At 36.4% G+C, this 114779-nt stretch overlaps 3 protein-coding genes across 16 annotated transcripts; 2 read left to right on the forward strand and 1 right to left on the reverse strand.

Annotated features, from left to right (window-relative positions):
* The first annotated feature begins 14514 nt into the window (after positions 1-14514).
* On the forward strand, positions 14515-16341 carry Rack1 (Receptor of activated protein kinase C 1). Of its 2 annotated transcripts, none has more exons than XM_073971341.1 (3): positions 14515-14737; positions 14866-15077; positions 15502-16341. In XM_073971341.1, the coding sequence occupies exons 1-3, from the start codon at positions 14629-14631 to the stop codon at positions 16135-16137; spliced, it is 957 nt and encodes a 318-aa protein (XP_073827442.1). In that variant the 5' UTR covers positions 14515-14628; the 3' UTR covers positions 16138-16341. The 2 variants fall into 2 exon arrangements, 1 of the variants encoding a protein (XP_073827442.1); XR_012410645.1 differs by having other exon boundaries at positions 14517-14737; positions 14866-15369.
* Positions 16342-23429: 7088 nt separating this feature from the next.
* Positions 23430-100265, reverse strand: LOC141395466 (protein phosphatase 1L). 13 transcript variants are annotated; one of them, XM_073971346.1, is made up of 8 exons: positions 72511-72701; positions 71521-71759; positions 67652-68399; positions 46026-46358; positions 29362-29656; positions 29148-29291; positions 24723-24895; positions 23430-24641 (listed from the first exon to the last, which is right to left on the reverse strand). In XM_073971346.1, exons 3-8 carry the CDS (start codon positions 68032-68034, stop codon positions 24251-24253), a joined length of 1719 nt encoding a protein of 572 aa, XP_073827447.1. In that variant the 5' UTR covers positions 68035-68399; positions 71521-71759; positions 72511-72701; the 3' UTR covers positions 23430-24250. The 13 variants fall into 13 exon arrangements, with proteins under 13 accessions (XP_073827447.1, XP_073827446.1, XP_073827453.1 ...); XM_073971345.1 differs by having other exon boundaries at positions 71320-71759; XM_073971352.1 differs by lacking the exon at positions 71521-71759 and adding an exon at positions 71797-71841.
* Positions 100266-110823: 10558 nt separating this feature from the next.
* Tmlh (Trimethyllysine hydroxylase) lies at positions 110824-112142 on the forward strand. The gene is made up of 2 exons (XM_073966392.1): positions 110824-111134; positions 111196-112142. The coding sequence occupies exons 1-2, from the start codon at positions 110933-110935 to the stop codon at positions 112101-112103; spliced, it is 1110 nt and encodes a 369-aa protein (XP_073822493.1). The 5' UTR covers positions 110824-110932; the 3' UTR covers positions 112104-112142.
* The last annotated feature ends 2637 nt before the right edge of the window (positions 112143-114779 follow it).

The raw sequence follows: 114779 nt of genomic DNA on the forward strand, positions 1-114779 counted from the left end.
GCTCAAAATTTGCGGCGAAACTTTCCCATTATTTTGGCGTTCACAGATCGAGTTCCATACAAGTAATTTTATGAAAATGCTGTATTGGGGAACTCGATTTATGAACGCCATAATAATGGGAAAGTTTCGTCGCAAATTTTGCGCGTGTGACTACTGAGTTACTAAAGTGATTTTATGAAATTACTGTATTGGAAAACTAAGAACGCCAAAATAATGGGAAAGTTTCGTATGAAAGTTTCAGCGTGTGGCTTTAGAGTTTAGTATCTCAGTAGTCACACGCGCAAAATTTGCGGCGAAACTTTCCCATTATTTTGGCGTTCACAGATCGAGTTCCATACTAAAGTAATTTTACGAAAATCCTGTATTGGGGAACTCGATCTATGAACGCCAAAAAAATAGGAAAGTTTGTATGAAAGTTTCAGCGTGTAGCTTTAGAGAAACTCTTATGTCCCGGGCCACACTAGAGTAATTTCAATGAAATTTTGACATGAAACTTTGTATTTTTTGGGAAAAATTCATTATTTCTTGAAACTAGTGTACTCGGTTTCATGTGTTCTGCAATCTTGCTTTGTTGCAATATTCGTATGAAACAAATAGACCGTTTTATTTTAAATTTTCTTTTACTTTCATGGCAAAATTTCAGTGAAATTACTCTTAGTGTGGCCCGGGACTATGTCACACGCTGAAACTTTCATACCAAACTCTCCCATTATTTTGACGTTCATAGATCGAGTTCCATACAAAAGTAATTTTATGAAATTATTGTAATGGGGAACTCGACCTAAGAACGCCAAAATAATGGAAAAGTTTCAGCGTGTAACATAAGAGAAAGGAAATATTTGTGAAATTCTGCATTCATGAGTAATCTAATAGCACATTTACATTCAACGAAATTAGCATTTCCTTGTTTCCTGAATCAATGAATAAAAGGCTGTTTATATTATAGGTTTTTTTATTTCAATTCACATACGTCCAGTCTTTCGACCTTAACCCTGCGTTTACAAAAGACAGGACAGTTGACTTCATGTATTGATTGTCAAAACCCCAAAACTTGCCTCTGTGACGTATGCTAAATTTACATTTACGAAATCCACTCGATTTCAACTGTCAATTCCATAGCTCAAACGTCAAATAAAATCTCATCTGGATTTCATTTGACGTTTAACCTATGGATTTGACAGTTGAAATCGAGTGGATTTCGTAAATGTAAACCAAGCAGTAGGCGTCCAGACAACTGCAAAAACAGTTTGTACCTATTATTTTGTTTTCAACACATTTAAATTATCATCTCTCTTCTTTTTTCACAAAATGTCAAAAATTTGTTAACCATACTGTCTATGAAAAAAATTATGGACAGCTGGGAGACAAACGACAAATGTATGTATGTGTTAGTAAATCAGAGTTGTATTTGAAGACAAACTGTCTGGTGTAAACGCCTAGTAACCCTGCGTTTACAAATGACAGGACAGTTGACTTCATGTATGGATTGTCAAAATCCCACAAATTGCCTGTGTGACGTAGGCGTCCAGAAAACTGCGAAAACAGTTGTAAAATTATGAATGAAAATCTCCGATTTCTTTTTGTTTTCCGTTTACATATTTTGTTTTGTACATATTCTTTTGTTTTCAGCACATTTGAATTATCATCTCACTTCTTTTTCACAAAAATGTCAAAAATTTGTCAACCCGGCTGTCTGTGAAAAACTGATGGACAGCTGAGAGACAAACGACAAATGTATGCATGTGTTAGTAAATCAGAGTTGTATTTGAAGACAAACTGTCTGGTGTAAACGCCTAGTAAAACTTCGAGCCCGTATAGAACTTGTGACATTTAAACTGCATTAGCTAGGGTATATTTAACTTTTTGAGATAAGTACGCATTAGAAGCATAAATCCTACGCAAAGTACCCCAAATGGTCGTACCTCCACATCCTTTAACATATTTCTTGGTCGTGACAAACTTGACTTTGTGCAACAACATAGATGCCTTGGTATATTAATTGATAGTGACCTATCCTTTAAAAGTCATATCGATCACTTAGTCCCAATTTACATTAGGCGAGTTTACTTGCGGCAATTGTCAGTTTGTAGGTGAGAGAGGGGGCTGAGAGGCAAAGGGTTACCATATGCCTCACCTCTCTCTCCATCAAACTGACAATTGCCGCAAGTAAACTCGCCTAATGTAAATTGGGACTAAGTGATCGATATGACTTTTAAAGGATAGGTCACTATCAATTAATATACCAAGGCATCTATGTTGTTGCACAAAGTCAAGTTTGTCACGACCAAGAAATATGTTAAAGGATGTGGAGGTACGACCATTAGCACAAAATTCTAACGCCTTGGTTTTAGCTGAATTAACTTTTAAAGAATTTAGAGAAGCCCAGTGTAAAAATCGATTTAGATGAACATTAATGTTCAATTCAAGCTGCATAGGTTTTAGGACTGATCCTTGTGGCACACCAAAATATAAAGGGAAGATAATTAGACTCGATTCCATTTAGAGCAACAAACTGACTTCTACCATTCAAGTAAGAAGAAATTAAATCACATGCTGATTTAGAAAAACCAAAATCGTCTTTTAGTTTACGTATAAGGTGGGCATGATCAATAGAAGCTGTGTTCCAGAACTAAAAAGTTTTTACAATTTTTACGACTTTTACACATTTTACTCGAAAAAGCGTTCCCGTACACAAAAAAGTTGTAAAATGCTCATTTCTCTTTAAACAAAAATGGCGCTGAATGACGCTCTCTTTAAAAACTTTTTACACGACAAATTTGGGCGAGTAAAAAAATAGTAACATGGTTGCCGGCGTCTGATTGGCTTATACACCGACTTTGACATTTGTTCCAGTTTTTTTGACGTATTTTCCATTTTTCCGTTCCCGAACTATTTCAAAAAACTTATGGGAGAGAACAAATTTTTTGCAGTTCTCTCTTTTACGAGTTTTACCATTAAAAAGTACGGGAACGAAGCTAGAATTAAAGGCCTTTGACAAGTCTAGAGAGACCATGGTACAATAATACAGGTAGCATTATCATGCCAGCTGATGGTAACATAATGTGTCAATTGCATTGAATTGATGTCAAATTTTGACATCTTATGTTGCCAACAATTGCCGATGCGGCTACCTGTGTATTTGTACCATGAGAGAGACTAAAACACTGGTCATATCGTTGCGTTCCCATCACTAGTTCAGCTTTCGACGTGGACTCCAACTCCACTCCATTAAAAATGTCCGTCTCGTGAATTACCGCAAAAATGTTCGCAACTTAAGTTGTTATTTCTTTATAACAAATTTTTCGAAATGTATACACTCTTGTTTATCTTTTGAAGAAATGTGTAGGGATCAACCAACTGTTTTTTCTATAGGGATCTCTACAGCAACTGCTTATAAAATGTATCGAACTGAGTGCATTTTTCATAACTCTGTTGGACTACATCGAAAGATGTTGTGAAATCATGCACAACTTCCAAAACTTTTTGCTGGGTTCTTAATCATTCAGATTGTATTTAAAGCTGTGTTCCTTTACTTACCTGAGGTTACCATTTTTACCATTTGTTACCATTTTTAACCTGCAAAGCGTTCCTTAACCCCGAAAAGTGGCAAAACTGGAAGCAGTTTTTAAGAGAGTGAGAGTGGAGAGAGAGCGAAAATGGCTTTCTCTTCTACCACAGGTTATCAGCAAAATTTCTGCAGGTAAAAAAATGGCAGAACTGATTTTTCGACTTTTGTTTGGCGATTATTTCACAATAAAAAAGAAAATGGACGAAAAAAGGAACGCTGACAAAACTAAATTAAAACTGTGAAATAAAAGACGAAATTTGATTTTTTTCTTGTAAAAATGTTCATGAGAGAGCAATTTTGACACTTTTCTCTTTTAACACCCTTTCCATTAAAAAGTAAAGGAACAAAGCTTAAGTGTACTACCGAAATTGAAGAATGCTTGGTTTACATTACAAAATCCACGCGATTTCAACTGTCAATTCCTTTGCGTATACGTCAAATGAAAACTCGTCTGAAATCAACTGGATTTCATTTGACGTTTAAGCAAAGGAATTGACAGTTGAAAACGAGTGGATTTCGTAAATGTAAACTTACTAGAAGACTCATTTTTTCACAGATGTTCTGTTCCAGAACCTGCATGATGAAATAAAAAGAGCTCTGTTCCTTTACGTGCCTGAGGTTACCATTTCTTACCATTTTTAATGGGTACTTTACACGATATGTTTTTTACATATGAGTTGTCACTTTGCATATACATTATGTATGGGAGAAGTGACAACTCATATGTAAAAAACATACCGTGTAAAGTACCCATAACCTGCAAAGTGTTCCTTAACCCTGCGTTTACAAATGCCAGTATTGGCAAGACAATAGCAAAAATGCAAACCTTTTTCACAAATACATTTACAAATTTTTAAATATGAATAGAGAAAAGTGTGAATGTATTGGTGAAAATGGTTTGTAACTTTGCTGTTGTCTTGCCAATACTGTCTGTGTGTAAACGCCTAGTTACTTTAAAAAGCATACAATTTATATGAGACCAGTTCACCACTTTTACCATTTTTTGCCACTGTTACCATTTTTAAAAGTAAAGGAACAGACCAAAGGTTGCGTAAAACGACCAGCTGATTGGTTTCAATCTGTCGAATTTTTTGTTATTGTGAATAAATTGTATGAAAAGGTAAACATACATTTTGACATATGAGTTGTTGTTGTGCTACTTACGTACAAAAATGAGTTGTTGTTGTGCTACTTACGTGACCTGTTAAATAGATCTTGAGAACCTGCAAGAAGCTATTATTTTTTACTACATAACATTTATTCCTTTATGTTATCGAAAAAAAAGTAAAAATTAGTAGATTCTTGCAGTTCTGGAACTTGACATTTTTGTATAAATAACCCTGCGTCATATGTAATGACAAGAAAGTTGAGTACATGGTACAATAAAGTAGAGGTAGGCCAGGTATGAAAATCACTGAGAAATGCCACCCTGCAGCCATGGCTTAAAACGTCAAATGACTATCCCAAAAAACATATGGAACTTAGAGCTTCACTTTTATATGTTAAAACATGGTAGAATGATAAAAGGTAGTCCCATCTCAAAAATTTAGGGAAATACAACTCTGTATGTCTGTACAGGAGCGTGTCAAATACAGAACAACAATAATATTGCATGCCATTTCATAATTTCATAGTTTGTTTATATTTTGAAATACATATAATACATCTGTACGTACTTTTTAATAAAAAAAGAAAACAACCTAAACAAATAATTTTGCATATTTTTGCAGGTTTGAACATCACCGGATATGGAGAAAAGTGCTGAAAGATGGGTTACGAACCCTTAGACCCTTTATAGAAACTATTAACAATGATAATTCAATGTAGAATATATGTATCATGAACATTAATTCAGAGGGTAGTAAGATTGGAATACATCATCAATTAAAGGCACAAAATGATTTTCTCCTTCAAAACCCTGTTTTGGAACAAGCAATGCAATGGATTTATATAACGACAACAGCTGAATAACTCACTTTCCTTGAAATAATGAAAAACATGTTTATGGTTATAGTTCCCATCAAAATCTCTTTAAGAAGTTCATGTTTATTACCCTGTTTATTATTAACACACTTCCGGTACCTTCCTCAGAAGATAAACAAAATTTCACTAAAATAAATCTCTAAGTAAGCAACCGATTTGGTCTATATTTTTCACATTGTAATATTTATACCAGACGTAGGTAAGGATTCAATATGGCCTATATCGGTCCATTCCTTGGCGTACCTTTCACACAATATTTCAAAATTATTCTCGACGTGCAGTTTAAGGACATGCGTCAAACTGTTTTGAGATGTTTACAGCAGGTAGTTCTCGCGGCTTATTCTACGACGGTGCAATGGAATGGAATAACCGATTTGGTCGGTCCACCCACGGTACCTCCCTCACAAAAGTATAACTTTTACAGACAATAATATGTACCCTCAGCGTTTAGGCTTAAAGGTTGACTGGAATGCACGATAAGTATACAACGCAGTACCTGATTTGATCCAAATTTTGTACAGCCCAATATTACATATTTTTTTTTCAAACTTATACCCCGGTTACACTATTGAAGGTTAACCCACTGGGTTTAATAGATCCAGTGCACCGACGTAGTCAGGGGGGGCCCGGGGGGCCCGGCCCCCCCCGAAATGACTTGCGTTCCCATAGGATATTAGCTTATCTTACACATTTTTTTAATTTTTGAGTAAAATTTAAAATGTTTTAGATTTTTAAAGAAATATGTAAATATGAAAGTATGAATTAATGAAGAAGTTAGGTTTTTTGAGCAATTTTCTGCATAGTTGTTGGTAAGTTTTAAGGTCTTGTTTATGCGTTTAATAGTAATTTTAGGCTGACTCTAAGTGTTGTTGAGTTCAGAAGAAGATGTTTACTGGCTTGTAAACAACTTACTTACTTACTTAGCTGGCCTTTTACAGAACATTTGTTCTATAAGCCGAACTAAGAAAAAATCTCCAATCCTCTCTGTTTGCTGCTGTATTTTCCCAATCTGGGATATGTAGCTTTATGATATCTCGTTTCACTTGTTCGCTCCAACGAAGCTTTGGCCTTCCAGATCTGCGAGAACCTCCATGCGGCCCGTATTTATACGCCTTTTTAGCGGGTTCATCATCACTCATTCTTATAACATGGCCTAGCCATCGCAATCGTTGTATCTCGATTCGTTCAACTATATTGATGTCATTGTATAGTTCATACAGCTCGATGTTCATACGAGGCCGATATTCGCCGTCAACACAGATTGGCCCGTAGATGTTTCGAAGAATTTTTCTCTCAAACACACAAAGCACTGCCTTATCTGCTTGAGCAAGTACCCATGCTTCGGAACCATACATTAGCACGGGTAGTATCAGTGTTTTGTACAGTGTTATTTTTGTTTGACGAGAGGTGGCTTTATTCCTAAACTGCTTACTCAGCCCAAAGTAGCATCTGTTAGCCAACACTATTCTTCTTCGTATTCTAACTTGTAGTTTAACTTGTAAGCAATATCTAGATAAAAACATTCTTGTGGTCCTTATTCTTTATTATGTTTCAAATTTGCAAAAAAAAAAGAACTATACCAACCATTTTTTATGATAAAACTTCTGTTCCACCGGAGTCTCGTTCGTTGAGATTATTAGAAACTTGTCTCTTGTTACAAATTAGTAAATGTCTATTGTACAAAAAAGAATTTTTCTGTCGTACTTTTATGTTTTGTTCTACCTATCGAATAAAACCAAGATAAAGATTAATGAGCTTGAGGTCAATATTTATATTTTATTTATTGCATATTATTTTCAATATTTCGAAATTACATTGAATTTCAAGTTCGGGGATTTTTTTCTGTCGATTACACTGTGCAACATTTTTAATGTGATCTTGTGCAAAAACTGATGATTTTTTGAAAGTACAGACCCAAACGACAAGAAACCTTAGTTGGGGTTTGTTGTGCGAGATCCAGCTCGGATTTTATGGCCCCATCTAAACATGGTTAAATATTGAGTTTTTAAAGAAATTCGGCGCTATATCTCTGAAACCAATGCGAATCTTCTTCTGACCTGTGAAGCAAATTTGTAGATAAGGACAAGAATAAAATATTTGGAGAAATAATGAACTCGAAAAACTGCATTTATTGCCTCAAATTTCAAAATATATGCAAAAATTCCACAATTTTTATACATTGCGCACCGTATCTCCACAACCCTTATTTTTTTCTGAAAATATTCCCTGGAATGTAATACACAACTCTTCAGAACATGTCATTGTTGTAAAATGCCTCTATGCTGTTGTTTTCAGTACATTTTTCAACGACGATTTAATAAAAATATCAATAATGTAGTGAAATCCGAAGAATAAACTGTTGGTGTGAACTGTGTTTGAAATACGTGTTGTAAAAGATATGATGCAAAATACTGCTGAAACAACATGAAGTAAGCATTTTAGAGTTTCAGAATGTTCTAAAGAGTTCTTGAGAACTTTATTTGGAAGATTTTTGCAAAAGGTTACTTGGCTCGACTCCCAATAGTTTAGCTACAATATTGTTAAAGACAGCAAGGCCAAATTCTTATTTGTTTCTGAGATAAAGGCTTGATAAATGCAAAAAACGTGTAGATTTAGCCCGGTTTAGATGAGGCCTTAAAATCCGAACTGGATCTGACAGGACAAAACCCTACTAGGGTTTTTGTAGTCTAAATATGTATTTTCAAAAAATTCATAGTAGAAGTTGTTTGCATTTTCAGTGTTGCATAGTGTTACTCTTTGAATTGTATTTTGGGAATTATGGATGCACATTTGTAGAAATGTTCCTTTTTCCTGCTTTGACAAAGGACTTTGTGACGACAAACGAAATAAAAAAAAAAAAACTGATCGGAAACAGATTCTCTTCTTCGTCAAAATCTCAACAAGAATCAGTCGGCTTTTTGGACAGGAATATACCCTGAGTCTGTGTGAACTGAAATTTTCATCTATGGACAGATCAAATAGGGGCCACACAACCAAAATCATTTAACCCAAAGCTATGTATTAGGAGATTTTCAGAATTGTGTAGCCATTTTAGGACGTATGAACTTGGCGACAAAATGTGGATTATAACATTGATCACAAGTGTTGCGGAGAAGGTACCTAAAGAAATGGACCGGACCGACATAGTTCATTTTGGAAGTCATTCCTTTTAAAAGATTTTGCTCCCACCAGTCATTTTAGTTCGTCACAGAATATTTTTCAGGAAATATGGACTTGCCCACGAAAAACACAAGGAATACCTTCAGTAAACATTTCTAAGGATCCTCGAACAGACCTTAAACTGCATTTAACAACTATTTTGATGGTTTTTGAAGGATGTACCGCAGTATAAGGTTCGAAAGTTGTCGTGCGCACCAGTCACTACACATGACGGCCGTAGGTGTTCTTTACAGCTTTCGGGCCATTTTCTCTGAAAGTATGGACTTGCCCCTGAAAAACTTGTACTGTAGTAAGAGTGGCATCGAGAACACTTGTTGCAAAAAAGGAAAGCGTTTCCAGAGAGGTCTTTTTATTTATATCATATTTTTACTTATAACTAAATTATTAGCAAAAAGGAAGTGAAGCCATGACTACTTAGGTCTTCAGCTTACACTTATTCACTTATTTATTGTCGAGAGAGGTCTTAAACTGTACATCTCTCAACATTTTTGAAATACTCTGTGGAAGGTTACCGAAAGAAAGGATTGATATGGTCCATCTTCGAAGTTGATCAAAATTTGGACAAAATAAAACAAAGGCCAAATTTTGGACCGATCTGTTCGAGAATCATCGTGTCCTCCACCAAGACGGACGAACATAGCTAAGTCGAAATCAAGTTTTCTGAAACAGATTTCTTCCAAACACACTTTGGCGCTAAAACCATTATTTTGATGAGGTTTATTGTGACTAAAGGCTGAGAGTATAAAAAATGTAGATTGGGAAACATTTTGTTCATGGATTTTTGCTAAAAGAATGTATACATGTATTGATCTTGGATTGGACGTCAGAATTTCATTTTAAAAGAATTCAAGACTGGTTGCCAGAGTTTTCCTAGTTCCTGATCAATTTATGAGAAGATCCACGATCGGAAACCAGAATTTCTATAAGAGAAGTCCGACGATTGGGCAATAGAATTCGTCATTTACATACCCGCGATTAGTTGCGAGAATTTCTTGATTGATAGACTCACTATTGCTCAGAATATTTTTTTTATCAAGAAAACCACTATCGGCCTTCAGAAATTCTTTGTGATAAGATCTACGATTGGACACCAAAATATCTTTAGGGAAATAACGATAGTTGGTTTCTTTATGACAATAAGAACAAATGGACACCTAAACTTCCGAAATTGAAAAATTGACCATACTCTGGAGTGGAAAATTGAAGCCTGAAACAAGGGGAAATTGGCCAAGAAATCTTACGCCATTTTAATTAAAAAATAGTAATGAAAATTATTTCATCAGTAAAATAAGCCTAAAATAAAGTTTAAATCATTGCTAAATAATAAATTTTCGCTAACATTAACTTCAAAAATTTTGGTCAGGTGGGCCCCCCCCGAAATGAAATCCTGGCTACGTCCCTGATCCAGTGGGTTAATCTTTTCTGGTTACACTTAGCTTTTCGAGGATATAAACTGTCAGCTGATGTTTGTTTACGTATACATACAAAATAACTAATAATGTCGTGTGTTACACTTTTACGATTTCACGTATGAGATATCGTCTCCTCTTTGCTCATATTGGTATATTTTACATAGGGATACATTTTTGTATCATGGTATCAAGCGTACTTTTTGTTAAAAAAGTGTCTAATGAAAAAAAAATAATTTTATGATTTCCAAATAACTTTAGATTTACTAACTCCATAAAATCTCATACGACCAATCGTAAACGTGTAAAACACGACAAACTCTGTTGCAAAAACAGTTGCAACTTTTGGTACTTTTTGAGTAGAGTTGGATTTTTTTCCACAAATACCGAATACAACACTGTATTTTTGGTGGATTTGTGCCGGATTTAAAATAAACCCAGTCGTGAGAGGATTTAATTTTTGTATGGCAAATCTGGTCAGATTTGACCAGATTAAGTAATAAATCCTCATAATGTGGGTTAACCCGGCAAAAACTGTAGTGTAACCGCACTATTAGCCACATCCGAATTAGTTGTAAATTGAGTTGGGAAAATAGTCCATATTAGGTTTGCTTCTTTTCTTTATGTCACAGTCGGAAAAGCAGACTATCACGTCCACAAAATCATTCTTGGACCTATCATTCTTGGGATTATGCATCAATATCATCCCGAAATTCTGTAAAATCTACAATGTATTGTTTCAAATGGAATATATGTACATATTTATTTTTATTATAAAATCAGATTCCTCATCATTCAGCATATTAATTTCACCACTGCAAATATTTGATGTTGATATTGGTGATCCATGTCTTCTTGAGATGACAATTGGAGTACCGCTCGACAATAAGCACTTCCGCTTGGAAAATTGAATGAATTCCAACCCTATTGATTTCAAAAGATTTCGACCATGTTCTCACATTTAGGAACATTGATAACTTAACTATTTTGTCACAATTCGTTATGTTGGATAAAAGACAAAACTATTCTATATTTCTTTATTTGATTTATTTTATAATGACAAATGTCGGAAAGTATGTGTTGGCATATTCATACAATGTTTACCATGTCAAACAACATCAGTTTGACAATGAATGTACTTCAAATTCAAAATTTGAAAAAAATTTTAATCAGATGTTAGCAGGTAATTTCTTTCTTGTTATACCATGATGTTAACCCTTCGTTGGACACCAATATTGTTTGTCATATTCGTAACACATGAGTCTGGCCAGACCCATACAATTATTTATATTTTTTTAGTAAACTTAATTAACATTTTCATATTAAAAGTTGTAAAATATGTTTAAAGGACCCTAATCTTTAATGAGTAATCCTTATTTGTCAAAAAACATGCCGAAAAACTATAAATTTAAATGATATTATCAAGTTGGTAAAACAGGACGTAAGCCTACGAAGTAAAAAATTCGTAGTTTTCTTGTCTCTATGCTCAAAAATCCTATGTATATTTCATTTTGAAGCACTATATTTTAGTTTTGGCCAATTATTCAGAATGAAGAGTGTCTATTTTATAACTTTACAGCTTATTGCAGTGAAATAACGATGATATCAAGAGGTAAATAAAGGCATATATCCTACGGATTTTCTTATAATTCATGTGGAGAATCCTATATTTGGACCAATCCACCCTACAAAAAGAGCAGACAAGCTAAGTAATGGGTTTTATTAGTCCAGTTATGTGTTTAATTGTTAGAATACAAGTGTAACCCTATTTGCCAGGGATTTTTTTAGGTTGTGGTACATTCACTGATTTCAAACCCATATCCTGCCTTTGGGACCTTTTTATGTGCAATTTTGAAGACATGGTAGGGTGAAATGTGACAAGTTTCATAAAATGGCATTCATTTTGTCAAGTAATGTAGGAAAAATCAAATTTTAAGAAAAATTTCGGAAAATTTTTAATAAAAAATGGTTAGGGTCTGGCCAGACTCATGTGTTACGAATGTGATATGTATGTCAAAAAATCCTTGTAGCTCCTTTTCTGGTGATCCTTTTGACTTCACGTTTCCTTCATTTGAAAGGTAAGAAAATTTCATGAAGCTACCTGGAATCTCAGGTTTATAGCTTTATCGTAACCCAGTTTAAAATGCAAAATAAAATGAAAAAGGCCTGGCCAGACTCTGGTGTCCAACGGAGGGTTAAAAGTGCCATATAGTGTAAAAACATTTCTTTAGCTAGGCTCCAGAATATTCTTGTTGGAAAAGTGTTCCAAAAATAGCAAAAGTTCTTCCCAAACTTATGACAGTGAAAAAATGTCATTCACTTATTTTATACTTGACAAGTTTGGCTAATCTGACATCGTGATTGCTGGTATCCGATTTGCAGATAAATGTCAGCAGAATTTTTACAAAAATTGTAATTTTTACATTCCCGTACTTTAGGAACAAATTTAAATTAATATCAATATTTGATAAATTGTTCATTCGTAAGTTTTGCTAAAAAAAATCAACAATTTTATTTTGCCACGCGAATACACATTTTTTGTCCTTGTTTTCAATTTTAAGATATAGTGTTACAGCAGAAGTTTTTTGTTGGAACAATTCAGCGATACATCTACCTTAATGATTGTTTAATGTCAAAAACAGTACAAAATGTCAACCCTGCTTATAAAAAGAAAAAAATTGTAATCAGCTGTTAGCTGTGGCCTTCCTTTACTTTATTCGACCATGGTTGAGTACATGTATTGATTATCAAAAACCCAAAACTTGCCCGTGTGGCGTAAACTTCCCGACAACTACAAAAACAGTTGAAAATTAGTCCCGGTCCACACTAGAGTAATACTTGGTTTACATTTACGAAATCCACTCGATTTCAACTGTCAATTCCTTTGCGTATACGTCAAATGAAAACTCATCTGAAATCCATTTGATTTCTTTTGACGTTTAATCAATGGAATTGACAGTTGAAATCTAGTGGATTTCGTAAATGTAAACTTACTATAAATTTCATTAAACAAATTAATGAAATTAGGTGTTTTTAGGCTGAATTCCCCATTACAGCAATTTCATGATTTTACTCTACTATGGAACTCACTCTATAGACTCATAATTTCATGTTAAAATTTCAGTGAAATTATTCTAGTGTGGCCCGGGACTTATGATTGAAAATCATCGATTTCTTTTTAATTTTCGTTCACATATTTTGTTTTCGTTTGTTTTCAATACATTTCAATTACTAGGCCTGTTCGATAACTTTGCAAGTAAAAAGGCAAGTTCTTGTAACTACTTCTCATTTCTCTTTTATTGAACAAGTTCGTTATCGAACAGCATTTTGTAGAAGTTGGTACAAATTTGTACAAACTTTTGGGTTATCGATCAGACCTATTATCTCACACATTTTTACAAAAATTTCAAAAATGTGTTAAACCAAGGTAAATGTATAGAAGGTATATGCATGAATTACAACAACTAACAAATTTACAAAAACAACATGGTTGTTATTGAAAATTAATTGTCAAAGAAAATATTGAATAATAGGGTCGTTACAAAAATGTTCTCAGGAAAAACTTAAATACATTTTGAAAATCCTCCAAAATAGAACAATTTTGAATTGCATTGTAAATATAAAGCATTCAGAACTGTCGTAGGTCATTTTTATTACACGTTTAGGAAGGGAAACAGTATTTTACGGTAACAAATTTCGATGTTTAAAATTTCTTGAGTAGACCCTATTACATTTTGAAAATTAAATTTATAAAAAAAGTAAGAATACAGCTGATTGTCACTTCTACCTTCTATAAATATGTTGTTCTATTCTAGAGGATTTTCAAAATGTATTTATGTTTTTCCTGAGAAAATTTTTGGAACGACCCTATTATTCAATATTTTCTTTGACAATTAATTTTCAATAGCAACAATGTTGTTTTTGTAAATTTGTAAGTTGTTGTAATTCATGCACATAGTCCCAATTTACATTAGGCGAGTTTATTTGCGGCAATTGTCAGTTTGTAGGTGAGAGAGGGTGCTGAGAGCCAAAGGGTTACTATATGCCTCACCTCTCCTACAAAATGACAATTGCAATTGTCAGTTTGTAGGTGGGAGAGGGTGCTGAGAGCCAAAGGGTTACTATATGCCTCACCTCTCTCTCCTACAAAATGACAATTGCCGCAAGTAAACTCGCCCAATGTAACTTGAGACATACCTTCTATAAATTAACCTTGAATGTGTGTATGTGTTAGGAAATCAGAGTTGTATTTGGAGACAAATTGTCTGGTGTAAACGCCTAGTAATATTTTTTAATTTCTTCATTTTGACGTTATACGTTGGTAGAGCGCATCGATGCGCCTTACGCTGTCATTTAAGCGCAATTTTCTGTGAAAAGAAAGCTGTCAATGCTGTAGATTACAACTCTGTGTCTCGACTTCCTTCTTTTTCACGAAACCTTTTACCGAGGTTGGACGTCTGCTTGCGCTCCGCAAATTTTTAATAGAAAATGTCTGAGACTTTGCAATTACGTGGTACCCTTTTGGGTCACAATGGATGGGTAACCCAAATTGCCACCAACCCCAAGGATCCCGATACCATCATCTCGGCTTCTCGTGGTAAGTATACAAGTGGTCGTCATTAACTAATATACCGAAAAAGTTGGGTTATACTGTTTTGATTATCCATAATTATCTGTGCAATCCTTCAACGAAATTGAATTAATTATGTTTATTTTCATTTATAGACAAGACCTTGATTGTCTGGAAGTTGACCCGTGATGAAGACACCAACTACGGTTTCCCCCAAAAGCGTTTGTATGGTCACTCTCACTTCATCAGTGACGTCGTTTTGTCTTCCGATGGTAACTACGCTTTGTCCGGTTCCTGGGATAAGACTTTGCGCTTGTGGGATTTGGCCGCTGGCAAGACCACTCGTCGTTTCGAAGATCACACCAAGGTGGGGAAACTTTGTTTCATATGCATTTGAATTTTGATAAAAAGCTAGGGAATATAGGGCCTAGTTTGAGTTTGAATGATAAAAAAATGGAATTGGTGCCTGGTAGCCTAGTGGTTAGGTTAGCTAGTGTGTTTTATTTAAAAAAATAATGGCACCATTCCAAAAATGTGTCGCCCATGCGGGGCAGAATTTCTGGTTGAGAATAAAAAGAGAAGAATGGTCGTCTCTACACGTCTCTGCATAACCATCACTCTCTGCACGTAAAGCCATGTACTGAGAGCGATAATTTAACGTAAGTGCAAAGAAAAAGTCTTTAAAAATTGTTTTGGTTTATTATGAAATGGTTTTTATTTTTTATCAAAATTGTTTTGTGGATTAATTATTGCTGGCGGAAAACTAATTGCTTGTTTTTATAATTTTACAGGATGTTTTGTCTGTTGCTTTCTCTGCTGACAACCGTCAAATCGTTTCTGGCTCCCGTGACAAGACCATCAAGTTGTGGAACACCTTGGCTGAATGCAAATTCACCATCCAAGAAGATGGTCACACCGATTGGGTATCTTGCGTCCGTTTCTCCCCCAACCACTCCAACCCCATCATTGTTTCCTGCGGTTGGGATCGTACCGTCAAGGTCTGGAACTTGGCTAACTGCAAGTTGAAGAACAACCACCACGGTCACAACGGTTACTTGAACACCGTCACTGTTTCTCCTGATGGTTCCCTCTGCACCTCTGGTGGTAAGGACTCCAAGGCTCTCTTGTGGGATTTGAATGACGGCAAGAACTTGTACACCTTGGAACACAACGACATCATCAATGCCTTGTGCTTCTCCCCCAACCGTTACTGGTTGTGCGTTGCCTATGGTCCTTCCATCAAGATCTGGGATTTGGCCTGCAAGAAGACCGTCGAAGAACTCCGCCCTGAAGTTGTTTCCAGCGGTTCCAAGGCCGATCCACCCCAATGTTTGTCTTTGGCCTGGTCCACTGATGGTCAAACCTTGTTCGCTGGTTACTCCGACAACACCATCCGTGTATGGCAAGTCTCTGTCTCTGCTCATTAAGAAGCTATTTGCACTAAATGCATTTCTCTCGTATACACATTTTTATATTCTCAACAAGAAAAGGAAGAAGAAAAGGAGAATGAAGAGCAGCAGCATAGAAATGAAGATGAGTTTTTACATTACAACAAAAGTGTATATTATTATTTTCTTGAGCGCTGATTTGTTTATTATATAAACAAATAAATAACAAGCAAAAAATGTAAATTATCGTTTATTATTTACCAACTTGTGATGATAGAGTAGTTTGCTATTTAGAAAAATGAATATCAAACAAGTATTTACTGTAATTTGTAGTTTATAAGTTATTTAATAAAATATTTAGGTATTTTTTATAAGGAAAATATGTGTGTGGTATTGTGTGCCTTTTCACAATTCAAGTTAAAGGATAATTGAATAGTTTTTAGCCAAGATCAAGTTGTATTTGGGAATTTTCAACGGGGCGATCGCAGCTTTGTTTCCTTGCACGGATTTTGGTTTTCAGTTTTCAAAACTGCGAAATTTTGAATCCCACGGCAGCGGGTTCTTTCGTACCGGATTGACCCGGAACCATACAGCCCTATTCTGAACATTCCCATGGGAACTGTTTTCCATGGGAGCGAAATTTCCCATTCCCACGTTTTCCATATTCTCAACGACGTGGGAACAGCAAATGATGGGAGCTGTAATTTCGAAATTCGAAATCAGTTACACCAAATTATTATAGCATACTTTTGGGGGCTGTAATTTTGTTTTGTAATACAAAATGCCTATTTACATTGAATTCGCGGTTTTTGAATTAGATTAGCAAAAGCACAACTCACTTAATTCAACAACCGTGCATTAATTTATGGATTTTTTAAGTGAATGGAGTCAACGATGTGTGATGTTGTTCTAATAAGCACATTTTCTTCAGAATTTGCGAATTGGTGTAAGCATTTTTTTAATTAGTAGGCAAACATAAGTTTTGTGTATAAAGTAATGGAACTTTTTAAGTTTGCAACGAATTTAAAAATTGTATGTTGATTCGGAATAATTTTAGTTAGGGGTTTAACGCGTATATCGCTAGTTTTACTTATTCCTAATGATCGCTGGAACTCGTATTTTGCATATTTTTAAAAAAATTCAAAAAGAAAAATTCGGATATTTTTCTCGATTATTACATATTTCAGAAAACGTATTTAAAAATAAATAAATAAAATACGTTTTTGATTGAATCTAAAACTAAAACACATGCCCTTGCAAAATTTCATGCTTCTTCGTTCAAAAATAACGATCCTATTCACGAAAAGGCATTTCGGAAAATGGAATAGCATTGCAATAATTTGGCATATATGTATGTACGTCTGTGTGATCGTTGTCGTGTCGTTGAGGAGATTAACACGTTTTCAATAGAACGTTAGTCGTCTGATTTAAAAAACCCGAAGATTATTTTACGAAAATGAATAAAAGTTGTAAAGATTGTATATATTATGGTTATTTTCCAATATATTTTAATAATTATTGCCAAAAATTCTTTTGAAATTGATTTGTTTTTACTTGCTGTGCTGCGTTAACAGAATCAACCATGACTCTTTTTCTCGTATTTCAATACATATGGTCTGTTCCAGAACTGTAAAAATCTACTAATTTTTAATACTTTTTTTTTGTTTTGTTCGATAACATAAAGGAAAATTTTTTATCGGTGTAAAACATGTTAGATTCTTGCAGGTTTTCGTATATGCAAAATCCGAAGTCTACTAATGACATGCATACTAATGTATGCTTTTATTAAGCAAACACATGGCGATTATAAATATTTGCAATAATTTTGTCGTGTAGGTGTCTTAAAATATGAAATTTCATAAAAATATGAAATTTCTTGAAAATTTTTTTCAAACTCCCACACTGTTTGCTGGGGAGATTTTTCCCACAAAAAGACACAAAATTCTCCCACAATTCAAGATAGAGAATGTCAGCCCTATTCTGAACGCATGGGAGTTGGGAATTTTTTCCCATTCCCACATTTTTGTATTCTGAATAAAATTTTGTGGGAGTTTTTTTCCCATCTCCCCTCATTCTGAATGAAGTTCGAATTGGGAATTTGTTCCCATGGGAAAAAAGTATACATTCTCTATCTTGAATTGTGGGAGAATTTTGTGTCTTTTTGTGGGAAAAATCTCCCCAGCAAACAGTGTGGGAGTTTGAAAAAAATTTTCAAGAAATTTCATATTTTTATGAAATTTCATATTTTAAGACATCTACACGACAAAATTATTGCAAATATTTATAATCGTCATGTGTTTGCTTAATAAAAGCATACAAAATGTACTGTAAAATATGTCATTAGTAGACTTCGGATTTTGCATATTCTTATATGATACAAAAACCTGCAAGAATCTAACATGTTTTACACCGATAAAAAAATGTTCCTTTATGTTATCGAACAAAACAAAAAAAGTAGTAAAAATTAGTAGATTTTTGCAGTTCTGGAACAGACCATATGTATTAAAACACGAGAAAAAGTCATGGTTGATCATCAAATCAATTTCAAAAGAATTTTTGGCAATAATTATTAAAATATATTGGAAAATAACCATAATATATACAATCTTTACAACTTTTATTCATTTTCGTAATATAACCTTCGGGTTTTTTTAAATCAGACGACTAACGTTCTATTGAAAACGTGTTAGTCTCCTCAACGATCACACAAACGTACATACATATATGCCAAATTATTGCAATGCTATTCCATTTTCCGAAATGCCTTTTCTTGAATAGGATCGTTATTTTTGAACGTAGAAGCTTGAAATTTTGCAAGGGCATGTGTTTTAGTTTTAGATTCAACCAAAAACGTATTTTATTTATTTATTTATTTTTTTGAGATACGTTTTCTGAAATATGTTAAAATCGAGAAAAATATCCGAATTTTTCTCTTTGAATTTTTTTTTTAAATATGCAAAATACGAGTTCTAGCGATCATTAGGAATAAGTAAAACCAGCGATATACGCGTTAAACCCCTAACTAAAATTATTCCGAATCAACATACAATTTTTAAATTCGTTGCAAACTTAAAAAGTTCCTATTACTTTATACACAAAACTTATGTTTGCCTACTAATTAAAAAATGCTTACACCAATTCGCAAATTCTGAAGAAAATGTGCTTATTAGAACAACACCACACATCGTTGACTCCATTCACTTAAAAAATCCATAAATCAATGCACAGGGTTGTTGAATTAAGTGAGTTGTGCTTTGCTAATCTAATTCAAAAACCGCGAATTCAATGCAAATAGGCATTTTGTATTACAAAACAAAATTACATCCCCCAAAGTATGCTATAATAATTTGGTTTAATTGATTTCGAATTTCGAAATTCCAGCTCCCATCATTTGCTGTTCCCACGTCGTTGAGAATATGGAAAACGTGGGAATGGGAAATTTCGCTCCCATGGGAAACAGTTCCCATGGGAATGTTCAGAATAGGGCTGTGTATACTTTTTTCCCATGGGAACAAATTCCCAATTCGAACTTCATTCAGAATGAGGGGAGATGGGAAATGGGAAAAAAAACTCCCACAAAATTTTATTCAGAATACGAAAATGTGGGAATGGGAAAAAAATTCCCAACTCCCATGCGTTCAGAATAGGGCTGATAGTGTTTCGGCCAGCGGCTGCCAAACCAGCATTAAACCTATTAAATGTTGCTACAACAACAATGAAATTTTCAAAATTTTTAATCAAAGAATTGTTATTTAAAATGTGGCCCTTGAATTAATTTTTGAACATATTCTTTTTCGGCATAAGTTGAATATACGGACTGGATTCGCATCGATGATAAAAAATTTCGATTTAAAGGAAGATTTTGTTCGCGTTAGCCGAGATTCCTGTCCATAGGAGAAAGTCTTAAATCCCCGGCCGAAGGCCGGCTATATATGAAACAATTTCGAATTAAACTAAACTTATCGTCAAAACCAAGGGAATTTTTGAACTTTCAGAGCCTATATCTCGGGAAGTATGGACTTCCTACCTGTGATAAAAATTTCAGATCGATCCGAATCCAGTCCAAACATTCATCCTGGTCCTCTTTTTCTTTGGCGGAAACAATTACAATTACCCTTAAACTAAAGCTTCTTTTAGACTTTGGCGAAAAATATGGAATTTTAAGCTATTAGTAGAAGGAAGATGAGACTGTAAGAATTTCCGACGTTTAATCAATACTTGCTCCCCAATTCTCGGAGGAGCAAGATGAGTATAGTGACTGCATTTTTTCACAGAGATTTTTCAATATTAAATTGACATCGACGGGTTCTATTAGCAGCTGTGTTTCTTTAAATAATGCAATTTTGACAAATTTTGTAACAAAGGCCGACTTCCGTATTGTCAGTACTTTGTATTCGTGCATGAAACTAGGGGTTCTTAAATCGCGTTCCATACTAGAATAATTTTATAAAATTACAGTAGTGGGGAAATCGATGTAAGAACCCCTAGTTTCATGCACGAATACAAAGCAACTGACAATACGGAAGTCGGCCAAATCTAGTTTCAGGCCCCTAGCGTATACTTTTGATAGGTTAACCCTAAGTTTTTTGAAACCAATACTTCCCCAGTTAAGGGTCTCCAAAGTTGCGGAAGCTCCCTTTCATTATTTCGAAAGCAAACCTATCTCAGCCATAATGGACTTACTTCCGATAAAAAATACACTGTCGTAATATGAAGCGCGAGGAGCTCCTGCAGTAGAAATTTCAAATAGATCATAGACATGACCCTAAACTGCATAACAATTTTGATTGGTAGGTTCCCGAAGGAGTGGACCGATATAGTCCATATTCAAGTGTGAAAAAATATGATATGCAACGGTTGGGCAAAAGCTAATCACTTCTTCGTGCCCATCAGGCACTTTAGTTGGCCGTTGTGGGGTTTAGAGCTCTTGGACCATTGTGTCAGGATGAATGGACTTGCCCATTGAGAACATCGGGGTGATTTTGAGTGTAAACTCCCCGTCAGTTTTATATTTCTGTCCTTTCAACTTAAGGAAAAAGTGATAAAACTTACGTGGAGTTGATATTCATATATCGCTGTAAACAAGGCCACAAGATGTAGTTTCGGTAACAATTTGCACACGATCAACGAACAGCGAAAATTTTGAACTTTTGTGATTGAGTTACCGATGATGTTTCCAATAAAGACCTTCGTGTAACTTGATGTACGTTTGGAATAAATTTTATGATTTGCAATGTTTCGGCCAAATCGGATAGGCTGACTTCCGTATTGTCAATTGCTTTACAAATGACAAATAATATACAATGTATTATGTTTCTTATCGTCCATGTACTTAACAACTACGAAGCTACATGTTTCTCATCATCAAAAACAGGTATTCTTAACGCAGATAAAAAGGAAACAAGTATCACTTTGTTTTCTGATGCATTCGCATGTGCATTCTTGTGTACAATGCATGAGTGAAATATTTTAACTAAGTTTACAAAACACAAAGCAACTAACGATGCGGAAGTCAGCCATACTCAATTCGTAAGTTCATCAGTCATTTGAGTTGGCGCCGGCAAGGTTCTTTAGAGCTTATGGGACATTGTCTCAGGAAGTATGAACTTCCCCTTGAAAAAAATTGAACCGTCGTAAAAGGGGCCGCGAGTACAACTTGCTGCAAACATGTTCATGACTATCCGTAAAGTGTTTCTAAACTGCTGTGCAAAGTTTGGACTAAATCGAGTTCTTCTTTGAACTTTTGTGGGGGAGGTACCTAAAGTAGTGGGACGATATGACCCATCCATGACCATAACTAAGATTGTACTAAATATTAGAGGACCAAATTTTGCACCCAAACGGTTTATTATCCATTCGAGAGTTATCTTGCGCTCCAGCCTGCCGAACAGACAGATGGACATGCTAAATCGACTCCAAATTGTCTGAAACGGATTTCGTCCAAACATACTTGGGTTTTAAAACCATTATTTTGATAAGTACATTTTCATGAAGGTATAAAAAGTATCGGAAAGGTTAAGACCTCTTTCGGAAGGGGAGTCCTATGAAAAGCGAGATATAATATTATGGACACCATACAGCCAGTGTCTTTTGTTCATCAGACTAGGACAACCAACGGCAGAGAAGATGCTCGGTCGTTTCAGTCTCATCCTCGTCTTCGCAGATCTAATACGACAAAAACCGGTAAAATTTGCATAATTTCGGTAATTAGCGAAATTTGTATGTAAGTCAGCAAACAAAATAAAGCTGTCGTAAAGTCCTACCGACAATTTGATAAATTCACAGATTTTTGTCGGCAACAAAAAATGAGTTACAGAATTCCACTACTGATCTCTGACACTCCTTTATTTTGTAAAAATATGGAATTAAGTTTTTTTTGGGTTAGCAGCAGTTCTTGGAGTGCAGTTTTGGGGCTTAACTTTTATTTTAAAGTGAAGAAGCCCGTTGTGTTTTGTGTGTAGAGGCGCAACTTAAAACGCATTTTTCTCGAAATGGCATTTTTGAAATAGGTGCCAACGATAGCTCGAAAACGAATGGACTGATCTTCATATATTTTTGTGGGCGTTTTAAGAACCTAATAATCTTGTCTTCAAGCGAAACAGAATTTTAAAGAATCTTAAAAAAATGTTTACTGCCAAAATCAAAATTTCGATTTTATCGAAAATAATTGTCCATGAGTCCAACAATTGGGCAAACAATTTTTAAAAAATCTGTCTCTCTCCAAGCAAAAAGGTTGCCTCCAAAGATTCAGTTAAATCATATGTGCAAGTGATTTGGAATGACATCAAATTAAGCCTCTTCACTCATGATTTATTCAAGAGCGTGACTACCGAAAAAATTTTTTATCTTCGGAAAAATTCGGTAGTTGTTTGTAGGTATCTACAAATTGTTGGGATATCTAATGGGTATTTTACACGATATGTTATTTACATATGGGCTGCCACTTTTTATATACAAAATGTATTTGCAAAGTGGCAACACATATGTAAAATAACATATCGTGTAAAGTACCCATAAGCAACTGCTTGTAAAATGTATCGAACAAAGTGCCTTTTCACGACTCCCTTGAACTGCATCCGGATGCAATTTAAATATGAGAAATGGATGTCATTCGTTGGATCGCATCCGAATGCGATTAAAATGTAGGGAATGGAGTGCCTTTTTTATGACTCGGTTTGAACTGCATCAAAACATGCCGCGAAAGAACTAGTTTACATTGCACTACCAATTTATGTTGCTGGGCTGGTAATCACTTATCCATAAAAGTGACCTTTATTTCATTACCTTTGAATTATTTCACCAATAAATTGTAAAAAAACAAGACATTAACATTTTATATTATTAATAATAAATAATCAATATTTTAATAGTATATTTTCGTTTGTTGGTTGGTTTGTTTGATTTACTTGATTGAATTTGTTGTTTTGTGTATTTTTAAATAAAAACACAACACAAAAAAAAAAATTAAATAAAAATTTCACTTAAAAATGAAGAAGCAAACATAATTGTACATTTTAATTATAGTTGAATAAATTATAAACAAACTAAAATTTAAAATTCTTTAAAGAAAAGTGCGGACGCAACTTAATTAAAAAGGAAAGGAATAAATCAATATAAATAATAGATCAATTACGAATCACTCTCGCCATTAATCAAAAAAGAAAAATAAAACAAAAAAAGAAGAAACAAAATTATAATAAATTAGAAAAAAACTTAACATGAGAAGATTTGGGACAAACCGAAGATTGTTCCAATAATAATAAGGCGGGTGTTTCTTTTTTCTTTGTGTTTCGAGACGTATACATAAACGGTACACCTTAGAGTTAAATGTGTGAGAGAAAGAAAGAGCGGTGGCGTGTAGTATTCCAGAAAAGAATTGTTCTTTTTTAATCAAAAAAACAGAACAAAATAAAATGCTCAGCGTTTACAAAACTTATTTCGGTAATTATATCTGTTTTTTTTTCTTCTTTTGTTCTTTGGGCACTTTTATCAATCAATTCTTGATTTATTTGTCGTTTGTTGGTTTTTTTATATACATAATAAGAAAAGAAAACGTATAAAGCTAACTAGCTGTCTGTGTCCATGGACTCCTCTTTTTTTCTTCTTTCTTTTTTCTAAAGTATGTCGTCAACAACAAAAACAACAACTATGACTATTTTGCACGACCACTATTTGAACGATTTAAATTGGTGTTGCCAATAAGTGATGCTGCTGTTTTTGAGGGATCACTTAGATGTTTATTTACTGGTTGGCTCACTGGGACCGTTGTCGCAGCATTATTTGATGAAGATGCTGCAGCATTGTTTTGTGTTGCAAACGCTGATGATGACGACGAGGACGATGAACCAATGCGATACATGCCATTCTTAAAGATTATCACTAGCACAGTAATATTGTCAACCGAGCCACGATTATAGGATTGCATAGCCAAGGATTTTGCTCCAAAATCTGGTTCGTGTAGGTGCTCCTTAATATAGGAGCATGCCTCCTCATTGGTAAATGTGTCCCATAAGCCATCGGATGCCAGAATAAGAAATGAGGGTCTATGAAAAGAAAATAGGGATATTATTAATAAGTTCCATGTTGAGATACTGGCTTGTGATTTTTGGGAGGCTGGTACTTACTTATGATCATTAAGGTCGAAAGTTAAAATATCTGGATTAGCTATGACTAGATTTTTGTCTTTTAAGGGATAATCACCCAAGGCCCGAGATGTTGCCAAAATGCCAGCTACACGCCACACTCCTCTGAAGGCTATAAATCCACCAGCATCGTGAATGCGTTTTCGTTCTCTTACCTAGAAATGAAATTAAGCACAAATTAGTTGGGGTATTATAGGACAGTATCAAAAAAGTTGGAGGACCAATATTTTGAAATTATATATGGGAGTACTCTGTCTACAAAGCTTGGTAGACAATTGTGGTCTCAGACAGAGCTGACTTAATACATCACAAGGAAAGAATGGTTATATCTCTACCTACTAGGCAATGAAATTTAGGTCATCAATTACATTGCTCCAATGTGGGTGTCTATGCGAACTGATACGAATCTTTAAAGGATGTGTGTTAAACGCTACCAATCTCCAGAGGCAGACGATTATTCCGTCAGTCAAACAACTAAAGGTTTTGCTGATGTAGCAGTTCTGCTGGCATTCGATATGCCTTTCTGATGGTAGATCCTGGACATAGGGAAATTTGTAAAGATTAGAGATGTCACGATACAGACATTTATTATGTCGTATTACAGGACAATCTGACAACTTAAGTTCCGACTATCGTACCCAAAAACAACTAAAAAAGTATCATCAGTCGCCTTTGCCGACAGAGGTATACCCTCACGCTGCGACATTACGAAAAGAACCAAACCCAGTATGGGTTGTTTTTCCAAAAAATTACTGTTGTAATGAGTACTGCAAGAACTATCCGAAATAAAGTTTAAAATTTATCCGCGGCCTCAACCTGTTCAATATAGTGGTAGGGTAATTATCTTCGTCAGTATGGACTTACACCAGATAAAAATTATACTGTCGAAATATGAGCCGCGAGGACTACTTGCTGTAAAAATTTCAAAAAGATCCTAGACATGTCCAGTTGACATGGCACAGTTGTGAACAATTTTGAAATTTTGTGTGTGAGGTACACGAAGGAGTGGATCACTATATACCATATTTGAACAAGATATAAGTGTGAAAGGAATATTTCGATGTGCAAATGTTGGACCATTGTTAATTGCTTCTGTCAATAGCTATCGTGTTCATTAGACACTTTAGTTGGTGAGCGACTTTTTTTCGAGCTGTTGGACCATTATGTCAGGTAGCATTTTTATCGGAGAGGTATCAGTTTTTATCGGAGAAGTACTCGAAGGAGTGAACCGACCAGTCCCGGACTGGTGGCCTCCTCCATTTATGCCAGCGGAACAAACATACAAGACATGACCACAAACAATTAACATGCTGTCCTCACGGACTGCACAATGGGCCCACAGGGACCGCGGCAACGGACAAAACAGTAGACGAAGCCATCCTCACGACATCCACACAAGGACCCGACGCCGTACCACACCAACTCCACCAACTCTCCTCCTCCAACACCACACGCCCAAATTGTAGAGATGACTATGTGGAGGAATTACCTTCACTAAGTCTAGTCCTTCTCCTAACAAACACTTCACGTGCAAACCTACTTAAACAACTAAAAGTCCGCCTGTCTTCAAGTGCCCTACTGAAATCCCACCCCGCCCCTCCATACGTGACACATATTGACTAATGGGCCGATTCCGTACAGCGAGGCGAGTCGTGTCGCGTTGTCAAATGCAATTTTTCGATTCCGTATGGCAATATCGCCTGACGTCGTCAAATTTTGTCGCCGAAATGTTCATTTTCCGGCGACAACAAATTAGCTGTCGCCGTACATTTTTACTAACGAATAAAAATAAAATAAAAATAACTTGTTATCGACGATTATTTTCTATCGCTGTACGTAGTGCATTTTTTAAATTTTGTCACAGAGACGATAGACGACGCGACATGACTCGCCTCGCTGTACGGAATCGGCCCATAAATCTCTAATGTCATCATAGTACCGGCATTCCGTCAGTATATGCCATGCCGCCAGTAATCAGTCATCCCACATGCTCCGTCAGTAAGAATCCCAGACTCACGCTAAAGCCGAAGTCTGGGCGGTCGAGTACGAACGTAGCGTCACGAATAAATTCGTACGTCACCCTCCCTTTGTGACTGTCCGTCCACCTAGTCCGCCACCTAACAGCAACACGCTCCCGAAGTATTGCACTGCGCCGTCTAACATCCCCATCCACCAGATCAGAACGCCCGATCCAATCATCCTCAGACAGTTGCAAGCCACGCTTCAGCTTGTACAGAACAGTCCTACATCTCGCTTCCAGGACAAACGGCAGGGCGCCAAGTAGCACCTGCATTGCGTCCGTAGACACAGTGCGATACACTGACAGACATGCTAACATGACCACTCGTTGACACGACAAGAGCTTCCTACGCCCAACAGCAGATTCTGCTGCGGCACACCATACAGGTGCACCATATGTTGTACAGGCAACAAAGAGTCCACAAAATATGGTGCGCACGGAACGTCGTCTGCCCAAACACCAGTCGGTCCGCAAGACCCTTCTAAATGATCAAAGTGCGGCAGGAAATTCATTCTCTCGGCCATCGTTATCCCAAGGTACTTGACATACCGTTTGCCGTGGTCACCAAATCGAACGTGGGGAGGTCGACTGTGCGCTAATCTACCTTTCAACAGCATTATCTCAGTCTTCTTCTTAGACACCTCAACACCCACTCGGTCACTCCAGACCCCCACGATGCCCATGGCGTTCCTTCGACACGAGTCTCACCTTCGATCATGATGAGATCATCAGCATACGCACAGATCTTGAAAGTGGTCGATAACTCCCGCAGCAGAGAATCCATCATGAGGTTCCAAATAAATGGACCACAGATAGACCCCTGAGGGCAGCCTCGCTCCACATCTGTCCATACCGTCTCCCACGACACAAACCCTTCGTCCATTGAAATAACTTGACCAGAGAGCAAACTCCCGACACCTGATCTCAGACAGCTTAGCGAGCACGCTATCCCACGAAAGGAAGTCAAATGCACCCTTAAAGTCAACAAATATGCCCAAGACATATTTGGCAATTGACCCGCTCAGACTGTTCTGCACATGCATCCACGCGTCCACCGTACCTCTACCCTCGACAAAGCCGAACTGATGCGGTGAAGGAATCACGCCGCGGCACTCCCCAAGCCTTGCCACCATAATCCTCTCCAGCAACTTTTCCAAGCACTGGGAGAAGGCTTATGCCCCGATACGAGCGAGGATTGCTCCTTACACGATCAGGCGACTTAAGGGCCCTGGTTAATGCAACCACCAAGAACGGACTCAATATACTCAGGCATGACCTTCCAGATGGCTTTATACATCCTTCCGGTCATACCGTCGATACCTGGCGATTTTCTACTTCTAATCTGGCAGATACTGTTCGCAACTTCATTACGCTCCAAGTCCGGTGAATGAGTCTCCGACCTTGGGAAGAAAGACCCCAGCAAAATCCCTACGTTTCCCGCCCACCCCGAGGCTGTCGACGTGGAGGCATGACGCAACGCCTGTAGGTCAACCTGACGCTTAGACCCACCGTGTCGGCACACACGGTATACCTTTCCCCAGGGATCATCCTTGTTGTCCTGTATAAATGTCCTCCAATCGTCTTCTTTACTCCTAGATAGCTCGTCCTTGTACGTCCAAAGAGCAGCAAGGAACTCAGCTTTACGCTGAGCCAGATCTTCCGCTTTGGTTCGTCTTGCCCTTTGGAAACGCTTCCTCAGGCGCGTAACTCCCCTCCGCATCAGACCCAGCTCACGGGTCCACCATTTGACCTTACTTGGCTTCACCTGACGGCGTCTGCCAAGGAGTACGTCATTGCCGCTTCTCATCCACTCATTCAACTTGCTGACCCGGTCGTCTAACGTCAGTGCCCTGAAGTCCGCTAATGGCATAGCTGACTTTCTGACACAGTTCGCATAATGGTCCCAGTTCACGCCTCGTTCCATCCAACCCCGGAAACGCTCAGTCGCCAGCGTCCGTCCCCGTGGCGTGACCATAATTTCACTAATACCCAATCTTCACTAATCTGCCAACTAAACTGGTAAGCCGCCATTGCTGCCCATTTGCAACCGTCACGTCAATGTCGCTTACACCGGATGGACCATCGAAGGTATACAGATCCGAGGGCTCATTTAAAACCACCATGCCCCTCGCTATCACCCATTCACTTAGCAACTCTCCTCTTGTGCGATTCTGATGGCCAGATGTATGACTGGTCATCTTCGAGAACAACAAAGACCCGCAAGGACCCGCATACCCCCGGTAATCCTCTCACACAGCCATCTCTACTATAAGGTTCCTGTAACAGAGCTACCGAAGCACCAAGTGTTAACATCGCCTGTCCCAGCTACTGCGTCACACTCGCCGACCGCTGACAGTTGTATTGGAATATTTTGTAAAATTAATTACCTGTTGGGGTTTATGATCAAATGACAATGGTATGGCTACACCTCTGGCATTACACATAACACCACGAGAATCACCAACATTGGCCACAATTAAACGGCTGCCATGAATGATGGCTATTAAAGCTGTGGTACCGGCAATATTTGTCTGAAAATTCAAAACATACACCATTTTAACGCATTCTTTTTAAACATATTCAAACTATTCCTTTACTTACCGTCTTCTTAGCAGCCTCCACCAATTTATGATCGGCTGCCAAAACTTCATCTGTTATTAATTTACCAAAATTGATTTTGCCATTTTCCACATAACAGCTGGCATCAAATTGTTGTGGTGGACCAGCAGCATCTTCACCTAAATTCGAGTCTTTGTTATTGTTGTTGAAAAAGCTATTCTTAGGATTGTTGCCAACACCACGCAACAGAGAATTCAATTGCATTGTGAAGACATCGGATGAGTCTTTCTTATCGCCACCGCTCGTTGTTTTGCGAGAAGTGCAGTCATCATTTACACTGGAATGAAAAAAGGGAGGAAAGGGAAGAATTATTTATAAATTCAATTTTTGTAGAAATTATTTGAATATTTTCACATGATAATCAGTGTTTAATTGTCGTGGAAATGAAACAAGGAGGCTACGTCATAATGTTTGAATTGTGTCGCCCAAGCATTTTCCTTTGTTAATAGCACTCATTATTCGTGTGAACTTTAATAGAACGTAATTCGATTTAAAATTCTCAGATTACAAATTGTGTTGTAATAAGCCAATTTACTGATTAGAATATTGGCGTATTAAATGATATTGTTGGAATGTAAATTTCGCCTAAGATTGATAATATACACGCATCTCGAACCCATGCTAAATTCCAACAAATAGGGAAACTTTGATAAAACGAAACTTTTTTATATGAAAAATATTTTTTTCATAGATTTAAAAAAAAAAAAAAAAATTTTTTTGAGGACTTTTAGACCAACAAGCTTGGTTTTTTAAGAATATTTACTCCGAGGACCTTTAGACTAAATGCGTGGATTTTAAGAAATATTTATTCCCATAACCTTCCTTAAAATATTTTCTTAGAGGACCTTCAGACGAAGAAGCGTGGATTTAAAAAAACAATCGATGACCTTTAGACCAAGAAGCGTGGATTTTTAAAAATATTTTTTTCGAGGACATTTAGACCAAGAAGCTTGGATTTTTAAAAATATTTTTTTCGAGGACATTTAGACCAAGAAGCGTGGATTTTTAAAAATATTTTTTTCGAGGACCTTTACAGCAAGAAGCGTGGATTTTTAAAAATATTTTTTTTCGAGAACCTTTACAGCAAAAAGCGTGGATTTTTAAAAATATTTTTGTCGAGAACCTTTACAGCAAAAAGCGTGGATTTTTAAAAATATTTTTTTCGATGACATTTAGATCAAAAAGCGTGGATTTTTAAAAATATCTTTTTCGAGGACATTTAGACCAAGAAGCGTGGATTTTTAAAAATATTTTTTTCGAGGACATTTAGACCAAGAAGCGTGGATTTTTAAAAATATTTTTTTCGAGGACATTTAGACCAAAAAGCGTGGATTTTTAAAAATATCTTTTTCGAGGACATTTAGACCAAGAAGCGTGGATTTTTAAAAATATTTTTTTCGAGGACATTTAGACAAAATAGCGTGGATTTTTAAAAATATTTTTTTCGAGGACATTTAGACCAAGAAGCGTGGATTTTTAAAAATATTTTTTTCGAGGACATTTAGACCAAGAAGCGTGGATTTTTAAAAATATTTTTTTCGAGGACATTTAGACCAAGAAGCGTGGATTTTTAAAAATATTTTTTTCGAGGACATTTAGACCAAGAAGCGTGGATTTTTAAAAATATTTTTTTCGAGGACATTTAGACCAAGAAGCGTGGATTTTTAAAAATATTTTTTTCGAGGACATTTAGACCAAGAAGCGTGGATTTTTAAAAATATTTTTTTCGAGGACATTTAGACCAAGAAGCGTGGATTTTTAAAAATATTTTTTTCGAGGACATTTAGACCAAGAAGCGTGGATTTTTAAAAATATTTTTTTCGAGGACATTTAGACCAAGAAGCGTGGATTTTTAAAAATATTTTTTTCGAGGACATTTAGACCAAGAAGCGTGGATTTTTAAAAATATTTTTTTCGAGGACATTTAGACCAAGAAGCGTGGATTTTTAAAAATATTTTTTTAGGGGACCTTTAGACAAAATAGCGTGGATTTTTAAAAATATTTTTTTAGGGGACCTTTAGACAAAATAGCGTGGATTTTTAAAAATATTTTTTTCGGGTACCTTTAGACAAAATAGCGTGGATTTTTAAAAATATTTTTTTCGGGGACCTTTAGACAAAATAGCGTGGATTTTTAAAAATATTTTTTTCGGGGACCTTTAGACAAAATAGCGTGGATTTTTAAAAATATTTTTTTCGAGGACCTTTAGACCAAAAAGCGGCGATTTTTAAAAATATTTTTTGAGGACCTTTAGACCAAAAAGCGTGGATTTTTAAAAATATTTTTTTCGGGGACCTTTGGACAAAATAGCGTGGATTTTTAAAAATATTTTTTTCGGGGACCTTTAGACAAAATAGCATGGATTTTTAAAAATATTTTTTTCGGGGATCTTTACACAAAATAGCGTGGATTTTTAAAAATATTTTTTTCGGGGACCTTTAGACAAAATAGCGTGGATTTTTAAAAATATTTTTTTCGAGGACATTTAGACCAAGAAGCGTGGATTTTTAAAAATATTTTTTTCGAGGACATTTAGACCAAGAAGCGTGGATTTTTAAAAATATTTTTTTCGAGGACATTTAGACCAAGAAGCGTGGATTTTTAAAAATATTTTTTTCGAGGACATTTAGACCAAGAAGCGTGGATTTTTAAAAATATTTTTTTAGGGGACCTTTAGACAAAATAGCGTGGATTTTTAAAAATATTTTTTTAGGGGACCTTTAGACAAAATAGCGTGGATTTTTAAAAATATTTTTTTCGGGTACCTTTAGACAAAATAGCGTGGATTTTTAAAAATATTTTTTTCGGGGACCTTTAGACAAAATAGCGTGGATTTTTAAAAATATTTTTTTCGGGGACCTTTAGACAAAATAGCGTGGATTTTTAAAAATATTTTTTTCGAGGACCTTTAGACCAAAAAGCGGCGATTTTTAAAAATATTTTTTGAGGACCTTTAGACCAAAAAGCGTGGATTTTTAAAAATATTTTTTTCGGGGACCTTTGGACAAAATAGCGTGGATTTTTAAAAATATTTTTTTCGGGGACCTTTAGACAAAATAGCATGGATTTTTAAAAATATTTTTTTCGGGGATCTTTACACAAAATAGCGTGGATTTTTAAAAATATTTTTTTCGGGGACCTTTAGACAAAATAGCGTGGATTTTTAAAAATATTTTTTTCGAGGACATTTAGACCAAGAAGCGTGGATTTTTAAAAATATTTTTTTCGAGGACATTTAGACCAAGAAGCGTGGATTTTTAAAAATATTTTTTTCGAGGACATTTAGACCAAGAAGCGTGGATTTTTAAAAATATTTTTTTCGAGGACATTTAGACCAAGAAGCGTGGATTTTTAAAAATATTTTTTTAGGGGACCTTTAGACAAAATAGCGTGGATTTTTAAAAATATTTTTTTAGGGGACCTTTAGACAAAATAGCGTGGATTTTTAAAAATATTTTTTTCGGGTACCTTTAGACAAAATAGCGTGGATTTTTAAAAATATTTTTTTCGGGGACCTTTAGACAAAATAGCGTGGATTTTTAAAAATATTTTTTTCGGGGACCTTTAGACAAAATAGCGTGGATTTTTAAAAATATTTTTTTCGAGGACCTTTAGACCAAAAAGCGGCGATTTTTAAAAATATTTTTTGAGGACCTTTAGACCAAAAAGCGTGGATTTTTAAAAATATTTTTTTCGGGGACCTTTGGACAAAATAGCGTGGATTTTTAAAAATATTTTTTTCGGGGACCTTTAGACAAAATAGCATGGATTTTTAAAAATATTTTTTTCGGGGATCTTTACACAAAATAGCGTGGATTTTTAAAAATATTTTTTTCGGGGACCTTTAGACAAAATAGCGTGGATTTTTAAAAATATTTTTTTCGGGGACCTTTAGACAAAATAGCGTGGATTTTTAAAAATATTTTTTTCGAGGACCTTTAGACCAAAAAGCGGCGATTTTTAAAAATATTTTTTGAGGACCTTTAGACCAAAAAGCGTGGATTTTTAAAAATATTTTTTTCGGGGACCTTTGGACAAAATAGCGTGGATTTTTAAAAATATTTTTTTCGAGGACATTTAGACCAAGAAGCGTGGATTTTTAAAAATATTTTTTTCGAGGACATTTAGACCAAGAAGCGTGGATTTTTAAAAATATTTTTTTCGAGGACATTTAGACCAAGAAGCGTGGATTTTTAAAAATATTTTTTTAGGGGACCTTTAGACAAAATAGCGTGGATTTTTAAAAATATTTTTTTCGAGGACATTTAGACCAAAAAGCGTGGATTTTTAAAAATATCTTTTTCGAGGACATTTAGACCAAGAAGCGTGGATTTTTAAAAATATTTTTTTCGAGGACATTTAGACAAAATAGCGTGGATTTTTAAAAATATTTTTTTCGAGGACATTTAGACCAAGAAGCGTGGATTTTTAAAAATATTTTTTTCGAGGACATTTAGACCAAGAAGCGTGGATTTTTAAAAATATTTTTTTCGAGGACATTTAGACCAAGAAGCGTGGATTTTTAAAAATATTTTTTTCGAGGACATTTAGACCAAGAAGCGTGGATTTTTAAAAATATTTTTTTCGAGGACATTTAGACCAAGAAGCGTGGATTTTTAAAAATATTTTTTTAGGGGACCTTTAGACAAAATAGCGTGGATTTTTAAAAATATTTTTTTCGGGGACCTTTAGACAAAATAGCGTGGATTTTTAAAAATATTTTTTTCGGGGACCTTTAGACAAAATAGCGTGGATTTTTAAAAATATTTTTTTCGGGGACCTTTAGACAAAATAGCGTGGATTTTTAAAAATATTTTTTTCGAGGACCTTTAGACAAAAAAGCGGCGATTTTTAAAAATATTTTTTGAGGACCTTTAGACCAAAAAGCGTGGATTTTTAAAAATATTTTTTTCGGGGACCTTTGGACAAAATAGCGTGGATTTTTAAAAATATTTTTTTCGAGGACATTTAGACCAAGAAGCGTGGATTTTTAAAAATATTTTTTTCGAGGACATTTAGACCAAGAGGCGTGGATTTTTAAAAATATTTTTTTCGAGGACATTTAGACCAAGAAGCGTGGATTTTTAAAAATATTTTTTTAGGGGACCTTTAGACAAAATAGCGTGGATTTTTAAAAATATTTTTTTCGGGGACCTTTAGACAAAATAGCGTGGATTTTTAAAAATATTTTTTTCGGGGACCTTTAGACAAAATAGCGTGGATTTTTAAAAATATTTTTTTCGGGGACCTTTAGACAAAATAGCGTGGATTTTTAAAAATATTTTTTTCGAGGACCTTTAGACCAAAAAGCGGCGATTTTTAAAAATATTTTTTGAGGACCTTTAGACCAAAAAGCGTGGATTTTTAAAAATATTTTTTTCGGGGACCTTTGGACAAAATAGCGTGGATTTTTAAAAATATTTTTTTCGGGGACCTTTAGACAAAATAGCATGGATTTTTAAAAATATTTTTTTCGGGGATCTTTACACAAAATAGCGTGGATTTTTAAAAATATTTTTTTCGGGGACCTTTAGACAAAATAGCGTGGATTTTTAAAAATATTTTTTTCGGGGACCTTTAGACAAAATAGCGTGAATTTTTAAAAATATTTTTTTCGAGGACCTTTAGACCAAAAAGCGGCGATTTTTAAAAATATTTTTTGAGGACCTTTAGACCAAAAAGCGTGGATTTTTAAAAATATTTTTTTCGGGGACCTTTGGACAAAATAGCGTGGATTTTTAAAAATATTTTTTTCGGGGACCTTTAGACAAAATAGCATGGATTTTTAAAAATATTTTTTTCGGGGATCTTTACACAAAATAGCGTGGATTTTTAAAAATATTTTTTTCGGGGACCTTTGGACAAAATAGCGTGGATTTTTAAAAATATTTTTTTCGGTGACCTTTAGACAAAATAGCGTGGATTTTTAATTTTTTTTTTCGGGGACCTTTAGACAAAATAGCGAGGATTTTTAATTTTTTTTTTTCGGGGACCTTTAGACAAAATAGCGAGGGTTTTTAAAAATATTTTTTTCGGGGACATTTAGACCAAGAAGCGTGGATTTTTAAAAATAATTTTTTCGGGGATCTTTACACAAAATAGCGTGGATTTTTAAAAATATTTTTTTCGGGGACCTTTGGACAAAATAGCGTGGATTTTTAAAAATATTTTTTCGGGGACCTTTAGACAAAATAGCGTGGATTTTTAAAAATATTTTTTTCGGGGACCTTTAGACAAAATAGCGTGGATTTTTAAAAATATTTTTTTCGGGGACCTTTAGACAAAATAGCGTGGATTTTTAAAAATATTTTTTTCGAGGACCTTTAGACCAAAAAGCGGCGATTTTTAAAAATATTTTTTGAGGACCTTTAGACCAAAAAGCGTGGATTTTTAAAAATATTTTTTTCGGGGACCTTTGGACAAAATAGCGTGGATTTTTAAAAATATTTTTTTCGAGGACATTTAGACCAAGAAGCGTGGATTTTTAAAAATATTTTTTTCGAGGACATTTAGACCAAGAAGCGTGGATTTTTAAAAATATTTTTTTCGAGGACATTTAGACCAAGAAGCGTGGATTTTTAAAAATATTTTTTTCGAGGACATTTAGACCAAGAAGCGTGGATTTTTAAAAATATTTTTTTAGGGGACCTTTAGACAAAATAGCGTGGATTTTTAAAAATATTTTTTTCGGGGACCTTTAGACAAAATAGCGTGGATTTTTAAAAATATTTTTTTCGGGGACCTTTAGACAAAATAGCGTGGATTTTTAAAAATATTTTTTTCGGGGACCTTTAGACAAAATAGCGTGGATTTTTAAAAATATTTTTTTCGAGGACCTTTAGACCAAAAAGCGGCGATTTTTAAAAATATTTTTTGAGGACCTTTAGACCAAAAAGCGGCGATTTTTAAAAATATTTTTTGAGGACCTTTAGACCAAAAAGCGTGGATTTTTAAAAATATTTTTTTCGGGGACCTTTGGACAAAATAGCGTGGATTTTTAAAAATATTTTTTTCGGGGACCTTCAGACAAAATAGCGTGGATTTTTAAAAATATTTTTTTCGGGGACCTTTAGACAAAATAGCGTGGATTTTTAAAAATATTTTTTTCGGGGACCTTTAGACAAAATAGCGTGGATTTTTAAAAATATTTTTTTCGGGGACCTTTAGACAAAATAGCGTGGATTTTTAAAAATATTTTTTTCGAGGACCTTTAGACCAAAAAGCGGCGATTTTTAAAAATATTTTTTTCGGGGACCTTTGGACAAAATAGCGTGGATTTTTAAAAATATTTTTTTCGGGGACCTTTAGACAAAATAGCATGGATTTTTAAAAATATTTTTTTCGGGGATCTTTACACAAAATAGCGTGGATTTTTAAAAATATTTTTTTCGGGGACCTTTGGACAAAATAGCGTGGATTTTTAAAAAAATTTTTTTCGGGGACCCTTAGACAAAATAGCGTGGATTTTTAATTTTTTTTTTTCGGGGACCTTTAGACAAAATAGCGAGGATTTTTAATTTTTTTTTTCGGGGACCTTTAGACAAAATAGCGAGGGTTTTTAAAAATATTTTTTTCGGGGACATTTAGACCAAGAAGCGTGGATTTTTAAAAATAATTTTTTCGGGGATCTTTACACAAAATAGCGTGGATTTTTAAAAATATTTTTTTCGGGGACCTTTGGACAAAATAGCGTGGATTTTTAAAAATATTTTTTCGGGGACCTTTAGACAAAATAGCGTGGATTTTTAAAAATATTTTTTTCGGGGACCTTTAGACAAAATAGCGTGGATTTTTAAAAATATTTTTTTCGGGGACCTTTAGACAAAATAGCGTGGATTTTTAAAAATATTTTTTTCTGGGACCTTTAGACAAAATAGCGTGGATTTTTAAAAATATTTTTTTCGGGGACCTTTAGACAAAATAGCGTGGATTTTTAAAAATATTTTTTTCGGGAACCTTTAGACAAAATAGCGTGGATTTTTAAAAATATTTTTTTCGGGTACCTTTAGACAAAATAGCGTGGATTTTTAAAAATATTTTTTCGGGGACCTTTAGACAAAATAGCGTGGATTTTTAAAAATATTTTTTTCGGGGACCTTTAGACAAAATAGCGTGGATTTTTAAAAATATTTTTTTCGAGGACCTTTAGACCAAAAAGCGGCGATTTTTAAAAATATTTTTTGAGGACCTTTAGACCAAAAAGCGTGGATTTTTAAAAATATTTTTTTCGGGGACCTTTGGACAAAATAGCGTGGATTTTTAAAAATATTTTTTTCGGGGACCTTTAGACAAAATAGCGTGGATTTTTAAAAATATTTTTTTCGGGGACCTTTGGACAAAATAGCGTGGATTTTTAAAAATATTTTTTTCGGGGACCTTTAGACAAAATAGCGTGGATTTTTATTTTTTTTTTTTTTCGGGGACCTTTAGACAAAATAGCGAGGGTTTTTAAAAATATTTTTTTCGGGGACATTTAGACCAAGAAGCGTGGATTTTTAAAAATAATTTTTTTCGAGGACATTTAGACCAAGTAGCGTGGATTTTTAAAAATATTTTTTCGAGGACAGTTAGACCACAAAGCGTGGATTTTTAAAAATATTTTTTTCGAGGACATTTAGACCAAGAAGCGTGGATTTTTAAAAATATTTTTTTCGAGGACCTTTAGACCAAAAAGTGTGGATTTTTAAAACTATTTTTTTCGAGGACCTTTAGACCAAAAAAGCGTGGATTTTTAAAAATATTTTTTTCGAGGACCTTTAGACCAAGAAGTGTGTATTTCAAAGAATAGTTTTTTCGTGGACCTTTAGACCAAGAAGCTTGGATTTTTTTTAAAATATTTTTTTCGAGGACCTTTAGACCAAAAAGTGTGGATTTTTAAAACTATTTTTTTCGAGGACCTTTAGACCAAAAAGTGTGGATTTTTGAAACTATTTTTTTCGAGGACCTTTAGACCGGGAAGCGTGAATTTTTAAAAATATTTGGCTTAAGTCTCGTTTAGGGGCACCTCTCGGATCGGGCTGAAATTTTCACCATAGGTAGTCCTTGGGACCCTGATAACAACTATATATATATTTCCCGGGGGAAGTCCATACTTCCCGAGAGATGGGTCTTGACATTTCGGAAAAGTCCTACTTTAACACCATTACTCTATTTATGGGCACCTCTCGGATCGGGCTGAAATTTTCAACATAGGTAGTCCTTGGGACCCTGATCACAACGATATATATCTTTTCCGGGGGAAGTACACACTTCCCGAGATATGGGTCTTGACATTTTACTATTTTTACTTGGGCAATATGGGCATAATTTGAAAGCTCGTGGTGAGTACTTTTCTTTGCTATTACAACTTTTGCTTCAGATTACAACAATATATAGCTTTTTCGGGAGGAGTCCATACTTCTCGAGATAGGGGTCTTGAGATTTTACTATTTTTACTTGGGCAATATCGGTATCATGTTAAAGCTCGTGGTGAGTACTTTTGATTGCGACATTGGTTCTCGTCCATAGAAGAAAGTCTTAAATCCCGGCCGAAGGCCGGCTACATAAAGAAAACTTATAATTTTGGAGAAACTTCTGTTCGCGTAGCCCACTTTTGCTCCTGTCCATAGGAGAAAGTCTTAAATCCCGGCCAAAGTCCGGCTACTTACAGAAAACTTATAATTTTGGAAAAACTTTTGTTCGCGTAGCCCACTTTTGCTCCTGTCCATAGGAGAAAGTCTTCAATCTCGGCCGAAGGCCGACTACTTAAAGAAAACTTATAATTTTGGAGAAACTATATATTGTTGTAATATGAAGCAAAAGTCGTAATAGCAAAGAAAAGTACTCACCACGAGCTTCAAAATGATACCCATATTGCCCAAGTAAAAATAGTAAAATGTCAAGACCCATATCTCGGGAAGTATGTACTTCCCCCGGAAAAGATATATATCGTTGTGATCAAGGTCCCAAGGACTACCTATGGTGAAAATTTCAGCCCGATCCGAGAGGTGCCCATAAATAAAGTAATGGTGTTAAAGTAGGACTTTTCCGAAATGTCAAGACCCATATCTCGGGAAGTATGGATTTCCCCCTTGAAACATATATATGGTTGCGATCAGGGTCCCAAGGACTACCTATGGTAAAAATTTCAGCCCGATCGGAGAAGTGCCCCTAAACGAGACTTGTTCCCAACAGGGTTTCGGAGTCGAGGTATTTTTGGCTCGACTCCGACTCCGACTCCAGGCGAGTTTTTTTCACGACTCCGACTCCGACTCAGACTCCGGGTCGACTCCGAGAGTGAATTCCTATATCACTAAAAATGAATAAAATGTGCACAAATTTTTAATATTTTCCTATATTTTGGCCTATATAGGCTAATGTCCTAATTTCCTTACATATTCATTACTGTTTCTGAAGAATCTTACATTGAAATATAGCAAAGTTCGAAAGTTTTTGCCAGTTTTCCATTTGTTGCACTAGTATATTCTGGGCGGAATTCTTTCGCGTGAGAAAATCTTTAAGCTTTCAAAATATGTGAAAATGATGGGGCAATACAAATCGTAAGGACTACATGCAATAAAAACTATAAGCAATTCACGACTAAGTTTCAAACTGGATGTAAGCCAACATTTTAGTGTGCTTAGCCTTATAAGGAGACCCCAAGTTGTAAAGCTTAATAAAAGCCATTTTTCTTAATTTTTTTTTCGAGAAAAACTACGTATCTTTTTGGCAGATTTTTTTCTTCATCTGAAAGAGAAAAATATTACGAAACCCTGTTTTTATTAAAGCATTTTGCGGTGCCCACTCTATCTCGAAAACTAATAAACCAATTGTCATATATTTTTGTGGCCGATTTCGAGAAAAACACAGTTTATATGCTGCATACAAAATTAAATAAATTGTTCCCACCCAACGATTATTCTGAGGCATTATTGTTCCGATCGACTTTAAAAATTTGACCACATATTATATGCTTTTTTTTGAAATTTACAAATAGGGATTAAGGGGTGATCCCTATTTGTAAATTTCAGAAAAAAACTAAAATTCAGCGCTCACATTTTGAATTTTGGTGTGGGTGGAGTGGATAATTTTATTGAAATATTTGAGACTAGCAAAATGCCCGCTACTTCGTAAGCGGAAAAGGAATAATAATAATACAAATAAACAATATTTAATATGGAGAAAACAGAAAATGTTGATGTTCTAATACCTATTTGAATTGATATTTAATTTCTTTCAAGTACTGCTCGTATACGTTTTGTTCGAATTTCAAAAAAAGACCTCTACACTTCAGCAGCGGCCTACATTTTAAATTCCAGTCCATGTTTTGTTAGAACGGAATGGGTATTTTGAAAATTTTATCCACATTTTCCAACCAAATTTTAGAATTTATCAAAATGTAGAAAACCATTATTTAGAAGATGTTACCCTATATAACAGTTAATTTTTGAGACATTTTATTTTAGGTTTTTTTTTTCTCCGGACGTAAAAACATTCTTGTAAAACATTAGCTGCATAGATCTACTTTTTCAGATGAACTTACTACATCGTTTAGAATAGACAACAAAGATAAAAACAACTTTGTTGAAAAGGTACGTTTGATTTTTTGATTTCAGTATATTAATTAGAAACCGAATTCGTGTTACAGTTTTAGCTCTACATGTTCACCCAATGTCAACGGTATTACATGTAGAAACCTTTCATACATTTAAAGGCGGATTTAAATGAACATTCGGATCCAATCTCAACAGTTATCCTCATAACAAATTTCATTATTGATTCACCCAATACCAGTGCTTCAATATTTAGTATTATATAATACTTCTAGTACACTTATTGTACGACGAACTCTAACAATGAACCTGACAAATCAATAATATATCAGAATTTCACTTCTATTCCTTAGCCCAATACCAAATTTATTGCAATTTTGTACTTTTCACGCACTAATGATGATATAATTCCATCTTCATTGCTACACCCAATATCAAATTTAATAGCATTCAGTACATTTCGCATTTCTCAATAAATCATCCAGCCCTAAGCCTAATTTTATAATTTGTATGCATTTCAAAGAATCCGTATCTACACACAGAGAAGAGATATTGTTGGAACAATCATATTCTAAGAACAAAATAGTGTATTTTAAAAATCTGAAAATATATATTGTTGTGTCAACCATATATTGGATATGATTGTTCCAACAATATTTTTTCTCTGCGTGTAAACACCAACACAATCCCTCATTCAACAATTCGAAATTCCACCTATATCCCATCATGCAACACCAAACTGGTACCAAATTTAGTACTTATAGTATATAGAAGTTTAAAAAATTACTTCCTTTTATCCAAAACTATATCTTAATCGCGATTTAGTATTTTTCGTATACATTAGTACGAATTTCCAAAACTTCCCCTTTATCTCCACTCTAAACGTCAACTGCTATACTAATACCGAATTTCACAATTTCAGCTCTACCCCTTTACACAATAACAATTTGGACCAAACTCTGTGCCATTTAGTAATTTTCGTACACTTATTGTACGTATATCCACAACCACATCCATATCTCAACTCTACACCCCAACAGCGGCTATAATACCAAATTTCCGAATTCCACCTCTATTCATAATACCATTAAAACTTTTCGTATGAAAGTACGAATTTCAATAACTATCTCCAACAGTAATTGCGAATTTCAGGATTCCACCTCTATCGGTCCACCCAAATCTAAATTGTACCAAATTTAGTACCATTTAGTACTTTCCGTACCCATAAGTACGAATTTCCGAAACTACCTCAATCTTCAATCTTAATTTCAAATTTCGGGATTACAGCTCTATCCGTCCACCTAAATTTAAATTTGACCAAATTTAGTACTTTCCGTACCCATAAGTATTCCGAATTTCCGAAACTACCTTAATCCTACACTCCATAAGTAGTCTTAATTATAAATTTCAGGATTCCAGCTCTATCTGTTCGCCCAAATCCAAAATGTACCAAACTTAGTACCATTTAGTACTTTCCGTACCCATAAGTACGAATTTCCAAAACTACCTCAATGCTACACTCCATAAGTAGTCTTAATTATAAATTTCAGGATTCCAGCTCTATCTGTTCGCCCAAATCCAAAATGTACCAAACTAAGTACCATTTAGTACTTTCCCTACCCATAAGTACGAATTTCCGAAACTACTCAATCCTACACTCCATAAGTAATCTTAATTCCATATTTTAGAATTCCAACTCTATCCGTTCACCCAAATATAAATTGTACCAAATTTAGTACATAAAGTACTCTCCGTACCCATAAGTATAAATTTCCAAAACTACCTCAATCCTACACTCCAAAAGTAATTAAATTCCAAATTTCTGGATTCCAGCTCTATCCGTTCACCCAAATCCAATTTGTACCAAATTTAGTACCGTTTACTACTTTTCGTACCCATAAGTAAGAATTTCCAAAACTACCTCAATCATTCACTCCATCAGTAATCTTAATTCCAAATTTCAGGTTTCCATGTCTATCTAAATCCAAATTGTACCAAATTTGGTACCATTTAGTACTTTTCGTACACATAAGTCTGCATTTCCAAAACTACGCCCATATCTCAATCGTACACTTCAACGGTAATCTAAATTCCAAATTTCAGGTTTTCAGCTCTATCCGTTCACCCAAATCCAAATTGTACCAAATTTAGTACCATTTAGTACTACTTGTACACATAAGTACGAACTTCCAAAATCATTTGTTTATATGAGCACCACTTCCCAACCTTGATTCCCATACCAAATATGAAGATTGTAGCTTTATCCGCTCAAAATATACAATTGGTACCAAATTTAGTAACTTTTCGTACCCTTATAGTTCGAATTTCCAAAAACCCTGTAGTACATCTTTCTAACTATCCATCAGTGACCCTCATTCCAAATTTCAGAATTCTAGCTCTTCCCGTTTGCCTAATACAAAGAGTACCATATTTAGTACCTTTTAGTACTTTTCGTACCCTTCCAGTTCGAATTTCCAAAAACCCAGCCTTATCTCACCCCTACACACCAACAGCAACCCACACTCAAAATTTCAAGCTTCTACCTTCAGCCGTTTCGTCTGGGCGATGATCTGTCAGTCACTCACTCACTCACTCATCACTAAGCTCTTTTATATATATAGATATATTGTGTACACCACTCAGCACGTAGGCAGATGGATGTTTTTTTGGAACTGAAAAATTAGCAAACGATGAGATTTCGTACATGAAAATATTCTACAAAAATGTTGCTAGAAAAATTTTATGTAGGGTCGGTCCACTAGGATAAGAAATCGACATTGTAATGTCATGTCATTTCATTGTCCTATATCACTTTTACCCGATCCTTTCTCATGAAAACTTTATGATTATGTATTTCATTGAATTTCGTATATGCAATTAATTGTGTAGAAAACTCGGATACACATCAATTATATCTGTTCCTGGCGGACAGATCCCGTTATTTGAATGTCTCCATCTAAAGCCCTCATTGAGTATATAATGAATCCTATGAGATCATTTGGGGTTCTCAATTGGGGATATCATTCACAAAAGGAATTGTCCTCCCCCAGATCTTAACTTTCATTTTGTGTCACAGGGTATTCACTAAGATTTCCCATAGAGACCACAATGTCTTTAATAGAAGACAAGGATGATTTCTCATTAAAAACAAGATGAGAATACCAGTAGACCTTTGTGAGAAGACCAGTAAGAAATCTGACGAAAGAAGTTAAGGGTCCAATCTTAATTCGATCTCAGAGGATAGTAAATATCCTGTGAAATTTCATTTTACTTAGTATAATATATAATTTGCATATATATTTTCTTATACCTTTCTTTTAAAATAAATAATGATTTAAAAAAATGTTCTTGTTCCAAATTTAATGTTATATTTCTATAACGTGGAAAAAAATTTGCCCGGAGTCGGAGTCGAGTTATTTTTTTCGACTCAGACTCCGACTCCGACTCCAGCAAAATTGCTCGACTCCGACTCGTAGACTCCGACTCCGACTCCGAAACCCTGGTTCCCAAGAATATTTTTCGAAGGAACTTTAGACCAAAAAGCATGGGTTTTTAACCCAGATATGCCCCTTGCTTGATCGTGATCATTTTAAAAGTATTTTTATATTATTTTAGAAGCAAATGTGAAATAATAACAGTATGTTTATATGTTTTTTAAAAATTTTTTTGAAAAAAGTGGTTTTTGAGGCCACTTTTGGACACAGGGTTTTATCTTATAACTGGGAGTTATGGGACACAAAACATTTGACATATAGTCCAAAGACACCTTTTCGGCATCTAGTTAACGTTTTTTCGTAGTAGGCTCCACATCGTGTATGTTTTCGTTATAAAACTACCCAATAATTAATCGGTCATAACGCAAATCATTGTAAAAACTAAGCGATAGGTGGCAACTTCGATGAACTAGACCTCAAAACTCAAAAATAGTAGCTCAATATAATGGAATCACATAATATCCCAAGAGCTACAGATGTGTACTGAGTATATCACCAAAATAAACGGTACTTTGATAAACATAACATATCAAATTAGCAAGAATTTTGTGTGTCCTATATATAGGACGCTGGGCATATCTGGGTTAAGAAAAATTTTCCGAGGAACTTTAGTCCAAAAGCATGGATTTTTAAGAATGTTTTTTCCGAGGACCCTCACACCAAAAGTCATGGATTTTTAAGAATATTTTTTCCGAGGACCTGTAGAGCAAAGCGTGGATTTTTAGAAATATACTAGCAGACCCGGCGAACTTCGTCTCGCTATTAAGGAATAAAATTTCATACAAAAACTCAATTTTCGATTTTTCCAATTTTCCGACTTTTCCAGAGGGATTTTCCAAAATCTTCTTCCGCAAAGACCTTCTCCTCGAAAATGGGAAAAACTGACAAAAAATTTTACTGAAATCGGCCTAGCCGTTCTCATTTTATGAATTACTATACATTTTTTACACCATTTTTATATATATAGATTTCTCAAGGACCTTCAGAACAAAATGCGGAGACTTTTAGGATTATATTTTGGAGGACCTTTAGGCTTGAATTTTTAAGAGTATTTTTTATTGAAAAGCTTTAGTCAAAAAAGGTTGCATTTTTAAGAATATTTTTTTCGAGAAGCTTTAGACAAAAACAGAGTGGATTTTTAAGAATATTTTTTTCGAGGACCTTAAAACAAAAAGCGTGAATTTTTAAGAATATTATTTCGAGGACCTATAGACCAAAAAGAGTGGATATTTAAGAATAATTTTTTCGAGGACTTTTAGACCAAAAAAGCGTGGATTTTAAAGAAAATTTTATCCGAGGACCGTTGGACCAAAAGTCTTATCTGGATATAAATGCTTGTTACTTAATCCAACGAATTCACGTTCATTGTCGTTTTTCGGCCCACAAAAAAAGGAAACCATTAAAAATACAAATTTTTGGTACATCTGAAAATATTCCAAATTCCATTTGTAGTTTTTGATTCACTAAAATTCATTAGAAATAATTTTTATTGTCCTCTTTTGTCCCCCTAAACTATTTTATTGCAGCGCAAAGTCCACCAAAAAAACATAAAAAATATAGTCTTTTATAAATAGAAATCACATTAATTGTTATTGTCTTATGCCGACATGACCTACTTACCTCGTTGTTTTTCGTAAACTATCACGACGCCGAACCAAAGGTTCATTCTCCTTATTATCACCACCATCTTTACGGCTGGCCCTTCTCTTCATATACGGACTGGCATCATAGTCCACATAATCCTTGTCAACATCGGCGGCATTGGCGGCTGACAAGTGTTTCTGTTCCAATTTCTGGGCATTCAACAACTTTGTTGTTTCAATAACTTTATTGTAAATATTCTTAACCAAGATATCTTTGGCAAAATCGGCGGCAAATTCTCCGCCATGTCCATCGAATACGGCAAAAAATGAAATGCCTGTATTATTGTTAATGTTCTCCTCCAAAATAAAGCTGCAAGTAAAAATACAAAACAAAAAAAAAAAACAGAAACAAAAATTATTAATAAATTAAAATAGATAATATCGGTGTATTAAGAAAAATGAAATAAATTTTCTTGGCTATGGTTTTGTTTTGTTTTTGAGGGCGATTATTATTCATATGTTTTTTCTCAAAAATAAGACTATTCGCTATATACTATCTATATCTATATGTGCGTAGTGTTTGGCGCTTATTAACCCCCACAAAGCAATTGTGGATCATAACTGTCAGCCAAAAAGGAAAGTGGAAACAAATTTGCAAAAGTTATTTTCCGACAAATTGAAATTATTAATTTAAATTTAGGGAAAGGCGCATTAAAATTGTTTACTTGAAAAGAACAGCAAAAATTGGAACAAAATATGAGAAAAAACAATAAGATCAACAAACATCATCACCAATTGCCATAGAACAAAGCCATAAATCACTGCAGCCTGGCTAGCCGCAGCTACATTTTAATCAACAACAAGAACAACGCAAAAACAATGACGACAGATTCTGGATTCAGGTCCATTTAAAATCAGCACCCATAACAAGAAAAAACACAAAAGCAGATACATCAAAGCGCAGCATTTTGTGGTGACTGTGATGAGATGGCGTTGGTTTCGTCGTGGCCGCTGCTGCCTCACTAATAATAATAAACAAAATAGAATCGATTCAAATATCTATCAATTTCTAGTCAATTTGATAACAACAAAGGCAACTGGACTTCTTGAAATTGCAATTATTTATTGCGATGTATTGGCGACCTTAAAAAACCAACAACAACATTGAAGATTGCAATTTTTACGTATTAACAAAATCTGTGTTCTTTGGGGTTTATACATGTAGAAGTTGAAGGAGATTGAAATAGAAATGGAAGACAATGATAGGACGGTAGCAAATGTCACCACGAAATGCAAATGTCACCACCACTTCGGTGCGATATTAAGACCACAACCTTCAAAATACCGAAAATCGGGAGGTACCGTTCACGTTTCTTGGATTCTTTGGTGGTTGCAAAAATAGTTTAAAAAAAATCAAAGTTTCTTGGTTTGTTTGGTGGTTCCAAAATTTTTTTGAAAAATCCACGTTTCTTGGATTGTTTTGGTTTTAAAACGGGCTTCGGTAGTAGCATTTTAAAACAACAGCAATACACACCAGTTCCGTACATATTCGGAACTCAAATTACTCCAATGTTCTGGCGGTCATATTCAATACCTTTTATAAGTCGCCTGCGCATGTAACATCTTTCCCTAGCCAGCAGCACTTGGGGAGCAAATAAAGAATGCACATTGAAGAATTTACAAACCTGCCTGAATGCAACACTCAGAACTGTAAGATATTGTCTCCTTATGTCTTCGGTGGACCACCTTGATGAAGATGCTAAGATCTCGCATGATACGCTGCACTTTTTAATCTGCCCAGACAAATCAACTCTTCAGAATGTTCAGTATACAAAGGGCAGGGCAGACATAACCATCGTGTCACCTTGTCTGACAAATGACGTTACCTGGCAACCCGTCATTTCCCTTGGATCAGACCATCTCCCCATAATTGTCTCCATTAGCAGACCGCCCGATTTCATTACCTCTGAACGCCGCAAATTCGTCAATCATAAGAAAGCTGATTGGCCGGGTTTCAGAGAGTTCACCAATCACCGCTTCAGATAACTGCCCAATCCTTCTGATGTTCGGCTAGCGGAAACGACGTTCCGAGACATCATCACTGCTGTAGACGCTCGCCATATCCCTGCTGGTCGAATACCCGAAGTAAGACAAAACTTCCCAGCAGAGTCGACGGGATTAGCAAATGAGCGTGATGAGCTTCTCCGAACCAACCCCAATGACCCCAGAGTCAGGGAGCTGACACTGGAAGGTAACAGGCTGGTCGGCGAGCATAAGCGGAACAAATGGTTAAATCATCTGAAAAGCTGCAACATTGGAGCCGGTATAGGGCAACGGTTAAGTCACTCTCGAACCCTGGAAGAAGGGAAGATAGGACCTCTGTCACGTTTGGCGACGTTACGTTGACTGACCCGAAGAGGTGCGCAAGTTATTTCAATCGACAGTTTGTCGAGTTCCCCCAAAATTGACAGGGCGAATAGAAGAGTATTACGTCGCATCAGATCTCTTCCTGCCGAGGAGGAACCACCACAGTTTACAATGGATGATGTTGCCAATGCCATCAGGAACGCTAAATCATCCAAAGCATTGGCCCCTGATGGAATCTCCATGGTAATGCTGAAGCAACTGGATGAGCCGGGAGTGGATTATCTCACTAAAGTTCTGAACTTGTCGCTATCCACCCTCATTGTCCCCGAAGTCTGGAAAATGGGCAGGGTGGTCCCACTACGGAAGCCCGGCAAGGATGCCAGCAAAAGTGAACCGTACAGGCCGATTTCGCTTTTGCCGCCCGTAGCAAAGACCCTTGAGTCATAGTCCTCCCCAGTATAAGAAATAGCTATCAAGTTGCCGATCATCACCATGGATTCCGTAAGAAGCACAGCACGACAACTGCTCTGCACGCCATTGCCACACATATTTGTCAAGGACTCAACCAGATACGGCCGTGCGATAGAACAGTGATGGTGGCGCTTGACTTATCAAGAGCCTTTGATACAGTCAGACACTCAACGCTGTTGGAGGACATTGAGCAGACAACCCTCCGGCCAAGCTTGAAACGTTGGATAGTCAATTATAAGTGTGGACGCCAGTCGTACGTGGAATTCCGGAACAAGAAGTCCAAACCCCATAGAGTAAAACAGGGAGTTCCCCAAGGTGGGGTGATATCTCCGGAACTATTTAACCTCTACCTCTCCTGTATCCCGCCCCTCTCCAGAAGGCATCGAGATCGTAACGTATGCGGATGATTGCACGATCCTGGCGTCAGGCACCTATCCTAATGACATCTGTGAGAGACTAAACAACTATTTAACCGATCTTACCACCTTTTTCCATTCGAGGAATATGCAGATTTCCGCTACAAAATCAACAGGCACTCTGTTCACCACATGGACAGCGCAGTTTGGAAGAGAATTGAATGTCGTGGTCGTCGGTAGCAGAATTCCGACCACAAACTTCTCCAAATTTTAGGGGTCACATTCGACACTACTTTCACGTCGTGCGCGCACTCCACAGCTATCTGCGACAAACTGAAAAGTAGCAACAACGTCCTCAAGTCTCTAGCCGGCAGCACTTGGGGTGCAGATAAAAAAACCTTGTTGACCACATATAAAGCGATAGGTCGGTCTGTGGTAAGCTATGCGGCGCCAGTCTGGTCCCCGAGATTATGTGATACGAATTGGAAAAAGATTCAAACTTGCCAGAATGCCGTCCTGAGAACAGCAACAGGGTGCCTCCTCAAATCTTCAGTGGACTATCTACATGAGGAGGCAAAGATTCTTCCAGTAAAGCAACACAATGAGATGCTTTCGTTGCAGTACCTGCTTGGATGTTACCGTGTGAGCCATCCCAATCACCATCTTGCGGGTAGGCCAGACACATTCAGGCAGATCAGGAAGGATATCCATGCTCTAGAGGGAGAGGTCCAACGATACAGGAGAGAACCCCTAGATCAACAAGCATATCAAGCAGGTTTCAATAGCATTCACTCGGACGCAGTTGCCAAGGCCTTAAGCAATTATAATGTGAATAAAGTACTCGGAGTACATCCCCCATCTATCGCAGCTGAGGAGCGTCAGCTGCCACGACAAACCAGAGTAGTTTTGGCTCAACTACGCTCGGGTTATTGCAGTCGCCTAAATTCGTATTGGGCGGAAATCGATCGCGCCGTGCAAGACATCTGCCCAGTATGTGGCATGGGCCCGCACGACACAAAACACCTTTTCAACTGCCCAGCCAAACCTACTCATCTAACTCTAGTGGATCTGTGGTTACATCCCAACGAAGCAGCCACTTTCCTGGAACTGGAGATAGATAGACCCAGAGCCAGATTGAATAGAAGAACGAACATACAAACATAATAACAAACACTGGTACAACAACAACCAGTATATAGAACAGGTTGAGGCCGCGGATAAATTTTAAACTTTATTTCGGATAGTTCTTGCAGTACTCATTACAACAGTAATTTTTTGGAAAAACAACCCATACTGGGTTTGCTTCTTTTCGTAATGTCGCAGGTTGAGGGTATATCTCTGTCGGCAAAGGAGACTGATAATACTTTTTTTGTTGTTTTTGGGTACGATTGTCGGAACATAAGTTTTCAGGAGATTGGTAGCGTTGTCGTTTAAACACATCTTTTAAAGATTCGTATCACTTAGCATAGACACCCAGCAATGGAGCAATGTAATTGATGACCTAAATTTCATTGTGGCATGGGCCCGCACGACGCAAAACACCTTTTCAACTGCCCAGCCAAACCTACTCATCTATCTCCAGTGGATCTGTGGTTACATCCCATCGAAGCAGCCACTTTCCTGGAACTGGAGATAGACCCAGAGCCGGATTGAACAGAAGAACGAACATACAGCCATAATAACAAACACTGTTACAACAACAACAACAACAACAAAGGGCAGGGCACTGAAGATGTTCATCAGAATGAAAGTTAGATGCAGTTGGTCTGCATAATCAAGAAAAGATCATTCCAGAATCATCTCAGTCAAAGGGTAAGATGTTTGGCTGAGGCGATTCTGCGTAAAAGCTTGGAATTAATATCATAAAACCAATATTATTCAAACTATTATTTCTCTTGTTTGAATATCCCACATTAGTCTTAGCGTAAAAACCACATAGTATTGGTATTTTAGTTATTGGTTGTTTTGGAAACCTCTGCAAATTACCACTTAGTCACTTAAATTTTGTCTCTACCCTCATTTTTATCAGAGTAATTATTCAAAATCTTAACACGATTTATTGTGTTCTGTGGATTATAGCAAAGGTCGGTTGTTATAATTTCGTTATCAATTAATGTCATCATCAAATTGCAATTATATGTTCGTTCTGGAATAATGTCTATTCGGTAGCAAAATCATCATCAAAATAATTGATGTGATATTGGAATATTTTAATGGAATGATATTGATGAGGAATTACATCAATGGTGATTTCCATTAGAGTCTACATTTAAGTATAGGTCTCACTATATTGTGACGAATGACATTCCCTTCATTAATTTTTGGGCGAATGAAGGGAAATATGGAAATTCTACTGTCCCCTAAATCTAGCATTCAAGGTTTATAAGTTTAAAAAGAAGGAGAATCTATATAAGAACATCATTAAGTATACTAAAATCCTATGAAAGAAACTATTAAATTACCCACACCAAACTGGCTAATGAATGCCACAGAACTTTTTTTTCTAAAGGGCTATTTTTAATAATGGGTAATACTTTTACCGCATATGGCAATGGTTTGGTTTTTAAATTAATAAAAGTAAAATAAAAATAAAATTTTTATTTCTTCGTAATCTGTCACCAAGTGTCTAGACAGTAAAAACCCGAACTAATTTGATTAGGAGGAAATGGCTTTCAATGCTAAATCAAAATAAAAAAAATATTTGATAATGGCAATTCAAATAAAAGTTCATCATAGCTTTCTTATCAGTCACATTGAAATAAAATAACACAAAAAACATAAAATAGACAAACTATTTGCATATTCATTGGAATGTTAATAACCTAATCATAGTATATTGAAAAAAAGTACTAAAACACTTCATTATTTTTAATTCTTTTAATTTTGCAGACTTGACTTATCTTAGGAAAACGTTTAAAAATGTCATTGTTAAGGTAATACTATATGACTCCGTATTTTTTGCCTCCTAAGATTAGATTACATTGGCGTAATCAATGAGTTGTATATTATCACATAACTACTTATAGCATTAATTTAATAAAGTAGAAAAGGGTGAACATAAAAAGAAATAAATTGAAATAAAATAAGTAAGAAAGAATCAGTCGACTTTGCCGTACAAAAACCAGTAAGGAAAGGATCAAAGTCGGGCGGGGCCGACTATATGATACCCTACACCACTGTGAATATATAAAATATAAATCGGAGCTATATCCAGATCATAACAGATTTCGATATAATTTGGAACATTTATTTCCAGACCGAATTCAGTCATTCTTCCCAAATTTCATCGAAATCGAAACTATATAGCGTGTTTGGTACAGAAAATATGTGAAATCGGCCGAAAATATATATGGAAGCTATATCCAAATCTGAACCGATTTCGATATTATTTGGGACACTTATTTCTAGACCGAATTCAGTCAAACATTCCAAAGTACATCAAAATCGGACGTATATAGCGTGTTTGGTGCAGCAAATACGTGAAATCAGGCGAAAATATATATGGGAGTTATATCCAAATCAGAACCGATTTCGATATAAGTTAGCACATTTATTTCTAGACCGAATTCAGTCACACATTCCAAATTTCATCGAAATCGGACATATATAGCGTATGTGGTACAAAAGATACGTAAAATCGGCCGAAAACATATATGGGAGCTATATCCAAATCTGAACCGATTTCGATACAATTTGGCACACTTATTTGTAGGCCGAATTCAGACACACAAGCAATATTTTATCAAAATTGGACGTATATAGCGTGTTTGGTGCATCAAATACGCCAAATCGCGCGAAAATATATATGAGAGCTATATCCAAATCTGAACTGATTTTCACCAAAAGCAATAGCTTTCTTCGTATTGCTAAAAAAATTGTAGTCCCCAATTTTCAGCTGAATCGGACAAAAAATGCGACCTCTAGGCTGCGAACAAAAATACATGGACAGACAGACGGACGGACATGCATAAATCGACTCAGAAAGTGATTCTATGTATATCCCCCAAAGGAACTATATGTCTATCTCGCTTCCTTTTGCACGTTACATACAAATGTACAAAGACATAATACCCCTTACCACATAGTGGTGTAGGGTATAAAAAGCAGGATTAGTGGTCGTAAATTTACTATGTATGGAAAGATCTCTAGTTTTAAGAAAAAATATAATTTTCGTAGGTGACAAAATATTTTATAAATGTTTCCAGAGTAAATTTTTAGTTGTTTGTGGGATAATAATCACAAACAGTAGACCTATTTATACCGTTGGCAGATCCAATCTAAGCAGTCTATACAAAAATAAAAACCCTTCATAAATTTTAAGAATATGTACTAATTGGTTTGGTTTTTGGAGCATATGGACCATTAGCAAGGGTAGTATAAATAATAAAATTATAGCAGAGTAACAAAGACCACAAAGACTATTAACAACTTTAGGCGGGAGGGGTATTGATGAGTGGCCCCAAACATTGGGACATTTCGGGGATATTTCTCAGAAAAGCAAAAAAAGTTGTAGTCATGAGTATAACGACAGATCGATATTAAAATTTCAACACAATCCAAGAAGTCCCTTAGATTGGATAATAGCGCAAAAGTGTTGAACGTTTGCGGAGAAGATTCCTGAAGGAATGGATCGGCATGATTCATCATTGGACTGGATCTAATTATAGTTGGTCCTCGAATAGCACTTAAATTGGACTTAAGCGAAAATGTTGAACTATTGTAAGGGAAATGCTTCAAGGAGTTGTCCGCTATAGAGAATCTTCGAACTTGACTTAAGTTCGAGATAAATGTTATGGGCCAATGTCGGCCTTTCGATAGTTACTGTGCCAAGCATCCATTTTATTTGTTTCGCAGCCATTTTATTTTTTAGAGATGTTGAGTCATAAGACGGAAAGCGTGAACTTTCTCACAAAAAAATTACTTTGTTGTAATCAGAATCACAAAGAATACCTTCGATTAGCATTTCAAAACAATTTTCGAAGAGGCCTTAAACTGAATTTAAGCGAAAATTTTGGAACTTTTGTGAGTTAGGTGACGGAGCGAATTTTCCAAAGTAATCAGTCTTCGAACTAGATTTAATTTTAAGAGAAATATTACGGCGCAAGGGTTGGATCAATGTCAGTCACTCCTTTCAACTTAGAATATTTTAGAGCTTTTGGACCATTATGTTGGGAGACATTGACATGCCCATAAATAACATTATATAGCTATAAGGAGACATTCGGTAAAAATACATTGGATTTATGCAAAAATTTTGAACTTTTATGAGGGAGATATCCGAAGCTGTTCTTTAATTTACGTAAGTTATCGTGTTCATCAGTCATTTTAATTGTTGGCAAGCTGGAAGGAACTTTTTGGCCTTTAATTCAGGATGTATGGACTTGTGCCATGTAATAAATTGTTCCGCCGTAATAGAATATATATAATTGATCCACAAACATCCCATACGGGACAAGGGAGACTTCTCTCATATCAATGAGTGCACCTCAATGATATGGGACCTACTGTTTATCGCCGAGTTCGAACGGCGTGTCTTAAGACACAACTTTGTAGAGAAGTTTTACATGGCTGAAATACTCAGGAAATGTCGCCAACATTACTGAGGGGTATTTTGCCACCGTTGAAAATTTTTGATGTTGACTGGCCGGGGAATCGAACCCACGACCTTCAGCGTGTAAGGCGGGTGTGCATACCATTGCACCACGGTGGCGCCACTCTGTCCACATGGACTGCACAGTGATCACTGAGTTGAATGTCATGGTCGACCACAAACTACACCAAAATTCTAGGAGGCATATTTGACAGCATGTTCATGTCAGGGGTGTCAAGTTGGTGGTTTTCCCGCTACTTGTGGTGATTTTTGACGTACAAAAACCACTGTTTAAGCAGAAATGTGAACTGTTTTATGTTGTCCGCGCATGCCACACCTATCTGCGATATGCTGAGATGTAGAAACAAGGTCCATAGTCGGCAGCTCTTGGGGTCCAGATAGAGAAACCTTGTTGACCACTTATAATACGATAAGCCTGTCTGTGGTAAACTATGCGGCGCCAGTATGGTTCGCGAATTTAAGTAAAAACGCGATGGAAAAATGTACAAACCTGTCAGAATGTCTCAGGGCGACTGCAACAGATTTTTCCAGTAGATCAATAAGCCAACCATACAGGTTTAAATAGGATTCACATGGATGAAGTCGCAGATGCCATAAACTACTATCGTGTGAATGTGGTCCTTGGAGAGCATCCCCCATTTTTCACAGCTGAGGAGTGTCAGCTGCCTGGGCTCAATTCGCTATAAATGGTGTAGCTGTCTAAATTCCTATAGAAGATTGAAGACATGGTGCAGGCCCGCACGACGCACTGCACCTGCCAAACCTACTCAACTAACTCCAGTAGACCTGTGGTTACATCCCATCGAAGCAGCCACATTTCTAGAACTGGAGACAGACCAAGATCCAGTTTAAGGGGTAGTTTACACTATATGTAAATGTCATATGACACGAAATTTTCCATCATTATATATTCGCTAATATGTGTAATATTGGAGATTTTCCTTACCCCATTTACTCTGTGCGCCCACACCAGCAAAAATTTAAAAAAACTACGTCTCCACATTGCCTCCGTGGGTAAATATGCAATGTTTTTATTTCGTGTCATATGACATTGATAGATAGTGTAAACTACCTCTAAGCAGTAAACGAACAAACATATCAAATGCTGTTACAACAACAACAGCCAACCCCACTGCAGCGGGTTCTTTAGTACCGCATTGATCCGCAATCATACGTTTTTCGGCTAGCGGCCACCAACCCCGCTTCAAATCTATCTATGGATAGGGCACATCTTCGAACTTAATCTAAATTTGGGCAAAATCGGATGACCCGTTCGAGGGACCGAATTGATGCCACGATGTGTTGGGTACATGACCTGCATGTGGATTGGCACTCCACGACACGCTTCATTTGTTTAGCCCGGCTAACCCCATTCACCTGTCTGTTGATTCTTTATGGACGCAACCAGTCAAAGTTGCAGAATTTTTAAGCCTGGATAGAAAGGAACCAGAACCTGATAACTGCCTAGCAAAATTTGAAGGCGATGACGTGATTTCATGGCATCTTTTGTATTGGTTCAAAATAAGTCATATATTTTTCTAAATATATAATATTAATTATTTACAATAGGCTTGATGTTGTCGGAGACTCGAAATCACAACCAACGTTGTTAAAACTCTAGTCGTAATGATGATGTCATTGCAAAGGGTTGTTGGAAATGACATTCCAAAGCATTGGTGAAAATGACATGTCAAAGCATTGGTGTAAATGACATGCTTTGGATCCAAAAATTAATAGCATCTTTTGGGGTCCACGCTCATATAAAATTCATCGATGAAGATGCCATGCTAGATCACTTTCTCCCATGATTGAATGGCATCTTTGGCATCGAACATTTTGCTGGGTGATATAATACACGATTTATATTTGTGTTGGTACAACAACAACCGACTGACAGTCGACGAAAACGGTTCTAAAACGTATTTTGGCCTTCACATAAAACCACTTTAGCTGCATTTTAACAAAGTTTTGAACTTTTGGGAGGGAGGTTCGAGCCAGAAAGACTCTTCTAAATTGTCTGCAAAGGTATTTAGTTAGAGAGGAAGGAAGGAGAAAATAAATACATACCCAGCAAACCAAAAGCGGAAGAAACATCAGAATTCGGACCGAATTCGGTCCGAAAGTCGGATGAAACGTCCGAGTTCGGATCCGAATTCGGTCCGAACTCTGACCGAAAGTCATATGGCGTGGTTGACGTGTTCTCTTACCGAAATTCGGATGAAAATCGGATGTTTTAGCAGACTTTCGGACCGAATTCGGTACGAACTCTGATGAACTATCGTATAAATTTCTGATTTTTTGACCGACTTTCGGACAGATATCGGTCCGAATTCGGAAGCAAAATCTTATGAAATTCGAATGTGTTTGCCGACTTTCGGACCGAATTTGGTCCGAAGTCAGATGAACTATTGTATGAACTTCTGATTTATTTACCAGCATTAGACCAGAATTTGTTTTTATTATTAAAAGATGTTGAAAATACAGAGTTAATTCATGAAATATCCAAATCCTATAAAAGTTTTTCTACCACAAACATATTGTTACGGAATTAGATTTAACTAATCTCCGTGTAGACGTTGTTTTATTCCCCAGTACGATTTGTACCAAATAAAACAGGGTTCGTTTTAGATTACGTTTCTACAATGCTTTATTTACTTTATTACACTTATTCGGAACCGACTTTAATTACTAAGCACACAGCTTGTATCTAGTTAGCACGCAGCTATTCTTTAACCGATCTGTTCAGTTCAACGCTTAAAACACAACTCACTCGTAATTGCCAGTTCCCCTGTATTTATATCCCAAAGTCTCCCTGTTCGAGAGTCCTCTAGAAAATGTCTGGCAACTCCTCGAATATGTACAACGAACACACAGACGCACATTCGCACTAAGCGAACAACCAGACTCACATACATGGGGATGATCAATGACGTAATTACAACAACAAATAAATGCAAGAAAAGAAGTAACAAACTAAACGATAATTACATGATTTTGGCAAAACAAACAAAAGAACATTAACAAAAGGTAATGTAACGACTAGAATGGTGAAGAGAGTTCTACATGGTAGTTGTTGTTGCTTAAATAAAATAACTGCGTAATAAAACGTTACGTTACAATTCAAATTTTTAAATTAAAGGAAATTAAACTACATTAACTTAAACCTATCAGTTACATTCGTAACAATATTAAAGGTTTTTATATCATCTTATAATGTGGTGGAAAAACAAACTGTGAAGAACAACAAATTCGTCAACACGATCTGTGAAATATGTAAAACAATTGTTATTAATATATGAAAAAATACATGCCTTCACATGCAAAAAATGTTGATACACATAAAAGTGTTAAGATACTTAACTTTGGCCATATACAAATATAAAACATATGACTTTCCACGGAATAGTGTTGAAGTTTGACGAAGAGAATCTTTACTTTCATTAACTTCATAAAAATAAAGAAATATGTATGCAACCGATCACTATGAATAACATTTAAACACTATCATACATCAACACGCATAACATAAATAAAACAAATTTTTTCTCCGATACGGAAACACAGCTTCCCGAGAATTAATTTTTCGTTCGTACTGCATCAACGTCGGCACATCAACAATTACACATATACAATGTGCGAGCGAAGCATGTACAAGTATTTTCCCTCTGCTTATTTACACTTAATTTTGCCAAAGCAGCACAAGAAAAAATAGAAAAATTACCTTCAGAGAGGGAGAGAGAGGACGGGAAAAAGTTCGTCAGACTAGTCGGACAGAGTTCGGACCGAAGTCGGTCAGACGCGTCGGAAAAAACTTCCGACTTTGAGCAGACGCGTCGGACGTCCGACATTGTGTTTGCTGGGTAAATACATAAATACATACATATTAGAGATTGAGAGAGACACTGAAAGGGTATATAAAAGATATTAGGTGTAAAGAAGTGTGTAAGAGAGAGTTTTCTATGTTATGGCGCATAATTTCATTCTCGCTGAAGCCACATCAGACTCTTGGCAAGAAGGAGCAGATTTGTTAGCTCGTTTTGACAGAAGGTGTTCAGAGATTGGATAGTGTGTTCACCGTTATCATTCCCACCGTTAATTTTAGGGCTGATTTCTTCAAAGAGAGCAGAGATGTAGGCCTTCGCTTGGAGATTGTGGGCCAGATTACCTTGGATGCTCTAGAGGGCAAAGTAACACTGTGGAAAACGAATTAGCTACTTAAATAGTCCGAGGTGGTTCTCAGACGATCGATATACCAATCGAAACTTCGCAAGGAAATAAATGGGAAACGAAAGTACGAACAAATTTAAAGAAATTAGAATGAAGTCTGAATTGAAAAATCGAAAGGGGATATTCTCAGCTATGTACGTGTGAAATATTTCAATGAACAAGTGGTGGTTTCGATAGGCAAAGCGTTCGGAGTCGGCGATAAAAATAAGGTTCCACATTTTAGAGCTTAAATTGAAAATAGCTTGCATTAATTGATTCTTCTTTTGTCCTTAAAAGTGATATTCGTGAAAAATATTTTAGGAAGAGAAAAATGATACCCGGGCGCAGGGCTGCCAGATTTGACGATTTATCGTCATTTTGACGATTTTTTGGTCAAAAATTGACAAATGACGATTTGACGATTTTTACCCAAAAAATGACGATTTTTGGATATTTTGCTAATGCAGTCATAAAATTTTTTTTTAAATATGAATTTGTAAAAAAATTAGTTTATTTTAAAAATTAATTGTTAAACAATAATCACAATAGTCGTTAATTTTGAACGTAGAAGCTTGAATTTTTGCCAGAACATGTATTTTAGCTTTATGTATCAGATTTCATCAATGGTGACAATATGTTTGGGTGCATATGCAAAGGAATTTTCAATTAGAACCAAACTGAATTCAATGGAAACAAGCAAAATATATAATTGCACTGCTCCAGAACCTGCAACAATCTCCTATTTTTTGCTAAATTTTTAAAGGAACAAAAAGTCGAAATTTCAACAATAGTAGATTCTGTTCTGGGCAATTAACTGCGTTATATTGAGCTTTGTGCAGAAATTTTAAAAGTTTAATAAATTTGATTTTGAAAATAGTTTTATTGATTTTTCGACATCCTTAACGAACTTTTACATTTTGTCAACAAAAAGGAAAAGCAAAATATGGATTAAGAATTTCGCGAACTAAAGCTTTTGGATTTTGAGGAAATGTTTGAAAATAATGAAACGGATTTATTTACCATTTTAATATATGTTTTGAATCGTGTTGATGGTTCATATGTTTTTCCTATAATAACAAAATTTTAAAAGAAAATAATGATAGGTATTACCACATTCGCCAGCAAATGTTAAACGTGTTTTCAGCCAAGTAAATCTTCACAAAACGAAATATGTATCGAAATACTTTTCATAAGGATTCAATGTACAGTATACTTAACAAAATAAATTGTTTAATACATTGATTAAACACGACTTGTTAAGAATGTTAACTCAAATATTTATTTACAAAATCGTTTAATTAATCATTTAATTTAGTACTGATTTGAAGTAAAAATATGTTTTTTTTTAACTCGAATAGCCATTTAATGTTTATTTTGATTAAAAATATATTTAAATATAACTAAATATTACCATTTTAATTTTTGACGATTTCGTAAAATAGATTTGACGATTTTAATTTTAAAATCGTCATTTTGACGATTTTCCATAAAAATAATCTGCAGCCCTGCCCGGGCGTACAAACAAATTTAAAGAGTTTAGAATGAAGGCTTAAATTGAAATCACTTGCATTCATTGAACAAGTCTCTTCATGTCCTTAAAAGTGATATTCGTGAAAAATGTTTGATGAAGAGATAAATGATACCCGGGCATATGAAAAAATTTAAAGAGATTAGAATGAAGTCTGAATTGAAATATCTAAAGAAGACATTATCATCTATCTCCTTGGGAAGTATTTCCATAAACATCCCTGTAAAAGTACTCTATAAGTGGTTTCGAAAGGCAATGTGTTCGTATTCGGCGGCATTTATTGATATGAAAAAATAATATTTTTTAGTTTAAATATATCTATCAAATACTATCAATATTTTAAAAATCAATGATTACAAGAAATTTTGGGTTTGTTCATTTTGATTCGACTTAAATTTCCTTTCGGGAAATTTTGTATGGAATGTGATGATAATAATCACTGTTTTCCTTTTTCCTAACTTAAGTCAAAATACAGACACAGGACCTTCTGCAGAAATCCAGGAATGTCTGTGATGTTCTTTAAGAAAAATGCAAAAAATTCCTCTGTTTTTTATTTTATATTCAAAGCATTTTGGGCTAATGAAATTCTTATTGTGCTAGACAATTATACGTTTCCCTAAATAGAAAACGTTGTGTCACCAAGAAGTAAGAAAAAAGTAATAGCAAATTACTTATTCATTACAAATGATAATGAATTTCCCTTTGTACTTGCAGACATGCATACATATGCATGTATTTCTCAAAATCAAATTCTAAAATTGTACAAAACATTTTTTACAGCTACTTCTATTAACGTGCCAGCCAATTCACATGATTTATTTATTAAAGCGTTTTGTTTTTGAACAGAGAGAGGAAGGAAGAAGGAAAAAAAGGCAAAGATAATAGATAATCATTTTCGTGTTTAAAATTTATTAGAAGATGTAAAATTAAAAGTGATTTGAACAGAACAATGCAATCTTATTGTCATCATCAAACAAATCGTCGTCATCACATGTCGTCGTGAATCAAATCACCTTCTTAACCGCAATTGAAAATAAAGACAAATTGCGAAAATCCAAGCCATAACCACAATTACAAATTTACTAAAAAAAATCAAACAAAGTATATTCATGTAATTTGATGGCATCATTGCTTTCTTAATATCTTCTTGCATCATGAGATAGATGATAATCCCACCCCAACAGCCAGCCAGCCAGGCAACCATCAGCCGCCAACTTATCGTTAATCTGTAGTGAATATTTTGAACACAAAAAGAGAAAAACCTACCATTACAGAATGCTATTTTGTACTCTTGTTGTTCTGCTGCTAATACTTGCTTGTATAGATAGTATAATGCCCCACACTGGTAGTTTTTCATTTCGCGATGCAGTTTACCACCACCATTTATTCGCCTGGCAGCAGCAACGCATAGCGCCGCGCCGTACACCCAAAATCCTAAAAATAGTTTAATTTGTTGCTACTGCAACAATTCGCTCGCTCGCTATTTAGTATAGCGTAAATGTGGCAGCAATAAACGCAAACAAGTACACATTAGCAGATAGCGACAACAACAACAAAAATCAATATTATACTAAATATTAAAAATATTTGCATTTCATTTTTTGTTTTAAAAAAGTATTATAATATGACAGACATGCAAAAATGGAAAGTGTATTTTTTATTTGAAACGAAACTGGGGTAGGCATTTAAAAAGTAATTGTAGAAGGGCTTAATAAAGGAAACTATGGAGTGGGGTTGTAAACTATTGTCAATATAAACCTCCCCAAGAGCAAAGCACTCAGTTGTGACAATAGCGTTTTTTTGGATCGATATTTTTACCGTAGAGGATTTAATATATTTCTTTACTCTTTAGATAGCGAAATAAAGTTAAGATCAAAGACTTGACAGCATGGTGGAGATGATTTCGAGAAACTATTTTGCCAACTGCCTTTGTGCCTTGTAATATTTGATACTGACAGCTAGTTTTTTTATGAGACACAATATCTTGGCTTAATTTTTTCTAGGTGATGTAAAAGTAAAAAATGAAGGTAGTCACCAATCATAATTTAATCAACAATGGCCAGATATTGAAGTCCTCTTTATCAATCATCATTCCTTTTTGTACCATTCCACTATTATAAAGAAGAAGAAAACAACTATTTCTCAGGAACATTTCTGAAGAAGAAGGTGAAACTTCCAATTATATATTGAGCCCAATGATATGGAACTTCCTTTTCATCGCCGAATACAAAGGACACCATCACTTAAAAAGTTTTACACGGCTGCAATATATTCAGAAAATGTTAGTCAACATTACTCTGACTGAGGATCCTTGCCAGTAAACATGCTGCTAGAATCTACTCGGCCAAATTTGTCTTCAAGAGCAGAAAGCGTTGTCATTCAGTACCATTTTTGTCTAAAGATAAGTGAAAGATTTTTTAGTTTTCGGAGTACGGAAACGCTTTTCCAGCACAATATTGTAAAAGACAGTATGTACTAGATAGGATCTTTGTATTTTACTACAGTATTTTCAAAAGTCCGCCTAAAAGTATACTCATCCAGGCAACTTGTCTTGAAACAAAACTCAAGTAAAGATGGCGTTATAACATATTTACAATATCAAGGACAAATTCGGATGATAGGAATGTGGACCGGGCATTCACTGAAGAGTAAAAAATAATTTGTTGTTGTAACAGTGTTTTTGTTATGTTTATTTGTTCGTTCCTCTGTTCAATCTGGCTCTGGGTCTATCTCCAGTTCCAGAAAAATGGCTGCTTCGATGGGCTGTAGCCACAGATCCACTGGAGTTAGATGGGTAGGCTTGGCGGGGCAGTTAAAAAGGTGTTGGGTGTCGTGCGGGCCCATGCCGCATACAGGGCAGATGTTTTGCACGGCGCGATCGATTTCCGCCCAATAAGAATTTAGGCGACTGCAATATCCCGAGCGTAGTTGAGCCAAAACTACTCTAGTTTGTCGTGGCAGCTGACGCTCTTCAGCTGCGATAGATGGAGGATGTACTCCAAGTACTTTATTCACACTATAATTGCTTAAGGCCTTGGCAACTGCGTCCGTGTGAATGCTATTCAATCCTGCTTGATATGCTTGTTGATCTAGGGGTTCTCTCCTGTATCGTTGGACCTCACTAGAGCATGGATATCCTTCCTGATCTCCCTGAATGGGCCGGGCCTACCCACAAGATGGTGATTGGGATGGCTCACACGATAACATCCAAGCAGGTGCTGCAACGAAAGCATCTCATTGTGTTGCTTTACAGGAAGAATTTTTGCCTCCTCATGTAGATGGTCCACTGAAGATTTGAGGAGGCGTTTGAGGAGTTTGAATCTTTTTCCAGTTCGAATCACACAATCTCGGGGACCAGACTGGAGCGGCATAGCTTACCACAGACCGACCTATCGCGTTATATGTGGTCAACAGGTTTTCTTTATCTGCACCCCAAGTGCTGCCGGCTAGGGACTTGAGAACGTTGTTCCTTCTTTTCAGTTTATCGCAGATAGCTGTGGCATGCGCGGACGGCGTGAAAGTGGTGTCGAATGTGACCCCTAAAATTTTGGGGCAGTTTGTGGTCGGAATTCTGCTACCGTCGACCACGACATTCAATTCTCTTCCAAACTGCGCTGTCCATGTGGAACAGAGTGGCTGTAGATTTTGTGGCGAAAATCTGCATATTCCTCGAATGGAAAATGGTGGTAAGATCGGTTAAATAGTTGTTCACTCTCTCACAGATGTCATCAGGATAGGTACCCGACGCCAGGATCGTGCAATCATCCGCATACGTTACGATCTCTATGCCGTCTGGAGGGGGAGAATACATGAGAGGTAGAGATTAAACAGTTCCGGAGATATCACCCCACCTTGGGGAACTCCCTGTTTCACTCTACGGGGTTTGGATTTCTTGTTCCTGAATTCCACGTACGACTGGCGTCCACACATATAATTGACTATCTAACATTTCAAGCTTGGTCGGAGGGTTGTCTGCTCAATGTCCTCAAACAGCGTGGAGTGCCTTACTGTATCAAAGGCATTTGATAAGTAAAGCGCCACCATCACTGTTCTATCGCACGGCCGTCTCTGGTTAAGTCCTTAACAAATATGTGTGGTAATGGCGTGCAGCGCAGTTGTCGTGCTGTGCTGCTTACGGAATCCATGCTGATGATTGGCAACTTGATAGCTATTTCTGATACTGGGGAGGAGCAAGGCCTCAAGTGTCTTTGCTACGGGCGACAAAAGCGAAAACGGTCTGTACGATTCACTTTTGCTGGCATCTTTGCCTGGCTTCCGTAGTAGGACCACCCTGCCCATTTTCCAGACTTCGGGAACAACGAGGGTGGCTAGCGACAAGTTGAAGACTTTGGTGAGATACTCGACTACCAGCTCATCCAGCTGCTTCAACATTACCATGGAGATTCCATCAGGGCCCAACGCTTTGGATGATTTAGCGTTCCTGATGGCATTGGCAACATCATCCATTGTAAATTGTGGTGGTTCATCCTCGGCAGGAAGAGATCTGATGCGACGTAATACTCTTCTCTTCACCCTGTCACTCTCGGGATGCTCGACAAACTGTCGATTGAAATAACTTGCACACCTCTTCGGGTCAGTCAACGTAACGTCGCCAAACGTGACTGAGGTCCTATCTTCCCTTCTTCCAGGGTTCGTGAGTGACTTAACCGTTGCCCACAATTCACCTATACCGGCTCCAATGTTGCAGCTCTTCAGATGATTTGTTCCGCTTATGCTCGCCGACCAGCCTGTTAACTTCCAGTGTCAGCTCCCTGAATCTGGGGTCATTGGGGTTGATACGATGAAGCTCATCACGCTCATTTGCTAATCCCGTCGCCTCTGCTGGGAAATTTGGTCTTACTTCGGGTATTCGAGCAGCAGGGATATGGCGAGCGGGTGCAGCAGTAATGATGTCCCGGAACGTCCTTTCCGCTACCCGAACATCAGAAGGATTGGGCAATTCTCTGAAGCGGTGATTGGTGAACTCTCTGAAACTCTGCCAATCAGCTTTTTATGATTGACGAACGTGCGGCGTTCAGAGGTGATGAAGTCGGGTGGCCTGCTAATGGAGACAATTATGGGGAGATGGTCTGATCCAAGGGAAATGACGGGTTGCCAGGTAACGTCATTTGTCAGGCCAGGTGACACGATGGTTATTTATGTCAGGCGAACTGTGACACTCTCCTCTAATTCTGGTAGGGGCGTCCTCATTGACCGTGCAAAACGTAGAGCTATCAATCTGCTCAGCCAGCGCTGTACCTCTCTGGTCGTTTCCGAGGGCCGGATGCCACATCTCATGATGCGCATTAAAATCCCCCAGGACCAGACGATTATGACCTTGCAAGAGCGGGCTAATGTCAGGCCTACAATCAGGGATACAGCTTTTTCTCGGCGGGATGTATACATTCAGCAACTCTGTCTCGGCAGCTCCACACCTGACTGCTACCCCCATACATTCCATGTACGGGTCATTAGAGACAGGCTCAAGCGAGATAGGTCTGTATTGGACAGACTGGTGCAATAGGAAAGCCAATCCCCCACCTCCACTTCTGGTGCGATCTTTCCTCAGAACATTGTAACCATCACAATGCTCTAAGCTGTGGTTGTTGTTCAGCTTGGTTTCCTGCACCGCCGCGACCTTGATGTTCTTTCGACTCATAAAATCTACTATCTCCTCGATCTTACCTCGGAGTCCATTGCAATTCAATTGGAAAAAGGCTGCATTTTCGGGAACAACGACTGGTGTTAAAGGCTGCGTGTGCGGTTGTTGTCGAGGGGACTGCGGGGGAGTTTCGTAATCAGACGACGATGGAGTCTCGTAATCCGACGACGAATCACTGGGGACTGTGTTCACGCAGCATGCAGCAACATAGTCCCTCACGTGGACGAGTCCAGAGCAACCCCTTAGATGCACCCACTCCTGACATCTATTGCATCTCACCGAAGGTTGGATGTGGGTGAAGATGCGGATGTGACAAACTGAGCACAGGTATATTGGTACTGGGTTTTCCTCCGTCCCGGCTCGGACCAATAGAATTCGGAGCAGGCTCCCAATATAGAAAAACGAAACAAATACAAACATGTACACACTGAGGTGGCAGCCGCTGGCCCGAACATTGGTTTTGTGCTGTTCCGGGTCAATCCGGTACGAAAGAACCCGCTGTCGTGGGATTGAAGTGCAGACCACTACCGTATAGCCTTGCCACTGATTGGTTTTAAGAGGTGAGGAAATGAATATCGTATAAACTATTGATAACTGCAGCGTTTTTTAAGCAGCAATTTTAGCAGTAATAACAACTTTGGATATGTTAAGAGGAACAACAGATATTGCGGTAAATGGGGCACACGGTCTTTGTAGACAGTTAGGCCATTCTTCAGACAAACTCCAAAGTCGTTAAATTCCCAAACTTTTCAAAATTGTAGATCTGTCTTGAAAACTAGTGTTAAGGACATTACGTTTGGTTGGATACCAGGGAATTGAAAAATGTGATATTGGTGATGAACTAGCTAGACAGATATCTCAATCTTCTAAACTAATTGTGAAGGACTGGGTTAAGCCACCGCAATAAGATCTAGTGCGAAAAAACAGTAAGGAGTTGGCAAGACGAATCGAGATCCAATCTCAGAACGCAGAACTCTATCTCCATTCCCGCTAAGGAAATAAGAAACTCGTATTGAAAGTGGGGAGTAAAATATTGAGTATAGTATCATTTCTGTCAGTGCCCTCGTCTTATGATTTGTTTTTAAATTAAATTTTCCGTAAGCTTCAAATATTTATGTTGTTATTCTGCTAGGGCTTTTCCCCATCCCTAACGTAAATAAAATGTTCAACATCATCTAGACACTTTGATTAATTTTTCTACTTTTTTTTCTACTCACGTTTTCTTCCATTTTCCTTCTATTTCCTAAATTCCTATCTTTCGCCGCATCTTTCTTTTTCTTTTTATGTCTTTTCAGAATGAACACAATGGACCGCTGATCTTTGAGTAAAGTCGCTGTCTACGACAAACGGGGGTAACTCAATATAATATTGTTTCAAACGTATAATCCATATTGTTACAAAATTCCTTAAATATTCTAATAAATAGTTTAAAAAAATGTTTATAAATTTTGCATTTACTTACCGATCTTCCATACGTGGTCTACGTCCCAATATCGCAAATGCTGAACTTTGACTGCGTATCGCTTCCCATGATTGATGATCCCCTTGACCGGATGCTTCCAATAGTTTGAGGCGATTGGATTTCTGTCGTCCACTTAGTGTGGCCTGTATACGACCCAATATGCCACGTGACCATGTATCAACAGCTTGTAAATAGATAAGTAAAAAGAATAAGAGTACACCGCAACAGATCACTTCGGGTCGCAAAACATAGAGACGACACAATTTCCAAAAGTATGCCAACGGTGAATTTAGGGACGAAAAGCCCACTGCAAATTTGGATAATATCTTCATGTGTGATACGTAGGTTTGATAGAAAACTTTATCCTCCAACTCGTCATCCATTAAGTGGGCTTACAAGTGTGCCGAAACACTATGTGTCTGTCGGTCAAAATGAGGGGAAATGGAGGTGTGGAAAAAGGAATTCTTTGTGATGGAATTTGTCAAAGGCAAGGTAGTAGTGGCCTTTTGGGGTTTGATTTGTTTGGTTTCCTCTTAAAGTATTCCCTGTATGCGTTTTAAATAAGTTGGCCAGTTGTTAAGTCACTTTATCTTGTCATTGATTTTGATGTTTTGCCTTGGTTACTGTTGATGCTGCTTGACGTTTCTCATATGTTTTTCTTCATTTACTTAATTATTTATAGTTTATTAATACAAATTGTTGTATTTTTTGTTTGTTTTGTTTTTGAAAAAAGAAAAACAAGATTTTTCTGTAAAAGAAACAAAAATACTTTTCAGATATTGTACACCGACCGCCGCACCGACGAATGATGAGAAAAATAATTTTGTCACTTTTGCTTTTCACTTGGTCATTGGTGACCCAAAAAGAAAAACCACCAAAAAAGAGGAAAAAAAAAAACAAATGAACAACGCAAGTCGATAGTAAGCGAATGTGGAATACACTATACTACTCTGCCATTTGGAAATATGGTTAAAATAATTAACATACATACGTTGATAACCAATGTTTTGTTTATAAAGATCGGGTTAGGAGAATTGATATTTATAGGGTGAAGTATCCCAGTCTTTGGTACCCAACTTCATTAACTTGAGGGCCCAAATGTCAGATGTGGAGGAATCGGGCCCTCCGCCAATGTTTAAAGGTTTAAAGGTATATTTAACTGTGGCCTTTACAATGATACCCTGGTCGAGCATCCTGCAAAAATGTGCACACGTGCCCTTGATGATAATAACAAAAGAACAACCACCACTCGTATACGTGAGACCGCAAACAATGCGTTTGTATTAGTGCAGATACCTGCCCTGGTCGACGGTAAAAATATGAGAAATAAATGAGTACTCACACAACTTCAAAAGGTTCAAGTCTCATGAAGTATGGACTTCTACAAAAACAATAAAAAAGTATCAGTCAGCTTTGCACACAGATATATTTCAAAAAATCTAATGTATTTAGTGGGGAACATTTGTGGGGGTGTTACCCTAAGAAATGCACCGATAGGGTCCACTTTTAAACATAAAGCAAGTTTGGATAAAATATTTAGAGAATAATTTCGACCTTTTTTGGGGGAGGTATCGGATCATTTTCTGAGGAAGTATGGACTTGCTTCTCAAAAAGCTTGTAGTACTGTAATAGAGTCTCGAGTGTAATCTGTTGCAAGATAAATCAAAACGATTTGAGAGATGTTGAACTGCACTTTTCCGAAATGTTGTGTGGGAGGTAACCGAGGAGTTGACATATTCCATTAACTAGCCTGGTCGATGTCTCATAGAAATATGTGATGTGCAAAGTATGGACTAAATCGGTTACTACCTTCGAGAGTTATCGTGCGCACCATTTTAGCGAAAAGTTTTGAACATTTGTGGGGGAGGTACCCAAAGGTGTGGACGATATTGTCCATCTTAGAATTTGATTTAAGCTTGGGCAAAATATTACGACTGCTAAAATATGGACCGAATCGGGATATCCGTTTTTAGGATTTTCGGGCTATTTTCGCAGGAAGTATGGACCTGCCCCTGATAAAACTTGCACCGTGGTAATTGGGGCTGCGAGTACAAGTTGTTACAACAAAAATCAAAACTATTTAAGAGGAGGTCTTAAACTGAACTTTTCCGAAATTGTGTGGGAAGTAACCTAAGGAGTGGACCGATATAGTCCACATTGGAACTTGGGACCAGGATGAATGTTTGGACTGGATTCGGATCGATGTGAAATTTTTATCACAGGCAGGGCTTGCAGTGCTGATCACGCCAATATATACATATATCATGGGCAGGAAGTCCATACTTCCCGAGATATAGGCTCCGAAAGTTCAAAAATTACCTTGGTTTTGACGATAAGTTTAGTTTAAATCGAAATTTTTTCATATATAGCCGGCCTTCGGCCGGGGATTTAAGACTTTCTCCTATGGACAGGAACAAATCTCGGCTAACGCGAACAAAATTTTCTTTTAAATCGAAATTTTTTTATCATCGATCCGAATCCAGTCCGTATATTCAACTTATGCCGGAACTTGATCTATGTCTGGTAGAAATATTAAGATGTGTAAAGTATGGTTTGGGAGGTAGTGGACCGACAAAGCCCATCTTCGATCTTAAATTAAGTTTGGACAAATTATAACGATAACCAGAAATTGAGATAAATTCTTGAATCCAAGGAGCACCTGTTATAAAAACATAAAAAATATCTGTAACTGTTCCAAAAAGGGAACAAATGATTTTACGAACAGCTGGCGAAAAAATCTTTTTTTTTTTTTTTTTAAATTGTAATTTTTTTCTACGTAAAGAATGCAATTTTAGGAACTTCAAAGGCCCATATCTCGGGAAGTATGGGCTTCCCCCCGAAAAGCTTTATATTTTTGTAATCAGGACGAGAAGATATACCCGTGGTAAAAATTTCAGATTTTTCTGTCAGGTGTTCGTAAAATCAATTTATGCCCCAAAAAGAGTTCTGATGCGAACTAATTAATATTTGATCTCCGAGGCATCTTGTTGATGAAAATAGGTAAACATTTAAACATGACATGAATACTACTCGATAAACACTTTCCGAAAATCTCTTCACCTTACGAACCTCTCATCTACTGAACATATTCTCCCTCGACTGATATGGAGCAGAGAAATAAATGTTCTTGCACGGTACATGCGGACATCTTGTTGATAAGAATAACTCAATGATCTAAGGAGGAGGATTTTAGGCTTTGGACTCTGCTTGAATTTTGCTGTACAGCCTGAGAGAGGACGAAAGAGGTTAACGACATTTGCTTTAACACCGATCACAAATTTCTAAGATAGGTTTTTGGCTTGAATTTCGTTTATATACGTCTGCCATTATTTGAGGGAGGATGCCAATTTAGCATAATTTTTCACACATCAATGTAAAGCGGTCTTAAATACTCAAACGAAGGCGGGTACATTTGTAAAGAAAGCTGGTTGGTGCTTCTAATCTTAGACCATACAGCTATGAAATCGAACAAAATTTGATCTGGTTTATGGCCACATCTTAAATTTCTTAAATCCAACATAAGTCCCGTATCCTCCCTCCATTTGCAATCAGGTTGCATCTCTAGTAACAATTTATTATGTACATATAACATCTTAGCCAAGTAAAATCTAAACGATAAATGTTAAAAATATTAAATTCTACAAAAAATATTAACAAATTAGCATCACCTCTCACTGCATGAATCCAAACTGCAACTATATAGTCTATTCCTTTCCAATGGAAATGCATTGTTACAAACCAGACCACAATAACAAAATACCCTTCGAATGATGTAGGGTGGTTATAAGCGTGATGAAAAATATTATGTAGTAGCCGAGGAAAAAATCAAAATTTATTGTGTTATTGCAAATGTTGTTGTTGGGACATACATTTGTTTTTTGGATTATATTTTTTCTGGTGCTTTTCTTTTTCGGCGACTTTTGACAGTGACAAAAGCAGCAACGCGTGTTGTTATTTTTAATATTTTTGGTTTATTGGCAGTCAACTTTCAACTGTGGTTGTTGGTATTTTTATTGTTTGGTTTTTGATTCTTTGTGATATTTTTTGTTATTTAATGCGTTCGATTGCCAAGAAAAAAATTCAATGCAGAAAGATAGCCATCCTAAATCTTTACATTTTTTTAGCAAACACTTTCACAAACAAACCACAATTTGTTGGTCTTCTTCTTCGAGTGCATCTTTATTGACTTCCTTTGCTCTCAAGAAAAGTAAGGGAAACGAAGAAGTTAATAAAGATTCTTCTTTTAGTTATCACTTTGTAAATTCTTTTTGTGTACTTTGTATTGTTGCATTTCTTGCTCTGTTTAGCAATATTTGTCACGCCAAAAATAAGTGCTGTTTTACATTTAAGCGACTTGTCTTACGATTTTTTGTCTCCTCTTTGTGGTGGTTATTCTTGTTAGGCAGAGTTGCAAAACGTAGTAAGAGAAATTGAAACAAAATTTAGTTTTGCAATGAATTTTGTGCATAAAAAATCATTTAAAGCATAAAATGATTATTTGTTATAAGCATTTTAAAATTTGTATAACATATTTTTATAAAATACCTTCTTTTTACATTAAGTATTTTTAACAAAATGTACACTTGGTACCATGTTACAAAAAAATGCAACCCTGTGTGTGAAATTTACGAAGATGAGCAAAGAGGAGACAAAAAATCGTAAGACAAGTCGCTTAAATGTAAAACAGCACTAACTCTCGTCGTCGATGTAGGCGACGAAATAAATATAAAAATTCTCTACTAAATTTAACTTTCTTTAATAGAGCATTAATTTTATTTTCTTTTTGGTGTCGCAATGTTTTGCCGCATCGCGCATCGCAACCAACACACACATTCAAAATATAATTTTCATTTTTTTACCGTTTGGTTGTTTTTCTTTTTAGCTCATATTATTTTTTTTACACAATTTTCTTTAGTTTTTCTCTGCCCGATAATTTCGCTGACGCCGTCGTCGCTGTTTTAATATTTGCCGCCGTTGTTCTCGTTAATTTTTTACTTCTTCCGTCCAATGCTTTTCAACTTGTTGACTCGTACAGCGAATGAGAAAGACTAACGGTACGTTTTTTTGCCTGTATGCAATATGGAATATGGCAAAACAAAAAGAAAACGAGAGGGTTGCCAGTAATAAACAATAAAGAATGGGGGAGTTTTTAAAGAACATTAATTGGTAGTTTCAAGCCGTAATTAGGGTGTCGTAAAGCATAGTACACACGGTCCAACAAAACTGACAGTCAACGTACTTTTACGGCAATTTTCTGGCAAATAAACACTTTTTGTTAGCTAAAAATGATTGAAATACAACATTTAAGATATAATTTAGTGATTAGAAAAGTAATTATTCAGCTAGACTTTGATATTAACGAAATAGACCTCGATGACTGTCAGTTTTGTTGGACCGTGTGTACCATGTTTAAGAACATTTTTTCGAAAGACAACAGGAACAAATCATAATATAATGGTCATCAAAAAAGCTATTTGGTTGTTGACTTGAAATATTTTCATTATTTATTGTTAAAAGTGAGAAATATATATTATTATGTGTTGGCAACCCTGAATCTGCAAAAAAATGCTGCAAGAGCGAAAGAGTAGTGTTCTCACGTTTTTGTTTATGTTTTTATATTTTCTTTGCAGACAAACAATGTTCGGTTAATTGCGAAGATAAACGTCGTGGAATGAGTAAGAACGTTTTCAGACGGTAAGGTTTGACTGCTCAAAAACGTGGTTTCCGTTTTGACTCTCATTCGTAATTTTCACATCTAGTGTTGCGTTTTTGAAGTCATTTTATACAAGCGTACTTTTTGAACAAAAAGAAGTACGGTTTTACATAAATGTACCAAAAAGGTTTATGTGTGTATTGTATTTGAAAATTAAAATATTAATTCTTGTGAATCCCATAAAATTGGGTAAAATATATGCGTTGTTAAAATTGTTGCCTCATGCGCGCATGCCATGTAAAAAATAATGTTATAATTCTTACCACCTGAAGGTAAGATGATACCTGCGTTACCAGCGTAAATTTTTCAAGAAAGATTTTTATGAAATAGGGAAATACCTTTGTTATTAACAGGTACATAGAAGTCATGTTTTGAAGAACACCTTTATTTGTAAAAAATATGATGAAACAGGTAGATAATATCTTACATGCTAGTGTTGTATGTATGGTACTTTATGTACGTTTTCGTTCACTTACTTCCACATTATGTTTCAACACTGACACAATTTACGAATGAGAACCAAAATGGACAACGCATTTTTGAGCAGGCAAACCTTATCGTGTGAAAACGTTCTAAATGTCAAAATATAACAGTAGTCCACTTATAAAATACTGTTATAATTAGGGATGAGTTCCACATTTAAATCAATTTCGTTTAACGGATTTTTAAAATAGTTTGTTTTATTTAAAATTATAGACAAATTATTACAATTAAAATGTTTCGAATTACATCTCAAAAAGGCATAGTACAAAAAAGAGAAGTCTCCCCTTATCTGTTCGGGGATGTTTATAGAAATTGTTTTGTTTGCATTGTTCCAAAGACTGTAAAAATATACTATTTTTTATAAAGGCTCTGGAACAGAGCATTAATTTAATTATTCGGGAAGCTTTTGTTCCTCCATTTTTATACCCTCAGCCTTTAGGCTAAGGAGGGTATATACACTTTGATACGATGAAAATGTGCCTCATCGAAATAATGGTTTTAGACCCCAAGTATGTTTGGACGAAATGTGTTTCAGACAATTTGGAGTCGATCTAGCCATGTCCGTCCGTCTGTCTGTCCTGCTGGCTGGAGCGCACGATAATTCTCGAACAGATGAACCGATTCGGTTCAAATTTTGGCTTTCGTAATATTTTGCCCAAACTTAGTTTAAGTTCGAAGATGAGCTACAGCGGTCCACTCCTTCCGGTACCTCCCCCACAAAAGTTCGAAAATGTTCGGAAAGTTTGTGCGCACGATAACTCTTGAAGGGAGTGACCGATTTGGTCCATACTTTGTATAGCGTAAACGTTCTGTCAGAGTTATATGAGGTTTCAATATGGTCTCAATAGGTCCACTCTTTGGGGTACCTCCCACACAAAATTTCGGAAAAGTTCAGTTTAGGGCCATCTCTCGAATCGCTTTAATTTTTGTTTTAGCAACTAGTATTCACTGCCCTCCATACGACGGTACAAGTTTTATCAGGGGCAAGTCCATACTTCCTGAGAAAATAGCATGAAAGTTGCAAAAAACCCCTATGACACCGTGTGAGGTGGTTGGAGCGCAAGATAACTCTCGAACGGACCTACCGATTCCGTCCAAAATACGGCCTTAGTAATATTTTGTCCAAACATAGTTTAAGTTTGAAGATAAGCCATATCGGTCCACTCCTTCAGGTACCTCCCCCACAAAAGTTCAAAAATGTTCGGAAAAATAGTTCGTACGGTAACTCTTGAAGGGAGTGGCCCAATTGGTCTTTACTTTACAGATCCTAATATATCTACCAGATATAGATCAGGTTCAAATATGGACTATATTTGTCCACTTCATCCGGTACCCCCCACATAAAATTTCGGATAAGTTCACTTTAAGACCTAATATCGAATAACTTTGATTTTTGTTGAAGCAACTTGCATTCGCTGCCTCAATTACGATGGTAAAAGTTTTTTTAGGGGCAAGTCCATACTTCTTGAGCAAACAGTCCGAAGAGTGTAAAAACCCCCTATGGCACCATATGTTGTGGCTGGAGATCCACTTCCATAACGGTCAATGTCGATCCATTCCTTTTAGTATCTCTTCCGCAAAACTTTTGATCTATAATCCTAATCAAAATTTTTGTCGGTTCAAACGCCCAACATTTTTAAAATACCCTAAACACATACGTATTTTGGAAAAAAATTGTTTCAATATACATAGGCTGAGGGTATATCTCTGTCGGCAAAGCCGACCGATACTTTTTTACTTGTTAATTCATCTGTGAGATGAGAACTTGTTGATTTGGTGTTCGGAACTAGGCGCTTCGAAGATGATCGTGGATTGGATTATTCGCATTCAGATGATTTGTAAATAATCGGGAACACGATGATTCAGTGTTCGGATATATGTGGATGATTTGTTGTCGATGGAAAACACGATTGGGAACACATTTTGTTCAGTGTAAATGAAGGAGAATTCGGTGTTCGGCCATAGACGATAATAAATCGAAACACGATTTGTTCAGCTTTCGGGTATTGGTGATCGACAGTATATGGTCTGTTCCTTTACTTATAAAAATGGTAACAGTGGCAAAAAATGTTAAAAGTGGTGAACTGGTCTCATATAAATTGTATGCTTTTTAAAGTAAAGGAACACTTTGCAGGTTAAAAATGGTAAGAAATGGTAACCTCAGGCACGTAAAGGAACAGAGCTATAATGTTTTCGTTGTTTGGGCTAAAGACGATTTATAGATTATCAGAAATTTAGTGTTCGGCTGTAGATGATCAGCAACATATGTATTTGGCGTTCGGGCTGCTGATCGAGAACTCAGAAAAAACTTCGAGATGTAGGTGATTCGTAGCTGATCAGGAATTCCAAAATTCGTCGTTTACATGCAGATGATTGGTAAATCATCGGGGATACGACGATTCAGTGTTCGGATATAGATAGAGAATAGAATAGATACGTAAATGGTAAGGAACACGATTTGCTCAACGTTCGGATGTACCGGACTCGTAAATGACGGAGAATTCGGTGTTCGGGTATAGATAATTCGTAAATGATCGGAACATGATTTGTTCAGCTTTCGGATGCAGGTGATCGACAGCATGGCATATTCGACGTTGGGTCTGTAGGCGATTTATATGTGATCCGGTATAGATTTGAGTATAGACGATTCGTTAATGATCGGGAAAACGATTTGCTTAGCGTTCGGATGTAGACGACTCGTAGATGACATAAAATTTGGTATTCGGATGTAGGTGATCGACAGCATGACGTATTCGGGGGCTATGTGCGATCAATAGGTGATTCGAAACTCAGTTTTCGCCTGTAGTTGATCAGCAACCGATCAATTCCCCGTTCGGGCTGCCGGTGATTATGGGGCACTCGGCTTTTGGTTATAAATGATCGAGAACTCAGAAATCGACTTGGGACTGTATGCGATTCATAGCTGATCGGGAATTCCATGATTCGATATTCACGTGCAGATGATTGGTAAATTATCGGAGCAAGACTATTCAGTGTTCGGATATAGATTTCAGTGTAGATGATTCGTAAATGATATAGACGACTCATAGATGACGGGAAATTCTGTGTTCGGGTATAGACAATTCGTAAATGATCGGAACACGGGTTGTTTAGCTATCGGATACAGGTTATCGATAGTATGACGTATTCGGAGGCTATAGGCGACTAATAGGTGATTCGGACCTCAGTGTTCGCCTGCAGGTGATCAGCAACAGACTCATTCGGCGTTCGGGCTGACGGTGATATATAGGTAATCCCGAACTCGGCATTCGGCTGTAAATGATAGGCAACTCAGTATTCGGGCTGTTGGCAGCTTATCAGTGATCGGGATTCGGTACTCGTCTTTCGGTACTTCGGTACTTTGTGTTGTTGTCAGCTTATCGGTGAGTGGGTTTCGAGTGGGAAGTAATCGGTTTTCTTCGATGTTAGTGCCAGTAAGTGGAACAACACCCGGAGGTGGAGTGTGAATTTATTAGCCACCACAACATAATGGTTAGTTTTCAAAAATAATTTCCAACACCCGTGTAATTTGGCGGACACTCACGAAAACTCCTGAGAAGGGGCATGATATGTGTTGCGGTAAGGAAAGAATCTTATTCACATCCGTTGCACTACCGTGTAATTTGGCGGATTCTCAGTAAATACTGAAACGAGAGCATGCCATTGTTTTGCCACAAGGAAAGAATTTTAGTCTTACCATTAAGACGGCCGACTGATGAGATGGGTAGGCATCCTGTTGCAGTTTCCTGATATCCGTTTTTACAGATTTCAATATTATTCTTGAGGATTTGATGACCTCCTTCCTATGTCACGGCTTATCGCAGATAGAAGTTGGATGCCAGTGTACAGTATCGAATGTGGCCCTTAGAATCTTGGGGTTGTTAGTGTTTGGAATTGTGTTTATCATAGACTAGGGTATTTAGTTCTGTGGTCATCTCCGCAGTCCAGTTGGTGAACAGATTGGCAGTAGATGTGGTGACGGATATTTGCATATTCCTTGCACAGAAAAAGACGGCAAGATCGGTTAAATAGGAGTTCCGATTTTCATAAATGACATTAAGGAAGATACGCGACGCCAAGATCGTATAACCATCCGCATACGTAAAGATCTCAATATCGTTTGGAGGGGTGGAATACAGTTCCGGAGATGTCACTCCACCTTCGTATAGGTTTGGTGATGTGTAGCCAAGTCTGTGTACGACACTAGGAGAGCTTTCGGTCCCAGGAACTAAATTAGGGGTGGAGTAGAGTACGTTTACATAAGTTTAGTGTAGTAATGGTTAGAAATTTGTCGGAGGAGCAGTTTACGTTTTCAGGTCGTGCCGCTCAACCCACTTCAACTTAGGATGGCAACTGCGTTGTGGATTCAAGGTTAACTCAGATAAGATGCTGAAGAATTTAATGGATTTAAAAGCCGCTTGACTATCCACAAAGATAGTGATCTTCTTATGAATTCTGCTGCCTTCTTGATCGGGAAGATCTCAGCTTGAAATACAATACACTCGTTGTCCAACTTACATATATGAGTGTTCAAGTCATTGACTTTCACAGTAGGCGCCAGCATCCATATAGAAAGCCAAACCGTCCAGAGAAGGGCTACTTCGTTCGGTTCCAATCATCTCTACTAGGGATAACGACCTCAATATCTGCAAATCTCATGACTTTAAAATTTTAAAATTTTTAGGTGCTGCCGAGCGAGCACAATGCGTTGTCTGTAATTTAATGTTGAGTCCAGTAGGCCGGAAGTTCAGCATGTCATTCCGAATAGCTTGTAGAAGTACTTCTAAAATCTCCGGTTATTAGAGTCTACGCTGTTCGTTGCACCTTGAGCAATTGCTTGATATCGATTTTTGGCGTACTGAGATAATACGGCCCTAGGATAGGATGGACCTTACCACAGTGTTATACATCCAGTGTATAATCGATGAGTTAGTTCAGTCCCCAGTTTTTCCCAATCGAGTTCTTACATGAATAGAGTGCAAGAAACTCTCGCTTCTTCCGCTCCTAAATGTTTCATTTCCATCGCATATGTCTGGAGGGGTGGAATACAGTTCCGGAGATACCACCCCACCTCTTAGGTTAGTTTTGACAATGTGTAGCCAATTGTGACTAGGAGAGCTTTCACTACGGTTAAATTTTTCGAAAAAGCGACACATAGGTGGTCTGATGGAGTTAGTGATTGTTAGACTTGTTCATTGTGGTCCATGTCTAGCGAGTTCATCTGCTCGATTCCTATAATGTCGCAATACCCTGGTACCCAGCATACTCGGAATGCATTTGTTAGGTTTCCAACGGTGTTCTGCATTCAAGGATTGCCTCAGATTGGATGCTGAAGGATTAGATGGCTTTAAAAGTCTACCACAGTGTTATACATCCAGTGTATACAGTCCCCAGTTTTTCCCAATCGAAATCTTACATGAATAGAGTGCAAGAAACTCTCTCTTCATCTGCTCCTAAACGTTTCTTTTCCATCGCAGTTGACAGTCCAGAATTGTGCCTAGGTACTTAGCTTCGGAGGAGAGATGTAGTTCCACTCCATGCAATACATTTTGGTAGCACAAAATCGCCGAATTTGCGCTTTCTAGTGAACGGTACCAGTAGTTCTGTTTTCGCAGGCCGTTTACTGTGGCCCATCCATTTCTTGTTTGTGAATTCCACGTACGACTGACGTCCACACATATAAGCTTTGTTCCTTTACTTTTTTAATGGTAAAAGTGGTAAAAGAGAAAAGTGTCAAAATTGCTCTCTCATGAACATTTTTACCAGAAAAGTAAGGAACGGAAAAATGATAGATCTGGTAGCAATGTCAAAAAGAAACATACAAAATCAATTTTCTTCTTTTATTTCACAGTTTTTAATTTTGTTTTGTAAGTGTTCGACTTTTTCTTCTGTTTTTCGTTCATTTTTTGTCTTCATTGTGAAATAATCGTCAAACTAATATCGAAAAATCAGTTCTACCATTTTTTACCTTCAGAAATTTGTCTGGTAGCCTGTGGTAGAAGAGAAAGGCATATGTGCAGTCTCTCCTCTCCCACTCTCTTAAAAATTGCTGTCAGTTTTACCACTTTTTGGGGTTAAGGAACGCTTTACAGGTTAAAAATGGTACCTCAGGTAAGTAAAGGAACAGAGCTATAATTGAATAACTTGCACGGAGGGTTGTTTGTTCGATGTCCTCAAACAGTGTGAAGTGTTTGGCAGTATAAACAATTTTTAATAAGTTGGGCGCCAACATTCGTGAAGATTGAGTTCAGCGCTGTCCAGCCCATGGCAATGATCGGCAACTGGACAGCTATTTTTGTTATGCTGGGGAGAAGTATAAGACCAAGTCTTTCGGGTGATAAAAGCGAAATCGCTCTGTACGATTCACCTTTGCTGGTATCCTTGCCTGGCTTCAGTACTGGAACCACCAATTTTCCATACTTTGGCTAGTGGCAGGTTCAGAACTTTGGCTCATCCAGCGTTTTCAGCATTACTATGGAGATTCCATCAGGGCCCAACGCTTTGGATGATTGAGCGTTCCTGATGACATTCGCAACATCAACCATTGTAAATTGTGGTGGTTTCTCTACGGCAAGAAGAGATCTAATGCGAAGTAGGACTCTTCTCTTCGCCCTATCACTCCCGGGGTGCTCGACAAACTGTCGATTGTAATAACTTGTGCGCCTCTTTTGGCCAGTCAGCGGAACGTCGCCAAACGTGACTGAGGTCTTACCTTCCTCCTTTCCTCCACCAGGCCAGTAGAATATTGATTCTGTACTAGTTGCTGGGGTTACTTCTATGGCGTTCTATTCAATATGTTAACGATCGATTCAAATTGTGTTGCAAGATAATCCGAAAGCTGTCATCTCTAAACATGCTGTTAATTATTTCTTCACTACTCCTGAAAATATCGTGGATTGTGTTCTTTTAAATTTAAAATTGTGTAGCTTCGTTAGCTGGTCAAACGTGTTATAATTTTCAAACCTTCTGAGGATTGGCGTTATTTAAGACTTGTATGCCCAAAACCTTTTGAAACTCTCCACGTACATCACCGTAACGATTTAAAACACGTGAATCAAATAATTGAATTCGACACTCACAATACGACTGAATGGGAAAACATTTCATTTCAATTATTTACTATTATTTCGAGAAGGAAGTGACACCACAAACGAACGTAGCCACCACCAAAGCAATGTCATCAAATTCCGGACGAAGGCGAAATTAAAGAAATCGACATACTACTCAGTAAAATAAACAAACAATCAATTATCCAGAAGAGGTATAAACAAATTACAGCTTGTTGTGGTAGACGGAACGAAGAAGAAGAAATGTGGGTGACTAGTCAACGAGCAATTACTAAGTGAAGAGGTGTTTACTAATCCCACAACAATACTTAAATCCAATAGTAACAACACTTTTGCTGGAAATCGTTGTTTCACCTTTATTTTCCTTATTGACATGTTCATGAGAATAAGTTTGTGTGTGTGCATCAAGTACTGGCATGACCTAAATTATTTTTCTGGAAGTGGTGTAAATTTGAATTACATGGTAGATGTGAGGAATAATTTTCGAGATAAATACAGTAGAATTCTATATTTAAAATAAAAAATTTTTGATCTCTATATGATCCTTTTTAGTCCTTTGTCCTTTGTTTATTCTCATATTTGTGTGAATCAATAAATTTTTAAAGATTTCTACTATGTTGTCCTTTAGGCTTATCTTACGAAAAATTCACGTGTTGTATTTTTAATTTTTTTGTTATTTTTGTACACTAATTCCAACGATATGCTAATAAAACTATTCTTAGCACTATTCTCCACAATAAAAAGCAAAACGTCACATATGCAAGTGACGTTTAATATTATAAAAATTTGAAAAATTATGTCCATCTGTTGTAATTTATTCATCTTTTTTTTTTAAAGGTCATCATGACAGATGTGCAAAAGACAAACCGTCGGTGTCATGCTTAAGTGTTCCATACGCCATTTTTGATATTTTGAGATAAAGGTACCTTACAAGGTTTTGAACCATGCTCTTTCAGATTTTTTGGTCGGTTTTTCTCTATCTCTTATAGTTTCTGAGATATTCAGATGCCAGTATGTTCCATATCCGCTTTGTGACCCAAAAAATCTTGTCGTTTTGTTCCATATCCATAAAGCCTGGCGTATGGAACAAAACAACTTTGAACTTTTTAGTTCCATATCCATGTCGTTTGCGTATGGAACAAAAAGAGACAAAAACGAATTGTTCCGCACCAAAAATGATGGCGTTTGGAACAAAAAATTGCCCATTTTTGCCAAGTTACGGAAAAGTGTGGCGTATGGAACAAATTTTTATAAAGGACTTGGTTTAAAAACTGAAGAATAACAGTTTCTAAATTCAAATATTTTTGATTATTGTATTGTTATATGAAAACGAAAATTTATAAATCGTTTAAACAAAAAATCCCTTGTTTAAAGACAAAATTTTGATGTAAGTCCACAAAAATATACTCAAAAACGTCCATTCAGCTTGAAGCTAACCGACTACAAAAATGGTATTATAAGAAAATCGCGTTTAAATGTTTTATGTTACCTTAGAAATGCAAAATATCAATCCGTTTTGTCCGATCGAAATTTTTACCACAAAAAAGTAGTGATAAGTGGAGGCATTCCCTTAAATAAGTCTTAAGGAAACCTTTAATTATGGCCCTTATTGTATTTATATGAGAAAAATAAATGTTTCATTTAAAGTCCTGATTTTTCAACTCCACAGTAGCACTTCATATAAGGGAGGTGGAACACGATTGATAAAAAGTGTTTTGGTTGAAATGTGACAAAATGTGTTCCATGTGACACAAACTGCCAAAAACATGAAAAAAAGATTCCATGGAACAATTCAGCAACTTTTTGCAATTATAAAAATTGGCCATAACTTCTAGACTATCACAGATATCTGACTAAAATAAAATACTGATATATTCTATGAGTTTAGTTAAGTAGAACTGAGCTCTTAAAGTATTGGATTATTGCACTATTTTTATCCTGTATGGCCTTAAACATTAACTTGAGTTTTTCTCGAATCAGGCAAATGGCGTATGGAACACTTAAGCATGACACCGACGAAACTCAGATCACACGAAGAATATTACGACGTCATTAATTGCGTCCTCTCTATGTTTTGTTGTAATGATGATTATTGCATTTTATCTTGTAGTAGATGAGAAATTAATTTGCTCACTGTTAATCAGTCGCACTCTCTTTTTCTCTAAAGAAAAATACATTTGTTTGAGAGCGTATGTCGTATGTAATTGAATGATAACAACAAAAAATCAACACAATTTTTGGCAATAAAATTCAATTAGACAAAATAAAAAGAAACAAGAAGAAGAACAATAAGCAAATACAGATCATAACATAAAAGATAAAAATATAAAGAATAATGCATAAACAAATGACAATATAGACAACGACAACAATTTAATCGTTTGATTTTGAAAGTGGTCTAAGTGAATTTGAGGTGTTAGATTGGAAATTCATAAATGAAAGACAAATATCCCTAAAATCAAGGAAGATACTTCGTACACAACATTAGTGGCTGCATATTCACCAAACGAAGACGCATCTGCAGAAGAAAAAGAATACATTCTTTGAAAATCTTCAAAATAAAATTGACATCACTGTAGATGTGATTAGACTAGGGGACTTCAACGGATGAGTTGCAAGAAGCCCAGAGAACTATGAAAATATGTGTGTTCGTTTACTAAGTCGATGGTCAGACTAGCACGATTTCAACATGGCGACGTCAAGTTTATAGGCGAGGGGTATGAAGTAGTGAAACCCATGTACATGGTTTTCTGTGTTTGTTGTGTTGCCTCTTCTTGTTCTTCGTTGCAAGATTTTTTCTTCAATTTTCTTTCATTTTTATTTTCTCAAGCAAACGTTAACAACAAAGCAAACATAAATATATTTAATAAAAACATTTAATTACTGAAATAGTGAAAATTTAACTATTATTATTAAAGTTAATGATTTTGTGTTGTCTTTTGGTTTATTTATGTCTTTTTTGTTTTCATTGGTATGAGAAACACAACAAACGCAAATGGTAAAATAAAGAGGACACGAAAAGATCTTAAATTTCACGTTAACATGTGTGGACATTAACGAAATTTGAAAAGAAACTTTAACGAAATTGGTTTCATGAAACCTTGCTAGTCTGACCATCGACTAAGGGGTACTTTACACGGTATGTTTTTTACATATGAGTTGTAACTTCTGCCATACAAAATGTATATGCAAGTTGACAACTCATATGTAAAAAACATATCGTGTAAAGTACCCATAAAAAATCGTGCAAATTGTTACTATTGTTTTCACATGTAATTCCAATAATTTCAGTTGTAATTCGAAACATTTCACTTGTAATTTGGGAATTCCAATTGAATTTCGAATTATTTCATTTGTAATTTGAGAATTTCATTTGAAATTCGAATTATTTCATTTGTAATTTGAGAATTTCATTTGAAATTCGAATTATTTTATTTGGAATTTGAGTTTTTTCATTTGTAATTCGAATTATTTCATTTGTAATTCGAATTGTTCCATTTGTAACATGGTAGAACAAATACAAGGTAAAGTTAATACTACAACAAATACAACTCGAACAACAACCACAAAGGAATTTGTTTTTGTTTGTAACGTTACTGCCAGTTGTATTTGTAAACAAAACAAGGAAATGTCTATAAATTATTGGAATTTAAAAAACTAATAATTTTTCACATTTGGTTGAATATTTTGGAAAACATGAATGAAAATTCGTTACATTTTCAATTTTTATGGTTCCACATCATTCCACTAAATGCATAAATTCTCGCAGAAAGTAGAATTCTTGCAGAAAAGTTTGGGGTCGCTGGAAATTCATAGAAAAAGGAGAAGCTGTTTCAATGTTTTGTTTTAGAAATCAAAGAAGCACATGTTTATTAGGGCTTTATTTTTTTAAATTTTAACAAAATACCTCACATATTAACAAACGTTGTATCGCCTCTACAAGCGGTGATTTACCGCGCGGCTTATCGTTCGAACTTGGAGGAGGTTACATAACATTGATATGAAGAAGTCTTTCTGGGAAATGGTTTTTTCCGAATGATATATTATTTTCTCAAAAAATATATGTCCCTAATGTACATCGAAATAGAAATGAATGTATGCAATGTCATATGAAATTTGACACTAACACTACAACCCAGTTCAGTCAGCTGGGTATTGCTGCTACCTTTTCTTGTTCTACCATGCATTTGTAATTTGAATTTTTTCATTTGAAATTCCAAATGTAAAAATTCGATTTAAAAAAAGAAAAATTTAAATTACAAATGAAATAATTCGAAATTCAATTGGAATTCTCAAATTACAGGTGAAATGTTTCGAATTTCAAATGAAATAATCAAATTACAACTGAAATTCTTCGAATTACATGTGAAAATGGTGTAGATGTTGTTCACTTATTCTACAGTACAATTCAAAAGACCTTAGTCATGGTATAAGTAAAGAGGTAGATTTAAATGAAAAAAATTTATAGAACCCTTGTTTTTCTTGAATTCCTAAAACTTCAAAATAAAAGCAACAAGTGGGTTTGTTTACAATGCATTTTTGAGCATTTTATAAAAAACGCGAAAAATGAATGAAGAGTTAAGTTTTCTCCACATAATCGAGTTGTGAATATGATAAACTGATTGTTTCAATGCAAATCTCACCAATTTCTTCCATACAAATGTTCTAAAAACAATTTTAAAAATCATTGAATTCGATTGTTTTTAAAATTGTTTAGCATATTATTCAAACACCACACACACATACACAGTTTGTTTATATTGTTTTGAAGTTTTAGGCATACTCGAATGAAAAAAATTAAATTGACATAAAGGTTTGGCTAACCTTTCTTATTAAACCATGACCTTATGCCATGTTCATACTAGAATTTGAATCACGTAGTTCGTTCTCATAATTACGTACACGAATAAACCCGTTCATACGACATGGTACACAATTCATAGCAACATGATTCAAATTTTCATACTTTTTATTTTCTGATTTTAAAGAAAGTTTCGTCCAAAAGACAAGTAAAATTAATTGATATGAACTGAAAAACTATTTGTCCTTCTTTCAGGTATCTATTTAATATTTAATTACATTATTTTCATTCATCTTTTCTATTTTTTCTCACAATTTTGGTGTTTTCAGCAAATAAAAATATTTTTCTATTTTCAAAATTAACGAGAGAGAGACCTGCCAAAATAACTTTTTGGTATACAGACTTTCTGGCAGACATTTGATTTTTGTTTTTAAATTTGTACGCGAATTTGAAACGATGGACAAGAAATGCAACTGCAATAAACGAAAATAGAAAATTTGCTATGATTTGAATGTTTATTAGTCCTTAAACCGTTTACTTTTCATTCAGGTTTTGCAGTTTTACTAAAAAATTTTGGGTTTTTAATAAATTTTAAATTTTATATTTTTCCTGTCATAATTAATTTATTTCGATAAATTCTCTCATTTGTTAGAGATGGGACATATTTTATCGTCGTTCTGAGAGTAATTTAAATTGAACAAAGTACACAAATCGTTGTTCGTTCTCAAAATTTTGTATGGGAAATAAAGTAATTATATCGTAATTTGGGGTCGAACAACGAATAGAGAACGAATTACCGTCAGTCTGAACAAGGCATTAGTCGTTTACAAGAAGTTACTGGACTTGTACAAATTATTAAGTAAACAAACACACACAATGTTGTAGACAGAGACATGGTACAAATACACAGGTAGCCGCATCGGCAATTGTAGCCAACATAAGATGTCAAAATTTGACATCAATTCAATGCAATTGACACATTATGTTACCATCAGCTGGCATGATAATGCTACCTGTATTATTGTACCATGGGCAGCGAAGAAGATAGTCTTATGCCAGACTATGAAAATTTTCATTAACATGAAAATGAGTTTATGGTAAGAGGTGTGAAGGGGTAAAACTCTGTACACAAGGTTCTGTAATCTGAAATTATTCTTTATGTTTAAATTCGTAACTCTCAAACCAATGCAAAGCAATGAAAATATCAAAATGTTTATATGATTTCATATATGTGTGTAGACTTCAATGAAAATTTGGAAGAAAATGACAAAACGTTTTCAATGAAAATTTGCATAGTCTGGCATAAGACATATAAAAAACAATGGTATCTGTCAGTTACAATTATTATTTATGTGTACTTTACACGATATGTTATTTTACATATGTGCTGTCACTTTGCATATACACTTTGTATATAAAAAATGACAACCCATATGTAAAAAAACATATCGTGTAAAGTACCCATTATCAACGAGTTAATAATTACAAACACAAGCTTCGTCCCCGTACCCTTTTTAATGGTAAAAGTGTCAAAAGAGCAAACCCTCGAAAAAAAGTTCCATATACCTTCATATTTTTTCAAAATGTACTGGAACGGAATAATAACAGAAACGTCAAAAAACCTAAAAACAAATGTCAAAGTCAAAGTCAGTTTGCTAGCCAATCAGAAGCCTGCAACATGTTGCGCATTTTTGCTCGCTCCAATTTGTCGCGTAAAAAGTTTCTAAAGTCCCGGTCCACATTAGAGTGAATTTCATTATAAATTTTATTAAATTAGGCGTTCATAGATCGAATTTCCCATTACAGAAATTTCATGATTTTACTCTACAAAGTCCCGGTCCACACTAGCGTGAATTTCATTTAAAAAATTCATGAAATTAGGCGTTTTTATACCGAATTCCCAACTACAGCGATTTCGTGATGTTACTGTACTAAGTCTTAGTCCCTGTTTATACAGGGAAAGTTGATGGGAAAGAAAATTGAGTTTATGGGCGAGGGAGTAGAGAGGAATAAGAGGGGGTACACACACCTCTGTACTGGCAAATTCTGTTTTGTTTCGTTTTTCTTCGTATGCAACCTGAAGTTGGCTGCAGATTAGATTTAACATTTTCTTTCATTTTATTTTCTCTGTCGAGAAACAAACAACAGCGGAGACAATTGAAAAAAAAAAATCATTTGGAGGAAAAACTATTTTTTTAAGCAAAAACAATTCGAAATAAGTGGAAATATCAAAATTAAAATGTAATTCAATGGTTCCTTTAATAATTAATTATTTATCGCACACGTCCATTTTTACTTTTCATTACAATTTTGCCTTGGCTTTGTTTTTGAACGGCGCAATGAGAAAATAAGTGTGAAGAAGAATAAGAGAAATTATAAAATTGACACAAACATGATTTCCGTGTCTAAACAACAAGGAAATTTTAAAAGAAATTGAGAACAAAAATTTTCTTTCCAGTTTGTATGTCTAAACACGGTCTTATGCCACACGCTGAAACTTGCACTATAAACTTTCCCATTTTATAGGGGTTCTTACATTGAGTTACCCAATATAGCAATTTAAGCTTCGTTCCCGTACTTTTTAATGGTAAAACTCGTAAAAGAGAGAATTGTAAAAAATTTGTTCTCACACACAAGTTTTTTGAAATAGTTCGGGAACGGAAAAATGGAAAATACGTCAAAAAAAACTGGAACAAATGTCAAAGTCGGCGTATCAGCCAATCAGACGCCGGCAACCATGTTACTATTTTTTTTACTCGCCCAAATTTGTCGTGTAAAAAGTTTTTAAAGAGAGCGTCATTCAGCGTCATTTTTGTTCAAATAGAAGTGAACATTTTACAACTTTTTTGTGTAGGGGAACGCTTTTTCAAGTAAAATGTGTAAAAGTCGTAAAAATTGTAAAAACTTTTTAGTTCTGGAACACAGCTTTAATAAAATTACTCTAGTATGGAACTCGATCTAAGAGCGCATATTTTGATGAAATTTATTTCGCCATGTGGCAAGGGGCCGAGAACTCGATCTAGAAACGCATAATTTCGTGAAAGTTTTTAATGAAATTCACGCTAATGTGGACCGGGACTATGGAAGTCGATCTAGAAACTCATCATTTCATGAATTTTTTTCAGTGAACATTTTCAATTGGTTCAAGGTGGTTAAATGTGTAAAATCTTTTTAGTTCTGGAACATAACTAAAATGTTTCCACATAAGCACATACAAAGGTACACAAGCGAGGAGCATGGAAAGTCGATTATTGATTATATAATTATCAGAATGAACCGACTGCAAAGATGCCGAAATTTCACAGTGACACGAGGGTCCGAAATATGACCATTACCTTGTAGTTCTGGCCAGATCAATTGAAAGAGCTCCAGGGATGACAACCCGATAACGAATCTGCGAACTAAAATTACAATTCAGTTCAATTAACTTAGTCCATATTTACATTAGGCAATTGTCAGTTTGTCGGTGAGAGAGGGTGTTGCATGGTACAAATACACAGGTAGCCGTATCGGCAATTGTTGGCAACATAAGATGTCAAAATTTGACATAAATTCAATGCAATTGACACATTATGTTACCATCAGCTGGCATGATAATGCTACCTGTATTATTGTACCATGGGGGTGTTGCGAGGCAAAAGGGTTACCATATGCCTCACCTCTATATCCTACAAACTGACAATTGCCAAAAGGAAAATTGCCGAATATGTATAAATATGGACTTACCCCCTGTTTTTGTAACTTATTTTTGTTCGTTCGTCTATATTTGTAATAATTTAGGCATCCATAGCTCAACCCACAGATGACATACAGACTTAATTTTTCGTAGATGAGTTCCATATACAGTTAAGAATTCCTCATTTAAAAATCTGCGCTCTATATTTGCGCTAAGGCGAGAAAATTGATCTACAAAATTTGACAATTCGTGTGAGAGAGAATAAATTGTTTTACTAAAACTGGGGGTTAGATCATAAAATAGAAATGAGAATGTTGATACACTGTGGGCCAATTTCAAAACCATATTTTTATGAGCTTCAAAGGGAAGGGAACAGAACGCCAGCAAACTGCAATTACTATAAGGAACAAAGAATAAAGCTTCGTTCCAAAACTGGAAAGTTTTTACACATTTAACACATTTTGCACATTCTTCCCCGAAATGCGTTCCCGTACACCAAAAAAGTTGCAAAATGTTCACTTCTCTTTGAACAAAAATGGCGCTGAATAGCTTTCTCTTTAGAAACTTTTTACACGACAAATTTGAGCGAGCAAAAATGTGCAACATGTTTGTCGGCTTCTGATTCGCCGACTTTGACATTTGTTCCAGATTTTTTGACGTTTCTGCCATTTTTTCGTTCCCGTACATTTTGGAAAAATGTGTGAGTTGGACTCATTTTCGACAGTTTGCTCTTTTGACACTTTGTCATTAAAAAAGTACTGGAACGAAGCTTAAAAGTCAAAGAATTTAGAAACTTCATGGTGGAAAATTACTATCAGAATCAAAAACTTTTTTATTGAACACTAAAAAAAACTTAGAAAACCAAAAGAGTGTCGCATGAAATTCTTCCGCGGTAAAGAAGGTGGCCCGTTGACGAGAATATTTCAACGAGTTGCAAGCAATGGGGATAAGCAAGCACCAATTCCGAACCAGTAAGAAAAGGATAAAAGTCGGGCGGGGCCGACTATATAATACCCCACACCACTGTCGGAACAGATTTCGATATAATTTTTCACATTTATTATACCCTCCACCATAGGATGGGGGTATATTAAGTTTGTCACTACGTTTGTAACTACTCGGAATAATCATTGTAGACCCCACAAAGTATATATATTCTTGATCAGCGTGCAATTCTACATCGATATAGCCATGTCCGTCCGTCTGTCCGTCTGTGGAAATCACTCTAGCGTCCGAACGGATTGACGTAGGTTGATGAAATTTTGGGAAAATATGTTATATTTACGTAGGACTTTTGGTATTGAAAGCGGGCTATGTAGGTCCACGCTTTCGTATAGCCCCCATACAAAATGACGCGTGACGCGTCGTCGTTTTAAGGAATTTTTAAGATATTTGACCCATTTTACCACCGAATTGGTTGTAATTTGGTATTTTGTGTCTTCAGAGGCCAGAAAACATTCCTACCAAAGTTGGGTTATATAGGTCCACGTTTTGATATAGTCCCCACATAAGACCCCTTATAAAGTACGCGTCATTTTAATATATTTTGAATGTATTAGACCCATTTGACCAAAGAATCGGTTGTAACTTTGTATTTTGTGTTTCCAAAGGCTAAGAAACATTTCTACCATAAAATGTTTATATAGGTCCACGTGTTGATATAGCCCCCATAATACTATATCTCCCGATTTTCGATATTTTGAACGTTTTAGCCTCATTATCAAACCGATATGGCTGAAATTTGGTATTTAGTCTTCTTTAGGCGTATAAAGCTTTCCCCCAGAAATTTGTAGGTATAGGTCCACGCCATCATATAGCCCCCATAGAACGGTACCTTCCGAATTTCGGTATTTTGAAGGTTGTGGCCACATTAATCCACCGAAATGGCTGAAATTTGTGGTGGAGGGTATAAAAAGTTCGGCCCGACCGAACTTAACGCTTTTCTTACTTGTTTGTAGACCAAATTCCGTCACATAGTCCAAATTTCATCAAAATTGGACATATATAGCGGGTTTCGTGCATCAAATACCTCAAATCGGTCGAAAATATATCGCACCTGTTCAACAAAAGGGGAGTAACTCAAAATTTTCTACTATTCAGTAGAGACAAAAAACGATTTTTATTAATGTTAAAAGCATAATATACAAAAAAACTATGCCATTGTCATGATACAATAAGAATGGTAGCAGCAACTGCCGTTTTTGGTAACATAAGATGTCAAAATTTGAAATAAATTCAATGCAATTGACATATTATTTTACCATCAGTTGGGTTTCAGCTGGGCTGGTAATACTACCTTCTTATTGTATCATGGCCATCGTAAAGATATATTTTTTTACTACACTACATCACTGGATTTCTTTTTATTTCATTAAGTATTTGGTCATATTTCTAACCATTTTTCGATTTACTACCATTTTGTTGAAACAAATGTTTGTTTTAGTAGAGAAATTATTTCGACTTGTGCCCCTTTAACTGAAAAAATGGGCGGCGATTGTTAACATAAAGAGGGAACAATTCGAAATACTACTCTTTTGCTGAAAAAATCGTGATGTAATTATGTGTGTTCGTTTACTCAAAATTTGTATAAAATGTTACTGGATGTTTTTCGTTTACTCTACAGTACAATGCCAAAGACCTTAGTCGATTACAAGAAGTTACTGGACTCGTACAAATTTGTACAAATTGTTGAGTAAACGAACACACCTAATGCCTGAAACATGTGGGCGCAACTTGAAATAAGTCTCCTTTGTCGATACAGAGTAGTTGTTCTTAAGAGATGAAAATTGACTTATCGGTATTTTTTGACGAAATAGTAGAGAAAACAATGGGAGTTTTTTACAGTAGGTGGAGTTGATTATTATGTATCGTTTTTTGATGAAGAGTGAAAATTTCAAAATTTTGAGTTACTAGCCTTTTGTTCAACAGGTGCGATATATGGGAGCTATATCCAAATCTGAACCGATTTTGATATGATTTGGAACAGTTATTTCTAGACTAACCACCGTCACACATTCCAAATTTCTTTGAAATCGGACAAATATAGTTTCGTGTACCTAATGCCTTAAATCGGGCGAAGATATATATGGGGACTATATCCACATCTGAACCGATCTTTACCAATATAAATAGCGTTCGTCCTTTGGCCAAAAAAAACTATCTTCCCCAATGTTCATGCGAATCGGACAATAAATGCGACCTGTACTTTGTTTACAAAAATACATGGACAGACAGACGGACATGCGTAAATCGACTCAGAAAGTGATTCTATGTATATCCCTAAAAGGAACTATGGGTCTATCTCGTTTCCTTTTGCATGTTACAAACTAATGCACAAAGACATAATACCCCTTACCACAAGGTGGTGTAGGCCTACACTGTAGGGTATAATAAGAATTACATACTACGGCTGACTTCATAAATTCAGTTTTTACATTGCAGATATTGACAAAATCGTAAAAAGACGAATTAAATATGATTTGCAACACTGACGTTGTCAAAAAAAAAGACATGTAATTTTGCTGCATTTATGAACGCACACATTGCTTTACTATGTTTACTTTATGTAAAATTCGGTTTTAACAACGCATAGCACTTTCTAATTGAGTGCCAATAATCTTGATTCAAATCGTACATTTATAAACAATTATATTAAAAAAATTTCGTAAATTACCATGTTTACGAAACACTTTACAAATTCGTCTTTGGGTCAATTTGCTTAATTTACCTCATTATCTGTTCTTTCATGACTCCGTCTTTTATCACTAGATTATATATAAGAATCACATATAAAAATTTTAACAATTTTTGAAAATAAATATATTAAATAATTACCACAAATCCGCCATTTCCAATTGTTTCTTATGTATTTTTCTTGTTTTCTTTGCAAATATCAGTTCGCTTAACAGTACTAAAGAAATGTCAATTATTGTGCAGTCCAAGTGGTAAAACTGCACATATTTGTCAATTACTGCGCAATATGACGTGTCGCGCGACATTATGAAGTCGCGACGATGTCAATAAAAAAACATGCTGCATTTATGAAGTCGCGACGATGTCATTTGACGCATCACACTGCATTTATGAAGTCAGCCTACTTTTAGGTGACAATAAATGTTTTGCAAAGGGAAAAGCAGTACTATAAAACTTAATAATTTTTGCAAATGTTTGTAGTTATTATGCGGCTAATAATGGACTAACAGTATTGAATGTGTAAAGTTCAGTGATAATAAAAGCCGTCGTGGAGGGCCTTCAGACAGGTAAACAACGTATGAGACCATATTGACAATAAACAATGACGAATCGACCGCAGACAAGCGTGCAAAGAATAAATATTTGACCAAAATGTATTGTCGGATAATGGGCCAATGCAAAACAGTCCGATTTTGGTTTTGAAAACATCGAAATACCTCTGGACACTGTAGGGAAACATAGACCCTCAGTGTATTATTTTAAAAGACCTACAACAGAGCTCTATTTCCTCTCTCAATATTATTGGAATCACTTCATTTTTACTAAATGTATAGATATTATACTATAAATCCCGAAATGTGTGCCAAATCTAATAAAACCCATCAAATATGGAAATTATACACCTTCTAGAAAAGATGGAATACCGAATTTTTGGGTGCTATATTTTTTTAGCGAGCAAAAAAGTATGCAAAATCTGGTTCACGGACATAATAATGATTGGGAAGACATCCCCACTGACATCATTAGGAAATATTTAATAGTCATTGTTCTGAAAGCCGGTAAAACGGGTCCAAAAAGCTCAAACACGTTCAAATACCACCATTCCAAAGGTCAGATCATGACATATTAATCTTATTTGCGTAAGTTACTTATGTAATACATATAACAAAACTAAACTGATAAATACCTCGGGCCAAACTCCTGATATGAACCCTCGAAAAATGTCCTCCAATGAAAAATAAAGCTTTAAAAAAATTGGGGAACCAGTGCCCTTAGAGTGTAACATGCCGAGCATTAAATTTTCGTTTAACTAAGCTCATTACTGCTCCAATGAATGTCCAAAGTGGATAGACAACTGATTAAGGAACATAACTTTGGTAATTCTCCAAAAAACCGTAGATTTGGTAATTTTTGCAATACATTTATTGTCACCTCCAACTAGTAGTTCATTTTTATTTTTGACTGTATTTTTATAAATCGCACATAAACTTTGCATACTTTGACGGAATATTGGGCTTAACTCTAGTTTAGTAAAAACTCTCCGATTTTTTGAAATTTTTTCCAGAGGTAGATATTGTTGCGCTGATCACGGAAATGTATAATTTTCTTGGGGGACGGACACGGTTACCCGGTTATTGGACCCGAAAGTCCGGGTACAAAGCCCGGGTTAGACCCGGGTACCATTGAACCGAAAATGGGTACCATTGAAAAGCTATATGTGAGGTATTTTGTTAAATTTGAATCCAAATAGTTTGGCGTTAGGATACTCAATGTTCAGTTTATAGAATTTTATTTCCATGTCAGATATTTCTGCTTTTATTGGACATATTTCAAGGAGAGAGCTTGATAATGAAACTAAATCATCTGCTTGATAGGCTTGTTGATCTAGGGGTTATCTCTTGTAACGTTGGACGTCTCTTTCTAGACCAATGTCGTGGTATTGTTAAAGTTACGAAGTTTTTCGGCAATTCACACACACACGACCCGAACGCAACGAAAGAGCACACAAATGTTTTGATTTGTTTTTGTTTTGCAGCATGCGTGCATACAACGTTACTAACACACTGTCAAAAGTTGCAAATATTGAGAATTTTGTGTGCCCTCTTCTTGGTCGGCTATGTTCTAGACCAATGCTGAGCAAAATCGAGAGAGAGGCAAATTTAAGAGAGAATTAATATTTAATTGTTCTTGATGTTTCATTACTTTTTTCAACATTTTTTAAACATTAATGTTGTCTAAAATCGTCCACAATGCGAATTATTAAAAAATATAAATAAAAAATTGCATAAACTTTTAATTGTTTATGGTTCACAAAAAACTAAGAGTACGTTTTCGCAATTTGCCTGTGTGCTAGCACAAAGGCGTGCTCACCCCTATTCTAGACCATGAAGACCCCCTGGCCTGCATTGGTCTGTGGTCTGAATTCTGCTACCGTCGACCATGACATTCAACTCTATTGTTCTCAACTCTCCCGCCCATGTGGTGAACAGAATGGACGTGGATTTATTGGCGGATATTTGTATATTTCTCGCGTGGAAGAAATGGTAAGATCAGACAAATAATAGTTCAGCCTTTCACAAATGTCATCAGGGAAGGTAAATGACGCCAAGATGCGCTGCAACTAGCAAAGTTTCAATCAGCGAATTATTTTTATTTGAATGACAACTCTATAAGCTTTGTAATGGTATGCTTATTAATGGGTTACTTAAAACCGGTTCAAAAATCGGTGTTGGAATATCCGGTTCATGAAAATTTGTTATTAACGTGTTCTTTATTACAGGAGCAGGATGTCTACATAAGCAACAACCAATTGGTAAGTGTACATACCAATAAATAACCAATATCGAATATACAGAAAAATCAAACATGTTTTTTCTGAACCAAGACCGAGTAAACATCAAAAAGGACAATGAAAACGGGTCCATATTGATTAGTTGCCAAAGAGAACAATATCTAAAATCTTCTGAGCAACATTTTTGTAGAATATTTGGATGTTGAAAAATCTCATCTTGTGGTACTTCTACTACGGTTCAATAAATAAAGGACGAAAAGGATATGAAAGGAATTGAGTTAGAAGAATTAAATGTTCTACAAAAAGATTCGCCAATCGATTTGACTGAAGACATGTAATCTCAAAACCAAACTACAAAGAGATATATGAAGCTATTTTCCCAATTATTATTGGGGAAAAATCAAAAAATTCATCGCGCGATATCTCAGAAACTTGACCTATGGCGAAAATTTCCTTTTGGGTTCTTAATATACGCACCAAGGGCTTTCATCTTCAAAAGGAATTTTCCACCCTCTTCCCAGACTTTGAGTTCCGTTTTGTGTCACAGTGATATAAAGGCCTCCCCAAGAATCTTCAGTAGCATAGAAAAACGTTCTATGGAGACAGATAGAAGGCCTCCACAGGAGGCTTCTATAGAACAGAAGGCCTTCATAAGAGGCTTCTATAGAATTGAGGGCCGTCATAAGAGGATTCTATAGAATACAAGGCCTCCATGGCTTTCATAAGAGGCTTCTGTAGAACAGAAGGCCTTTATAAGAGACTTCTATTGAATTGAAGGTCATGGAAGGCCTGCAAAGAGGCTCCTATAGAACAGAAAGCTTCTACGGAATGGATGTCATAGAAGGCTTCCATGGAATAGAAGACCTATGTATATAGAAGGCTTCTATTGAATAGAAAACATCAATAGAAGTCTTATATAATAGAAGGCCTTTACAGGAGGCTTATATAGAATAGAAGGCCTCCATAGTAGGTATAATAGGCAGAAAACAAGGAGGCTTCAATAAAATAGAAGGCATTTATAGGAGGCTTCTATAAAATGAAAACCTCCTATGAGGCTTTTATAAAATAGAAGAGCTCCACAGGAGGTTTATATAGAATAGAAGGCCTCCATGGTAGGCATCTATACAATAAAAGGCCTACAGGAGGCTTTTATGAAAAAAGACCTCTATTAAAGGCGTCTATAGAATAGATGGCCTCCGTAAAAAACTTCTATAAAATAGACGATATCCATATGAAGCTTATATAGAATAGAAAAACCCTCTATAAGAGGAAGTAGTAAAGAAGAATTGAAGAGAGTGCAAAAAGTGTTGATTGCATCTGTCAGAAGAATAATAAAGTGCACTATTTCTTATACCTCCGCCACAAACGCCTTATGGGTACTTTACACGATATGTATTTTACATATGGGTTGTCACTTTGCGTATACATTTTGTATATAAAAAGTGATAACCCATATGTAAAATACATATCGTGTAAAGTACCCATTAGCAAATACGGAAACTTCCAAACCTACGAAAATAAATACATATATACATATCGTCACCATAAATGCCCGAAGACGTAACCCACAAAATGAAAACTTTACAGGAGAAGGAAAAAACGTTATAAAATGAAAAACTTTTATATAGAATATCAATCTTATGATGGCTAGTATTTGGAGTATTATCAATCATGTACGAAGGGAATACGAAATGAAACTAAAACCGCGAAAACGCTTGGTTTTGGGATCCGTCATTACAACAATATCTTCAAATTTTTTCCATTTTCCGAAAAGCCATTCCTTAAATAGGATCCTTATTTTTTAACGTAGAAGCTTGAAATTGTGCCAGAGCATGTATTTTAGCTTTATGTATCAGATTCCATCAAAAAAAGAATCTCGATTTTCATGTGGGTTTCGTCTTCGGGCATTTATGGTGACGATATGTATGTGTGTTCAAACAAAAATGCTAGAGGCGATAAAGGCGACATCTCTGCTGTCAGTGAGTGGACCATAATTCATATTACCTCAATGATAGGGGACCTACTTTTTTTATAGGCGATTTCGAATTGGGACACCACTTGTAGAGAAGTTTTACATGGCTGAAAAACTCAGAAAATGTCGCTAACATTATGCTGAGGGGTCACGGTGCTTTTGAACCAACATTAAATGAAGGGAGCTCAACATTAACATTGCTGGTTCAGAACCCAGGTATAAGCGGTTTTTATTTAAAGTTAGTTAAGACCCACCGTACATGACATTGTTTTATAAGAAGGCGATACATGCATGCACTGACATTGTCCCAATTTGAACTTCTATATCTTAAAAATGGTAAAACATACGAAAATATCATAAAGATCAGTTAATTTTCACAGATACAATATTTTCTCTATTCCCATTTCGATAGGACTTGCGGTTTCCATGCAAACTAGTGAATACCTAAAAAATCCTTAAGGGCTTGGGTACATAAGCTACCTCGCCTGCGTGCCCTGCTTTGCTGCTTAATTTCTGACATTTCGAACTTTGTCTTTAGTCTTTTACCAGATATGACTTCAGCAGGAATGCCATGCTTCTTATGTGCCGAGGCCCTAATAATGTGAACTTTCACCTCGATTTATGTTAAAAGCGCTCCGACGATTTTTTTATTTTTTTTCTCATCTATGAATATTGTTGTTTCAGAATCCATAAAAACTTCGCAGATGTAAGCATCTTCCATTTAAAATTGGTTCAGGCGCACCGTGTATGTTATGTCAACATTTTCTTTATGTTGTTGGGGAAATTACAACAAACATAATTTTGTTACAAAGGGATTCGACACTTCATATTGGAACAGCGAGTGTGACACCACTGCCTATTCAATATGCCTTGCTTGTACTGGAAAAGTAAGGGATCATATTGACGTTTTGACGTCCAAATTTATTTTGCTCACATTATCACGTATTTTCACTGTCTAAGTATTTCACAGTGGAGGATATGTGTGGATGATATAAAAAAGTCCATTCTGTACGATCGCCGCACTCGTTTTTACTTGTCTCACTTTTTTTCCACCGAAAAGACTTAATCCACTTTCAAAATCAACGATTTCAATTGTTCAAATATAATTTAGGAAGATCAACGAACAATGACCGTAACACACCTACAAGGTCATTATAAGGAAACATACAAAATGACAGCACAGACTTGGGGCTTGGTGGATACATACCTGTATTAAAGCTAATCGAACGCTTTAAGGATCGACGAAAGGAAATGTAATGATGATGGTGTTGTTGTAGGTGGATATCCATATTTGTTGTTGTTGGTTTTAATTAATTAGATAATTTATTGGGTGTCGAAAAAACAACAACAGCTACAAACAATGTTGGGATAACAACAACAAGACAAATTGTCCAATTCAATTTGTATTATTAAAGACGATGGTCACACAAAGGCGGCGATGACGACGATGGTGCTGTTTAAAATTTGATTTACAGCTATAATACTGTTATTATTGTTTTTGTAATAATAACTTGACAATGACTTTGTATTTTTGCCATTCATAGTGGTGGAGCGGAGGACAGACAACACTATTGCAAGTTATTTCTTTCGTTTGTCATTAAAATTCAATACTATTTGTTTGTTTGTTCGCGTGTTTTTGTGGCCATAACATTGGATAATTCGATTTAATATTTGTTTTTGTTTTGTTTGACAACGATGTCACTTCTTTTCACTTCTTACAACCGATAGACGTTAGTTGCTGTTATGGAAGACAAGTTCATTGTCAAATATTGCGCGTACATTATAAAGCTAATAAAACGCACACAATTAATAATACAAAAATATTTGTTTTGATTTTCACTTATTTTCTTTAGCACTGAGTACTGCTGCACTGCACCACTGACCGAAAACAATCTCTCGTTTTTTGGCTAATTTATAGGCAATTTTCTGAAAACAACTGAAATCGTATTTGCTAAAACGTCAACCACAGACAACCGCCACAATATGAAAGTTCAAAGAAAATTCAACTCAGAATCTGTCTGGTGGCGGTGGAGAGTGAGCGAAAAAAAGAGCGCGCAAAAGTCTGAGAAGTAGAGGTGGACAATTACAATGGTTTGTGTTGTCCATCCGTCTCCGAAAGAAATCACGAGAAAATAACGGACACATATAATTTCCCTGTTATTCTTGTTTTGTTTATCATTCAGAGACACATTAGCACACACACACACTCTTGGGTGACAGTTAAAAACACCACGAGTTGCGGTGGCGGCCGCGGCACAACAAATAAAATATACTATATAAAATGTATCATGATAGACGTCGCCGCCTCCTCCACCAAATATCGCGACATATATCGGAAATGAGACACAGCGACTCTGCCATACCACTGTCACCATTCCTTTTGTTGTCGACTTATTTGCTTCTAGTTGTAGACAAAACAGAGAGCAGTGAGTAGTGCTAAAAATCTAAATAGGAAAAGGTTTATAGTCTAGAAGAGAGGGATTTCTACATTATTTTGCACGTTGTTCTTGTTCAATAAGAACAACAACAAATTACAGCTGTCAACGTCGGTCGCTTGGATACCATTGCTGCCACACGAAAACACGTACACACACACTTGCACAACTAATGAAAGAAATGCAGTTCTAAATGAAACTGTGTCGCCGCCGTTATCATAACAGAAACACAAAACAAAAAACACACACACGTACATACGTATCTATACAAAACCTTTTGTATGTTTACATTACGTATACGTCAAGGTGTACAGTCCACCTTAGCGTATGCGTTATCCGTATTGTATACGTTTATGTGTGTTTTGTTGTTGTTGTAATTAGTTTAGTTACTAAAGCTATAGCTAGCTAGTAAGAAGACAAATTAGCTGGCTGCCAGTGATTGAGAGAGAGTGCTTGGAATTGGGGTATGAGAGAATGAGAACATCTTATTTAGTATCATATGAGAGGGAGAAGAAAAGTGCGTATAGTGTGGCAAGTATTTTATGAGATTTATTGTTATTGATAGATATTTTTTTAGCTCATAAGAGAACATAATGAGTGTCAATTATGTCGTGTTGTTGCTATTTGATTGTTAGACAGTGGTACCAAAAATTAAGGAAGAACATTAAAATTTTTGGTCTGTTCCAGAACTGCAAGAATCTACTAATTATACCCTGAGCATTTATGCTCGGGTAAAATATCCCTCATGGAAATAATTAATTTCATACAATTTGGAGTCGATTTAGCAATGTCCGTCCGTCTGTCTGTCTGGTTGGTTGGAGCGAACGATAACTCTCGAACGAATCAACCGATTCGAACCAAATTTTGCACTTCGTAATATGTTGTCCAAACTTAGTTTAAGTTCGAAGATGGACCATATCGGTCCCCTCCTTCGGTTACCTCCCACACAAAATTTCGGAAAAGTTCAGTTTGGGACCTGCTCTCGAATCGCTTTGATTTTTGTTGTAACAACTTGTATACGCTATCCGCATTACGACGTTACAAATTTTATCAGGGGCAATTCTATGCTTCCTGAGAAAATAGCCAAAAAGTTTAAAAAATCCCTTTGACACATTGGAGCGCACGATAACTTTCGAACAGATCTGCCGATTCGATCCAAAAGTTGGTCATTGTAATATTTAGTCCGAACTTTAGTTTAAGTTCGAAGATGAGCCATATCGGTCCACTTTTAACTAAAATGATCTTTAATCGCTTTGATTTTTGTTGTAACAACTTGTATTCGCTAGTGGTTGGAGCGCACAATAACTCTCGAACGGTACAGCCCCAAATGCTAAATAAAATGCCACTAACATTTTACGTGTTATATCTGTTGAACGGATCAAAGGTCCAAACCTTGGATTTCCTAATTGTTTGTCCAAATGTAGTTTTACTTCAGAAATGATGGACCATCGGTCTTCTCCTCCTCACAAAAATTCTATCTATCAAAAGGAATGGCTCGCAAAATAAAATCCACTTCCAAATGGACTATCTTGGTCCATTCCTTTAAGTACATCCTCCGCACACTTTTGAGCTTCAAACCAAATATATTTATTTGTCGGCATGTTCATACTTCCAAAAAGGGCTACAAAATCTGCATAGCCGATAATAGACGTAGACGATATTGTCATTAGATGATAGTTTCAATTCAAACAGCCTGTCGGCAAAGCCGCCTTATACCCTAGACGGACGGCAGCGTTAATTTGCATTAACTGTCTTAATTCAAATTAATTCGTGCATTATCCACATTCTTAATGCACAAAATCAAAGGAAATTTAAACTGAATTTAGGTATTTCAATATGGCAATGCTGTAAAAGAGAGTCCATATTTATGTAGGAGAGAGAGCATATTCATGCTCTGAGACACAATTTGCATTGAAAATCAATTGTCTTTTGTCAAATTTCCATGTTTAAGAAAATAATCAGACATTTTCGCGTTTCTTTCAAATAAGTTGTGGTCTTTCTCGAATAGAATAGCAGCTAATCCTTTTTCGCGCCTTCTATCAAATCTATTTTTAAAATGTTTATTTTCACAAGCATTTCATTACCCACCATACCAATTCTATCGAAAATAATATCTTCTTCAAATGTTCCTTTAGAGTTTTGCGACATTTTTTTATATTAAAAGGACTCAAAAATATCGCGAATAAATTTAATTTATTTTTGCATTATCGTGGTGAAAAGGTCAATGGTAGAAAGTGTGTTTGTTTCGCATATTTTGGCGAACTTTTGTAAAACTTTATGAAATGGTCTGCTGGGTACAAACAAACAACACAAACAGCTGTTTCATAAATGCAGAAACTATCGTCTGTTAGGGTAAAAAGTTAATTCAAATTAAGGAATTTTGAATGCAAATTAACTCTGCCGTCTGTCTAGGGTATTATGCTTTTTTACTTTTTTTTACTATTTTTTTTTTTTTTTGATATGATAAAGGAAAAAATTTTAATCGTAGTATAAATGTGTATATACTTGCCACGGTGCGCCTTTACTAATATTACATCTGGGAAGTTTTTGTGGATTCTGAAACTACAGTGTTCATAGATGAGAAAAATCAAAAAAACAAGAAAAAATCGCTGGACGAATTTCAAATAAATCGCCGTCAAATATCGCGCTTTTAGTTTTTTTAATGTTTTCAAGGTTTTACTAGGAAACCGCAGTTCCTATCGTAATAAGACTAAAAAAATGTTGTAGCAATGAAAATTCTCTACAAGATTGACCTTAATGGTGTTTCGGTAGGTTTTACCATTTTTGAGATATAGATGTTCAAATTGGGACAATGCATTGTGGATTCTGAAACAGCAATGTTCATAGACGAGAAAAATCCAAAAACAAGAAAAAGATCGCTGGAGGGATTTTAAAATAAATCACGGTCAAAGTTCACATTTTTAGATTTATTTTCGGTTTTCAGCATTTTGCTTGGAAACAACAAGTTCTGTCGAAATGGGACTAAAGAAAATGTTGTTGGCAGTGAAAATCCTCCACAACATTTTCTGGAACAGGTGTCGTTTAGGGGGCACTTCTCGGATCGGTCCGAAATTGTTACCATAGATAGCCCTTGCGACCCTGATTCCAACTATATATAATTTTCCGGGGGGAAGTCCATACTTCCCGAGATATGGGTCTTGTTCTTAAGTAGGCGGCCCTCGTCCGGGGAAGTCCATACTTCCCGAGATATGGGTCTTGACATTTCGGAAATTTCGTACTTTCACACCTTTAGGTTATTTAGGGGCACCTCTCGGATCGGGCTGAAATTTTTACAGTAGATAGCCCTTGGGACCCTGATTCCAACGATATATAATTTTCCAGGGGGAAAATGGGTCTTGTTCTTAAGTAAGCGGCCTTCGGCCGGTGACTTAAGACTTTCTCCTATGGACAGGGTCAAAAGTGGGCTACGCGATCAAAACTCTCTTTTAAATTGAAAGTGTTCTTGAGTAGCCGGCCTTCGGCCGGGGATTTAAGACTTTCTCTAATGGACAGGGTCAAAAGTGGGCTACGCGATCAAAACTCTCTTGTAAATTTAAAGTTTCCTAAGTAGCCGGCTTTGAACAGGAATTTAATACATTCTCCTATAAAAAGTTTAAAAATAGGTCGCGCGCATAAAAGTACACTCCATAAGCTTTAAAACGATGCCCATATTGCCCACGTTAGAATTGTAAAATGTCAAGACCCATATATCGGGAAGTATAGACTTTCCCACGGAAAATTATATATCCTTGGAATCAGGGTCCTAAGGGCTATCTACTGTAAAAATTTCAGCCCGATCCGAGAGGTGCCCCTAAATAACCTAAAGGTGTGAAAGTACGATTTTTCCGAAATGTCAAGACCCATATCTCGGGAAGTATGGACTTCCCCCCTAAACGACATTTAAGCCCATTTTCTTTAGTATTATTTCGACAGGACTTGCCTTTTCCAAGCAAAATCCTGAAAACCTAAAAGCTTGAAAACATAAAAAATGTGACTCTTGACCGCTATTTGAAAATCCCTCCGGCGATTTTTTGTTTTGTTTTTTGATTTTGCTTATCCATGCACATGTTTAAGCACCTTTCATTTAAACGTTTTTCTATTTCGAACATTCTTCAAAAAATTTGGAGAATGGCGAAGGATGGCGAAGTTAGCAAAACTCAACCAAGCAAAATTTTAAGGAAGGGGTTCCATGCGATGACGTGATTTCATGGCATCTTTTGGATTGATTCAAACGAAGTCGTGAAAGATCCGATCTTTTCATTAGCATTTGAACCAATGCAAAGGAAGTCGTGAAAGATCCGATCTTTTCATCAGCATTTGAACCCATTCCTTGATGCAATAGAGATGAATTTTGTGTTTTAAGATTAATTATTTACAATAGGCTTGATCGATATCACAACCAACGTTGTCAAAACTCTCGTCGTAATGATAATTTCATAGCAAAGGGTTGGTGAAAATGACATGCCAAAACATTGGTGAAAATGACATGCCAAAGCATTGGTGAAAATGACAGGTCCAAGCATTGGTGTAAATGACATGCTTTGGATCCAAAAATAAATAGCATCTTTTGGGGTCCACGCTCATATAAAGTTAATCGATGAAGGTGCTAAAAAGATGGCATGCCAGCTCACTTACACCCATGATTGAATGACATCTTTGGCATCGAACATTTTGCTGGGAACATACATTTTTAGGACTTAGAAAAATCCGAAAAAAAGTATTGTAAAAACAAGTAAAAAAGTATCAGTCGGCTTTGCCGACAGAGATATGCCCTCAGCCTGTGTATATTGAAACAATTTTTTTCCCAAAATACGTATGTATTTAGGGGGGTTTAAAACTTTTGGGCGATTGAACCGACAAAAATGTTGATTAGGATTAAAGATCAAAAGTTTTGCGGAGGAGATACTAAAAGGAATGGATCGACATTGACCGTTATGGAAGTGGATCTCCAGCCTCAACATATAGTGCCATGGGGGTTTTTACACTCTTCGGGCTGTTTGCTCAAGAAGTATGGACTTGCCCCTAAAAAAAAACTTTTACCATCGTAATTGAGGCAGCGAATGCAAGTTGCTTCAACAAAAATCAAAGTGATTCGATAACAGGTCTTAAAGTGAACTTATCCGAAATTTTGTGTGGGAGGTACCGGATGAAGTGGACAAATATAGTCCATATTTGAACCTGATCTATATCTGGTAGATATATTAGGATGTGTAAAGTATAGACCAATTCGGCCAATCCTTTCAAGAGTTATCGTACGCACAATTTTTCCGAATATTTTTTAACTTTTTTGGGGGAGGTACCTGAAGGAGTGGACCGATATGGCTTATCTTCGAACATAAAGTATGTTTGGACAAAATATTACTAAGGCCAAACTTCGGACCGAATCGGCAGACCTGTTCGAGAGTTATTTTGCCCTCCAACCTCCTCACACGGTGTCATAGGGGTTTTTTTGCAACTTTCAGGCTATTTTCTCAGAAATTATGGACTTGCCCCTGATGAAACTTGTACCGTCGTATGGACGGCAGTGAATACAAGTTGCTAAAACAAAAATCAAAGCGATTCGAGAGATGGCCCTAAACTGAACTTCTCCGAAATTTTGTGTGGCAGGTACCCGACGGAGTGGACCGATTGAGTCCATATTAAAACCTAATCTAAGTCTGGTACACGCTCCACGATGGGCAAAGTATGGACCAAATCGGTTACACGCTTCAAGAGTTATCGTGCGTACAAATTTTCCGAACATTTTCGAACTTTTGTGGGGGATGTACCGGAAGGAGTGGATCGATATAGCTCATCTTCGAACTTAAACTAAGTTTGGACAAAATATTACGAAAGCCAAAATTTGAACCGAATCGGTTCATCCCTTCGAGAGTTATCGTGCGCTCCAGCCAGCCAGACAGACAGACAGACGGACGGACATTGCTCAATCGACTCCAAATTGTCAGAAACACATTTCGTCCAAACATACTTGGGGTCTAAAACCATTATTTCGATGAGGCACATTTTGCCCGTATGAAAGTGTATATACCCTTCATAGCCTAAAGGTTGAGGGTATAATAAGTGAGGTTCCAATGTGGACTATATCGGTCTACTGCTTCGAGTACCTCCCACACAAAATTTCCGAAAAGTTCAGTTTAGGTCCTGCTCTCCAATCGCTTTGATTTTTGTTGTAACAACTTGTATTCGCTACCCGCATTACGACGTTACAAAATTTTATCAGGGGTAAGTCTATACATCCTTAGAAAATAGCCAAAAAGTTAAAAAACCCTTTGACACCATGTGTAATGGTTGGAGCGCACGATAATTTTCCAACAGATCTGCCGATTCGATCCAAAAGTTGACCATTGTAATATTCTGTCCGAACTTAGTTTAAGTTCGAAGATGAGCCATATCGGTCCACTTTTAACTAAAATGATCTTGAATCGCTTTGATCTTTGTTGTAACAACTTGTATTCGATGGCCCCTTTACGGCGGTACAAGTTTTTACAGGGGCAAGGCCATATTATCTAAGAAAATAACCCGAAAGCTGTAAAAAGCCCTATGGCACTATGTGGTTGAAGAGCACGATAACTCTCGAACGGTTCAGCATCAAATGTTAAATAAAATGTCAATAACATTTTACGTGTTATATCTATTGGACGGATCAACGGTCCAAACCTTGGATGTCCTAATATTTTTTCCAAATATAGTTTTACATCACAAATGGTCCATATATCGGTCTTCTCCTCTCCCACAAAAATTCAATTTATCTATCGAAAGGAATGGCTCGCAAAATAAGATCCACTTCCAAATGGACTATGTCGGTCTATTCCTTTAAGTACATCCCCGCACACTTTTGAGCTTCAAACCAAATATATTTATTTGTCGACATGTTCATACTTCCAAAAATTGGCCAGAAAATCTGCGAGGCCGATAATAGACGTAGACGATATTGTCATTAGATAAAAGTTTCAATTCACACCGGCTGTCGGCAAAGCCGACTGATACTTTTTTACTTGTTTCATACCCTCAGGATTTATGCTAACGAAGGTATATACACTTTTAAACGGGCAAAATGTGCATAATCGAAATAATGGTTTTAGACCCCAAGTATGTTTGGACGAAATGTGTTTCAGACAATTTGGAGTCGATTTAGCAATGTCCGTCCGTCTGTCTGTCTGGCCGGCTGGCTGGCTGGAGCGTACGATAACTCTCGAACGGATCAACCGATTCGGTCTAAAATTTGGCTTTTTTATTTTATTTTGCCCAAACTTAGTTTAAATTCGAAGATGGGTTATATCGGTCCACTCCTTCCGGTACCTCCCCCACAAAAGTTCGGAAAATTTGTGCGCACGATAACTCTTGAATGGAGCAACCGATTTGGCCCATGCTTTGTACACCGTGAAATTTCTACCAGACTTAGATGAGGTTCCAATATGGACTCAATCGGTATACTCCTTCGGGTACCTCTCACACAAAATTTTGGAAAAGTTCAGTTTAGGACCTGCTCTCGAATCGCTTTGATTTTTGTTGTAACAACTTGTATTCACTGTTCCCCAAATGATGAGGTTCCAATATGGACTCAATCGGTATACTCCTTCGGGTACCTCCCACACAAAATTTCGGATAAGTGCACTTTAAGACCTGCACTCGAATCACTTTGATTTTTGTTGAAGCAACATGCATTCGTTATCTCAATTACGACGCTATAAGTTTTTTCAGGCGCAAGTCCATACTTGTTGAGAAAACAGTCCGAAAGGTGTAAAAATCCCCAATGGCACCATACATTGTGGATGGAGTGCACGATAACTCTCGAACTGTTCAACCGGTTTGGTCCAACATTTGTCTTCGTCATATTTGATAAAAACTTAGTTTCATGGAACAATACCGGTCCACAACTTCCGGTTTTACATTAAAATAAACTTGAATATAGACTCACCTCTGCCATTTGTGTCGCTGCTACCCCATTGGAAGTCGTGAGCATTTGCGTCTCACCCAAGGATTACCAAGTCTATGCTCCCCAACGCATCCAACAGCTGCGTTGCCTTGCTTGGTGGGCTGGAATTCTCGTACGTGATGTACGTCGAGAACTGTACGACAGACCTGCTACGTCCACCTTCCATCCATACCGTTGTGAAGTCCCCTCTACTGTAATTAAAGAGAAGAATTAAATTAAAGTTATTTTGGCAAGAGGGAGTTTGCAGTAGTTCAGTAGAAGAAGCTTTTCAACGATCCAGATGTATCTGCATTTGTTGCTTCCGTCTGTTTTGAAGGGATTCGTAAGCATAACATTCCTAGCATAAAGTAGGTAGACTTTTTCAGACTTTTCAGTGGCAAACTTGATGCCAAGTCCGACTATCTTCTGTAAGGAGTCTCCACTTTCCCACTGTTCTGTTTCTCGACTAACTTCTGTATTCTTCCCAACACAATACTAAAATTATCATCCCATATCGGCGCCACCAAACAATAGTATGCTAAGTCGACTTAGCATGTTTTCAAGTTCTTTACATTTTTATATTTAACGTCCTTTAACTTAAATTCTGTTAAATTTTGGTAATAATCGGACAATCCGAACCGAAGTTATAAACAAATATTTACTTAGCATAGTACTGAAGGTCAAAGAAATTTCCAAATTTTTGGAGCTTGTCCTGCAAATCTCACTGTTCAGAATTAGCAAACTATTACTTGGAGGTGTCGAACGTCCTTTAACTTAAATACTGTCAAATTTTGGTAATGATCGGTCAATCTGAACAGAAGTTATAAACAAATATTGACTTAGCATAGTACTGAAGTTCAAAAAAATGTCCACACTTTGAGAGCTTCTCCTGCAAAACTCACTTTTTAGACTTAGCATACTATTATTTGGAGGTGTCGATATGGTATCTTAGTGATAGGTACCAGTTTGCTGTCTTCCGACTCGTAAAAGCATCATATGGTATTTTGGCTACCGGGACTATTTTCCCGATGTGTTTTAGCATTTTTGGAGCAACCGCGGTGCAGTGGTAAGCACGTCCACCTTGTACTCAGAAGATTTGCGGTTCAATGCCCGACCAACATCAACATTTTCAGCGTAATGTTGGCTTACATTTCTTGAGTATTTTAGTGATGAAAAACTTTTCTACAAGTGGTATCGTAGCACATGGCGTTCTTGAGTCAATATGAATCAGCGTGTACTCATTGATATGAGGGAAGTCTCCCTTGTCTCTTCGGTGATGTTGTGGGAACGTATGTATGTTTAAGCATCTTTGTAGCCAATCCATCTGGACCAAATGTTGTGAAGCTGTTCGCGGCTTTTATACTTGCTTGTCAGATCGGGGTCCACATACGGCATATAAATCGAGGACAAGATTTCTTCATTCTTCATGGTGATGTTATATTTTCGACTGCATATTGGATATGTAGTTTAACAATTATCTCTTGAATTGATTGGGAGAGAGGTATCCATGACGTCCCTCAGACGCTGGTATGGTTCACAGTGCCGAAGGCTTTCGATATGTCAAGGGCCATACGTATTGTTCTGTTGTGTAGTATTTTTGCTGTTTAGTTTTTCTGTAATTCTTGTGGTAACTTCACTGAGGACTGTAGTCAAGGAATTCGTGAAGTAGGTCGGGAGGATAGCTTCAAGAATATTTACCACAGTTGATAGTAATGTAATTGGGCGGCGGTTTGCCTGGTTTTGGAACAGGGACTATTTCCCTGATGTTCCACATGTCAGCAATTATAAAACTGCTGAGGCACAGAATGAATGTATGGGCAAGATAGGTTACACCATTTTGACCAATGTGTTTCAGCATCTTTGTAGCCAAGCCATCCGGACCAGTTGCTGTAGGGCCTGGCGGCTTTTATAATTGCTTTGTGGGTTCGGATCCTAATACAGGACGTAAATCGCGGACAAGGCCTTTAGGTCGAATTTGGTCTTTAGTCATTTACCAGATATGACTTAAGCAAGAATGCCATACTTCTTATGTATCGAGGCCTTTAGGTTGGGCGCCAAATTAGCAACTTAGCCTCGTTCTTCATAGTGGCGTTAGATTTTCGAGGCTAAGTTGCTAATTTGGCGCCCAACCTAAAGGCCTCGATACATAAGAAGTATGGCATTCTTGCTTAAGTCATATCTGGTAAATGACTAAAGACCAAATTCGACCTAATTCAAATGTGGTTCTGACATTCCTTTATTTTTTTTTTCCAGAAACGACTTTAGCCAGAAAGCCAGCCAAATGTTAGTCATTTACCAGATATGACTTAAGCAAGAATGCCATGCTTCTTATGTGTCGTCGCCTTTATGGACATGTAATTCTTCGTTACACCCGATTGTCCATAATGACCGATTTTGTTATAAACAAAATGTTATTATTTTTTTGTTGTATTTGGAAACGCATGTAGTTCCATCTGCCTTTGCAGTACAACAGTTCATCATCTTAATCGTCAACATCATCATCATGACACCATAGCACGGCTTGTCTTCTCCTTATCAGCAGCTGAAACAAAAGATGGGAGTGGTGAATAAAACAATGTTTCAAGTCTTCTTATCTGCTTGAGTTGAATATTGAATCTAGTCTGTCTGTCGGATTGAACATTTCTATTCTAGAATATAAAGAAGCCCACAGATTAAAACTGATTTTCAGTAGCCTTACCAAAGCTCAGTTTAAAACAAACCAAAGCGGGAGAGCGATGTTGGAAATAAAACATAGCCAAAGCCAGGAAATAATCAAAGTGAACTATTTTTGGTTGAGAGATCATTGCAGATGTCCCCGATGTAATAATGTGGATACCAAACAACGGAGATATAATTTGTTGGATATTCCAAGGGATATAAAGCCCGAAAATGGGGGAGTAAAATACCTAAAGGATGGTCTGATGTTGGAAGTAAAATGTAAGTGAAGGAAATGGGTTTCATAACGTGCGGAATTTAATCGCCTGCTTTAATTTTCCAGGGAACGATGGCCATGTATCGGAATATGACATCGATTTCGTGTTCAACAGCCAAGTGGAAAAGTTAATACAGCGTAAGGCCACTGCAACGCTCAAGACCCCTTGGAATTTACCCATCATTTTGCAAAACGAAAGACACAGCCGTTTCCGTCTTACCGATTTAATAAGTTCTGATGCTGTGGTGAGAGATTATGTTGCCGCCTTGGTGCGTTATGGCATTGCCTTTATAGATGATGTCCCGGCCAATACAACAATGACAGAAATGGCCATACGCCGTGTGTTTCCTGTGATGAAAACTTTCTTCGGCCAAATGTTTACTTTTAGTGATGCTGCAGATCATGCGGACACAGCCTATTCCAAAGAATATTTAGGCTCCCACACAGACAACACGTATTTTTGTGATGCCGCCGGCCTCCAGGCTCTCCACTGTTTGCAACACATCAACGGTGAGGGTGGTGAGAATTTCTTTGTTGATGGTTTACATTGTGCCCTGGAATTGCGTAGAAGAAATCCCAAAGCCTTCGAAATACTTTCAAGAGTACATCTGCCAGCCGAATATATCGAGGAGGGACAACATCACATCCATTCAGCGCCAATGATACGTTTAGACCCGGTGACCAAAGAAATTATCCAACTGCGTTTAAATGTCTACGATCGTGCGGTATTCAATACCATACCGCAAAGCGAAATGATGGAATTCTATGAAGCATTTTGTGAATTTTTGGAAATTGTTCAAAGCCCCGATAATCAATGGCGTTTCAAGTTGTATCCCGGTACTATTGTGATATTCGATAATTGGCGTGTTTATCATGGCCGTTATTCATATACCGGCAATAGAACCATGACTGGATGTTATATTCAGAGAACTGATTTCTTGAGTAAGGCAAGAATTTTGGGTATAATTGATTGAATGGATTTCAGAATTGTTGCTTCAATAAAAAGTAAAAAAGAACTAACAATTTGGAACATTTTCTGGAATATTTAAAATACGTATTTTCCACAGTAGTTGGGAGAACCCATGCTGATAACACTTTCTTAGCCTCTTTCAAATTTTCCTATGGTCATTAACAGCATGTAACGGGTGATTTTTTAAGAACTATAGGAAAGTTTTTCAAAACAAGTAAAAAAGTATCAGTCGGCTTTGCCGACAGAGATATACCCTCAGCCTGTGTATATTGAAAAAAAAATTTTCCCAAAATACGTATGTATTTAGGGGGTTTTAAAAATTTTGGATATTTGAACCGACAACAATGTTGATTAGGATTAAAGTTCAAAAGTTTTGTGGAGGAGATACTAAAAGGAATGGATCGACATTGACCGTTATGGAAGTGGATCTCCAGCCACAACATATGGTGCCTCAGGATGTTTTTACACTCTTCAGGCTGTTTGCTCAAGAAGTATGGACTTGCCCCTAAAAAAACTTTTACCATCGTAATTGAGGCAACGAATGCAAGTTGTCTCAACAAAAATCAAAGTGATTCCATAGCAGGTCTTAAAGTGAACTTATCCGAAATTTTGTGTGGGAGGTACGGGATGGAGTGGACAAATATAGTCCATATTTGAACCTGATCTATATCTGGTAGATGTATTCGGATGTGTAAAGTATAGACCAATTTGGCAACTACCTTCAAGAGTTAACGTACGAACAATTTTTCCGAACATTTTTGAACTGTTGTGGGGGAGGTACCTGAAAGAGTGGACCGATATGGCTTATCTTCAAACTTAAACTATGTTTGGACAAAATATTACTAAGGCCAAATTTTGGACCGAATCGGCAGTTCCGTTCGAGAGTTATTTTGCGCTTCAACCACCTCACACGGTGTCATAGGGTTTTTTTTGCAACTTTCAGGCTATTCTCTCGGGAAGTATGGTTTTGCCCCTGCTGAAACTTGTACCGTCGTATAGAGGGCAGTGAATACAAGCTGGTAAAACAAAAATCAAAGCGATTCGAGAGCTGGCCCTAAACTGAACTTTTCCGAAATTTTGTGTGGGAGGTAACCCAAGGAGTGGACCGATTGAGTCCATATTGAAACCTTATCTAAGTCTGGTACACGCTCCACGATGGGCAAAGTATGGGCCAAATCGGTTACTCCCTTCAAGAGTTATCGTGCGCACAAATTTTCCGAACATTTGCGAACTTTTGTGGGGGAGGTACCGGAAGGTGTGGACCGATATAGCCCATCTTCGAACTTAAACTAAGTTTGGGTAAAATATTACGAAAGCCAAAATTTGAACCGAATCGGTTTATCCGTTCGAGAGTTATCGTGCGCTCCAGCCAGCCAGACAGACAGACAGACGGACGGACATTGCTCAATCGACTCCAAATTGTCTGAAACACATTTCGTCCAAACATACTTGGGGTCTAAAACCATTATTTCGATGAAGCACATTTTGCCCGTATGAAAGTGTATATACCCTTCATAGCCTAAAGGCTGAGGGTATAAAAAAAACAAGTGAAAAAGTGTCAGTCGGCTTTGCCGACAGAGATATACCCTCAGCCTGAATATATTGAAACTTTTTTTTCCCAAAAAACGTATGTATTTAGGGGGTTTTAAAAATTTTGGGCGTTTGAACCGACAAAAATGTTGATTATGATTAAAGATCAAACGTTTTGCGGAGGAGATACAAAAAGGAATGGATCGACATTGACCATTATGGAAGTGGATCTCCAGCCACTACATATGGTGCCATAGGGGGTTTTTACACCCTTCGGGCTGTTTGCTCAAGAAGTATGGACTTGCCCCTGAAACAACTTTTACCATCGCAATTGAGGCAGCGAATGCAAGTTGCTTCAACAAAAATCAAAGTGATTCGAAAGCAGGTCTTAAAGTGAACATGTATCCGAAATTTTGTGTGGGAGGTACCGGATGGAGTGGACAAATATAGTCCATATTTGAACCTGATCTATATCTGGTAGATATATTTGGATGTGTAGAGTATGGTCCAATTCGGCCACTCTCTTCAAGAGTTATCGTACGCACATTTTTTCCGATTATTTTTGAACTTTTGTGGGGGAGGTACCTGAAGGAGTGGACCGATATGGCTTATCTTCGAACTTAAACTATGTTTGCACAAAATATTACTAAGGCCAAACTTTGGACCGAATCGGCAGACCTGTTCGAGAGTTATTTTGCCCTCCAACCTCCTCACACGGTGTCATAGGGGTTTTTTGCACCTTTCAGGCTATTTTCTCAGGAAGTATGGACTTGCCCCTGATGAAACTTATACCGTCGTATGGAGGGCAGTGAATACAAGTAGCTAAAGCAAAAATCAAAGCGATTCGAGAGATGGTCCTAAACTGAACTTTTCCAAATTTTTGTTTGGGAGGTACCCGACGGAGTGGACCGATTGAGTCCATATTAAAACCTGATCTAAGTCTGGTACACGCTCCACGATGGGCAAAGTATGGACCAAATCGGTTACTCCCTTCAAGAGTTATCTTGCGCACAAATTTTCCGAACATTTTCGAACTTTTGTGGGGGAGGTACCGGAAGGAGTGGACCGATATAGCTCATCTTCGAACTTAAACTAAGTTTGGACAAAATATTACGAAAGCCAAAATTTTAACCGAATCGGTTCATCCCCT

This window comes from Musca autumnalis, unplaced genomic scaffold (assembly GCF_047663935.1).
Source record: "Musca autumnalis isolate F117 unplaced genomic scaffold, ASM4766393v1 scaffold_2, whole genome shotgun sequence".
NCBI lineage: Eukaryota > Metazoa > Arthropoda > Insecta > Diptera > Muscidae > Musca > Musca autumnalis.

Coding starts and splice junctions, on each gene's coding strand:
- LOC141395466 (XM_073971343.1), bottom strand. CDS start 68,034: ATGGATGACGAGTTGGAGGATAAAGTTTTCTATCAAACCTACGTATCA. Junction 46,359..67,651: donor AGACCACGTATGGAAGATCG/GTAAGTAAATGC, acceptor TTTTACTTGCAG/CTTTATTTTGGAGGAGAACA. Junction 29,657..46,025: donor AGTTTACGAAAAACAACGAG/GTAAGTAGGTCA, acceptor TTTTCATTCCAG/TGTAAATGATGACTGCACTT.
- Rack1 (XM_073971341.1), top strand. CDS start 14,629: ATGTCTGAGACTTTGCAATTACGTGGTACCCTTTTGGGTCACAATGGA. Junction 14,738..14,865: donor CATCATCTCGGCTTCTCGTG/GTAAGTATACAA, acceptor TTTCATTTATAG/ACAAGACCTTGATTGTCTGG. Junction 15,078..15,501: donor GTTTCGAAGATCACACCAAG/GTGGGGAAACTT, acceptor ATAATTTTACAG/GATGTTTTGTCTGTTGCTTT.
- Tmlh (XM_073966392.1), top strand. CDS start 110,933: ATGTTGGAAATAAAACATAGCCAAAGCCAGGAAATAATCAAAGTGAAC. Junction 111,135..111,195: donor TCTGATGTTGGAAGTAAAAT/GTAAGTGAAGGA, acceptor TTAATTTTCCAG/GGAACGATGGCCATGTATCG.